The 142,512-nt window shown below is 49.8% G+C and overlaps 2 protein-coding genes and 2 long non-coding RNA genes across 10 annotated transcripts in view; 2 read left to right on the forward strand and 2 right to left on the reverse strand.

Annotated features, from left to right (window-relative positions):
- The first annotated feature begins 15,298 nt into the window (after positions 1–15,298).
- LOC310827240 lies at positions 15,299–37,532 on the forward strand. Its single transcript, XR_014556247.1, has 3 exons — positions 15,299–15,512; positions 17,708–17,796; positions 37,364–37,532. It is a non-coding gene; the product is annotated as an uncharacterized lncRNA (long non-coding RNA).
- On the reverse strand, positions 18,238–71,878 carry LOC310827245. The gene is made up of 2 exons (XR_014556252.1): positions 71,756–71,878; positions 18,238–18,309 (listed from the first exon to the last, which is right to left on the reverse strand). It is a non-coding gene; the product is annotated as an uncharacterized lncRNA (long non-coding RNA).
- PHF24 (PHD finger protein 24) lies at positions 61,105–100,444 on the forward strand. The gene is made up of 9 exons (XM_083702883.1): positions 61,105–61,192; positions 61,337–62,030; positions 82,151–82,526; positions 87,532–87,717; positions 88,037–88,115; positions 90,012–90,202; positions 90,445–90,611; positions 96,495–96,587; positions 100,078–100,444. Exons 3-9 carry the CDS (start codon positions 82,155–82,157, stop codon positions 100,175–100,177), a joined length of 1,188 nt encoding a protein of 395 aa, XP_083559009.1. The 5' UTR covers positions 61,105–61,192; positions 61,337–62,030; positions 82,151–82,154; the 3' UTR covers positions 100,178–100,444.
- Positions 100,445–130,863: 30,419 nt separating this feature from the next.
- Positions 130,864–142,512, reverse strand: part of DNAJB5 (DnaJ heat shock protein family (Hsp40) member B5) — a 23,677-nt gene continuing 12,028 nt past the window's right edge. For 5 of the 7 annotated variants that reach the window (XM_083702888.1, XM_083702887.1, XM_083702885.1 and 2 more), the window contains exons 2-4: positions 141,245–141,501; positions 137,280–137,884; positions 130,864–132,932 (exon numbers count right to left, since the gene is read on the reverse strand). In XM_083702888.1, coding sequence (XP_083559014.1) covers positions 132,699–132,932; positions 137,280–137,884; positions 141,245–141,455 — 1,050 coding nt within the window. In that variant the 5' untranslated portion in view covers positions 141,456–141,501 and the 3' untranslated portion in view covers positions 130,864–132,698. Of the gene's footprint in view, positions 132,933–137,279; positions 137,885–141,244; positions 141,502–141,634 lie in introns of all 7 variants that reach the window. The other 2 variants (XM_083702886.1, XM_083702889.1) reach the window with 2 other exon arrangements.

A 142,512-nucleotide genomic window follows, 5' to 3' on the forward strand; every position in this document is an offset into this window, starting at 1 on the left:
CTATCATGTGATGAGAGACCATCTTCCTGTGCCAGAAGGTCCTCTGGGCTCCCCTTGGTAGCCCCTGATGCCTGCGGAAAGTCACTCTCTTCACGTGCTGTTTCAGCCTCTTACTGCTGGCCACAGCCACGAAGGGGAGATCCTGAGGCCTTGTCACTGCATCCGCCTTCCTCTTTGTGGACCCCAGAAATGTGGGGTCTGGGGCAGGAGGCAAAGAGGTCTTGAGGAGGCTCAAGGGCAGCCCCAGGTCACGCTGAAGCCTCTTCACAACCAAGTGCAACTCCAAGGTCATGCGTGCCACATTGGACATGAAAGGAGTGTCCACAGAAGCAAATTTGCGCCTCTGATGCTTGTGAGACCCAGGTGAGGCCTTCAGGGGCCAAGAATGACTGTACCTTCTTCGTTGAGGAAGAACATGCCCACCCTGACCATCCTCTTCCTCGCTCTCGGAAGAGGCATTGCTCTCACTCGGAGAGGAGGCTTCATATTTTTCCTGCTTAGGAAGGGGGGCTTCATGCAGCCCCCAAAACCTGCCCCTGTCTTGGCTACGGACGGGTGAGGAGGACAGGCTGGAAGAGGAGCTGGTGGAAGACGGCTCAGGTGGTCTAGAAGAGGTCCTGGGGTGGTCTTCTTGGTCTCCCAACTCTTTGTTGTCACCAGAACTGCCAGGGCCTGTTTTGCAGCAAGGGGCAGCCGGGCTGTGGGGCTGGGAGTGTGGAGGGCCTGGCCATAGGGCTGACGAGCTGGGGCCCTGGAAATGAAGGCTGCTTGCAGGGTGGCGGGGATGCAAACAGGGCGGCTCCTTCTGCTGCTGCTCCTTGCGGCTGTGAGGGTGCTGCCCCTTCCAGGGCCAGGGGGCTGCTTCCAGGCCCGGACTGAGGACAGGAATGGCTGGCAGGCTGGAGCGCTCTATGCAAGAGGAGGTGGGCAACCCCGCCGGGTGGCTTCGTTGGGCCAGCCGCTCGGCCTCCGTAGCGGTGCAGGCGCACAGGGGACAGGCTGCGTTGTCACACAGCAACCTGCGGATGGAGATGCTGGGGCTGGTCCTGTCTAGCAGCTGCCAAGTCGCCACTTCTCTCCCCCAGACTCTGGGGCCTGCAAGGAGACAGGGAGTCACCAGTCAGCTTTCCTCCAGACCCAGAGCCCCTTTCCTGCCATATACATGCACACCTGCCATTCCTCTCAGTATTTTCATCCCTCCCATTGCAAAGATCACCAGATCGTGTTTGTTTTACTTTCTGTATCAGAGAAAGGAGGGAGCAGCAACCACTCTTCCAGACTTCCCTCCCTAGCACTGTGCTGGTTTTTCTTTGATCTGTCTAGAGACTAAGTGGCAGCATGAGAGAGAGCTGACTCTCTCGTGCACGTCCGTTAAGTTCTTTTGTTTTGTTTAATCAGTACAGTGGTACCTTGGGTTAAGAACATAATTCGTTCTGGAGGTCCATTCTTAACCTGAAACTGTTCTTAACCTGAAGCACCACTTTAGCTAATGGGGTCTCCTGCTGCCGCTGCACCGCCAGAGCACAATTTCTGTTCTCATCCTGAAGCAAAGTTCTTAACCCGAGGTAATATTTCTGGGTTAGTGGAGTCTGTAACTTGAAGCATATGTAACCTGAAGCGTATGTAACCCAAGGTACCACTGTAGTAATAAAATTAGGTATGCAACAAAACCTCCACTGTTTCGCTTCCATTACTCTGCTACTATTGAGGTGCTCACAACAGCAAATGTGATTCCACTGCACCAGGACCTGTTCTAGAGGAACGCTGTGCTCTGTCTGCTGTTTCTGCATTCCTGTGATCGGAGGGTCAGTGAAGGTGTTCCCGACACCCAGCCCATGCAGGCGCTGAATGCACCGGCTCTAAAGGGTGTACGGACAATTCCTGCATTGCAGAGGGTTGGCTTAGATGACCCCTGGGTCTGCAGTTCTGCAGATCTACAGACCTGCCACACCTGGGCTATGTTTTCAGTGCCAAGAAATGCTGCAGTGGCATACTGGGAATGCTGAGGGTGACAGGAGAGGATATATTGTTTATTAATATCCTTCTGAACATGCGCTAGCAAGTTCCTTTATATAGCAGTTACATTCCCCCTTTTTATATGCACAACAGATAGCTGGTTGCAGGCTCATGTGAGCCTCTCACTATTATACAATTCAGTCTGTCTCAGATAGAATTGTACGTTCCTGGTAAGTTCCCTTGAATCCTTCTTAAAAGAATAAAGAAACGACAATCTTATTCAAAGTCAATAAAAGAAGTTTAGTTACATCAGTTCACAGTTGGATACCCGAAGGGAGACTTAGTTACAAATATGTACATGTGGAACTGCCCCATATGGAGGAATAACCCCAGTGCTTCTGCTCACTGAGAGCTAGCAGAGCAGTCCTAGCTAGAAGCTGGTCAAACGAAGAAGGAAGTCAAAAAGAGAGAGGTGTGCTGCGTGACTCCTCCTTTTGTTACCTGGACAGGTAAGGTCATGCCCACCTTCTAGCACATGCAAAAGGAAGGATGCTCCAGCCAGGAGGAACAGGAAGTTTCGACTGGCTGGACCAAACATTCCCTTGCGTGTCTTCTCCAGCATTTCAAGGAATGTTGTGCTTGACTGCCTCTCATGGATCACATCTCACACAGACGTCACCTCATGAGATACACCAACCCCGCTTCATGCCTCCCAAATGAGGATTCTCCATGCAGCGTCTGGAAAATGCTTCCGTCAAAACACAGAGGTCAGCAACTGTTGCAGCTCCCGGGCAGCTCATGCTAAGCATAAAAACCACAGGCAGAACACCTGCAACAGGGACTCTCACAGTCCAGCATCATAGAATCATAGAGTTCGAACCCACAACCCTGAGATCAAAGGCCTCACGCTCTACCGACTGAGCTATCCCAAAGGTAATCCCAGAGCGTCCTATTTTGACAGCGGCCAGACAGCTTTAGAAGGGGGCTCAGCAAATTACTGGGCAATAAGGAGATAAATGGCTCCTAGTCACAATGGCCGCATTCTGTCTCCAGGATGGCCTTGGTCGCTCAGATGGCTAGAGCGTGGTGCTGATAATGCTAAGGTTGCAGGTTCGATCCCTGTATGGCAGCGGTTCTCAACCTGTGGGTCCCCAGATGTTGTTGGACTACAACTCCCATCATCCCTGAGCTCTGGCCTTGCTAGCTAGGGGCGATGGGAGTTGTAGGGAGTTGTAGTTCAACAACATCTGGGGACCCACAGGTTGTGAAAGGCTGCCGTATGGGATAGCTGCATATTGCTGCATTGCAGGGGGCTGGACTAGATGACACTCAGGGTCCCTTCCAACTCTACAAGCCTATGGATGAGTGACAGTAGTCCTTTTGGTACCAATTGTGGGGCAACACCCAAAGGAGAATGCAGTGGTTGTGATTATGACTGGCATGCCAAGGGACTTAGCAACAAGATGAGATGCAAACAATTAAAAGTCAAAGGGGAAAACAGCACACAGAATGGAAGTTATCTAAAGTGCTCATCCAACAGTACAATCAACTTCCTTGTGGACTTCCTGCAAGTCACAAGAAGAGCCTTGCAGCTGGATCAGCCCATAGAGGAGGCATCTCATTTTGTTGTCCTAGTGGCCACTCAAGGGAATCCCGGAAGAAGGACCTGAGGGCAGCAGTATTTGGCCCGCCTGCCATTCCCAGCAACGGGCATCATTCAGAGAGACACTGTTGCGTCTGACAGCGGAGCAGAGCTAGAAGTTCTGGCTGGTCCCTCTGGGTGTACAGATCCCTGGAATGTGGCTCTTGCCTGAATGCCTTACCTTCTCTTTTGTCAGCATTTGCCTGGGGCTGGTCTCTGCTTTCCAGAGGATCCTGCCAGGAAGAGAGGAGGCAGCAAAGTTACTCAGGAGGAAGGGGGTGTCCCTGATCTTCCTGCTTTCTGGAGTCACAGGCTCAGGACTCCCCAACCCATGCACCTGAAAGTCATTTACAAATTAAAACCACGATGAAGCTGTGGAAACGACAGAGCCGCTATGTAGAATCAGCCAAGCAATAAAGGTGTTGGGGGGCACTAAGATGGTCAAGGGTCTGGAAACCAAGCCTTATGAGGAGTGGTTGAGGGAGTTGGGTATGTTTAGCCGGGAGAAGAGGAGACTCAGGGGTGGTACGATAGCCAGCTTCAAGGATCTGAAGGGTTGTCACAGGGAGGATGGAGCAAGCTTGTTTTCTCCTGCTCTGGAGGACCTGAACCCAGTGGACTCAAACGGCATGAAATGAGATTCTGACGCAACCCGAGGAAGAACATTCTGATGGTAAGAGCTGTTCAACAGTGGAAAGGATTCCCTTGGGAAGCTGTGGATTTTCCTTCCTTGGAGGTTTTAAAGCAGAGGTTGGATGGCCATTTGCCATGGCTGCTTTAGCTGAGATTGCTGCGCCGCAGGGAGCTGGACTAGAGGACCTTTGGGAGACCCTTCCAATACTACTGTTCTGTGAAGACTCTTTCCTGTTTACAAGCTATAGAACATTTTGATCTTTTGTACTCTGCCTGTGCTAGTCCCAGTCCAGCCCTCCATCGAGCTCTGGAGCCTGTTCCCAAGATAGGGGCCTGCCATCTTGTATTATGAAATCATCCACTGGAAGGTTCTTCATCAATGGCCCGCATCTGGAGTCTGAGCTGATCCCTCTCTTTGGGCAAAACCCCTCTTCTGAGCCTCATCAGACAGGTGTCTTGGGACCAGCAGGCTGTTTGAAGCATAAGGAGGGAAAAGGGAGAGATGGGTGCCTCTTTGAGAGAGCAGGAAGACCACTGGTGGTGAGGGGAGGGTGGTAGAGCTGAAAAAGCAAAGGCCATGGGAAAGGATTTCTCAGAATATGGGGGGGGGTAGGGGACCTTTCAAGGACCAGGACTATGTGCTGGATTCAGAAGTGGACAGAAAACCAATGTAGGAACTTATGGAGGAGACTCCCAGGATCAGAGCCATGAGGAGGGAATGGTTTAGATCAACATACATGGATCAAGCTGAAACCACAGAGCATCAGAGAGGAAAACACTGGCAAGGGATGCTTGGATCGTGGACCAGAATGCTTGATGAAGGCAAGAGGGAAAGGCCCATATTTCTGTAGATTCATCCAGAGCAAAAGGATGTATCACAATATGCTTGGTGCAGTGAGATGACCCGTTAACAAACTGCTTACACCAAAATGATGTCACCACAGTGCCGTCGCGATGTCATCACCTTGGGACTTCCACATTAGTGGCCGATGACCTTTGAAGTGGAAAGGGCCGTGTGGTGTGAGTCACAAACAGGGGTCCTTGGTCCTCGCCCTCGGTGGGCCAGCCTTAGAGAGAGGAGCAACTGCAATGCGTTATACATGGGGCTGTCTCTGAAGACGCCTCAGAGACTTCAGCTGCTGCAGAATTCAGCAGCCAGGTTGCTCACAGTCAAGACGCTTTGAGCATATAATGCCAATCCTGGCCCAACTGCACTGGCTGCCAATTAGTTTCTGGGCCCAAATCAAATTTTGACCTATAAAGCCTTAAATGACTCAGGACCACAGTACCCCAAGAACTGCCATTCTCTATATGTACCTACCTGGGCAGTGAGATAGTCACCTGAGGCTCTTCTTTACGTGCCTCCTCCATGGGAGGTCCAGAGGCTGGCAAAGAGTGAAAACAGGCTTTTTATGGGGCAGATTCCCATTTGTGTAATGCTCTCCTGGGGAACCTTACCTGGTGTCTTCATTACATATATTTAGGAGACAGACGAAAGCCTTCCTCTATAACCAGGTCTTTGGCCTTTAACTGCTGTATCTGTGGTGGTTTAGAAGTGGACGGGATGTTTTTAATGCATTTTTTTCTCCTTGATTTTAATGTAACCATTGGCAGGGGTGTCTGCTTGTTTGCTTGGCTATAAGTTGCTTTGGGTTGCCCCGGACATGATAGAACAAATTCAGCAAATCATAATAATAACTTGCTCACTTCTTGTGCTACGGAGGCCGGTGTCACAGAAGCTTCCCATCCCACGGAAAAAGAGAAGATTCTCCTCCACATGCTGCCAAGTCTGATGCACCTCAGGAAGGAGACACCCTGGATCCTTTTGGTGAGGAAGATGAGGATCAAGTTGAGGATTCTCCATGTGGACATGCCCCACAGACAACGGAAGCATGGTTCTCCCAGACAATGACGCTCCTCCTGCATTGGCTACAGCTGCATTCTAAAGAACATCACAAAGGAGTGGTTCTCGGCTCATTTCTAGAACCAACAATCAAAAAACAACCTTTGGAACACTCCCTGGGTTCTCTCCATCTGGCACCCAGGAGCATCGCATCAGAAGAGCAGAAAAACTGGTCCCCAGGTCAGTGACAAATTTTGCAGAAATGCACACCTCAGGACTCCATGGGTCTGCACTGCTGTGCCAGATGTGAAGTTAGTGACCCACCAGATTGATGTGGGATGTGAAACACAAGAGCAGTCAAGTACAACATTCCTAGAGTGAACATGCTTACACATGGGGAGGAATGTTTGTCCAGCCAGCAGGTCAACTTCCTGTTTCCTTCTGGGCTGGGACAGACTTCCTCTGCATGTGACTAGGGGTGGGCATGGCCTCACCTGTGCAGGTAACGACAAAAGCACAGGGCAGGGCAGCCATCTCTCTTTTACTACATGCATCGAAGAAGCAACATCTGCTTAGCCAAAGATGCTCTCAAAGATGCTCTCAAAGATGCTTCCAGCAAAGAGAGGACAAAGGGACTGTCTTCTTATGGGATAGTTTTCCAAGTGTATGTTACTTTTCTAAGCTAAGTCTGCCTTCTGGAATCCTATTGTGAACAGAATGATGTGTGAGTAAACCTTTTTATACTTTGATAGAAGACTGTGTCGCATCTTATCTTTTATGAGGGAATAAGGGGGAAATACCAGAACAGTTATTATAGAGGCTTTACCGAGCCTGAGGAAACGCATCCGCTGCAAGTTTAAAAAGGGGAATGTTACTCTGCTAAATTGTGGAACTTGTTAATACAAGTTGGAAAGGCTAAAACCAAACAATATATCCTCTCCTGCATCTCTGAACATTCCCACAACTGATCGAGTGCACTCTTTTGTACAAGTCAAACTGCCCATGACGAGTGTGTTCCAACGGAAATAGTTGCTACTTGGAGGTAACTAGGTTGTGGACAGGTGTCACCCCATTAGCCCCCATCAGTATGGAACTTTGAGATAGGACAGTAATTCCACCACCCAGATCTTTTAGCTCTTACGGCTTGAGAGTCAGGCAATGGAAATTTCTGAGGATGTATTTGATTTGCAAAAGACATTCAATTTCTGGAATAGAAAGTGGCAGAACACCATTTGGAGTGTACAGCGCCCAGCTAAAACCCCTCCGACATCACGTGAGTGAAATATGACATAATGACGCATCCGTTTCCCATGCTTGGTGTGGGAGGGCTGTCTTTGCATACAGACAACTCCTAAAGAGGGATGTGGTATCAGGGATCAATCTGGTAAGTCACTGTAATAAACAAAAATCTGCCCTTATTCCCGTATGGGGTATCCAAGAACCCTTACAGAGTCCTTTGCAGGTTCTCCATCGGTCGGAGAAAATAACAGAGGCCAAACAGAGAATATTGAGAAGCAAAGCAGCTAGTAAGCCTGATCTTTATTGAACTGTTGCAATGGGGGGCCCCCCTCACACGCAGTAAAGGAGGAGGAACCCAGAACAAAGGTGTGCCCGTCCTTACCTAGACATTTTAAATTGCCCCCCCCTGGAGTCCAAGACCACCCCCAGAAACATCATACATACATCATAGAAGGGGTGTAGCTCAAGACCAGCCCCCAGATACATCATACCTACATCATAGAAAGGGCAGTCTACAACAGAAATCTGAGTGCGTTGTTTATCTCCTGTTACCTGTTAATGGTTGGATTGCCTGGGGAGCCTGGCCAGTCTTTTGTAATGATAAATACTTAGTTCCTGAGCCAGGTCACAGGCTCACCCTATTCATACACAGACATACGCTTAAGACAGGATTTGTGAAGGAAAAGACAATGGGGAGGCTTTTCCATTTTCCTTTGACTTTGCAGAGAAAACATTTGGTCAGTTTGGGAGTCAAGATGGTTTCAGGGCTGTTTTCCTGAGCTGCTTCAAACATGTGGTTTATATATTTATGTACGTGTTTGCTTGGTACATTTATGAACATTTATTATATATATAAGACCTTAATTTTTTTATTTCATCACTACATATCTCGTGCAGCAGTGCAGACCCATGGAGTTCAGAGGTGTGCATTTCTGCAAAATTTGTCACCAACCCTTAATTGTCGAGCACCAACTTTTCTGCTCTTAGGATTCCAGACTGTCATTATTTTCCCATGGCGTACTGGCGAATCAGGCAAGCCTGGAAAAAAGGAGACTAAGGCTGTCACATGGAAGATGGAGAAAGCTTGTTTTCAGGCCCTGAGGCGGATAGCGACTCCCTCAATATTGAGGGGGCCGAAGCCCCTTCCACCCCCTTTGGTTGACGCCCCTGCCCACAAGCAGGACTTGGGCACAAGAGCACTCTCCCTTCCTCTGGTTTCCAGCAAAGTATTGCACAAAAACCGGCATCTCCAAAATAAAGGTAAAGGTAAAGGTACCCCTGCCCGTACGGGCCAGTCTTGACAGACTCTGGGGTTGTGCGCCCATCTCACTTAAGAGGCCAGGGGCCAGCGCTGTCCGGAGACACTTCCGGGTCACGTGGCCAGCGTGACAAAGCTGCATCTGGCGAGCCAGAGCCGCACACGGAAACGCCGTTTACCTTCCCGCTGGTAAGCGGTCCCTATTTATCTACTTGCACCCGGAGGTGCTTTCGAACTGCTAGGTTGGCAGGCGCTGGGACCGAGCAGCGGGAGCGCACCCCGCCGCAGGGATTCGAACCGCCGACCTTTCGATCGGCAAGTCCTAGGCGCTGAGGCTTTAACCCACAGCGCCACCTGCGTCCCAATCTCCAAAATAACTGACCTATTTGTGAGAAGGAAGTATCTACCATCCTGGAAACAAATCAGAATGAATGCTCAACAAGCAGCTCATCTGGAAGCCTCCTTTGTGTTCGCATCTGATTTATTGCTATTTTCTTGGAGCAGAATGTGGGGTATTTCTTCAGAATAGTTTTATTTGAGGCTGTTGCAAACAGGTGTTCTGCAATCCGAAAGAACCCACAGTTAGCCAGTTTGTGCTCTCCGTGCAAACGCCTATCTGAGAATACCTGCAGTGTGTTCCGTTCCCTTGAGGGCCTCTTTCAAGCTTGTTAGGAGGAATTGGCACATGGGAAACTGAGATGTCCAGCAGTCATGACTCATGGAGGCAATGAATAGCTCGGAATCACCAGCTCAAATATTCCACTGGGATTTGCTTCCAAATAAAACCCTTTTCTGGCATTGCATCTCCTGCCATTGCTGCCTCTTCAGCCTCTAGATGGCAGCAATTGATGCCACAAGGATGCAAGAAGGAGCCTCCTAAGGCCAAAGGCCTGCTGGAGCCTCCATGGGGAGCTGGCAGCAAAACGTGCCATTCAGGAGCACAAAGAAAGCTTTGGCAGTGCTTTGCAATGCGGACGGACCTTCCAAGGACCCCTATTTTCCAGGGACAGTCCTGGATTTACGGAAGCTGTCACAGTTTCTGATTTAATCCTAGAATGTCCTGCTTTTCCATCATGGTGGGTGGCCAGTGATAGCCCTCCCCTTCTCCGTGAATTTGTCTAATCCATGGGAAGGCAACCTAAGGCCCATGGGCCGGATCCGGCCCAATCGCCTTCTAAATCCGGCCTGCGGACTGTCCGGGAATCAGCCTGTTTTTACATGAGTAGAATGTGTCCTTTTATTTAAAATGCATCTCTGGTTATTTGTGGGGCATAAGAATTTGTTCATTATTCCCCCCCCCCCCAAAAAAAAGAAAATATAGTCTGGCCTACCACAAGGTCTGAGGGACAATGGACCAGCCCCCTGCTGATAAAGCTTGCTGACCCCTGGGACTCTAAACCTCTTTTAAAGCCACCCAAGTTGGTGGAGCAATGACAAACCTAGACAGCATCTTAAAAAGCAGAGACATCACCTTGCCGACAAAGGTCCGTATAGTTAAAGCTCTGGTTTTCCCAGTAGTGATGTATGGCAGTGAGAGCTGGACCATCAAGAAGGCTGATCGCCAATTACTGATGCTTTTGAATTCTGGTGCTGGAGGAGACTCTTGAGAGTCCCATGAACTGCAAGAAGATCAAACCTCTCCATTCTGAAGGAAATCAGTCCTGAGTGCTCACTGGAAGGACAGATCCTGAAGCTGAGGCTCCAAGACTTTGGCCACCTCATGAGAAGAGAAGACTCCCTGGAAAAGACCCGTTGGGAAAGATGGAGGGCCCAAGGAGAAGGGGATGACAGAGGACGAGATGGTGGGATAGTGTTCTTGAAGCTACCAGCATGAGTTTGACCAAACTGCGGGAGGCAGTGGAAGACAGGAGTGCCTGGCGTGCTCTGGTCCAGGGGGTCATGAAGAGGCGGACACGACTAAATGACTAAACAACAACAACAACAAGTTGGTGGACCTCACTGCCTCATGTGGGAGCGAGTGCCACAGGTTAATTCCTGCAAATGAGGAGCCAGCAAAGCTGTCGGTTCTTTTGACTGCTCTTGCCACTTCATAGCAACATGGAATTGCAGAGTTGGAAGGGACCATGAGGCGATCATCTACCCCTTCCTATGTGGGAATATTTCCCCCAAAGTGGGCTCAAACCCAAGACCCTGAAGACCCTCCTTCTGCACCTACTGAACAACAAACAACCATCCAAACTTCTCCTCTACCTTTTAATCAGCCTCCGAGGTCTTATAAAGCTCTACCAGAGAAATTTCTAACTCACCTGCATGTGCCCTTGCCCAATGCTTGGCCAGGTTCTGGAGGCCGATATTATTTTGCTGAAGAGTTGGTGGTGATGGAGGGTGGGGAGACTAGTTTGTTGCCTCTTTGTTTCATTTGCTAGTTTCTTTGTCCTCCCACCATAGAGGTAGATTGGGCCTCAGAGCCTAAATAATAAATCAGAAAGGTCTTTAATTTCTAGGATTCTGAAGCTATGCAAGAATGGCTCTTTTTCTCATCAGACGTCCAATTTCCCCGTTTGCTTTTCTTCGATTATTTTGGACATCCCAGGAATAGGCATATTACAGTGCTTTGTACTTTTATGCACTTTTACTTTGTAGATCTTGGGGAAAGAAGTGATTGAAAATATTTTGCTTTTGATCAAATGTTGCAATTGTTTTACAGATTTTGAAAAATACCTTCTTTGCACTACTGCGTCCATGCCAAGCGACACTCGTTCTTGCATTAGGGTGTCTATGGATTTAACCTCTCTATGCCCACCATGCTTAAAAGCTCTTTTGCATGCGCTGCACTGGCCTTTGGGGCTCTTATATATCTGAGGACGCCCCTCAGATTTTCTCCCACTGGTGACTGCTCTGTGTCTTCCTTAAAGTGACAGATCCCATTTGCAACCCCTGTGATCATGACGACTTAGAGCCTGCAAAGTGCCACGTCTGGGCAAGGTAAGGCATCGTATTTCCTGCTACATACAAAAAAATAATACTGAGAAAATGCTGCATTTAAACAGCATGAATACAACCTTGAGAGAAAGTTTCTGATCTGCAAGAAAGCAGCACTGATCTGGCAAAAAGCCCTAAATTATGCATTAGAATTTTGGGGTTGAATTTTCCTACTTGACATGCTTTTTAAAGCTCAGATTTTAATAATTTAATACTGCTTCCATATTATGCTATGTTAATTGGGGGAGGGGGTTGTTTTAATCCTTCTTTGTATGGAAAATATAATTTACAGAGTTGCGTGGAAGTTGCCCCGGGTCGTTTGACCCTTTTTGGTAGTTCTCTTTTCTCCTTGAAAAACTACCCAAGGCAATTTTATTTAAGTTTTAAAAATAACACACGACTTTTACCTGGTGTACTTGCTTTTGTCACACCGAAGGTACAAGAAAGGCAGGCAGGTGATATTCATGGTGTTACTGAAACATATTTACATGAATTTGTATCTGAGACTGATTAATGTTTACAGATTGACTCTGGGACAACCGCATCTCCCCACAGGCTTTGAGGAAGATTTGAATCTTTTAACGTATAATTTTTTTTATTAAAAAAAAAATTAACCTAGTCATTTCAATGAGAGATTTACGTGTTTGTTCTCAACGGCTGATAACTGAACTAGCTGGAAAAAACTGACCCAGGCAAATGCCATTGTAGGATTCTATACTACAGCACTGTTGTTGTTGTTTAGTCGTTTAGTGGTGTCCGCCTCTTCGTGACCCCCTGGACCACAGCATGCCAGGCACTCCTGTCTTCCACTGCCTCCCGCACTTTGGTCAAACTCATGCTGGTAGCTTCAAGAACACTGTCCCACCATCTCGTCCTCTGTCATCCCCTTCTCCTTGTGCCCTCCATCTTTCCCAACATCAGGGTCTTTTCCAGGGAGTCTTCTCTTCTCCTGAGGTGGCCAAAGTCTTGGAGCCTCAGCTTCAGGATCTGTCCTTCCAGTGAGCACTCAGGGCTGATTTCCTTCAGAATGGAGAGGTTTGATCTTCTTGCAGTCCATGGAACTCTCAAGAGTCTCCTCCAGCACCAGAATTCAAAAGCATCAGTTCTTTGGTGGAGGAACAAGGTAGAAGATTATAAAATGATGCCTGGCACAGAAGAAACAGACAGAGAAGCTTTTCTCATCTTTATGAAACACCAGAATGTGTGGATATCCAATGAAGCCGAATGCTGAAAGATTAGGGAAAGATAAAAGCAAGTACAGGGCATAGTTAACCTGTGGAACTCCCTCCCACAGGAGGCAGCAATGGCCACCCACTTGGATGACTTTAAAAGAGGATTGGACAAATTTGTGGAGGAGGAGAGGGCTATGGATGGCCACCAGCCATGCTGCCTTTGCTCTGCCTCCACAGATGAAGGCAGCAATGGGGCATTGCTCTGATCTAGCAGGCTCCTCTAATACCCACCTGCCATTCACTCTGGCGCCCCCTGCTGCTGGCCTCCCTGCCGCCCCCACCTTGCGAGTCCCACTGGGCACCAGCAGCCACCCCTGGCGTGCCAGACTTGTGGCGCATGGCGTCACCTCCCCCTTTCCCCTTCTGATGGCGGCCTGGCGCTCTCCCCGAGGCGTTCTGGGCGTGCTGCATTTTCTCAGGGAAACGCAGGCATCTGCTGAGGGGACTGGCGAATTCCCCATCATTCTTGATTTGCAAATGAAGGCAGCTGTTCCTCTAGCAGAGAGGCTGTTGCCAATTATTTAACTGGGATAACGAGGTGATAAATATGTTTGGGAGGAGCAGGAGGGCAGGGATTTCCCTGGCTTAGCCTGAAGAATGGGATTTCCTCTTGGTACGTTTGGTCCTCTTTTGGTGTTCTTCCCCCCCCCCCCCCATGGGTTGCAAGGGAGCCTATTTTGGCGGAATCCAAAAACTGAGAACCAGCAACTGGGTCTATATATTCAGCATTGATGGTGACAAGCAGCTCCCAAACACCATCAATTTTCTCCCCTTGCCTAATAGCTGCAGAGATTAGCCAGATGTGCTGAAATGGCTCTCTGATGATGGTGAACACCAACAGTGGGAACAAAAAAAATTCCTTCCAGTAGCACCTTAAAGACCAACTAAGTCAGTTCTTGGTATGAGCTTTCGTGTGCATGCACACTTCTTCAGATACCAACAGTGGGAAGATTGAGGATGAAGAGTGGGGGAGGGGGAGGATCAACCGGCAACATTTCTCTTCCTTTGCAGCAATCCAGTAGGGACAGGCGGAAGGTTCTGCAATTAGGGCTTATCCCCATCTCCGCTTACTCCATTGTTTTCCACCAGGGAAACACGGTCTTTAGCCCCGGATCAGAATAAGTGATGAAAGTTTTCTATGGATTGCTGTTTGTTCTGATTTAGAGCTAAAATGTCCATCTCCCCTGACTCACCTTAACTTAGGAAACACCCCCTCCCACCAGGAAGAAGAAGAAGAAGAGTTTGGATTTGATATCCCTCTTTATCACTACCAGAAGGAGTTTCAAAGCGGCCAACATTCTCTTTTCCCTTCCTCCCCCACAACAAACACTCTGTGAGGTGACAGATAGGTAGCCGTGTTGGTCTGCCATAGTCAAAACAAAAAAAAATCCTTCCAGTAGCACCTTAAAGACCAACTAAGTTAGTTCTTGGTATGAGCTTTGAGGTGAGTGGGGCTGAGAGACTTCAGAGAAGTGTGACTAGTCCAAGGTCACCCAGCAGCTGCATGTGGAGGAGCGGAGACGCGAACCCGGTTCCCCAGATTACGAGACTACCGCTCTTAACCACTACACCACACTGGCTCCCAGTGAAGGCATTGCCTTCACACTTCTAAAGTTTCTCTTCTCAGTCCCATAGGACTTCTCTCTCTCTCTCTCTCTCTCTCTCTCTCTCTCTCTCATCACATGTCCAACATACAACATAAAAACAAGATTCCAAGGAATCTCCTGGACTTCCCTCCTCCCCTTTGTGGGTCCTGTTATTAATCATTTCCTCCCGCATCTTTTATGATAATTCAAATATTTTACACCTCCATTATGTCCAAAATTCACCATTAAACTACAAGTGTTATTCCACCCCTACTAACGATTTTAACGGTTTACAATGGTCTTTAACATAAGTTTTAAAATTTCCCCATTCCTAATTAAAATTTTGGTCTTCCTGATTTCTGATTCTCCCGGTCATTTTAGCCATTTCGGCACAGTCCATCAACTTGATCTGCCATTCTTCTCTGGTCGGGACTTGATCTTTTTTCTGTCTCTGGGCCAATAACATCCACACAGCTGTGGTCGCGTACACAAATAGTCTTTTCTGCTCTTTTGGGATTTCGGCACCTAGAATTCCTAAAAGGCAAGTTTCAGGTTTTTAAGAAAAGGTTATTTTAAACATTTTTTTCAACTCATTATATATCATTTCCCCAAATTCTTTTACTACCTTACATTTCCACCACCTATGATAAAAGGTGCCTTCTTTTCTCCCCTAGTACCCCCCTTAGTACTTCTCAATCCTTCCTCCTATGGCTTGGTTTCCAGACCCTTGAACATCTTGGTCACCTTCCTCTACACGCATTCCAGCTTGTCAATATCCTTCTTTAACTGTGCCCAGAATTGGACACAGGACCCCAGGCTCCAAAATGTCCTAGCTGCCCCTTTGCTTGCTGGTGGCCCCAGGAGCAGCACATTTGCTAGTCTTGGGCATTGAGAATTGCAATTCTCCCTCTCCTCCCAGCTACTGGAATTTCCTCCCAGACACACTTTGGCTTGGGGGACCCCCTCTCCCACCAGGAGGCGTTGCTTTCAAGCTTTTAAAGTTTCTCTTCTCCATCCCATCGAACCTAGAAACTTGCTGGCTTGCTTCTTTTGGTACATAGTGCATCCAAATTTAAGGGGATTAATCTGTCTTGCGTAGGTGTGTTGTCGTGTTTCAGGAAGGACTGGTCTGTGAGTTGTGTCTGGTTCCATGGAGTTGGCTGAATTTGACAACTGACAGGTAACAAAACTGACAGGTCCTTTGATTTTCAGCTGGCTGGTGGATGCTGCTGACCTCTGTTTGAAACCCTTGCCGCACGTTGCCAATTACGAGGCAGCCTTTTGGGCAGAGGCAGCCTAATGAAAGGTATCGTTGAGGCGTCAGCCTGGATTGTTTATGCTGCCAGAGGCTCAGCAGTGAAGCTTCTGCTAAGAAGGACTTCTGTGGCCACATCCAAAGCAAGACCTTCGGAAGGATGCGTCAGCCCAGATAATGAGGTGGAGATGCCCTGGCAGCTTCTCCAGCCGGCTGAAATAAATGTTTCAACGGAATGCACCATCTGAGGCACTCCAGATATATATGTATATATATTAGAAACATGGGAAATGATGGAAAGAGATGGAAGTATGGGTGCAAGGAGCTTGCGAACATGTGGAAGACGTCTGTGGTTTGGGCATGGGGTCAAGCCCCAGGCCAGGCTCATCCTCTGGGCACCTGGGGAGGTTTATTCGAGCTCATCTCAGCTCCAGGACCCATTTATTTATTTGTTTCATAAAATTTATAGACTGTTTGATTGTAAACAACAACAACTGTTGAGATATTCCGTTCCACCTTAAGGAACAGGCATGATTGTTGTGTGTCACATGTCTGTTTACACTCCAGCACAGTCTGCTGGGAACTTCCGTTTTGTGTATACATTTTTGCTTTTGCCTCTTTGCTTTGGACACGAAGGAGATCAGACATGTTTCCTTTTGTCCTAATGTACAGTGGTACCTCTGGATGTGAACGGGATCTGTTCCGGAGCCCCATTCGCATCCTGAAGTGAACGTAAGACGCGACTGAGTCTTTTTGGAGCAATGGCCATTGCACAGAAAACCCGGTTGCCTTTTACTCTGATTCAGTAGTAAAAAGCAGACTTTCCTGGGGGTGGGGCAAACAGAAGTATGGATGAGCTCCTCCCCTGCATGCAAAGCAGCTGTGTGAAGCCCAAGACAGGGGAGGAGGAAGGGGGGCGGTGGGGGCAGATGCCCCAGATGCCCTCACTGAGGGGGGTGACATTCGGTGCACCACCCGCCTGCGACTCCCAAGCCTACCCCGAGCTGTTGGGGTAAGGAGAGCGCTGCGCCGCTTTGCTGGCAGCATTCCGTCCTCCCCCCTTCGTTTTGACAGCTTGGGGGAGGCTTGGGAGTCACGGCCAGGCAGCACGCCGAATGTCCGCCATGGGCTATCCCACGCTTAGGAGGGTACCATCCGCGCCACGTCCCCCTTGGGAACACACTCACCTGGGGCAGCTCAGGCATACGAGAATACAATACAATATGATAATCTTTATTGTCATTGTCCCGTACAGAACAACGAAACTGAAAATATCTACATCAGACATTCAAAAACCCACAAGCCTGCTATCCCAGCTATCCCAGCCTGGTTAGCCCCCTAAAAACTCTGATACCCCCTAATTAAATACAATATACTCCCACTGAGACTACCTTACACTGTGTTTTCAACCAAAATCACTTTGGATAGAAACTGTTTCTCAGGCGGCTAGTCCTGGTCTTTATAACCCTGGACCTTCTTCCAGAAGGCAGAAGCTGAAAGAGATCATTTCCGTGGTGTGCACTATCCTGCACTATCTCTGCAGCTTTCTTATGGCACCTGGAAGCGTAGATTTGATCCAAGGTGGGAAGAGTGCACCCAATTATTCTCTCCACAGTCTTTACAACCTTGGACAGCATTGTTTTTTCCCTGACCCTGCAGGGAACCGTGCATTTGCTCTGCCACTGGCCCAAGGCAAACTTTGGGGCCTCAAATTTCAGTGGCACCCTGTGCAATGCTAAAACTGGGCACCCCTGCACCTCTCACACTCGGTCCTACAGTGTTGTAGCGGCACTCTCTGCAACCCAGTGCCCCGTGCACTCAGAGCGGCCATGCTACTCTAAAACGGCCTCTGCTGCCTCGGTTGGAGGGCAGGTACTCTAAGGTCACTCTGCTCAATACGCACAGAGCACTTTCCGTGGCTTCTGCAGAAATGGAGCAACCAAGCAGAGCTAAGTGCGGCTGCAGATGGAAAGTGGATGGCTGGGGGGAGAGGAGAGATTCCCTCCAGCCTGGAAGAAGTGGCACTGCCATCTTGGGCCAGAAGATGCCTCTGGGTGGTGGGGGGGGGGAGAGATCACAGAGTGTATATGTGGCTGCCAAGACAGTCCATCTCTCATCAGCTTCAGGCTAGAATTAACCCTGAGTGGAACACCAAGGGCTTGTTGCTCTGCAGCTGAATCCCAAGTGTAAAACTCAGCTTTTGAAGAAGGTGGGTTGTTTTCCTGGAAGATGAATGAAGCGGCGGGGGTATGAGGGGTGGTGGAATATTTGGGAAATGCATTATTCTCACCCAATAAAAAGTGCCCCCATCATCTCCATCAGTGGTGGAGAGAAAGGCGAATAAGGGCTCGTCCACACTCCTGCTTTGTCCAGCACCTTGGAAGCACAGCTCAGTGTTGGAGCTGACCTTTAAAGTCCTAAATGGTCTCAGTCCAGTATACCTGAAGAAGCATCTCCACCCCAGACACCAGGGTCCAGCTCCGAGGGCCTTCTGGCAGTTCCCTCCTTGCGAGAAGCCAAGTTACAGGGAACCAGGCAGAGGGCCTTCTTGGTAGTGGCACCCGCCCTGTGGAACGCCCTCCCACCAGATGTCAAAGCGATAAACAACTGCCAGACTTTTAGAAGACATCTGAAGGCAGCCCTGTTCAGGGAAGTTTTAAATGTTTAATAGACTATTGTATTTTAATATTCTGTTGGAAGCTGCCCAGAGTGGCTGGGGAAACTCCTCAAAGGCCCCGCAGAGCATCCTGCCTGGCTGCCCTGCCCCACGCACGCCGCCCCAAGCGCCCGATTGGCTTGCTCTGCCTCTGCCACCAATAGGAGCTTGCAAGATCCTGAAGAGTGGACTTAAGAGAGACCCCCATCCCACCCCATAAGCCCCTCTATCTAGCTTACCTCTTGTAGGAGTCATTCTTCCCTTTCCTGCTTCTGCCCCAGTGTTCCCAAGGAATCTAGTCAGGCCTTTCCTGCGGCTTCATCCTGCCTAACCAGAGGAGAGAGAGGGGGGTCCATCTCTCAAGGCTCCTTGCCCGCCTGCCATCCGTCACCCCTGCCAGCCATTAATATTAATTGGAGCTGAATAATTCACTGGCTGTTTAGGATCCTGTTGTTTAAGTCCGGCTCGTGCTGTTCTCCTTCGTTAGTCATTATGGAGAAAATCTCCAGAGCAGCTCCCATAAATCTTCCTCTCCTTTCGCACACTGTGGAAAGAAAGCAGGAGCCACGCTATGCAAGGCCAGCGCAGGGCTCTGGAAGCATCAGAAGGAGTAGCCGACTGGGCTGGTCCCTCCTGATCATGTTGGGCCAACAGGGGAGGGAGGGAAGGAAGGAAGGAAGGAAGGAAGGAAGGAAGGAAGGAAGGAAGGGAGGGAGGGAGGAAGGAAGGAAGGAGGGAAGGAAGGGAGGGAGGGAGGGAGGAGGGAAGGGAGGGAGGGAGGGAGGGAGGAGGGAAGGAGGGGAGGGAGGGAAGGGAGGGAGGAAGGAAGGGAGGGAGGGAGGAAGGAAGGAGGGAAGGGAGGGAGGAAGGAAGGAGGGAAGGAAGGAAGGAAGGAGGGAAGGAAGGGAGGGAGGGAGGAGGGAAGGAGGGAAGGGAGGGAGGGAGGGAGGGAGGGAGGAAGGAAGGAAGGAAGGAAGGAAGGAAGGAAGGAAGGAAGGAGGGAAGGGAGGGAGGGAGGGAGGGAGGGAGGAGGAGGGAAGGGAGGGAGGGAGGAAGGAAGGGAGGGAGGGAGGAAGGAAGGAGGGAAGGGAGGGAGGGAGGGTTCAGAGGAGAAGAACAGCATTTGGGACCTATTACTTTAGAGAAAAGGCAAGGAAGAGGTGACAGGATAGAAGTTTGTAAAATTATGCATGGCACACAGAAAATGGAGAGAGGAAATTATTTCTCCCTCTGTTATAACACTAGAACTCTTGGATATCCAATGAGGCCAAGATTCAAGAGAGATAAATCCTTCATGCAGTGCATAGCTGAACTATGGAACTCTCTCCCACCAGAGAGTTGGCTGGTTTTAAAAGAGGATTAGACAAATTCATGGAGGAGGAGAGCCAGTGTGGTGTAGTGGTTAAGAGCGGTAGTCTCGTAATCTGGTGAACCAGGTTTGCGTCTCCGCTCCTCCACCTGCAGCTGCTGGGTGACCTTGGGCCAGTCACACTTCTCTGAAGTCTCTCAGCCCCACTCACCTCACAGAGTGTTTGCTGCGGGGGAGGAAGGGAAAGGAGAAGGTCAGCCGCTTTGAGACTCCTTAAAGGGAGTGAAAGGCGGGATATCAAATCCAAACTCTTCCTCTTATTATTATTGATGGCTACTAGCCCGGATGACATCTGACATCTGAAGGCAGCCCTGTTTAGGGAAGCTTTTAATGTTCGATGTATTACTGTATTTTAATATTTTGTTGGAAGCCACCCAGAGTGGCTGGGGAAGCCCAGCTAGTTGGGCAGGGAAGAAATAAATTTATTATTATTTATTATTATTATTATTATTATTGCTCTGCTCTGCCTCCACAGTTGGAGGCAACAGTGCTTCTGAATGCCAGTTGCTGGAAACCACAAGAGAGGGGATTTGCTCTTGTGCTCAAATCCTGCTTGTGGATTTCCCAATAATACATCTAGTTGGGCGTTGTGAGAACAGCATGCTGAACTAGATGGGCCATTGCCCTGATCCAGCCAGCTCTTCTTATGTTCATGTCAGCATACTTATAAGCTAACTTTTTGTTAAGCCCACTCTGCAGTGCACTGACTCATCACTGCGTGTTTCCTTGGGCGTCACACAGAACAACCTCCCAAATCTCCTCACTTTCAGCATTTCAAAATTCACTGAATTAAGATTCCCCTTTCACCTTGCATGGAGATAGGAAGCCAATGGTTCCCTGTTCAGGCTTCTGGCAATGAATCATCAGGCAGTTTAACTCACTGAAGAACACCAGCCTTCCGCTTTCACCCAGAGTGCAACCTCTTGCTTAAGGCAAGCTTCCAAATGCAATGCACTCAAACACAGCACTGTATGTACATTAAACTTTTAAGTGTGACATGGAATAAGTGGAAAGAACCAGAAAAGCTGGATGTCATCTTCCAATCCACCACAACTTACCAGAAGATCCCATGGGCTACCTCACCTTGGGTACACCATAAGAGTTCAGGCAGGCAGGCAAGCTCAGGAAAGAACATAAGAAAATTCTGCTGGATCAGGAAAGTGGCCAATCTAGTCCAGCATTCTCTTCTCATGGTGGCCAACCAGATGCATTCATGGGAAACCCACAAGCAGGATTTGAGTGCAAGAGCCCTCTCCCCTCCCATGTCTTCCAGAAAGGCCTCTCCTCCTCCCAGAGGGGAGGGATTGTGAGTGGGAGCAACTTCCCGCAAGAGACAGGGCTCCCTTCTCTTGATTGCCCCTTTCAGCCAACCAATAGGACCGGCTGGTGGGCGAGGTTAGCTGCATTTAAGCAGCCGCTGCAGGATGTGAAACACAAGAGCAGTCAAGTACAACATTCCTAGAGTGAACGTGTTTACACATGGGGAGGAATGTTTGTCCAGCCAGCAGGTCAACTTCCTGTGTTCTTCTAGGCTGGGACAGACTTCCTCTGCATGTGACTAGAGGTGGGCGTGGCCTCACCTGTGCAAGTAACGACAAAAGCATAGGGCAGGGCAGCCATCTCTCTCTCTTTCACTACATGCATCAAAGAAGCAGCATCTGCTTAGCCAAAGATGCTCTCTTGGCCTCCAGCCAAGAGAGGACAAAGGCACTGTCTTCTTATGAGATAGTTTCTAGGTATATGTTACTTTCTAAGCTAAGTCTGCCTTCTGGGATCTGATTGTGAACAGAATGATATGTGAGTAAACCTTTTTATACTTTTGTAGAAGACTATGTTATGTCTTATCTTTTATGAGGGAATAAGGGGAAAATACCAGAACAGTTATTATAGAGACTTTAGCGAGCCTGAGCAAACGCATCCGCTGCAAGTTTAAAAAGGGGAATGTTACTCTGCTAAATTGTGGAACTTGTTAACACAAGTTGGGAAATGATCTAACCAAACAATATGCCGGTATCCTCTCCTGCATCCCTGAACATTCCCACAGCCGCAGCAGTGTTCTTTTCCCAGTCGGTTCCTGCTTACATCTTTGCATACTGACCTTGCTATGGACTTCGGTTGGTTGCCTTGGTTGCCCAAGGGAACTTGTAGGACTTTTTTTATCCATTTGGCAAATTGGCACCAGCCTCTTGTTTTTTTCACCTACCTCGTAACAACTCGTCACAACTTTCTGGTATTGGCAGTTAGGCATTGGAATATGTGTGCTGTGTTGGAGACTCCTCTTTGGGGTATTCCATTAAAGGAATCCGGCAGTCATGGATCCTGTCTGATGCCCTGTTGGTGGCTAGGGCCATGGCATGACCCCCAGTGACATCAGGGGAAGCTTCCAGTTGCATTTGCATCAACAAGCTCCTCACATTGGTTACTGACCCTGAAATGACTCCCTGCTGAGTGGGGTGGAGTCATGTATTTCTGTATCATCCAGTGCCTAAGCCAATAGTACTCACATGCTGTAACCAATCAAGTTGTGGCCTAATTTTGCCCATTAACCTAAAATAATGTGTCTTTGTGTCTTATTGTATTACAATGTGGGTAGCAGGTCCTCGACTCACAACTGGTAATCGGAAACTTTGCTGCTTCCATCTGCAGCGGCAGGGCAGAGCTGTCCTGGCTAATAGCCATCGATAGCCCAAAGATCTTGGAAGCCTATTTAAGGGATAACAAACCAGATTCTCCTTAAGGAAGATCTTCATGAGGGTTGGAAGGGGGTGGGCAGACAAGCCAAATGCACAGAAAATAATACTCGGTGCTCAGTTTGCATCTCACCTGGCCTTACGGCAGCCTCATATAAGGGACCTTTGACCTTCTCGTGCGATGCTTGGGCATGCATGCATGTGTGGAAACACTTGCAAAGTGAGGAGAGAGCTATTTTTAAGTCTATGCAGGCTGTACAAGCACATCAGTTATGGAGTGTGGAATTGCAAGAGGCAGTTTCAGTCTCAAGTGGGGAAATGCCCTGCCATTCCTGAATAATTTCTGGACCTAAATGCCCACAACAGCGTAGCAAGACAAGAGTTTCTCTCCAGATATTCCGTGCATGAGACTAAGTGCTGGTGCAGATCCTGTGAACTTCATACCAGTTTGCGGGGAAGAGGCACGGAAGGGTCGCTCTGGGTCCTGAGGGACAGAGGGGGTTCCATGCTACTGCAGAGAAGCGCCAACGGCTCTGGGGAACTACGGCTCCCAGCATGCCCTTCTCCGCACCATCATCTCGCAGCATCCATCGCTCCTGCTCCCCTGAGCCTGCTTGAGACGCAACAGCCTTGTGATTAAAACAATGGAGACTCTTTGGCTTCCACTTCAGATGGGCTTATGAAATTTTAATATGCTAAATGGCTTTTCCAGGGCAGGGTGCTGCCGGGAATGGCAAAGCAGGTATGAGAGATGAAAAGAGAACAGATGTTCCTAACCTGTGCGTTCTGTGGGCCTCTGCTGTGAGCCCGTGTTGCTCCCAGCAGGAGAAAGATGACGGGTTTTCACTGTGGCCCCAGGGGAACCTCCCCTGCTGGGGGAGCTGCCTCTTCTATGGGGAGGGGCATGTCAATCCTCACATGCAAATCATGGGCACCCATGAGGGGAAGGGGAAGGGGGCAGTTGTTGCCTCTGCCTAGGTAAGCCATCACCCTCAAGTCCCAAGTTTCCATTTTAAAATATAAGATTCTAGCATTTGTAAAAGGTAAAGGTAAAGGGACCCCTGACCATTAGGTCCAGTCATGACCGACTCTGGGGTTGCGGTGCTCAGCTCGCTTTACTGGCCAAGGGAGCCGGCGTACTGCTTCCAGGTCATGTGGCCAGCAGGACTAAGCCGCTTCTGGCAAAACAGAGCAGCACACGGAAACGGCGTTTACCTTCCTGCCGGAGTGGTACCTATTTATCTATTTGCACTTTGATGTGCTTTTGAACTGCTAGGTTGGCAGGAGCAGGGACCGAGCAACGGGACCTCACCCTGTCACAGGGATTCAAACCCCCGACTTTCCGATCAGCAAGCCCTAGACTCAGTGGTTTAGACCACAGCGCCACCTGCGTCCCACCTAGCATTTGTTGAACCTGAGGTATGGGGTGAAATGTGCAGGCACCTTTTTTCTCGTTCATTTTGTGAGAAACCAGTCTCCTGCCTCTTTTCTGTTACATAGGTTTTATGTTTGTAGTATTTACTTTGGCTCCCACCCGGAAAAGTACTATGTGCATATGTAAATTCATTTAAATATGTGCAGTTTTCAAATAAGCCATCTCTAATGAGGAGGCTTAAGTAAAATAAGGCACCTCCCAAACTTCCCTATCCTGAAAAAAACAATGCCCAGTTCAGGGAGATTTAGGATTGTCCCAATATTAAGAGTGAAGACAATGGCTATGGACTGAAAACAATTGTAGAAATAGCATACCCTTCAACATTTCTCCAGTGAAAATAGGGATGTCCCATTCCATAATGATAATTTGACTATTTATACCCCACACATCTGACTGGCTTGCCCCAGACACTCTAGGCAGATTCCAACATATATAAAAACATAATAAAACATTAAACATTAAAAAATCAGTCAAACCTTGGCTGTCAAATGTAATGCGTTTCGGAAGATTGTTCAACTTCCAAAATGTTCGACAACTGAGGATCAAAGGATGGTTGGCAAAATCAAAGGAGAAAAAAAGAAAAAAAATTCCCGGAAGCCATTCAGCTTCCAAAAATGGTTCAAAAACCAGAACAGTTACTTCCGGATTTTCGGCGTTTGGAAACCGAAATGTACAATAACAGAAGCGTTCAAGAACCAAGGTTTGACCGTACAGGATTACCTTCAGACGGCTCAGGGGCCAGATAACTCCATAACCTCCAACATTTCTCCAATGAAAATAGGGACGTCCTAAGGAAAAGTGGGACATTTTGGGATCAAATCAGAAACCGTCAGCTTCTCTAAATCAGGGACATCCCTGGAAAACAGGGACACTTGGAGAGTCTGAAATAGCTTGCGAATTGCTTTGGGGTTGTTGCTTACCATAGCTCTGAAAGGTAGACTGGGTAGGAAGATGGTCATCTTATTCATGGGTTTTCCCAGTGAGCTTCCTGGGAGAAACTGCCTCTCCCAGCAGTGGGAGTGCTTACTGACTGGTGCAAGTGGCCTTCTCGTAGCCTCAGTTCCATCATCTGTGAAATGGGTGGAAATAATGGTGGCATGTCATACAAGGGTCCCAAGAGTGAACACAACAAAGAGCAGAGGACCATGCCTTCCAAACCAGCCTTCTCCATCCAGCATCCAGATGTTTTGGACTACGGCTCCCATCAGCCCCAGCCTGTTGCTGGTGGAAGTTGTAGTCCAACAGTAGCAAACCAGCAACTAGCGCAGAGCTAGCGAGGTCCCACCTTGCATTCCTCTGCTTCCAGTTCTGTGATTCAGGCACTGCAATTAATCATACAAATGACAAGGATTTTGCCTTGGAGAAAACTGGCAGCCAGGAAGTGGGGGGGGGGGGAGAGAGAGGGACGGCTGCACACTCAGCCTTGGCCTGAGAAGCTGCTTTGGTCCCGAGTTGCCCCGGGTTCCAGGGAGATCCCAAAGAGCCGCCTCCATCCACTTTCCCTGTGCACCAGGCAGGGACGATTTGACGGCCCGCTGTGGGTGGAGGATTGGCTCCTGATCACAGACGCAATTAGAGGCAGTAATTTCAGGTTCATTAGCGGAATTCCTTAATCAACAATGCAATTACTTCGGCAGGGCTTGGAGGAGGGAAAGCCCTGATTAAGTACCAAAGGGAAGCAGAGAAGAAGGCAGAGGAGGAGAATCGCTTGGCATCCTGCAGGCTTTCCCCACATTAGAGAGATGGCCCCAAGGCTCTACTCTTTGTTCCCATGACCTGGTATTCAGAAATAGACTATTATAGCACACGGAGCTTCCACAGAGCTCTCTCTCTCTCTCTTTCTCTCTTTTTTTTTTAAAAAATAAATTTTTATTCAAATTTTCACAAATTCATACACAACACAAATAAAGAAAAAACAAAATAGTAAGACAATATAGAAAAGAAAATACAAACATAAAACACATATAAATTCTAATTTTTCTTTCTTATAGCTTACTTTCCCGACTTCCTCATACCTCCCCTTTCTGTATTCTAATTTCTGAATAAATTTTCAGCAAATTCTTCCCATACTTTTAGCTTAATTTTAATATTATTTAGTTTCTTTAAATTTACCCTTGCCGCAATTAACCCCTTATTTTATAATCCAGCGTCTTTCTAACATTCATTAATTTTACAATATTTCTTTAAATATTCTTTAAATTTTCCCCAATCCTCTTCCGCCGTATCCCTTCTCTGGTCCCGGATTCTGCTCGTCATTTCCGCCAGTCCCATGTAGTCAATCACCTTCATCTGCCATTCTTCCACGGTGGGTAGATCTTGCGTCTTCCAGTACTTTGCGATGAGTATTCTTGCAGCTATTGTAGCATACATAAAGAAAGTTCTATCCTTCTTTAACACCAGTTGGCCTACTATGCCCAGAAGAAAAGCGTCTGGTTTCTTAGGGAAGGTGTACCTAAGTACCTTTTTCAGTTCATTATAGATCATTTCCCAGAAAGCCTTAATCCTTGGGCACGTCCACCAAAGGTGAAAGAATGTTCCATCAGTTTCTTTACATTTCCAACATTTGTTGCTATCAAAGGGTTAAAGGGTAGCAGAAACGCTCTAATCACTGAGCAGCTGGAGGTCATTAGGCTTCCAGGAACATGAGTTTGTATAAATAGTCTCCTGTGTGTTTGTTCTTCCCTTTCTCCTCCTTTTTTGGGCGTGTTTGCTGAGATGTGTGGTTCTTCGCCAGGGTTGTTTTTGTTTTTGTAAATAAACCTTATCTTTGAGTTACAAACCGCATGCTCCAAGACTCCTCTTTGAAAAGATACTGCCTCTCCTGCCCTTCTTCAACTGCTGTGCGAAATACTCTGCTGTAGTGGGACTTGTGACGATGGAAGCGCACTGGGCATTTACATTAAACTAATTAAAGTTTAATGGGACATTTGTTATCGGGCAAATGGTAAATTTTTGCTAGCTTGACTGGGGTCATGTACCACCTATAGATCATTTTCACAATATTCTCTCTTAAGGCATTACATGCCGTAAATTTCATACCGGTGGTCCACAACCTTTCCCAGTCAGCAAACAAAATGTCATGACCAATGTCCTGTGCCCACTTAATCATTGCCGATTTAACCAATTCATCTTGTGTATTCCATTCCAACAGCAAATTATACATTCTTGCTAAATTCTTAGTACTGGGTTCTAGCAGTTCAGTCTCTAATTTTGATTTTTCCACCTGGAAGCCAATTTTTTTGTCCATTTTGAAAACTTCCATTATTTGATAGTAATGAAGCCAATCTCTCACTTTCCCCTTTAATTTCTCAAAACTTTGCAGTTTCAATTTGTCCCCCTCTTGTTCCAAAATTTCTCCATATCTCGGCCAATTGGCCTCCATATTAAGTTTTTTAGGAGCCTTTGCCTCCATTGGCGACAACCACCTTGGAGTTTTACTTTCCAGCAAGTCTTTATATCTGATCCAGACATTGTATAGTGCTTTCCTGACAATATGATTTTTAAAACCTTTATGAGCTTTAACCTTGTAAAGAATTCTGCTTTCCCCTCATTTGGTGCATAGATTCCCACGATCAAAAATTTCTCTCCTTGAACTTGAATTTCAATTGCCAAATATCTTCCTTGATCATCTTTAAAGACTAATTTCGGTTGCCATTTTTCCTTTACATAGATCACCACTCCTCTTTTTTTAACTTTGTCTGATGAGATAAATTCTTGACCTAATCTTTTGTTAATCAGTAATTTCCTGTGTAATCTCGTCACATGTGTCTCTAGTAAGCAAATCAAGTCCAATTGCTCTTTTTTTAATATGTGAAAAACACTTTTTCTCTTTCGGGGAATGTTCAAACCGTTACAATTCCAACTCAATAGTTTCAAAGCCATGATGGGATTTATTTATCTTCTCCTCCTACTGCTCCAAGTGGATCTTCTTCCTCCGCCGGTGGTGTCTTTTTAAATTGTAACTTGTCTTTGTCCAAAATTCCTCCTCCTGTATAATCTTGTCCAGATTCCGCCCCTTTGTAGAGATCTTCTTCGTGTTGCTCTAGGAACTTGTCTTTCTCCTCCTCGGTCTTTATTTTCCTTTTTTCCCCCTTGTACTTGAAGGATAGGCCTTGAGGGTATTCCCACCTGAAAGGTACACTGTTCTTCTTCAGTAGTACCACTAGATCCTTGTACTGACTTCTTGCATCCAAAATGTGTTTCGGGATATCTTTAAAAATTTCCACGAAGGAATCCTCAATTCGCAAAGTTCTTTGATAGCGCAAATTTAAAATTATATCTCTCTCTTCTCTTGACCTTAGTGTTACCAAACAGTCTCTTACTTTATTCTTCCTTTGTTTTGCACCCAATCTGAAAGCACTCTCTATTTTAAATTCTTCCTGTTCCAATTCCTGTTTCCAAAAATCCGAAAACTCTTTTGTTAGAAATTCCACCAGGTTATCTCCTTCACTCTCTGGTATTGCCCGGATCCTAAGATTCCTCTCCTTCCTCTGCATTTCAATCATAGACAAAGCCAAATCATGTTCTCCTAGTTTCCTAATGACCGGTGGAAATTTTTCGTCAGTAGCAATTGCAATCTCTTTCGCCTCCTTGGCTATCCTTCTAGTACTGGATGTTTCTTCTAATAGCTTCCCAATGGATTCTGTATTAGTGTTCACTTTGTTTCCTAGGTCAATTATACTTTTAGTATTTAAGTCAATTTTCCCTGAGATCTCTGCTATTGTCTTATTTGTTTCAGCAACTTGTTTATTTGTTTCTGCACCTTGTTTCTTTAGCTGGTCCAAAGATTCATTAATTTTGCCCAAGAATTTCGAAAGTGCATCCTCAGACATGGCTTTTGTAGCACCTGTTCCAGAAGGACCAGATGTAGAGGCCCTTCTTTTCGTAAAAGAGTCAGTTTTGTATTGTCTGCCAGATCTCAAAGTTTTTTCCTGTGACTCTCCTTTGTCTTGATCATTTGCCATGCCACTATCTTACAGTCAAGGTCATTCCCACATTCCAAATTCTCTTTTCCCAGCAATTCAGCAAGCTAAACTTCACTTGTTGCTGAAACTAACCAATTCTCCTCCAGGGGGCGAAAAGTCTGTTGTTGTCTAAATCGTTTTAAAATGGAGGTATTCTTATGTAAAAAGATAGTCCCACACAGTTCCCAATTTTTGCATAGGCTCACAGTATTAGTCTCCACAAAATTGAAACAAAGTCCTATAGTCCCAGGGAAAGTGTATCTTTCCAAATTCAGTAGCAAAAGTCTATCATTACTTTGTTACTTTCACTCTTGACAGTCTACAGCCAACTTCCCTTCTCCGGCAGTCCGTCCCAGAGTCAAGGTACAGCGGTATAAATATAGTCCATTTTTTTCTCTTTTTTACAGCAGGCAGTTTAAATTCAATTTCTTCCTTTCCCCCCACTCCTGCCCGTGGGGGGAGGGTCTCAGTTTCTTAAACAAAGGATCACTTATTCCAAAAAGAAGCTTCAAAGTTAAGGCTTACCAGTTCTTTGCTTTGATGTTACTGCAGAGCGGAAAGGCAGACTTCCTTTTTGGTCCTTTCCCGTCTCGTTTTCCAGATTCAAGAAATTTAAGTCCCAAATTGTTTCTTAGGTCTTTGTCCTACTCACGGGTAGTAGTATCTTTGCTCCCAAATTTGAAGGAATAAATCAGCGCTCTCCGTCAATGGCGACGCGGCTTCGCTTCACAGGCTGGGTACAAGCGACTCTCAGCACTGCGCCACTCACCCGCTGCCGTTCCGAAGCCTTTAAAAAGGCTCCTTCACGGCTTCGGGGGGGCGCAAAGGTGCCCACCGAGTCTCCGGCTTACAGGCTTCGTGCCTGTAATTTTTTGGGGTCCCCGCTTCGCCGTAGCTGCGGGACCCGAGCCTACAAAGCAGATCTCCCTCGGGAGCTCCGTGGGAAATCCATTAAACGATGGCGCTGACCGGAAGTCCTCTCTCTCTCTCTTTCTCTCTCCCTCTCTCTCTCCTCCAGGACTTTGTCTAATTCTTCCTTACGTATTCATTTTGTAAGCCAACTAAACTACTTGATGGCCACGTGGGTTTTCATTGCCTCTTATTTCCCTATGCCTTGCTTACAAAGAGACAGTGCAGTGTAATGGCTAGTGTCGGACTAGGACCCAAGAGACCAGAAGAAGAAGAGTTTGGATTTGATATCCTGCTTTATCACTACCCGAAGGAGTCTCAAAGCGGCTAACATTCTCCTTTCCCTTCCTCCCCCACAACAGACACTCTGGGAGGTGAGTGGGGCTTAGAGACTTCAAAGAAGTGTGACCAGCCCAAGGTCACCCAGCAGCTGCATGTGGAGGAGCAGAGACGCGAACCCGGTTCCCCAGATTACGAGATTACTGCTCTTAACCACTACACCACACTGGCTCTCTAGACCAGGCTTTGAATCCCCACTCAGACATGAAGTTCACTGGTTGACCCTTCGGCCAACCACGACCACTCTCGGCCTCCTTCACAGGGTTGTTGTGGGGACAAAATGGGGAAGGGGAGAACTATCTACAGCACCTTCAGCCCCTTGGAGAAAAATGAGGGGGAAAGGCAGGAAAGTTCTGCCTTACCATCAGCCTGGCAAAAACCAACATCCTGGGTCAGGACACCACAAGCACTTCATGCATCAGCCTTGGGGACCACACACTTGAGGTGGTAGATGATTTTGTCTTCCTGGGATCTACCATAACCACCTTCTTCTTCTTCTTCTTCTTCTTCTTCTTCTTCTTCTTCTTCTTCTTCTTCTTCTTTGATCCCTCATAGCTGAGTAAGATTGTCTTCCATAAACACGGTTTTAACAGTGAGTCCATAAGTGACCGTGGAGGCCAATTCTGGATCCACACGTCCTTCCACAGTGGGGACATAGGTTTCCGGGTGGGAGTTGATCACAGTGAGGGTTTGCCAAGCGTGCCTTCCTCTTGGCACATTTCTCCCTTGCGTCCTGAGTTCAAGCGTCTTCAAAGCCCATTACACCTTTGGTCAAGGTTGTTCTCCAACTGGAGCACTTGCAGGCCAGTGTTTCCCAGTTGTCGATGTTTATACTACATTTTTTATAAGATTTGCCTTGACAGAGTCCTTAGCCAGCAACCTTTCCATCGACACTGAGCTGTGCTAACGTCCAATACCAAGATGGAGGTGTATCAGGCTTGCGTGTTGAGCACGCTGATTTATGTAAGTGCATCGTGGGCAACTTACAACCAGCAGGAGTGACACCTCAATGCCTTCCACATGCGCTGTGCCAGGAAGGTTTGGGGCATCACATAACAGGACAAACAAAGCCCACAGTCTACACTGGCTTGGCCGTGTCCGCAGAATGGAAGATGGCAGGATCCCCAGGGAGGTGCTCTACAGGAGCTGGCTTCCAGCACCAGGCCAGTTGGGAGACCAACTCTGCTGTGCTACAAAGATGTCTGCAAACATGGCATGAAGGCTGGCAACATCAAACCTGTCGTGTGGGAATCCCTTGTAGACGACCACAGTGTCTGCAGACAGACAATCAGGTCTTGTATCCATAGCAGTGACCAGAAGAGGAAAGACCTGGGAGGAGCACAGGGAGAAGAAACACCTTCCTCTGTCCCAGCTGCAACAAAACATGTCTCTCCCACATCGGTCTCTACAACCACAGCAGGCGCTGTAACTCTCCAGAGGCTGGACTTCACCCCTGAAGGCACACTCCTCCATTATCTCTCGAGACAGATAGATGCCAACAGCAATGGCTTATAGCCATTGACAGCCTTATCCTCTGCAAATTATCCTCTTATCCTCTTTTAAAGTTGGTGGCCCTCCCTGCCACAGTTTTGCCGTGCACTGCGTGAAGATCTCTTTTCTTTTATCTGCCCTGAATCCTACAATCTGCTTGGGCTGGTGGAGTCCCAGTAGCCTAAATGTTTCATTGGTGGGAGGCCACAGCTGAGCTGCCATAAATTTTGTTGACAGCGCTGCCTTGTTCTCTGCTGGCCCCCGAGGGAGAGGAAGGAAGATACTACTCTCTTCGGCAGATAGAAGTCACGACGAGTATTTGTCTGTGATGCACTTGCTTGGGCTTCGAGGCTCCTCTCACCAGCATGGAAATGCCAGCTCAGTTTAAGCCTCCCGAAATCTCTTTCTGGGCACGTGGTATTCATTGGACTCTGCGCTATTTTCATTGGCTGTTTTTATTAGTTTGCTTGCGGATTGTTGGCCTGTGGCCTGTCTCCATTTAGAGACAGAGCACCCCAGGGGGATGAGCCGCCTTCCTAAACGCAGATGTTTGTCTTCTGCCTGCCAGATCTCTCCCAGGAGTTGTGACTCTCTCACGGCATCCTCCCCCGGGCATCTGGACTGCGGCCCAGACACGCCAAGCTGCCGGCAAAAGGCTCCTCCTGCCCTTGCTTTCCAGGCTAGCTTTCCTTCTCCTCCGCAGAGAGATGCACCATGACCTCCAGCTCTGCATGGAGAAGGTCCCACCTTCGTTCCCTGCCGGTGTCTTATAGAACCATAGAATTACAGTGGTACCTCGGGTTACAGACACTTCAGGTTACATAGGCTTCAGGTTACAGACTCCCCTAACCCAGAAACAGTATCTCAGGTTAAGAACTTTGCTTCAGTATGAGAACAGAAATCGTGCAGCAGTAGAGGCCCCATTAGCTAAAGTGGTGCTTCAGGTTAAGAACAGACCTCTGGAACGAATTAAGTACAAAGGTGGTTGTTGTTGTTGTTTAGTCGTTTAGTCGTGTCCGACTCTTTGTGACCCCCTGGACCAGAGCACGCCAGGCCCTCCTGTCTCCCACTGCCTCCCGCAGTTTGGTCAGACTCATGCTGGTAGCTTCGAGAACACTGTCCCACCATCTCGTCCTCTGTCGTCCCCTTCTCCTTGTGCCCTCCATCTTTCCCAACATCAGGATATTTTCCAGGGAGTCTTCTCTTCTCATGAGGTCTTCTCATGAGGCCAAAGTCTTGGAGTCTCAGCTTCAGGATCTGTCCTTCCAGTGAGCACTCAGGGCTGATTTCCTTCAGAATGGATAGGTTTCATCTTCTTGCAGTCCAAGGGACTCTCAAGAGTCTCCTCCAGCACAGAGGTACCACTGTATAAAGGGACCCCCAGGGGTCTTATAGTTCTGTGATTCTGGGACTCGGGCTTGGACTCAGAACCAGAAAAGACTCAGTCTGCACAGGTTCCCCTGCAACAAGCACCAGCTGGGCTGAGTCAGGGGCCTGATCCTGCCCTGGCTCCAGATGCGGGGATGACCTCGTTGCCTCCAGCTGGGCCATCACTTACAGCTGCTCCACTACCGGTTGGGTCAGGGGAGGCTGAGGCGGCCCCTGGGTCTAGTCACCCACCAACGTCTCCCAAGCTGCAGAGACTCAGGTCTGAGAGAAGGAGAGGCCTGAGTACTCGCAGGAGGAGTGCTCACCTTTAGGTGAAACAGGGAGGTGAGTCGCCGGGGGATCAGGACTGGCCGTTACCCCGACAAAGATAAAAGGCTGTCGGACCCCGCCCCAGGTTGCGGGAGCAACATTGCTGTATGCCAGATCCTGCCTGAGATCCTGTAGCTGTCCTTGCCTGGTTTCCTGCCTCGTGTCCTGCCTTGGCCCTGTTGGACTGACTCCTAGCAGGACCTTTGGATTCTGGTCCGGTCCTGGACCACGTTTCACGGGTTACCCCCGGGCCCAGCACAAGTTCAACCCACTGCAATGCAGGAATCGCAGCCTAGAGAATCCCTGACAGATGGCCATCTGACCTCTGTTTAAGCACCTCCAATGAAGCAGAGGCCACCACCTTCCTAGGGAAGCCATTCTAATGTTGAATGGCTCTTCCTAATGTTTTCTTGGAAATCTTCTTTCTTGTGATTTCTGAAGGGCTATCATGTGGACGATGATACAAGCTTGTTTTATCCTGCTTCAAAGAGAAGAACTCAAACCAATGGCTTCAAGTTCCAAGGAAAGAGATTGCAACTCAACATCAGGAAAAACTTTCTGACAGTCAGAGCCGTTTGACCATGGGATGGAAGGAGGTGAACTCTTCTTCTTTGGAGGTTTTCAAGCAGAGATTAGATGGCCATCTGCCATGGATGCTTTAGCTGAAAGTCCTGCATTTCAGGGGGTTGGTCTAGATGACCCTTAGGGTCCCTTCCAAGTCTGTGATTTTATGATTCAATATTTCCATCAATGCATGTGTAAACCCAGATATTAATTGATTGATAATTTAATGCTGCCTTTCAGCCCTCAGAAGGGTCCCCAAGTCAACTTAAACAGTATGGGGAGGGTAGTCAGCTAATTTTTTCTCAGAATAGGCCTATTGAAAGTAATGACCCTGTCCTTCCAGCTCTGCAATTCTGTGATTCCATGGAAGCATCCTCTAGATCATCTCTACCCACCATGAATAGTTTTGGCACGAGATCCCTCTGCTTCCTGCACACATTTTCTCTAAAGAGCAAATGCGTCTCGTGTGACGCTGGGCATTTCCTCCTCGCTTCCTCTCCCTCTCCCCATCCAGGCCTTTGATTCCAGGGAGATTTGCAGCTCTCAATGTCTCTGTCAGTCCCACCCGGCTCTGATCAAGGCCTTTGCTGAATGAGAAGAGAGAGGGCAGATAGGAGTCAGGCCTCCTCCCAGCATCATTCCAAATAAGCCGTCCTCCAATCTCCGTGCTCTCTTTCTAGTCTGCTCCAAACAGACGTTGGGAAAGGGTTGCTATGGAAACACCAGGACAAGGCCTTTTACATAAAAATCCTGAAAAGTGTGTGCGTTGGGGCGGGGAGGGAGAGTGATGGTAAAATGAAGTAAACATCTCGTGGGCTGCTTAAACAAGAGAAGGAAGTATGGAGGGGTTCCTTAGCAAATGCAAAGCCCTGTCTTCGTTCCTGCAAATGGCCCATGGGCTGCTATGGGGCTATAAAGAGCAGTTCTGTGCAAATGCTGCTCCCCCAGTCACAGACAGCTGTCCATCCCAGGAATACAGGTGAAAAGCATTGTTAAAGATAAAACAACCAAGCATGTAGAAGAACAAGCCTTGCTCAAGCCCAGCCAGCATGGCTTATGCCAAGGCAACTCCTGCTTTGCCAACCAATTAGAGCATGGGTAGGCAAACTAAGGCCCAGGGGCCGGATCCGGCCCAATCGCCTTCTAAATCCAGCCCTCGGATGGTCCGGGAATCAGTGTGTTTTTACATGAGTAGAATGTGCCTTTTTATTTAAAATGCATCTCCGGGTTATTTGTGGGGCATAGGAAGTTGTTCATTATTATTATTTTCAAAATATAGTCTGGCCCCCCACAAGGTCTGAGGGACAGTGGACCAGCCCCCTGCTGAAAAAGTTTGCAGACTCCTGCATTAGAGTTTTTTGAAAGTGCTAGCAGGCATATATATGGCATGCTTGTGCTTTCAAAAAGCTTTTGAGAAGGTGCCTCACCAAAGATTCCTGAGTAAGCCTAGCAGTCAAGGAATAAGAGGAGAGATTCTCTTGTGGATCACAGATTGGCTAAGTCCCCTAACCTGGTGCTCTCCAAATGCTATGGACTACAAGACCCCTTGGTCCTCTCCAATAGCTGAATTTTGCAAGTCTTGCATGGCTGTGTTGGCTGGGACTGATGGGAGTCCAAAACATCTGGAGGGCACCAGGTTGGGGAAGATTGCTCTGAGGCAGGAGTGGGTGGCAAGAAGCATAGAGCATTCCCTGGCTGGTAGCGCAGACATGACCTCAAAATTGGTGTTGTTCAACATGAAGTGGCATAGCGGGGTGAGGTGAAAAATTGTTAGGGGGTGAAAAATTTCAACATGCAGTGTTTCCTCAATACAGCTGTGTGCTTCTGTTTCTGGGCTCTGTTGAAAATGGCTACTCTTTGTGAACCAAGAAGTGACGCCTCCAGACAACGGAACAACTCTTCTTTTCTTATCTCTGTGGCTGTGATCTCCTGGGTGACGTGGACACCACTAGGCAGTTGAATGCACTTGCAGACTCTGCCAGTTTCCCTCCCTCTCACCCTCCCTCCATGTCGCCCCGGGCACTGGCAACCCATGCTATGGTACTATAAGCCCAGGAAGGTTCTCAGAGAGAAGATCTGTTCAGAATGGGAGACCTTCCTTACCATTAAAGGGTTAAGATGTTAAAAGGCCCTTTCATTATTATTCTTTTTTGGAAAATGCTCAATTAAAGGAGAGGTTTTTCCATAATGAAGAGTGGTGTGGACAAATCAAATGCAGAGGTTCTTCCAAAATGCCAAAACTTAGAGGGTGCTATTTAAGGGAATTGATTGGCAGAGTGCTTCAGACAAAAAGAGAAGAAAGAGCAGATTCAGCACCTGGTGTTCCCCATCACAAGATGTGGTGACAACCGCTAGCACTGATGGCTTCTAAAAGAGATCAGATAGGTGGAGAGGGGAAGAGGAAGAGAGGCACATGTTATTCATGGTCACTATGTGGAGCCTCCACACCCAGTGGCAGTCAACCCTGGAGGCCAGCCTGAAGGGGGTGGCTTTCTCCTCTGTGGCAATGAGCAGCCTGGGAAGGACTCCTTGGAACACAGGCACTCATGTCATGCTTGGGGGTGGGAATCAGTGTGGGAATGTTCAGGGTGGCAGGAGAGGATATAGTGTTTATTAATATCCTTCCTAACTTGCGCTAGCAAATTCCTTTACTTAGCAGAGTTACATCCCCCCTTTACATGCACAGCAGATAGCTGGTTGCAGGCTCGTGTGAGCCTCTCACTATTATACAATTCCATCTGTCTCAGATTGAATTGTACGTTCCTGGTAAGTTCCCTTGAATCCCTCTTAAAAGAATAAAGATGCCACAATCTTATTCAAAGTCAATAAAAGAAATTTACTTACATCAGTTCACAGTTGGATTCCTGAAGGCAAACTTGGTTGCAAATATGTTCATGTGGATCTACCCCATATGGGTGAATGATCCCAGTGCTTCTGCTAGCTGAGAGCTAGCAGAGCAGTCCTAGCTAGAAGCTGGTCAAACGAAGAAGGAAGTGAAAAAGAGAGAGGTGTGCTGCGTGACTCGTCCTTTTGTTACCTGGACAGGTAAGGTCACACCCACCTATCACATGCAAAGGAAGGATGCTCCAGCCAGGAGGAACAGGAAGTTTCAACTGGCTGGACCAAACATTCCCTAGCCTGTCTTCTCTAGCATTGCAAGGAATGTTGTATTTGACTGCCTCTTATGGATCACATCCCACAATCAGTTCATCACAGGGCCCAGTTATTGATTTGATTTTTCTGCTGCCCTTCCCAAGAACGTCAAAAGAGCCTGCTGGATCAGGCCAAAGGGGGCCCATCTGGTCTAGCACCCTGTACTCATACTGACCAGCCACACACCTCTTTTGAGAAGTCCAAATTTTCGCTGGCTAGATTCAATTCTAATCCCTCTAACCTCCCTTGGAGTAGGTTTGCGGGTATGGCAGAAGGCGATAGGATGTGCCCATGTGATGCCCACCTGGTGGAAACTCTCGCTCACATGGTCCTTAAATCTAAAATGTATGATGAGCTCCGCCCACAATTTCTAGACCATCTATGTATTCCAACATTGAAACCAGAGACAGAGGTTATACGCTTCTTATTAGAGGGGAGAGACCAGGAGCTCACCAAGACAGTAGCTAAGCTCCTCTATTTGATTTTTTGTCACCCAAGTACGCTACAGGATCCTGCCCTTGCTGGAGACCCACAGAGATGAAATAGATTGCTCACCTCTTCTTCCCTTTGGCAAATGACTGTACTGTTGAAATGGTGACGAGATCGCACTGGCCTATTTATTCTGAATGTTTGTATGAGATGCCAATAAAGGTTCGATGATGATGAGAAGACCAAAAGCAGGGCCTGAGCCCAAGAGCATCACCCTCCCCTCCTCTGGTTTGCAGCAACTGGGATTTGGAGGCAGAGAATAGAACCGTCCCGGCTAGTGGTCACTGACAGCCCTCTCCTATTAGATTCACTGCATGTTACAGTCTCAGAGAAAATGAAAAGAAGATGCTATACAGGTGGTACCTAACCCTGGCCAAATTGGCAAAAATGTAAAAGAACAGTTCAGGTGCTTGTTGGAGGTGTAAAATTGGGGTGGGTACATTTATGCACATGTGGTGGAATTGTAAGAGAATAAGAGAATTTTGGGACACCATATATAACCTGAGGCCTTCCTATGAGGAATAATGTCCATGGAAATTAAGAAAAATCATAGACCTCTGTTCATGTACGTGACCACAACTGCTAGGATTTTGATAGCAAAGAATTGGAAAAGTGATAACATCCCCACAAAAACTGACTGGCAAGCAAAAATGATACAATATTTACAACTTGCAAGGATGACAGGGAGATTAAGAGGAAAATCAATACAAAAAGTTATTAAAGAGTGGATAATGTTTAAAGAATATCTTAAAAACTATGGTGATAATGGTAAACTCCTGGCAGATCTAGAATGAATCTTGAAATATAAAGAAATGGGAAAACTTTAAAAAAATAATGAATTGTGTACAGGATAACAAAATGCAAAACAGTACAATGAGAAGAACCAGAAGTTAGTGTCCAAGAGGTGTAATAGGTGGAATGGGTATTGTTTGTATTGTATGTATTGTTTAAGTTTTATGTAAATTAATATTAAAAAGGTAAAGGTAAAGGGGCCCCTGAGCATTAGGTCCAGTCATGACCAACTCTGGGGTTGCAGTGCTCATCTTGCTTTACTGGCCGAGGGAGCCGGCGTACAGCTTCCAGGTCATGTGGCCAGCATGACTAAGCCACTTCTGGCGAACCAGAGCAGCGCACGGAAATGCCGTTTACCTTCCCGCTGGAGTGGTACCTATTTATCTACTTGTACTTTGACATGCTTTCAAACTGCTAGGTTGGCAGGAGCAGGGACTGATCAAAGGGAGCTCACCCCGTCGTGGGGATTCGAACCACCAACCTTCTGATTGGCAAGCCCTAGGCTCTGTGATTTAACCCACAGCGCCACCCACATCCCTTACATTAATATTAAGTGATGTATAATAAAAGGTTATTTTTAAAAAAGAAAAAGATAGCCCTCTCCTCCTCTATGAGTTTGCCTAATCCTCTTTCGAAACCTGGGAGAGGGGCAAAGAACAGAATCATAAAAAACACATTGAAAGCAATTAAGAACTTCTGGGGCTATTTCTGGGTTGGGATGGCTGGCTGTGCTTTCTCCTTGAAGCGCAGGAGCCAAATTGGTTATTTACAGGCTGGGTTTCCCGTTTGCAGGGACGCCCCGTGACTTAGGGGCTCTCACGTGACTGCCGGCGTTCTCTTTTTATTGCTTCCATTACCTGGAGAGGGACGTGACCACAGCCACAAAGACCCTCTTTCCAGCAGCTCTTTCTGAGAGATATATGTCAGAATGGTTAGGAACTATAAGGCAAATGGCCTTGGCACTCAAGCCAACATACCGGGCAGGAAGATTTATTGAAAAGTCAGCTTTATTGAGGAGCTTTTGGAACGGCAGCATTGGAGATAATATCTCGCCCAACCTGCTGCTTTAAAAAGGAGAGTTGAAAAACAACTGGGGAGGATGTAGAACTGTTATTGGTAATCTTTCTTATGTTATAAAAATAGTAAATAAAAAATAAGTGAAAAGTCTCCATGGTGCTGTGTGGGGTCTCACTCCAACAAGCACTTGTGACGAGTTGATGCTGGAAAAGCAGCTTATTATTATTATTATTAATAATAATAATAATAATAATAATAATAATACCCCGCGCATCTGGCTGGGTTTTCCCAGCCACTCTGGGTGGCTTCCAACAAAATATTTAAAATACAATAAAACATCAGACATTAAAAGCTTCCCGAAACAGGGCTGCCTTCAGATGTCTTCTAAAAGTCAGGTAGTAGTTTATTTCCTTGACATCTGCTGGGAGGGCGTTCCACAGGGCGGGTGCCACCACCGAGAAGGCCCTCTGCCTGGTTCCCTGTAACCTCACTTCTCACAGTAAGGGAACCTCCAGAAGGCCCTCAGAGCTGTACCTCCGCATCCAAGCTGAATGATGGAGGTGGAGACGCTCCTTCAGGTCTACTGGGCCAAGGCCATTTAGGGCTTTCAAGGTCAGCACCAACACTTTGAATTGTGCTCGGAAATGTAGCTAAGGTGGTCCTGCTAGGGTTGCACTTTGCCCCTCTGACCCACCACAGACAGGGAGACGCGGCTCAACATGACCATTGCCTGCCCCATGTTGGTTCGTGTGACTGTCAGGCTATGGTACAGTCAGCATGGGAAAGGGGAGCCATGAGCAGCAGACTGTGGGACTGGCCTGGGATGTCATCCCGACCTGACTGAACAGAAACAGTTTCATAGAATGGCAGAGCTGGAAGATGCTCAAGAGGGTCATTTAGTCCAGCCCCTTGCAATGCAGGAATCACAGCTTAAGAGTCACAGCTTAAGAGGGGAGGGGTTGGGCAATCTCAAATGTTTCTTCTCCACAGACGCTGAAGAAGGTCGCCCTCTTCTTGGCTGTGTTGGTGACATCCTTTGCCTCCAGGAGGAACTGGAAGCGGATGGCGTATCCTTCCCAGTCTCCTGAGCTGAAGGGCATGAAGCTGTTCTCTGTCACCATTCTGGGTCCTTGGGTCCTGGAGCTGTAGCCTGGATGCGCGGTTGAAATATACCGTACTCAGAGTTGAGAGTGGATTCCATACTCTTTATTCAGCTCATAGTGGTGAGGAGGAATGAATGTTCCCCCAGAATGTCTGCTTTATATGCATTATTTACACAATGGGCCCCACGTGATTGGCTGATTCTGGGATTCTCCTGTAGGCCAATCAGGTTGCTTATTCACTTCCACCTGGAGCTGGATTGGGTGGCTCCTGTGGACCAATCAGACTGCTGCATTCTGGATCCTATTGTTCTAGGACCAATCAGACTGCTGCATTCTGAATCCTATTGTTCTAGGACCAATCAGACTGCTGCATTCTGAATCCTATTGTTCTAGGACCAATCAGACTGCTGCATTCTGAATCCTATTGTTCTAGGACCAATCAGACTGCTGCATTTTGGATCCTATTCAGATCAGTACATAACACCAGTGCAATGCTGTGTTGCCTGTGGCGGCTGTGTGCGGTGCGCGGCAGACAACTCAGCAGGATCCCACCTTCGTCGCCAGTGAAATATACTCGTAGTCCTGTAGTGGTTTCATGCTCTTTATTGCAGCTTTTAAAACAGTGATTGAATTGCCCCCCAAACCTTTTATATACATTATTTACACAATGAGTCCTGTCTGACTGGCGATTCTGCTTCCCTCCTGGAGCCTGATTGGTCTTTTCCTGCAGGCCAATCAGTCGTTGCATTCTAGGATCCTACCAGCCTAATAGGCTGATTAACTTCCTCCTGGAGCCTGATTTGTCTTCTCCTGCAAGCCAATCAGTTGTTGCATTCTACGATCCTACTTGCCTATTGTTCTAGGATCCAAGCTTAGTACCTAACACCTGACCAATGTCCATCCAAGCTCTCTATTCATATTATATTTGCAAAAACAAAGAAAGTCAATAGACTTGATGGCAGGATTTAAACAAACATTCACATTATTAGCATTAGAAAATGTTTAGAAGATAGTGAAATATAATGGTGTATTTACTGTTATTTTTATGTCTTTAGGCTTGATGTTATTAATAACTTTTTCTGTTAAGAGCAAAGTGGGTGAAAATAGAAACAAACCAGAAGCGGAAGTTGGGGGAAGCCTTGGAGAGGAGGGAGGGAGGAATATATAGTAAATGTTAAGAATTTGAGATGTATGTAATGAATGAAAAAGAAAAATGAATTTTTATTTTTTAAAAAATGTCCATCCAAGGTCTGTTTCAAAACATCCCAATGGAGGAGAGTCCACCACCTTCCGTCCCACTGTTGAATGGCCCTTACCTTCAGAAACTTCTTTCTAAGGTGGAGTCAGAATCTAATTCCCACCCTCCAGAGCAGGGGGAAACAAGCTTGCTCCATCTTCCATGGGACAGCCCTTCAGATATTTGATGGTGGCTTCAAATATTCTTGAGAGTCCCATGGACTGCAAGAAGATCCAACCTCTCCATTCTGAAGGAAATCAGCCCTGAGTGCTCACTGGAAGGACAGATCCTGCAGCTGAGGCTCCAAGACTTTGGCCACCTCATGAGAAGAGAAGACTCCCTGGGAAAGACCCTGGTTGTTGGGAAAGATGGAGGGCACAAGGAGAAGGGGATGGCAGAGGACAAGATGTTTGGACAGTGTTCTGGAAGCTACCAGCATGAGTTTGACCAAACTGTGGGAGGCAGTGGAAGACAGGAGTGCCTCGTGTGCTCTGGTCCATGGGGTCACGAAGACTCGGACACCACTAAACGACTAAACAACAACAAGTCCTATCACCTCTCATTCTTGTCTTCTCCCTCAACCATTCCTCATAAGGCTTAGTTTCCAGACCCTGGAGCCACAGGCCAGTCCACTGTCCCTCAGACCTTGTGGCAGGCACTGGGGGAGGGGAGCTGGAAGAAGAGGCGAGGGGGGCAAGTAGTCTTCCTCCCCACCACCCAGCCCTGGCTTCTCATGGGTAATAATAATAATAATAATAATAATAATAATTTTATTTATACCCCGCCCTCCCCAGCAAAGACCAGGCTCAGGGCGGCTAACACCAGATATAAAAACAATTGATTAAAATACAACTTAAAAACATGATTAAAATACAACATTAAAATGCAGGGTAGGCAAAGGGAGCTCGTCTGTTCTGCTTTCTGGCCCACAGGAGCACCAGGGCAGCGGTGGCAGCAGTGGCAGAGGGAAGATGAGTGGCACGAAAGGGCTGGCTCTGGAAGGGGGCTGCTTAAAATGGCACTCAGCCAGCTCAGCCCAGCCTCCTTCCCAGGGAGAAGCCAGGTGGAGGGAGGGAAGAGGCGCCGCCGCAGTTTGTGTGAGGGAAGGGGGGAATGGAATGGCGCAGGGAAAAAATGGCGCAGCCCGAATGAACAGAATCCCTACGCCAATCCACGGACAGTCTGTGGGCCGGATCCCGAAGGCAATTGGGCCTGATCCAGCCCACCACCCTTAGTTTGCCAATCCCTGCCCTGGATCATCTTGGTTGCCCTCCTCTGCACACCTCCCAGCTTGTCAATCTCCTTCTTAAATTGTGGTGCCCAGAACTGGACACAGGACTCCAGGTGGGGACTGACCAAGGCAGAATAGAGTGGGACTATGACTTCCCTTGATCTGGACATGAGACTTCTGTAGACGGGTGCAAGATGCACATGGAGGATGTGGCAGAGCAATGGTGTTTTTCAACTGAAGTAAGAATCCCAGAGGGACACGGGTGGTGCTGTGGGTTAAACCACAGAGCCTAGGACTTGCCGATCAGAAGGTCAGCGGTTTGAATCCCCGCAACGGGGTGAGCTCCCATTGCTCGGTCCCTGCTGCTGCCCACCTAGCAGTTAGAAAGCACGTCAAAGTGCAAGTAGATAAATAGGTACAGCTCCAGAGGGAAGGTAAACGGCATTTCCGTGCGCTGCTCTGGTTCGCCAGAAGCGGCTTAGTCATGCGGGCCACATGACCCGGAAGCTGTACACAGGCTCCCAGGCCACTAAAGCGAGATGAGTGCCACAACCCCAGAGTCGGTCACGACTGGACCTAATGGTCAAGGGTCCCTTTACCTTTTTAAGAATCCCTGGGAATGTGGAGCATCTATCTGGAGCTGATTTTAACCAGAGCAGGAGAACCAGCTCCTTTTATAGCAGGGTGTGTGGCCGGAGAAGGTTTTTTGGAGCCCCTGATCTAACCATGAAAGGTCTCTAGTTTCCTCTAGGCATTGTGGTGTGTTTATGGTCTTCGCTCGGCTCCGAAGGACAGTTGCTCTCCAGGGTACTTTGGGTGGCACTTGGGCAAAGGTCTGCCCAGAACCATCCCAGATGCCTGCAGTCATGAGAGGCACTCCCCTTCTCACCAGGCAGGTCCTTGCCCAGATGCGCCCAGAAGCCTCTCTCTCTGAACTGGCCCAGACTTGCTCTGCTCCACAGTCAGGGCTGCCAGGCTTTTATTTGCCTTGAGGCAGCACAAATTTCATAGCATCCATTAGGATTATTGTTATTAGCCCTGAGTAGGGAAGAATCGAAGGCTGACGAAGGCTAATTAATTCGTGGGGGGGGGATGATGGATGATGGATCAAGGAGCTGGCAGTCGGATGGGCCGGTTGAACGGCTGTTGATTTATTGGACGCATCACGTTGGGTTCACATGTCTGGTCTGCAGCATTTATCTAAGGGGCTGCGATTCCTGCTCAGAGACCAGGAAGATGGAGGAGAACCTCACAGTCCTTGCAAGGCCACCGTCAGAGCAGAAGGCCGAGGGCTGCACAGGGGAAATGAAGGCTCAGGAGAAGATTGACAGGCAATATTATAGATACTTTCAAATATCTGAAGGGATGACACATGGAAGATTTATTTATTTACTTACTTATTTATTGGATTTATGTACAGCCCTATACTCGGAGGTCTCAGACTGGTTCACAGAAAAGACCACAATATATAAAATCAAAATAAGAACAATAACACCCCCCAAAAGAGTCACATTTTAAAAGGTCATAGGATGTCACTCAGGTCAACCAAAGGCCTGGTTAAAAAGGAGCATTTTTGCCTGGCGCCTAAAGGTGTACAATGAAGACGCCAGTCAAACTTCCCTAGGGAGAGCATTCCACAGACGGGGAGCCACTGCAGAGAAGGCCCCGTTCTTGTGTTGCCACCCTCCAGACTTCTCGAGGAGGAGGCACACGAAGAAGGGCCTCAGAAGATGATCTCAGGGTCTGAGTAGGTTCATAAGGAAAGAGGCAGTCCTTGAGGTATTGCAGTCCTTAGCCATTTAAGGCTTTATAGGTCAAAACCAGCACTTTGAATTGGGCCCGGAAACTTATTGGTAGCCAGTGCAGTAAGATGGAGCAAACATAAGAAAAAAAGAGCCCTGCTGGAACAGGTTAATGGGCCACTAATGGTTTAGTTGTTAAGAGCGGTAGACTCGTAATCTGGTGAACTGTTTTCACGTCTCCGCTCCTCCACATGCAGCTGCTGGGTGACCTTGGGCCAGTCACACTTCTCTGAAGTCTCTCAGCCCCACTCACCTCACAGAGGGTTTGTTGTGGGGGAGGAAGGGAAAGGAGAATGTTAGCCGCTTTGAGAATCCTTAAAGGTAAAGGTAAAGGGACCCCTGGCCATTAGGTCCAGTCGTGACCAACTCTGGGGTTGCGGCACTCATCTCGCTTTACTGGCTGAGGGAGCCTGCGTACAGCTTCTGGGTCATGTGGCCAGCAGGACTAAGCTGCTTCTGGCGAACCAGAACAGTGCACGGAAACACCGTTTACCTTCCCGCTGGAGTGGTACCTATTTATCTACTTGCACTTTGACGTGCTTTCTAACTGCTAGGTTGGTAGGAGCAGGGACAGAGCAATGGGAGCTCACCCCATCATGGGGATTCGAACCTCCAACCTTCTGATCAGCAAGTCCTAGGCTCTGTGGTTTAACCCACAGCGCCACCCGCACATCCCTACTTGAGACTCCTTAGGGTACTGATAAAGCGGGATATCAAATCCAAACTCTTCTTCTTTTTCACAGTGGCTGACCAGAGTGGGAACCCCATAAGCAGGATTCACGCACGAGAGACCTCTCCCCTCTTGGAATTCCCCACAACTGGGATTCAGAAGCATTGCTGTGGAAGCAGAGTGTAGCCATTGTGGTTAGTAGACATCAGGAGTCCTTTCCTCCATGAATCCCGTTTTAGAGCCATCCAAATTTGTGGCCATGACTGCCTCCTGTGGGATTAGACAAACCCCAAAAGGATTTGATGAATTCACGGAAGAGTGGGCTATCAAAGGCAACTGGTCACAATGTCAATGCTCTGCCCTTCACTGTCAATGACACCAATGCTTCTGGACTCCAGCTGCTGGAAACCACAAGGGGGGGAGGGCAGGGCTATTGCGCTCAATCCTACTTGTGGGTTTCCCTCAACATCTGGTTAGCCAATCTGACAACAGGATCCTGCACTAGTTGGGCCATTGGCTTGATCCAGCAGGCTCTTCTTTGTAGCATCATAGAATTGTAGAGCTGGAAGGGACCCTTGTGGGAATGTTCAGGGGTGCAGGAGAGGATATATGGTGAGATTATATCCTAATCCAACTTGTGCTAACAAGTTCCCAAAATATCAGCAGAGTTTATGACATCCCCCCTTTAGGTTCACAATGGTAACGTGTGTACAGGTTCGCTAGAACCTCTATAATAATTACTCTGGTAATTTCCCCTTTGTTCCCTCTTAAAATGCAAGACAAGTCTTTATAAAAGCATAAAAGAGTTTACTCACGTTCTGTATCACAATATGATCCCAGAAGGCAGACAGGCTTAAAAAGGTAACATACTTTTAGAATCTATCTTATAGGAAGATAGTCCTTTCCTCCTCTTTTGGCTGAGAGCCAAGAGAGCATCCTGCTTCTTTGAAAGATGAAGATGAGAGAGAGAGATGGCTGCCTGCCCTGTGCTTTTAGTATTACCTGCACAGGTGAGGCCACACCCACCTGTCTGTCCCAGGAAGTTTACCTGCTTGCTGGACAGACATCCCTCCCCATGTTCTAACATGTACACTCTAGGAATGTTGTCATTGACTGCTCCTGTGTTTTACATCCCACAACCCTGAGGGTCAGCAAAGTTTACCCTGCCTGGACCGGTTCACTCCAGCAGAGATCCCTCCATGGGACGGATCATGCGAGCATGTGAGCGTGTGCGCCTGCATTTTCCAGAGTCGGAGTCTGCGCAGACGTGATTTCCGGCATCTGCGTCGGCGCAGATGTGATTTCTGGCATCTGTGTCTGTGCAGACACAATTTCCGGCACCACAAAAGTGAGTCCCTGCTCCGCGTTGTGCCGGTTTAGTGCAGCGTGCAGAGACTCGCTGAGCAGGCAGCTCGGTTCAGAGGCGGTTTGGGGGCTGGTTAAATTACCTCCATGGGCTGCTTTTGGCCCATGGGCCTTAGGTTGCTGACCCCTGTCTTAGTCCAACCCCGCAATGCAAGAATCTTAGCTAAAGCATCCATGACAGATGGCCATTTGACCTCAGCTTAAAAACCTCCAATGAAAGAGAGTCCACAGCTTCCTGAGAGAGCTCTTGCTGTCAGAAAGTTTTCCCTAATGTTGAGCCAGAGTCTCCTGTCTTGTCACTTGAAGCCATTGGTTTGAGTCCTACGCTCCTGAGCAGCAGAAAACAAGATTGCTCCATCTTCCATGTGACAGCCCTTTTGATATTTGAAGATGGCCATCATATCTCATGTCAGTCCCCTCTTATCCAGGCTAAACATATCATTCAGGCCTGGAGCAGACAGTGCAGGGTTGCAGAAACAAGCTCACACATTCCCTGTTGCATGCACCAAAATCTGAAGCTCAGAGCGGAGCTTTTCCCCCTCACCCGATGTGATTCAGGGGGCATTCCAAAATGGTTATAGGACAGCCTTGCCCTACCTGGTGCCCATCCAGAGGGCACCGGGTGGGGCAAGGAAAAGACTCAATGGTGCCCACAAATAAAGGCAGCTCACAGTGCATTAAAAGTCACGAGGGCACCCTGGAAACAATAGTACTAATAAAAGCTTGGAAGGCAATTAGATGCTAAAATGCAATATTTAACTGCTCAACAGCTCTCTAAACAATTTGCCTATTGTGCTTTTAAAAAAATTGCTTGCTTTCTAAAAACAACAGCAGCAGCAACCCCACAGAGCTGTTCCAGGCTGAGTTCAGGAGAAAATGCCATATGAAGGGGGTCTGTAGGAATTAGGGACCACTACAATTACAATTAGGGACACGGGTGGCGCTGTGGGTTAAACCACGGAGCCTAGGGCTTGCCGATCAGAAGGTCGCGGTTCGAATCCCCGTGACGGGGTGAGCTCCCGTTGCTCAGTCCCTGCTCCTGCCAACCTACCAGTTCGGAAGCACGTAAAAGTGCAAGTAGATAAAAAGGTACCGCTCCAGCGGGAAGGTAAACGGCGTTTCTGTGCGCTGCTCTGGTTCGCCAGAAGCGGCTTAGTCATGCTGGTCACATGACCTGGAAGCTGTACGCCGGCTCCCTCGGCAAGTAAAGTGAGATGAGCGCCGCAACCCGAGAGTCATCCGTGACTGGACCTAATGGTCAAGGGTCCCTTTACCTTCTCCTTTACAATTACAGTACTCCAGAGGGTAGAAACCAAACCAATGGATTCAGCTTACCAGCCAGAGAGTTTTAGGCTAAACATTAGGAAGAGCTTTCTACAACAGAGCAGACTCCTTCGGAAGGTGGTGGACTTTCCTTCCTTGGGGGTTTCTAAGCAGAAGTTGGCTACCCCACTGTCAGGGATCATTTAGCTTTGGTTCTTTCAATTCTACAATTCTATGTTTATTAGGAGGGGCGCGGGTGGCGCTTTGGGTTAAACCACAAAGCCTAGTGCCGATCAGAAGGTTGGCGGTTCGAATCCCCGCAACGGGGTGAGCTCCCGTTGCTCAGTCCCTGCTCCTGCCAACCTAGCAGTTTGAAAGCACGTCAAAGTGCAAGTAGATAAATAGGTACCGCTCCAGCGGGAAGGTAAACGGTGTTTCCGTGCGCTGCTCTGGTTCGCCAGAAGCGGCTTAGTCATGCTGGCCACATGACCTGGAAGCTGTACACTGGCTCCCTCGGCCAATAAGGCGAGATGAGCGCCGCAGCCCCAGAGTCATCCGCGACTGGACCTAATGGTCAGGGGTCCCTTTGCCTTTACCTATGCTTATTAGGGGGAGGGGGCACATCCCCTAAGCCAGACAAGTCCAAGGCATGTGGGGACCGTATCAATTAACAACAGCCACTTGAAGTGTAGCAAAGAAATGGTTCTCTCAGGGGCTGCCAACGTGGGGCCCCCCCAGAGGCTGCTAACCGACAGCAACCCATCATCTCTGAGCACGGGCCATGCTGTCTGGGGTGGGTGGAAACTGCAGCCCAATGACATCTAAAGGGCACCGCATGGGCTCCTGCGATTTTGGCCTGTATTCAAAGCTATATTCATAACACATTTTGCTAGCAAGAGGGAGGGGAGGGCACGCGCTTCCCTTTGCATAACACCAGGCACAGCTCTCCACAATATGTTAAGCGGGGGGGGGGGAAGCTCTGCGATGGATCTCTCCGGCTCAGCAGTGTCATTGTCTGTACATCAGCAGCTATCACCTCCTCCCTCAGACAAACAGACCGTGCATACAATGCAATTCCTAGGAGCAACAACAGCGGCAGAAGGCTGCCTCTCTGGCCCCCTGGAGAGAGCAAGAAAGGTTCAGCGGCGCCCCGGGGGGATCATGCAAGCACCCCCGGTGCGCGTCTGCCACGTCCCACTCCAGCCAGCAGCCACGGGTTGCTTTCTGTGCCAAGGCTTGCATTAACACGCTCGGGTGCTCCGGACAGGGGTGACCCCATTTATCTCTGTAGACCTTCCCACCCTCCAGTGAAGATGGGAACATTAATGATATTCATTGCTGGGAGTTCATTTCCATTCCTTCCGCCGGAGAGGCAAAGCTGGAACGTGTCATTACAGAGTGCATGCAACATTTACAAGCAGGACCATAGACCGCTCCATCCTGGGCACGGGGAGGGGATCATGTGGAAAGGACGAAATGCACAGTCTCTCTCTCTCTCTCTCTCTCTCACACACACACACACACACGCCTGGCACCAGCAGCAACAAGCCAAGGCTGGGGGTGTTTTGTAAGAGCAAGAAAAGCTGGGACTGGGCACAGAATTCAGCATCTGAAGTTCAATTCTATTTAAAAGGGGGGAAGGCTAAGTTTCTAGTCCTTATGGTGGTGGGGATATTCTTGAAAGGGTGTGAGTAATACATGGTAAATCTATATCTATATCCATACCCATATCTATATATCTCTTTATATCTATATCTAGCTATCTAGCTATATACAGTGGTACCTCTGGTTGCAAATGGGATCCGTTCTGGAGGCCCGTTCACAACATGAAAAGAGCGCAACCTGAAACGCTGTATCTGCGCAGGTGCGCGGCGCAATTTGGTGCTTGTGCACATGCGTGAAGCGCAATTTGATGCTTGTCCACGTGCATGAGCGGCGAAACCTGGAAGTAACCCTTTCTGGTACTTCCGGGTCGCCGCGGGACGTAACCTGAAAGAATGTACAGTGGTACCTCGGGTTAAGAACTTAATTCGTTCCGGAGGTCCGTTCTTAACCTGAAGTACCACTTTAGCTAATGGGGCCTCCCGCTGCTGCCGCGCCACCGGAGCACAATTTCTGTTCTCATCCTGAAGCAAACTTCTTAACCCGAGGTACTATTTCTGGGTTAGGGGAGACTGTAACCTGAAGCGTCTGTAACCCGAGGTACCACTGTAACATGAAGCAAATATAACATGAGGTATGACTGTATATATATCTCAAAGCTAGCACTCAGAGGCATTTTCAGGGGTCAGCAGACAGACCCCCCAATGTATTCCACGAAGCAGGGGAAATCATACAAAATGAGAAAATGTAACTGTGATTATGTGTAATTTGCACAATACCTACGGTTGGCATAATTCAGCTTGCGGTAACCATGGTGTGGGGTTTATTCTTCAGGGGCAAGGAAATATGTCTTCAGTGCAGAGGTACCCCAATAATACCATGGCAAATGCCTCTCCTAGAAGCAGCTCTCCCCTCATATTTCTCAGCTGGGAAAATATTGCATCAAAGAGCCTCAAAACACCCAAGGGAGAAGAAATTCTCTGTTTCCCATTTGCTCTGCTTATCTATTTCATTCCTGAAATGCTCTTACAGTTTGGGAATGTTTTTCCTGATGTCGTAGAAATGTCCCTTCTGTGTAATATGAACCCTCTGCCATTTCTTTCCCTATTGCAGCAGGGGCCAGGGAAAGAAGGGAAACTTCAGAGCAAGCACTCCGATGGATCAGGCTGCCAAACAAGAGATATGTGTCCCTGCCCGACTTTCCCAGAGGTAACCATCATCTTGTGGGCTTTGCCCCCACGATCAAGCAAGTGTAATAATAATAATATGTTATTTGTACCCTGCCCTCCCCGATCAGGACCAGGCTCAGGGCGACTAACATCAAAGTTGTTGTTGTTTAGTCGTGTCCGCCTCTTCGTGACCCCCTGGATCAGAGCACGCCAGGCACTCCTGTCTTCCACTGCCTCCCACAGTTTGGTCAGACTCATGCTGCTAGCTTCGAGAACACTGTCCCACCATCTCGTCCTCCATCGTCCCCTTCTCCTTGTGCCCTCCATCTTTCCCAACATCAGGGTCTTTTCCAGGGAGTCTTCTCTTCTCCTGAGGTGGCCAAAGTCTTGGAGCCTCAGCTTCAGGATCTGTCCTTCCCGTGAGCACTCAGGGCTGATTTCCTTCAGAATGGAGAGGTTTGATCTTCTTGCAGTCCATGGGACTCTCAAGAGTCTCCTCCAGCACCAGAATTCTAACATTGAAGTATGATACATTAAAAGCATAAATCAAACAACTGATTAAAATACATCTTAAAATCAACAGAAACAACTCCTAGCAATGCTTGATTTATAACCTAGAACACAACTACTTTATAATATAATCATGGGACATTCAGCAAGTATAAAACAATGCAGCTACATAAGAATATAATTATAAATGAATCTTAAGTATGTATACAAACTCAATGAGAGGTGTGAAGTGTAGAAGGGGAAAGGTGCCAGCCACCTAGTGGCAGAGCACCCAGGTCCCCCTAACTGGGATTTCCATTTCAAAGGTGAGGCTCGCAACAAAATGTAGCAGCACTGTGCACTCCTACGGTTCCAACCAGCCAGACGGGACCCCTTCTTCCAGGATACTCCATTCCATTACTCTTTCCACCACTGCCGGTCATTCCATAATAAATATGGCATGCTCAGTCTTCATTGGGCTGGGGGGTTTGTGGGTGGGTGGGGGGTCCCTCTCAGTGGAGATTTTCCGCAATGAAGACTCTTCTGTTCTTCTGCAAAATCTGGGTTTCCATCGAGCGATCTGACTCTTCTTTCTTGTGCATGGATTGGAACATCTGAATCAGCAAAGAGCATCCGCAGGATCAGGCCAGTGGCCCGCCTAGTCCAGCATCCTGTTCTCACAGTGGCCAACTGGATGCGCAGATGGGAAACTAGCAAGCAGAGCAACCAAGCACCAGAGCAACTCTCCCCTCTTTTGGTTTCCAGAAACTGATATTCAGGAGTATCGCTGGAGGCAAAGCATAGTCGTCCTGGCTAGTAGCCCATCAATAACCCCTTCTCCTCCATGAATTTGTCTGATTCTCCTTTCAAGCCATCTGGGTTAGTGGTCATCCCTGTCTCCTGTGGGAGGGAGTCCCAGGGTATAAATATACACTATGCAAAGAAGCACCATCTTTTTTAAAAAATATATAATTTTATTAAAGATTTCTTAATTTACAAAAATGCATGTGTTGTCCCTTTTTTCATGTGTTGTCCCAGAAGGCAGACTTAGCTTAGAAAAGTAACATACACCTGGAAACTATCTCATAAGGAGACAGTCCCTTTGTCCTCTCCTGGCTGGAGGCCAAGAGAGCATCTTTGGCTAAGCAGATGTTGCTTCTTTGACGCTGTAGTCAAAGAGAGAGAAATGGCTGCCCTGCCCTGTGCTTTTGTCATTACCTGCATAGGTGAGGCCACGCCCACCTCTAGTCACATGCAGAGGAAGTCTGTCCCAGCCCAGAAGGAAACAGGAAGTTGACCTGCTGGCTGGACAAACATCCCTCCCCATGTGTAAACATGTTCACTCTAGGAATGTTGTACTTGACTGCTCTTGTGTTTCTCATCCCACAGACATTAGTATTGTATACAATGTTAGGTTAGGAAGAAAAGGGGGGAAGAGAAGGAGAGGGGAATGGTGAGTGGGGTGGGCTTGGGTGGCAATGCTTCAATTCTTCTCCTTAGTGTATGTGTGGGGTTTTGTGTCAGCGTCACTTTTGTGGGTTCTCTTTACTATTCTTTTGTTGTATTCCTTTGCTGGTGCCATCTTGACTGCATCAGGGGCCACATTTGGAGCAGAGAACCATTTTGCTGTTAGCATATAGGAGAGGGGACAGGCCTTGGAAATGCTTTGGTCCAAGACCCTGGAGAGCAGCTGCCAGCCAGATTTGGTTGTGATGTGCTAGGAAAAGCCAAAGGTTTGTCTCAGCATAGATTGCTCATGGGGACCAAGGAATTCAGGCTCCTTCTCCCTACCTGGCCCATTCCACAAGGCCTGCTTATTGTCCCTGGGCCAGATATCCCAGCCAGCCCTGTCCATCCCATCCTCGGTCCTTTGATCATCTTTATCGCTCTCCGCTGACTCCTGTCCAGCTGGCGCCAACCTCCTTCCTAAGTGCCCGCAGCGTGATTGAAGGGAGGGGTTTCTGCATCTCCAGCCATCGCTCTGGAGTAGCTGTGCAGCCGGACACCAGGAAGCTTGTGGCTTTGATGCATTAGGAGCACTTGCAAAAAAACAGCCCTGTCTTGCCACGAATTGATGCTTCTCTTCCTCGCCACCCACTGCCTGCAGGCGTTTCCATGGCACTGGGTGCCCGGGAAGAAGCAAGAGGCTTTGGCAGGCTGGAGCTCTTAGGGTGGGAGAATCACAGAATCTTAGAGATGGTAGGGACCCCCAAGGGTCATCTAGTCCCACCCCAAAAAAGTAGGAATAGGAGCAAAAGAATCCCTAACAGAAAACCATCCAACCTCTGCTTATAAACCTCCCATGAAGTCCACTACCTTCAGAGGGAGTCCACTCCACTGCCAAAGAACTCTTGGCATCAGAAAGTTCTTGCTAATGTTTAGTTGGAATCTCCTTTGTTGTCATTTGAATCCATTGGTTCAGGTCCTCCCCTCTGGAGAAGCAAAACAAACTTGTTCCATCTTCCATGTGGAAGAGCTTCCATCTTCAGTTATTTGAAGATGGCCACCATCTTCTCTTCTGCATGGTGCTGGGACCCACAGTATCTCCAGGGCCATTTCTCTTCCCAAAGACAGGTTCTTCCAGACCCAAAGCTACCTACCCAGCCCTCTTCTTATATGGGGTGCCTCCAAAAGGATGAGATCCCACCATGTGTCCCCACCACCACAGCTGCCCCAGCTCAGCAAGGGACCAGGCAGCATGGCTAAACTATGGAACTCCCTCCCACAGGAGTTCCAGTAGAAGAAGTGAAGCATTGCCACCCGACCCCACCCCACTCACCATTCCCCTCTCCTCCTCTTTCCCCCCTTTTCTTCCTAATCTAACACTGTATACAACACTAGACTGCTTTAAAAGAGGAATAGACAAATTCACGGAGGAGACAGCTGTCAATGGCTACTGCCCCCCTCCAAATGCAAAGTTCTCTTTCTTTAAGGAAGGGGTTGTAACCCTGCAGGCATGATTCCTCTCCCTAGGTGATTTTGGGTGGAAGACTTTGAAAAGACTGTAACAGTCATTCTGTAGAAAAAAAAATCCTAGGGTGCTAAATTTGTATTTTGAAAGGGGGGGTTGGTTGCCCCCCCCAAGTGTGCCTGGAATGTTCTATCTGCAGTAAGAGTGCAAATCCCGAGTCAAGTCTGTGAGTCACGTGAAATTACCGGTACATTGTAATCTGACAGAGAGGTCCACTTTTCCACTTCTAGTGAAACCTGAAGGAGGATCTGTCCATGGTGCTAGCAGGAAAGGAAAGGCCTGTGAGTTTGCCGCCCTTTCAGACTCGCCTGGAACACCTCCAGATTCATGCATGGGATGTACATGAATCCTCAAATTCATTAGTCAGTTTCTCTGTGAAACGGGCAAGTTGACCGGCTTCCCACTGAATTTCCAGTGACCAAATATCAAAATTGCACACACGTTGTTTCTTATTGCAAAGTTGGCCTACTATACACTTTTGTTAAATAACAGCGGAATGTTTGTATCATGCTTTAGGGTATTCACAGTGCTGCACATTCATTATCTAGTTGCAAGTCATAGAAGCAGCTGTTTTTGTTATCCCCCATTTTGCAGAGGAAAAGACTGAGGCTGAGAGAACGGCTTGTCTACGGCCACCAATTCAGCGATGGACCAGCGGTAGCTTCCTGACCCCCAGTTCCAGCCTCTCTGCCACTATCGGCTGCAACAGCTATTACAACTTTCTATATATTTTGTATGCAGAGACAGGGCTTGTGGTCGCATACATTTCCAACGGAAGATTTTGTCTGGCGACTGAATGCATTTGTGCATTTGGGGAGAAAGGTGTGCTTCCTGCACGCTTGCCCCTGCTTGTTATAATCCATGTCTCTTGTGACAAAAGAATTCAGAACACCCTGTGGTTCAAACTGCAGCCCCCACCCCCAAAACAGCCCCACCATTCTCCACCCTGTCAGTGGCTTCTTAGCATTCTGCAGCTTCCATTTCTTGGCTGACCAAAAGTAAGGCCTGATTGCAGATTCTTGGGCCCTGCTGAGCCAGCAAGCTCCAAAGCTAATTCTACATTCATTAGGCACAGTCTGCTGGTAGGAAGCTTTTTTGCCAGATAAAGATTTCAGAGGATCACACTGGCAGGGAGAAGGGGCAGGAGGGAGGGCCTCAGCTCACAGACAGGACTGCGGGCTATGAAAACCTTCTGTGCCGACAGTCACTTCAAAGCCCATGGTACAGGTGGAGGAATGGCTGTTTGCAAAGAAAGGGATGGCAGGCAGGGGAAAGAGGCCTTTCTCTAAGCAGGCGTGATGCAGCAGTTAACACTTCTAAACAGTGGCAGAGATGCTTCCCTGGTTGCCAGCCTTGCCACCAGAGGATCTGCTGTTTACCTGACTTTGAACATCAAAGGTTCGGCAGAGTTATGGGGGAAACAAGGAATGTTTCGAAGGCCCCAAAGGAGCAGATTGTCTGGGGCACAACCTTGAACACAATCTTGTCCATATACTGGAAAATATCACAGAGAGATACATGGAAATAAGGGAAGTAAAGATTAAAAACCACCCTGCGTTGAAGGGTTTGCAAAAGGAAAGCTAAAGGATGCACTTAACCCTGGCTTGCAAGTTACCAACTGGTGTTGTCCACTCTACAAGAGACTGGAGGTCCATTTCTGTCACCAGAGAGCCACAGTTCCCTGCAGCTCACCTCCCTTGTTAAAGCCAAGATTTTGAGGGTGGGGGAGTACCCTGTTAATGTTGTTGTTGTTGTTAATTCAACTCATACACTGCCCTATACCCAGAGGTCTCAGGGCGGTTCACAACAACACCACAGCATATAAAATCAAACCAAAAGCAGTAACTCAATAACGCCCCCCCCAAAAAAAACACATTCTAAAAGGGTTTGGATGTCAATAAGATCATCAAAAGGCCTGTTTAAAAAGGAATGTTTTTGCCTGGCACCTAAAGGTGTATAATGAAGGCGCCAGTCGAACTTGGGGAGAGCATTCCATAGATTAGGAGCCACTGCAGAGAAGGCCCCGTTGTTGTGTTGCCACCCTTCGGACCTCTCGAGGAGGAGGCACACAAAGGAGTGCCTCAAAAGATGATCTCAGGGTCCGGGAAGGTTCATATGGAAAGAGGCAGTCCTTGAGGTATTGCGGTCCTGAGCCATTTAAGGCTTTATAGGTCAAAACCTAGGCTTTATAGGACAAACCTAGACAGCATCTTAAAAAGTAGAGACATCACCTTGCCAACAAAAGTCCGTATACTAAAAGCTATGGTTTTCCCAGTAGTGATGTATGGAAGTGAGAGCTGGACCATCAAGAAGGCTGATCGCCAAAGAATTGAAGCTGAGGCTCCAAGACTTTGGCCACCTCTTGAGAAGAGAAGACTCCCTGGAAAAGACCCTGATGTTGGGAAAGATGGAGGGTACAAGGAGAAGGGGACGACAGAGGACGTATTTGAGGTGTGCTCTGGTCCAGGGGGTCACGAAGAGTCGGACAGGACTAAACGACTAAACAACAACAACAGGTCAAAACCAGCACTTTGACTTGGGCCCAGAAAAGTTGCACACACAGAGAATACGTTCAAATGTGCTTTCTTCTTCGGGCTGAGAATAAGTTCAGGGACTGCACCTTGTCTCAAACCCTCAAGCTGCATTTTATTAAAATTCAAAGCAGCAAGGAACACAGCAAGCCCCCTGTGGCCCTCAAGCTGTTGGCACAGACATTTTCTTGTAAACAAACAGGCAACGGATCTCGCTCGTGCCAGTCACCCGCAGCCAAAGGCCAGCTGGTTCTGCAATTCCTAAAGATAGGTTGGTCCCGCTCTGCAGGGCAGGAGGCTGCCATTGGCTCTCACTCTCTGTTTTCCTTAAGAAATTTTTGACCCTCGCTTTCAATGCAAAGGGTCCTCAGGGCAGCTGGCAGCAGATTCAACAAAGACGGTAAGGATCCTTCTTTTAAAAAACAACAGAAATAAAGCAGGAGAGCAAATACGCCAGTGAGAAATAATAAAACACCAGCTAAGATGTGGTGAGAGGAAGAGAAAAGGACATTAATGACCCTTGCAAGTTCTGATGAAGAGAAAACCCTTTCGCTCTTTCTCCTCATCAGGCACAGCACAGAGAAGGGCCTCTGAGGATGACTCTGTCATGGACACTTCAGGTGCCACCCAGACCCCTTTGTTGTTGTTTAGTCGTTTAGTCGTGTCCGACTCTTTGTGACCCCATGGACCAAAGCATGCCGGGCACTCCTGTCTTCCACACCCAGACCCCTTAGGGTTTTGTAAGTCAAGACGAGCTCCCTGCCTTGGGCCCAGAAACAAACCAGAAACCAGAAAAAGGTTGGGGGTTTTTAACAGCATCATAGAGTTAGGAGGGAACACAGGGGTCATCTAGCCCAACCCCCTGCAATCACAGCTAGAGGGTCCCCAACAGAGGACCATCCAACCTCTGTCTGAAAACCTCCAGCAAAGAAGAGTCTGCCCCCTTGCAGGGGAGTCCATTCCACTGTTGAACTGCTCTTACCACCAGAAAGAGATTCCTAATGTTTAGTCAGCCTCTTTTCTTGTCATTTGAATCCACTGGTTTGAGTCCTCCCTTCTGGAACAGCAGAAAACGAAGCTTGCTCCATCTTCCAGGTGACAGCCCTTCAGATGCTTGAAAATGACCATCGTCACCTCTCTGCCTCCTCTTGTCCAGGCTAAACATGCCCTACCTGGAGATGATGCTGGGCAATGGTCTCGGAACCTTTTGAATGCCAGACAGGTGTCCTGCCACTGAGCTGCTGTGACCCATTCCAAAAAGGGCAATATAACTTTGTTCCTTCCCCCCCTCCACACACACACACCTGCTCCCTGCCCATCACCTGAGCATTCAGCCTGGAGAGAAAGAGGCGCAGCCCAGATGGGCTGGCGGTGTGTTTTGCTGTTCCTCACATCGCCGGTTTGAGTTGGGCTCTGAGGTCCCCTTTGGCCAACTAGCAAAGAACCCTGTCGTCGGCAAGAGAGCGAGAGTCACCGCAAGTGGGAACATGGTGAGGAAGCGAGATAAAGTAAACTAATTAATAGTCCCTGTTTCATTCACAGCCGGAATGGGGGGGGGCGGATCTTACATCAGTGAGGCTGATCTTTCCCCACAGCTTGCCTTCATCTGTAGCTGCCTGTCTGACTGGATGCTGTGATGACGGGCAGTGGCAAGAAGCTGGAGCAGAGATTCTGCAAACCAGATGAGAGAGTTGCCCGGCTGAACCAAGAGGGGACGGCTGCCTCCCTCACCATAATCTTAATTAAATGGCAAAAAGGCAGGAGATGTCAGGCCATATTTTAGTTGGGGAGGGAGGGGATAAAACCAGCAAAGCTGTGACAAGAGAGATATTGCTAATAAGGGTCTCCAGAGAACTGTCAGCGGAGGAAATAGCTGCCTCATGCGGTTACGAACAGAGGGCTGAAAGAAATTATTAAAACTTCACTGTGTTGCACAGAGATACTTTGCTGGAGTCTTCGGTTGCCCATTTATAGGCATCGTGCGTGCCTTTGGCAGAGGGACCATCTCATTCTCCACTGCCACAAACCAGTCTGGAAAATAAGCCATATGAGGAATGGTTGAGGCATTTGGGTATGTTTAGCCTTGAGAAAAGAAGGCTGATAGGTGATATACGAGTCATAGGACTGTCACATGGAAGATGGAGCAAGCTTGTTTCCAACTGCTCTGGAAAATAGGATGAATTCAAACCAAGGGATTCAAGTTACAAGAAAGGAGACTGCAACTAAATCATGAAATAGACTCCCTTCGAAGTGGGTGGACTCCCCTTCATTGGAGGCTTTTAAAAAACCTGAAAAGTTGGGTGTCCATCTGTCGGGGTTCTTTCAACATGGGCGGGGTCCCTTTCAACTCTGCAGTTCTATGAGAGTTGTGTTTGCCAATGACAAACCCAGGGCAACTGGGTATAAAATCCCCAGGAACAAAACACGGCGAAGGCCGAGATACTGATCCATGAGGCATTCCATGTTGGCCCTTTCCCTCCTGCCTTTACTCCGCAGCCAGAAGCCATAGTGCTTCTGAATACCACTTGCGGGCAGTTTCAGCTGGAGAGAGTGTCGCTCTCACACTCTGGGCTTCCCAAAGGGCCGTCTGGTTGGCCATTGTGGGAACAGGATCCTGGCCTAGATGGGCCACTGGCCTAATCCAGCAGGTCTCTTATTCTAGCATACAAAACATATGACAATATTTATATACACATCCATTGTTGAACCATTGTCTTCTAGATCAAATCCTGCTGCGTATCGATTTCATTCTTTGTAAGTGACTAATATTATAATTACCCGTGCTACAGATCACTCATATTCTTTCAACATCTGTTACATCTCCTCTCAGCTGCAGCAAAGCATTAGATCGTTGTAATTCTGCTCCATATATGTGGCATTAAAGGAACCTCTAAGCTTTCAAACTCCAGCCCCACCTCGTCATCTAGCCAAAAGCGAAGCTGCCATGCACCTCGTCCAGAATTAGTTACAGAAACATTTTCATTCTGAGCTCAAAGAGGACAGGATCACACCCCAGAATGGAAGTGAAGGGTGATGTCAGCCTAAGGCTGCAGGGATCTGAGTCCATGTTCTCTCTCCATTATTGTGATGGCCTGGGACTCAGACTCGGAACCAGAGGAGACTCAGTCTGCACCGGATCCTTTGCCTCAGACATCATCTGAACCAAGTCTGGGGCCTGATCCTGAAGAGTCCCAGTCTGCACAAGTTCCCCTGCAACAAACACCAGCTGGGCTGAGTCAGGGGCCTGAGCCTGCCCTGGCTCCAGATGTGGGGATGACCTCGTTGCCTCCAGCTGGGCCATCACTTACAGCTGGGTCAGGGGAGGCTGAGGCGGCCCCTGGGTCTAGGAACCCACCAATGTCTCCGTCTCCTGAGCTGCAGAGACGAAGGTCTGAGAGAAGGAGAGACCTGAGTACTCGCAGGAGGAGTGCTCGCCTTTGGGCGAGACAGGGAGATGAGTCGACAGGGGATCAGGACCGTCTGCTACACCGACAGAGATAAAAGGCTGTCAGACCCCACCCCAGGTTGTGGGAGCAATATTGCTGTTTGCCAGAACCTGCCTGATATCCTGTACCTGTCCTTGCCTGGTTTCCTGCCTCATGTCCTGCCTTGGCCCTGTTGGACTGACTCCTCGTGGAACCCTTGGATTTGGACCAGACCTGGACCTCGTTGCTCGGGTTACCCCCGGGCCCAGCACAATTATGAGGCTCATGAGGGGACCTTGAGCCAGGCACTCCTTTGTCACCTCAGCCTACCTCACAGGGCTGCTGTGAGAGGAGGTGGAATCATTAGACCCTTGGAGAAAGGCTGGGTTATGAAAAATGAAATTTGAACATGGTCAGAGGGGAGCCAGAAGGAAGGGGCTAGATCTTAGCCAGGCTTTGGTCCCAGAATACTTTATTGATGCCAGAGCTAGCTATTAAAATACCACACAGCAGACCATGTACAACGTGTGAGTCCCTCACCACCAAATGCACACACAAGTAGAATTGGCAAGCTGCAGAGACTGACTTAAGCCCTAGTCCCTGGGGTGGGGGATCTACAGGGGCTCTCCAGGTGTTACTGTACTACAACACCCATCGTCCCCTGACCATACTGGCTGCTGGGGGAGAGTGGAAGCTGGAGTTCAGCCACATCAGGAGCCCCCCCCCCCCCCACACACACACACAGAGAGAGATGTTCCCCATCGCTGCCACTGCATTTCCCTAAAAAACCAAAAAACTTTTTGACCGGGAGGGGGGTATGAGAAAAGATGACCTTCTGCAAATCAAACGCTGTGTGCAAAGTGGCCTGGAGAGACGTCCTCGGGGCTGCTTGCATGGGCTTTGAGTGTCCCTTTCCGAAATCGCAGGGACGCCTCCCTCCCCCAGGCCAGGGCTGCAGAAATGGTCCAGTCAGGCACGCAGGAGGATGGAGCTGTGTCTTCCACAGAGGGGAGGGTGGGCTCCTCTTGCCACATGGCGCCGCGCGCTGCAGTCTGCCGCCCCCCTCCCGCCGCCCAGGCCACAGTTCTGCCAGAGCCTGACTGTCAACACGCGGGTGGGAGTTAGGATGTAGCTCCATCCCCTCCCCAGCCCCCTCCAGACTGGGGCAACAGCCTAGACCAGTGTTTCCCAACCTTGTGCCTCCAGATGTTTTTGGCCTACAACTCCCATCATCCCTGACCACTGGTCTTGCTAGCTAGGGATGATGGGAGTTGTAGGCCAAAAACATCTGGAGGCACAAGGTTGGGAAACACTGGCCTAGACAGATCTGGGGCTGGAGGAGGAGGAGGGGGCGTGGGGCGTGGCGGGGCGGGAGAGTGTTTGTCCTGCGGGAAGCGGAGCCCGCCCGAAGCTGCCTTTCCCTCTCCGGCGGCGGGCAGGGAACTGGCGCAGAATCCGCAGTTCTCAGCGAATGAGGGAGCTCAGGGAGGGGCTGGGTTGAGACTGGGAGGGGGGCGGGTGTCATTAGTGCTTCCCAGCCAAAGCAGCTTCCTTTCCTGGCGGGGAGGAGAGAGGCAGGCTGGGGACTGACTGGTGCAGGGAGCCCGGAGCAGGCGGAGTTGGTGGTCTGGCTCCCTTCCCTTCCTTGCGCATCCCTCTCGCTCGCCCGCCGCTGCATCCCTCCTGCATCCCTGGAGAGAGAGCGGTCCTTGGGTACCAGCGTCCTCGGAGCCTGCCCGCCGCGGCTCCTTTCCTGGGCTGTCCTCTCCTGCTGCTGCTCCCATCCTCGGAGAGCGCTCCCGGCTCTTCCTCCGGGGTACCGCCCTGCCCTCTCTCTCTCCGCCCTGCATCTCCTGGAGAGAGCGCGCAGCATCCCTCCTCCTGGGTACCAGCCTCGGCATCCCAGCCCGCATCTCCGAGGAGTGCAGCGGCGGCGCCTCTCTCCATGCAAGGGCGACCACGGTGATGGGCTTGGAGTGGGCAGCTTGTTAGGTGTGGAACCGAGGCAGACCACCTCAGGTGAGCGGATCGCAACAGGGCAGGGGGGAAGGGTCGTTTTGCGGAGCCCTGCCCTCTGCAGACAGGGTGGGAAAGCGCTGTTCCTGGGGTCTCTGGAAGGCAGGTGAGGGGGCAGGGCTATCTAAGGAAAGTCTTGGTCCAGAGGGGGACCCCGGGATTAAGGATGCTCCAGCTGAGGTGGGAGGTGCGATGGATGCTGTCCTGGCTCCAGGGACTGACCTGGATTCAGACCTTTAAAAAAAAGAACTGCATTTGACCATCATCATGCCCCCAGCTGACACTTCCAAAGTAATAAATCAAAACTGGAAAGCGGGTTCTTTTGCATGCTGGGTGTCGCACAGACGGCATAAGCAGAGAACCCTCCTAATAAGGGGCAGTGCAGGCTGGGTGGGTCGCAGAGAGATGTGGCTGAGTTTTGGGTGGGCTGCATCACTGAGATGCATCTCTGGCCTGAGGCTGTGAGAGAGAAGTGGCACGAACATGCCCCCTGCAATGTGTCGTGCGAAAGGGGTGGAGGATCCCTTCTTGTGACGCAAGAGCGGCTGGTCAAGGTGAGCGAGGGGCCGGCTGCCGGTTTCACAAGCGGGCTCTGTTGGTCGGGCAGGCACTGCAGTGCTCCTGCCATGGGCAGAATTGAGAAGATGGGGCTGCCTGCCTTTTGCCATCAGGAATGAAGCCCTTCTGAAAGCCCTCCCTGCAGGGCATGGTCCCTCACCTAGATAAGACCCAAATCCACTTTCCACTGCCGCTAACCACTACTCCCCACCCCCTCAAAGCCTCCCAGGTCATAGGGCTGCTTGGTTTGAAAGAAAAGAGGGCACCAGAGTGGTGCCCGTGTGGGCAACCTTCCATGCCAGGTGGCCTTGGGCATACTGGGCAGGTGCAAGAGGTTCATAGGAAGCTGCCATACACTGAGTCAGATCATTCGTCTATCTAATTCATTTTGCCTGCACTGGCTGGCAGCAGCTCTTCATGGTTTCAGACAAGGAGTATCCCCCCCCCAATACCTAGAGATGCTATTGGGGCTTGATCCTGGGCCCTTCTGCATGCAAGGCAAGTGCTCTAACCACTGGGCTATGGCCCTTCCCCAAAAGGCAAGTGCCCACACAGGAGAGGACACCGAGCAGAGCAAAAGCTACAGCCTGAGTTGGTGCCTGCCTCTCTCTCACTACCCATTGCATTTTGTCTGGTCCACAGGAAAGACATCAAAAGAAAACAAATTCTGGGTGTAAAAGCTACGTGAAGTTCAGGGGGTGGAGGCAGGAGTGGGTGCAACACCTTAATTCTGTGTGAATGGGTGCAGTGCCTTAACTCTGCTCCTTGACACCCAGAATACACAGAGCCCGATCTGTGGGCAGCATCCCAGCCAAGCAGCCTTCTGACCTGAGTCTGCAGCACTTCAGATTTATCTTTTCCTTCCCATACTTCATGTTGGTGGCCAAAAAAAATCAATGAAAACCCCATCATTCTATTCTGAAGGGGCACTTGCTTGTTTTGAGAACAGGAGCACAGAATACCACACCACCCAACACACACACACACGCTTCTGCAGCGATCTCTCTGAACTGCAGACTCACCAAAAGGCATCTCTCTCATTGTCTGGTGAAGGAAGAATTCAGGGAGATGGAAATAATAGTATTCTGCATCCAGTAGGTACAGGGGATCCAAAGATATTTGTGCCTGAAGAAAAAACCCCTAGGAATTCAAGCTGTGTTGGTGGCCGGGTGGAGTGGGGCCAGTAGAGGAGCCAAGGCAGGGTCCTGGTTACCAGTGAGGGTGTCAATGTCACCAGGAGGTCAGGGAAAGATAACTGGGTGCCACACACGTTTGGGTGAAGAGGATGCAAGGAGCTTAGCCAGATGGAGCAAACCAGGCCTGTGGTTCATTGGCATCCTATGCCCTTTTAAAATGTGTTGGGGGGGTTATTGGGTTGTTTTTGTTCTGTATTTTATCCTGTGAACTGCCCTGAGACCTGCGAGCGGTATATACATTTAATAAAGAATAATAATTTTAATAAACCAAAGAGTGGTGACAGAAGCAGAATGTTGGAGGAAAAGGCACCATATTGATCCATAGACGGTTTGTGTGGGATTCCTTTGTGAGAATAGATGATATCACCCAACAGGACAGCTGTGCAGACAGCAGAATGTGACGTGCACCAGAGACACTTGTGAAGTGTCTTGTGCGCCAGAGGAGAGCCAGGTGCCCAAGGATAACGTGAGAGATCGCCGTCTGTGCAGCAGCACTTGCAAGGAAAGTGGGAAGGGGCTGGTGCAGAACAAACGGAACAGGAGCCAGCAATGGGATCCTGCAGCTCAAAAGGCCAAAGGTGTTTAAGTTGCAGCCTCAGAAATAGATGCTCCCAAGGTACAGGATGGAACCACCTTGCTCTCTCCAGCACAGGTAAAATCCCATCCGTTCTAGGCAGCCAGCCAGAGAAAACAGACAGGGCTGCCTATTTTTAAAAAGAGGTGTTTAAAAGAGCTAACAGTTTTCCATCGATCCCCAAGTTTATTCATCTCAGGACATTTGCTGCACTAAAGAACACTGGCTCCAGAGGGCTTTTTCTTGGCTTGGTTGGAGAGCTGAACCTCAGGTAAACCTTAGCAGAGTTAGGCTGGTTTGGGGCACCAGCAATGCCCAGTGATCACCCAGCCCAACCCCCTCCAATTCAGGGATCAGAATAGGTCACACACATTCCCAAGTGACCCAGTGGCTCATTCATACATGAGATCCCTCAACACAAGTTAAAATACTACTGCAGTCTGAATCCCGGGCAGGGACCTGTGGCAGTGGAGGCATATAATTTAAATCATAATATAAAATAATTTATTATTTATACCCCGCCCATCTGGCAGCTTCATTAGGATGGCTCTACTCACTTTGGTAAGCCTTATGGAATGATGTTCCTATGCCCACCATTGGCTCTGGTGCCCCCTATAATTAGTCTCTCTCCCTTCCGACCTCCCAGTCCCCTTGGCCTGCTGATCAGGCAGTTTGTCCAACCAAGTGACCAAGTTGCTGAGTGCTGCACACACCTTGGTTTGAGGGAAACCTGGATCGCATCTGGGAGGCAGGAGCCTGCTGAGATGAGACACCTCTAAGAACCAGGGATGACCCCATTGGCTTTATTCCCAAGTCATCCAGCAGTGCCAGGAAACACGCCTCCTTCTCCATAAGGCTGCCAAGTGAAGCTCTACGCTTTGGACAGCTCCACGGCGGGCAGAAATCCAACAGGTACGGCATGCGTCAGTACACCTGTGTGGCTGGGAAACTGCCACGGGGCCAAGGGCAAGGTGCCAGCTCCATCCCTTGGGAAGGCAGAGACCTAGAATTGTTGTGGGTGAGATATTGCCGCTGGGTTTCTTGGATGTGTCAGGAGCCAAACTGCAGACGCCTCATCCCTTTGTGTGCCAGCTGGCTTCTTGCAGCAAAACGTCAGTTTGCAAAGACAATGGAAGCTCTGGAATAAAAGCAGGCCATGAATCAAGCTCCTTCGGCTGCCTCTGAAATTAACGGTCCATTCATCTCCAGCTTCCTGGTTGACAATTCATGGGAGGATCCCATTCATCCTCTCTCAGTTTTTGCCCTACCATTATTCAAATGTGTGATGCAATTGAATGTGGCTCCCAAAAGGCCAACCCCAAAGTGCTGCCTTCATTATGGGGTATTATATACACAGCACCATTAGAGTGCCGGGCACTTCACAGAGCCCAAGAGGACTGGTCCCTGCCCCCAAGGAGCTTACAATCCAGCACCCAATACTTGGTGAGGCAGTAGAGGAAGAGGAGAGACTAGCAAAGAAAACCTGGGTCCTTTTCCGTTCCATATACTTTGGCTGCACAGACATCATACTTCTAAAGCCCATTCCAACACACACACACACACACCCAAGTATTCTGGGAACTGTGGCTCTGTTGGGGGTGAACTACAGCTCCCAAGATTATTTGAGAAGGGTGTGTGGTGTTTGCACAGCCTCCATCTTCACCCCAGTATAATTTGAGTAGACCCATTGGAAAATGGACCTACATTAGTCATGCTCATTCACTTTGGTGGGTCTGTTTTGAGCAGTGCTAGCACCAGATACAACCCAGAATGTGAGCCAAAAGTGTCTCAGCAAAGGGGAGTTTTGAGGATGGATTTAAGGGAAGGGGGAAGGGGGAGGCACCTGTCACAGAAGCATGTGGGGCAGCAAGGGGAGAAGGGTGGAATTGCTTGAAGGAGGAGGAGTTCTTCGGATGGGCAAGGAGGGCAGTGGAGCAGCAGAGAGGTCAGGTGTGGAATTTACTTCACTGGAGGTTTTTAAGCAGAGGTTGGATGGTACGGTTGCCATGTGTCCTCTTTTTCCAGGACACATCCTCATTTTCAAGGGTAAAATTTATGTCCAGGTGGTTTTTTAAAATTTGCCATAATGTCTCTGGCTATACTTTCTGGATGAGACATAGACATAACTGGTGGCTGAAGACTTGCTTTCCTCTTCTCTGACCCCACCCCCTCACAGATTCTATAGGCTACATATAGTAAGGTTACCATATTTTTTTCAATGAATCTGGGGACACTTTTCAGCTTCAATGGATTTTGTATGGGGACTGATTTGTAAATCCAGGGACTGTCCCCGGGAAACAGGGACGTCTGGTAACTTTAACATCTAGTAATGGTAAAGGGACCCTGACCATTAAGTCCAGTCGTGACCGACTCTGGGGTTGCGGTGCTCATCTCGCTTTACTGGCCAAGGGAGCCAGCGTACAGCTTCCAGATCATGTGGCTGGCACTACTAAACCGCTTCTGGCGAACCAGAGCAGCGCACGGAAATGCCATATATCTTCCCGCCAGAGCAGTACCTACTTATCTACTTGCACTTGTTTTCGAACTGATAGGTTGGCAGGAGCAGGGACCGAGCTACGGGAGCTCATCCCGTCGCGGGGATTCGAACCACAGACCTTCTGATCGGCAAGTCCTAGGCTCTGTGGTTTAACCCACAGCGCCACCCGCGTTCCATTAACATCTAGTAGGGGTATTTAAAATGAGAGTTCTCATAGTGTCCTCTTTTTTGCTCTTCATAATATGGCCACCCTAAGATGGCCATCTGTCATGGATGCTGGGGTTCCTGCATTGCAGGGGGTTGGACTAGATGACCCTCGGGGTCCCTTCTGACTCCTATGATTCTATGATGTGGACTGGCTTTCAGGCTCCTGAGTCCCTTTCCCTAAAGCCTTAGGAAAGCTGCTCTCTCTCTGCTTTACAGCAATGCCTTTCTCTTGAAGATGCTGCGGTGGGTGGGGCTGTTGACATGCAACCAGAATTCCTTAAGATCCTGGAGAAGTTATTCACCCACCTATCCACCCCACTCCTATTCACAAGGAGCAGTTTCAAGGGGTGGTGGTGGGTCTTGGGGTTGCAATCTGGGAGGGAGCGTGCTGCTGATCCTTTCCTTGTGAACAGACAGCCTGTTAAAGATAAAGAGGTGTTGCAGACTCTTTGCAATTCATAGTCATTTGCATGGCTTCGCCTGTGGGTTTGTTGCTTTCACAGAACCCTAGAATCCTAGAGTTAGCAGGGGGGCCCAAATGTCATCTAGTCCAACCCCCTGTGGTGGCAGGAACCACAGCTAAGGAATCCCTGTCAGGTGGGAAATGCTGGAGTCTGGCCTGAGACTTCAGGGGGAAAGTGCATTGGCAACAGAGACAAACAGCAGCCTCTGCAACCATCATGCATCTGTTTGGAAGGCAACAGGGCAGTATTGCCTGTTTTGGCACTCATGTCTTGCTTGTGGGCTTCCTCTGGGGCAGCTGGTTGGACACTGCAGAAACAGGAGACTGGACCCAGGGGGCCCCCTTCGTCCCGCAACCCAAATCATCTCCTCTTCTTGTGCTTTTCTGTTCCAAAGCGGGGATCCTTTGTCCCCCACCCTTGCAGATGTTGCTGGACCACAGCTCAGCATCCTTAACTACTGGCTAGGCCACAACCAGCAGCCTAGGGTGCAATTGCCTTTCTGGTTGAACTGGTTCCAGAGTCTCATGCCAAGGGAAGGGCGGCAGTTGTGTCTCTAGTTACACACACACACACACATTCCTGGGACTTTCACAGAAATATATGAAGGCACCAAAGGAAGGTTTGAAAGAATATTGGAAGCTAGATATTCAGGAACAGATTTTAGATGAAGATTGGGAAAGAATCTTTCGGCAACCACCCTTTGTTGCGATCTCTAGGATAATCCAGGAACAAGGGTTGAAGTTTGTACAAAAATGGTATTACGCACCTGTAAGGTTATATCATATTACAAAATCTGGAAGTAAGAGTTGTTGGAGGAAATGTGGAGTGATCAGAATGTACAGTCATATGTGGTGGGATTGTCCATTAGTTAATGAATTCTGGAAACAGATTGGTATAGAAATATCGGGAATTGTGGGTAGGAAGGTGGAAATATCTAAATTAATGGTTCTTATTAGCCTGTGTAGCACCAAGTTAGAAACAAAAGAGGAATGTAAATGGGTAAAATTGATGGTAATTGCAGCCAGACGGGTTATAGCGAGTAATTGGAAAAACGCAGAAGAGCTAGGGGTGAACCAATGGAGGAAAAACCTGGAAAATATTATAATTTCAGAATATCTAACTGTGAAGATACACAAAATGAAAGGGTTTAAGGTCAGTGAGGAGGAAGAGGAGGAGGACTGGTTTGAGAAGATATTGAATTATTTGGGCAGGTTTGAACAATTTGGGGCAATTAAAATGTTAAAAGTTAAATAAACCTTGTGGAGGGATGAGTGATGATGTATATAGAATTGTACATATGGTTTGATTTGAATATGTTGTTATTGATTATGTATACCCAATGTATCAGCCGCCTGGGGGGTTTCACTGTTTGTGTTTTGGTTGTTGGTAAAAAAACAACAACAGGAAGGCAACTGAGTTGGGTTAACCCTGCTTGGCAAGGGCTCTCCAGAGTTTTCAGCTCTCTTGCACCCAGTCCATTCTGGTGCACTGCAGTCACTGGTCTCAGAGGAAACTCCTCGCCCTGTTTCTCACCTTACAGGCATCAGCCTCTAGAACGGTTTTGCAACTGCAGGTAGAAATGAAATGGAGGTGACCTTGATGCCCACAGCACACCTGCGTCCTGGGTTTCCCCTTGGAGTCTGTGACTAGCTGGCTGAAGCAAGGAGGGTGAGGGGGGGCTCCATCTGCTTGGGCTTCTGTGCATGCCCCCTCCTGTTTGTGTGCCAACACACAACACACCCGCACAGCCACACGCCATCCCCCAGGAACTCGCCCTGGCTGGCACGCCTTTCGCCAGCCACTGCGATTTATGAATTAAGGAGTGTAGGCACACGCCAAGCGCAGCCCAGCTGGCAGCCTCCCAGCACGGCTTTGGACTGCTGCAATTTCCTGGGGGTCGTTTTTGCTGCAATTGTTCATCATAATACTTCTAGGCAAGGGAGAAGGGGGAAAGGGGCACAGCCTGGCAGGACCTGCGAAACCAAAAGCATCTCAGCAGACGGCAAAGCCTCTCTGCCCTCCTGCCTCTCCAGCTCAGAAGGGGGGCTGCATCCTCATTTTTACTAGGAAGTTGCTTTTAGCAGTAGTCGAATCGTAGAATTGTAGAGCTGGAAGGGACCCAGGGGTCATCTAGTCCAACCCCCTACAATGCAGGTTGTAGGGGTTGCTGTATGCAGTGGTAAATAGCAGTGGAACTAGTATACAGGCAGCTACCAATGTGCCCATGGCACTTCAAACAATGGCAGCAAAAAGGAAAGTCCCCTGCCCACAAAGAGCTTACAATCTACCGTGAAAGACAATCGCCTCTCTTGGCTTCAGGCACTGAGGAACAGCTGCCTGTCAGAGGAAGCAGGGCTGCGATAGAGGGGGCCCAGGGGTCTGTTTCTCACTCAAAGGCAGCTGGTGTTGTCTGCTCTGACTGGCATGTCTTTTGCACCCTGGCTGCCAGAGATCCTTTTAACACAGAGGGAGGAGGGCTCTGCGCTTGATCCTTGGGATTCTCCTCTTTCCTCTTCACGCCCTTCTCAAACGCTTTGGCCCAGCTGGGAGGTGTACTTGACCTGTAATCCTAACTCTTTCCTGCCTTGACAGAGAGAGGGGAAGTTGTGACACTGGGATGGAGCAGGTAAAAAATCTCTCGACTTTTGGTATGGCTGAGATGCAGCCTCCTGATTAATGTTCAGGGCCACTTCTGTGGCTCCACTGCCTCTTGCCTCTCGCCTTCCCATCCCTGGCACGAGACGCACAAACACACGAAGGCAGCCCACCAGGGAACACGACTCTTGGGTTAAAAGGTCTCCCTCCCCACCCCCACCCACCAGGTTTTGCATGACCTTCTCTATGAAAAGTGTAACCACCTCAGAAGAGATTCCTGCATGGGTACAAATGGGGCATCCTCTTTGGCAAAGCGGTCAGCTAAGATCCCCAATGTGAGGATCCCTCAAGCAGCACAGGGCACCAACTCTCCCAGCGGCTTCCATTTAGTATGGCGACGCCTGCCCTTTGGAACTCCCCGCCTATTGATACCAAGCAAGTTCCTTCACTGCAGTCTTTTGGGCACCTGCTGAAAACCTTCTTGTTTAGAGAAGCCCACCCATGTGCTTAGAAAACGGGGGTCATTTTCATCTGCTTTAGTGCAGCATTTTAAGTAGTGTTTCATTTTTAAGTACTGTTGTAATTCTTTCTTGGTTTCATTGTTTTATCTTTTTGTAAACTGCTTTGAGGGTGTTTTTCTTTTCCACAGTCAAGCAGTGGATAAATTTTATGAAAGAAGTCCTATAAAAATAAATAAATTCCCCAGCAACTGGTACTGAGAGTCACATGGCCTCCAATACTGGAGATAGCAGATATTCGTCACAGCCAATAGCCTTTGATAGCCTTATTCCACATGGGTTTCGCTCTTTCCTTTTCAAGCTGTCCAGCTTGGCAGCATGTGGCAGAGAATTTCGCAGGTTAACTGCATCGCGTGAACGTCTGTCTGGATCCTGCAACATTCAGCTTTGTTGGAAATCCAGGAGTTCTGGGAGAAGGAGCAAAAGGTTTCTCTAGCCACTTTCTCCTTGCCATGCATAAGGATGCTTCATCCAGATGTTTGATGTTCACCAGCCAGAGATTCTTTCGCTGTGATTCCTGCATTGCAGGGGGTTGGAATAGATGGCCCTTGGGAATCCCCCCAGCTCTACAATTCCATGATTCTGCATGCCAAGCAGGTTTCAGCCCTTCCCCTAATTGTACCTTCCTCTGTCCTTCCAGTATATAAAACCAGCATAACGTCTGTGCAAAACCTCCTCTCTGATCCAGTTTTAAACGGACTCTCTTTGTTCTCTCCTTGCTTTGTAACAAGCCCCCCCCCCCCAGTCCCCTACAGGTGTCTGATGTAATTATCATCTCACCGGTGACTCAGCCAAGCTTGCAGGCTGACTGGGTGTCTGGCGGCCTCCATCCTTTATGAATTTACACAGGGCCACAGCTGACTTGAAACTGATTTCGCCCGCAGGCTGCCTGCGGCATTTCCTCTCTGCACGCCCAGCCCCAGGCCAGCACCTACAGACCCATCTCGCACCTGGCCTCCCTTCCTTGTTTCCTAAAACCAGTTTTCCCTTTGAGTGACTGACTAATGTCCCCAAGCTGAGCAATTTCACAACCACTTTGGCCTTGCCTGTTTCTTGCATGGTCAAAGATGTCCCAGCAGATAAACATGTCCTGTTTTGCACCATCTCAGCATGTAAAACGGGTCACCAACTGATTGTCATTGTTGTTTAGTCGTGTCCGCCTCTTCGTGACCCCCTGGACCAGAGCACACCAGGCCCTCCTGTCTTCCACTGCCTCCCACAGTTTGGTCAAACTCATGTTTGCAGCTTGGAGAACACTGTCCCACCATCTTGTGCTCTGTCGTCCCCTTCTCCTTGTGCCCTCCATCTGTCCCAACATCAGGGTATTTTCTGAGGAGTCTTCTCTTCTCATGAGGTGGCCAAAGTCTTGGAGCCTCAGCTTCAGGATCTGCCCTTCCAGTGAGCACTCAGGGCTGCTTTCCTTCAGAATGGATTGGTTTGATCTTCTTGCAGTCCATGGGACTCTCCAGAGTCTCCTCCAGCACCATAATCCAAAAGCATCCATTCTTCGGCGATCAGCCTTCTTTATGGTCCAGCTCTCACTTCCATACATCACTACTGGGAAAATCAGAGCTGTAACTATACGGACCTTTGTTGTCAAGGTGATGTCTCTGCTTTTTAAGATGCTGTCTAGGTTTGTCATTGCTTTTCTCCCAAGAAGCAGGGGTCTTTTAATTCATGGATCACTGCCTTGCCGTGGTGAAGGGGCATGAATAACTCAGAGAAGCTATGAGCCATGCCATGCGGGACCACCCAAGATGGACAGGTCATAGTGGAGAGTTTTGACCAAACGTGATCCACCTGGAGCAGGAACCAGCAAGCCACTCCAGTATCCCTGTCAAGAAAACTCCATGGACAAAGACAACAGCAGCTGATTAGGGCAGGTCAAAGGAAAACCGCCCCCTCACTCTGTACTGGTAACCTCTGGAACTCACTTCTTCAAGATGTGGGGGCAGCCAATGACTTAGGCGACCAGTCTGTGGAATAAGATTGGTTTATTGATGGCTACTAAACCCAGTGCTAGATGGAAACTCCATGTTCAGTGGCAGTGTACCTCCCAGTACTGGCTGATGGGGCCTGCCAGTAGAGTGGGCTGCTGTGGCCGTCTCCCATGCCAGCTTCTTGGATTTTTCGTCGGCGGTCTGCAGGCTCTGGGGATCTTTCGTCAAACTCAGCAGGACTCATATGATGCTCCTGTATCGTGACGTCACAAAATCCCCAAGCTTTTCTTTGAAGCTGCCACAGAGTGCGCCTGGATGACAAACTCCACTTATTGGAGCTCCATTATTAATAATTGTGGCCTTCGCTTTGTTCTGACTGCAGACCTGCTTTTGAGACCCAGATTAAGCTCGCAGCTAGAGCTCCACCGAGAGACAAGAAATGCATTAATTAGGGAAGGAAGAGAGATGAGGTTGTCCCCCCATCCCAGCGGGGGACCTGTTTATCCAGTGCACAGAATCTCTGGAAGGGAGATGGGGATTATGCACTCTTCCTGCTTCCAGCAGAACAGTGTGCTGTTGAACCGAAGTGCCTTTTGGTTTAGAAAAAGAGCTGAATAAGAGACAATATGATAGAAGTTTATAAAATTATGCACCGACTGGAGAGAGAAGAGCTTTTCTTGCTCTCAACAACAAAACATGTGGACATCCAGTGAATCATAGAATTGGAGAGCTGGAAGGGACCCTGAGGGTCATCTAGCCCAACCCCCTGAAATGCAGGAATCTCAGCTAAAGCATCCATGACAGATGGCCAACCGACCTCCAAGGAAGGAGAGGCCACCACCTTCTGAGGGAGACAGTTCCATCATCCCTAGCTGGCAGGACCAGTGGCCAGGGAGGATGAGAATTCCGGTCCAAAAACAGCTGGAAAACGAAGTTTGTCCTAGATCAATGAAGCTGAGTGTTGGAAGATTTCGGACAAAGAAAGTTCTTCTTCATGCAGTGCGTCATTAAACTGCGGAACTCCCTCCCACAAGAGGCAGTGAGGGCCACCATCTTGGATGGATTTAAAAGAGAACTAGACGACTTCCAGTTTGCTGCGGAGGCTATGGCAACGAGCTCTGTGTCGTCCACTTAAGGGGCGGCATGGTTCTGGCAAATAGAGCTTTGGGGGTGATCGCCAGGGCTCGGTGTACCCCCAAAAAAACCCCCACGGAGGAGTGGGGATCCTAGGGGTCCAGGAGAGCATGAGAAACTCCCCCCCCCCCCCGAATCCCCCGGCGGACTTTTTGTGCGCGGGGGAAAGGGAAGGGTCTTGAGTCTGTTCACGGCTCCAATGCGCACTATTGCCGGAAGCAGTGATGCTTCTGATTCCAAGTTTCTGGAAACCACAGGAGGGGAGAGTTGCTCCTGTGCTCGAATCCTGCTTGTGGGTTTTTCAGAGGCATCTGTTTGGTCACTGTGAGAACAGGATACTGGACTAGATGAGTCATTGGCCCATTCCAGCATCCTCTCCTTATGCTCTTGTGATTATAATGGTGAGAAATTAGATTTCCATGCTATATGAATCCATCACCCAACTTAACTAAGCTTCTGTTGTCATATGAACTGGTTGGAAGTGCATGGTTTTGTGAGATCGCAGAGCAACAACCCTGCAGGGACCTGGATTACTCCGGTTCAGAGTCCTGCTTCATCCAGCCCAATGTTGTCTACCCTGACTGGCAGCAGCTCCCCAGGGTCTCAGGCAGAGGAGGGTCTTAGGAGGGTCTTTCCCTGAAGTCAATCACAGAATCGTAGAATTGTAGAGTTGGAAGGGACCCCAGGGGTCATCTAGTCCAACCCCTCGCAATTCCATCTTTAGGGAGCTGAACCTGGAACCTTCCGCTTGCAAAGCTGGTGCTCTGGCCCTGAGCTGCAGCCCCCTGGGTTCCTTGGCAGGGGGGCTTCTTCTCCCAGGCATCTCTAGCTGCCTAAGCTTCTGCCTTTCCATGCCTCCACCCATTTCCCCAATATAGGAAGGGCTCAGAAGCCACCCAAGCAAGCCACAGGCGTGGTTTAGAGCAAGGGGAGGCAGCATTTTTTAAGAGAATGGGAGGAACTGGCACTGTTGTTGTTTAGTCGTTTAGTCGTGTCTGCCTCTTCGTGACCCCCTGGACCAGAACACGCCAGGCCCTCCTGTCTTCCACTGCCTCCCGCAGTTTGGTCAAACTCATGCTGGTAGCTTCAAGAACACTGTCCCACCATCTCGTCCTCTGTCGTCCCCTTCTCCTTGTGTCCTCCATCTTTCCCAACATCAGGGTCTTTTCCAGGGAGTCTTCTCTTCTCATGAGGTGGCCAAAGTCTTGGAGCCTCAGCTTCAGGATCTGTCCTTCCAGTGAGCACTCAGGGCTGATTTCCTTAAGAATGGAGAGGTTTGATCTTCTTGCAGTCCATGGGACTCTCAAGAGTCTCCTCCAGCACCAGAATTCAAAAGCATCCATTCTTCTGGAATCAGCCTTCTTTATGGTCCAGCTCTCACTTCCATACATCACTACTGGGAAAACCATAGCTTTAACTATGCGGACCTTTGTTGTCAAGGTGATGTCTGGCACTACTACAGGTGATAATAACATAATACCCATTCTGCATTTGTACGCATGCACTTTGGAACTCCCTGCCACTTGATATCAGGCAGGCGCATTCACTGGGCTCCTTCTGGCACCTGCTAAATCTTTCCTGTTTAGACAAGCCTCCCTAGACTCTTAGAAAGCTGTGGTAATTTTGATCTGTTTCAGTATCTTATTGTATTTATTCTTATTTTTTGTATGTTTTAAAGTATGGTTGTAATTTTTTCTTTTCTTTCTTGTTTTATCTTTCTGTAAACCACTTTGAGTTGGGTTTTTCTGTTCTTACTATCAAGCGGTGTGTAAGTTCTACACAATAAATGAATAAGTAAGTGTTTGCCTGCAAGGCTTTTCTGCCAGGTTCCCACTTAAGAACATAAGCAGAGGCTGCTGGGTCAGGCCTGTAGCCCATCTAGTCCAGCGTCCTGCTCTCACTGTGGTCCTCCAGGTGCCCCAAAGGGAAACCCACAAGCAGGATTCGAAAACAAAAGCGGGGCTCTCCCCTCCCGTGGTTCCCAGCCACTGGTATTCAGAAGCATTGCTTCCTCCCACCGACCACAGAAGCAGAACACAGCCACCCTTAGTGATAGACTTTACTTCCATGAATTTGTCCAATCCTCTTTGAAATCCAATTGGTGGGCATCCCTGCCTCCTGTGGCAGGGAGTTCCATAGGTTAGCTATGTGCTGAGTTAATGCAGGATGTTCTTCTATCTGCCTGAATCTTCCAACATTCCATTTCATCGGGTGTTCTCCAGTTCTAGTGTTAGGAGAGAGAGGAAAAATCTTTTATGTCCAGCTTTTCCATGCCTTGCCCAGCTCCAAGAACATCTATCATGTTCCCTCTGACTCCCCTTTCTCCTAATCCCCCAGTGCTGTGACACTTCCCCATCTTCTGTGCCAGAAGTTCTTGTTGGCGCCACTTAAGTAAAGCACCCTCCATCGAAGTAGAGAGCACTGATGAAATCTAGGAGGCAGCCATCACTTACCCAGTTTCCATTTGGGTGGATTTCATCCTCTCTTTCTATAACCAACCTGGGACAAAGGGGAGGAGCTCTTCACTTGATTGGCAGGCACAGTCACCAGTCACAGGCAGGACCCGCCCAGATTCTCCCCCCCCCCCCACGGCTCAGTTTGCCTAGCAGCCCTGCCCTTTCAGGATCACCTGTATCCTCCAACTAGTGGTTCACCTGCATTCCTGCCTGTGATGGAAACGCTCCACAGTTGCAATTCCTTTACCATGGGGTAAATCCCACTGAACACAGTGGGGCTGGCATCTGAGTAAGTAAGATTTACTCCATAAGCAACTCCATGGTGGGGGGAGCCTGTCTACATACTCATTTCATTGATTTGGCTTTGACTGTGGCTGTCAGACTAGCATGAGCAATATGAAATTTTCTTAGGGAGTTTGGAGTTCTGAAATAATCTTGTTGCATGCCACCTCAATCTTCATAGGTTCCAGGCACTTACCTGGGCTCTGTTTCCTTGGAATGAAGGTCAGCAGAGACTGTGGTGTCTTTAGGATGCATAGTTTTATTTAAGTAAAAGTAAATGGACCCCAGACCATTAGGTCCAGTCGTGACCGACTCTGGGGTTGTAGCGCTCATCTCGCTTTACTGGCCGAGGGAGCCGGCGCACAGCTTCCGGGTCATGTGGCCAGCAGGACTAAGCCGCTTCTGGCAAACCAGAGCAGCGCACGGAAACGCCGTTTACCTTCCCGCCGGAGCGGTACCTATTTATCTACTTGCACTTTGACATGCTTTTGAACTTCTAGGTTGGCAGGAGCAGGGACTGAGCAAAGGGAGCTCACCCCGTCATGGGGATTCGAAACCACCGAACTTCTGATCGGCAACTCCTAGGCTCTGTTTAACCCACAGCACCACCTGAGCATAAAATAGAATAGAATCATAGAGTTGAAAGGGACCACGTGGGTCATCTAGTCCAACCCCATGAAATGCAGGGTTTTTTTGCCCAAGTTGGGACTCAAACTCATAACCCTGAGATTAAGTCTCATGCTCTAACAGCTGAGCTATCCTCAGATGAAGGGGATCACAGCAGATCTTCTCCAGCAGAGATCAAGCATGTCTCAGTTTCTCCAGCTTCCAGCCTGTTTCCAGCTCCGCTCTCACACCCCACCCTGGCTAATGTTCTCCTACCTGGCAGTTAGGAGATGGGGATGGAGGAAAGCCCCATTCCTGCCATTGTCCTGGAGGAAACTGCCATTTAGTTGTAACTCTTGCTTAAACTTTTGTGATGGTGATGAGCACACCTAAGTCGCAGGCTAAGGCCATTGTCTTACAATGCCTCACAAAAAAATTGGTCTGAGCAGTTCAGCACCTTCCTCTGTTTGATTCTAACCCTCCCTAGGTACAGGACCCCAAGAACTGGAGGGGACTCGGGGCATCATCCAAACTGACCCCCTTCCAAAACCCACAACAATATAATAGTGTTCAAGGATCAAGGATTTTTAAACAATATCGTGCAGTTTATTGGGATCTTCATTGTAGACTTTGCAGAGAAAGAGAGAGAGAGAGAGAGAGAGAGAGAGAGAGAGAGAGAGAGAGAGAGTTTAATATACAACCTCATTTTCACTTTCCATGACATTTTGGAAGAAGGCACTGGCCATGTTGAAAGTCGGTTGTGTTCCAGACAGGGAAGGCAAAGCCAGACAGCAAATGCACAGCTGAATCAGGCCAGAGAGTTTGCCTTGCTCACCCAACGATCGATAACAGGCATCAGCTCCCAATAATAATAATAATAATAATAATAATACTAAATGGGGAGGAGGTGCAGTTTTTAGCAGAGACAAGAGCTGGCATATGGTTCACCTGTCAAATCCCGGGGGTGGGATCCGGGGTTACCCTGGCAACAGGAGACAGAATCAATAACACCCAAATGCAAGGCAGCGAGCAGAGAGGGAGGGGGGGGAGGGTCTGGGAATGCCAAATGTGGGGGGGGGGGCATGTTGTGCAAGCTGTTTGCAGGATTGCAAATGAATCGAGGGAGGAGTATTTCAGCCCGGAAACTTTCCATAAGGCTGCCGTTGGGGTGGGGGTGCTGTGGAAGTTCTGCAGGTTTGCATGAGAGCCCAGGAGGGGGAAAGGCTGGAACCAGCAAGAGGAAAAACACAAAATGCATCCTTGTTTGGCGTGTGGTGCATATTTGCATATTGGCAGGTCGATCGTGGAGCATTAACCAGGAAGAGAGCTGCTTCCTGGCATTGGACCCTAAACCATGCGGATTTTATTCCCATCATTGGAAGTGTCTCCTGCACTTGGGTGGGTGGGTGGGTGGGTGTCTGTGGGTGTGATCCCAGCTCAATGATGGGAAGGAGGGCAGGGAGCCATCAAGCAAATGAGGACCACCATTTTCAGGTCTTAGTGCCTTCCTGAGCAGGAGAGCCACCCCTATTTCATTGTTGTTGTTGTTGTTGTTGTTGTTTAGTCGTTTAGTCATGTCCGACTCTTCGTGACCCCCTGGACCAGAGAACGCCAGGCCCTCCTGTCTTCCACTGCCTCCCTCATACTAGTAGCTTCGAGAACACTGTCCCACCATCTCGTCCTTGGTTGTCCCCTTCTCCTTGTGCCCTCCATCTTTCCCAGCATCAGGGTCTTCTCCAGGGAGTCTTCTCTTCTCATGAGGTGGCCAAAGTCTTGGAGCCTCAGCTTCAGGATCTGTCCTTCCAGTGAGCATTCAGGGCTGATTTCCTTAAGAATGGAGAGGTTGGATCTTCTTGCAGTCCAGGGGACTCTCCAGAGTCTCCTCCAGCACCACAATTCACCAGAATTCACCCTATTTCATAGAACCGTAGAATTGTAGAATTGAAAGGGATTCCCAAGGGGCACCTAGTCCCACCCCGTGCCCTGCAGGAATCCTGCCCACAGCCATCCCTGGTGGGCTCAAACCCCCAACCTTCTGGCTAACTGCCGGATGTGCTGAGCCATTGCATCACCGAAAGGACAGAACTTATTTTCTGGTATCCCAAAGATCATTGTCCTTGTTTTGTCCATGCCCCACACCCCCTGGCCTTGGAATGGGGGGGGAGAGAGAGAGAAGAACAGAAGTCCATGTCATGTCCAGTTCGTGACTAAATTAGAAGTAAAAAGACCCAAAAGGGTGGGGGATGAGACTGGGCCAGGCTTGTAGCATGTGTCTGGAGGGGGAAAGGGGAGACACCTGCCCCACTGAATGACCCATAATAACTGGAGGATCCATCCTAACCAGAGAGCCAGTGTGGCATAATGGTTGCTGGACTATGGTGTGGGAGACCAGTGTTCGAATCCCCACTTGCGAAGAAGCTCACTTGGTGTAGGAATAATGGAGGACGACAGGAGGTTGGATGCAGGTGAGCTGTGCAGAAGCGCGCTGGCAAGCATCCTCCAAGACAAGCTGCCGGCCAACTCTGTAGAGGCTCCTTTTATTAGCACAATATTCAAAACCAGTCAGATACATTTTGGACTGTGAACTTTACACATCCTCAAATCCCGAGATCGTGGGGTGGTACAAAGTTATTTTGGTACCTGTTTCCACCATGTCATTTTCCCCTTGCACAATGTATGACAAAGGAAACAAAGGTCATGATGTTCAGACAGCTGTGGCTTTGTCTGAGGGCGGAAGTGTGCTCCACACCCGGCAATCATTCCTTCAACTTGGTAACTTTGGGGGCAAGTCACTGTCTCCTAGCCTAACCTACCTCACAGGGCTGTTGTGGGGATTGAAAAAGGAGTGGGAGAGCCATTCTGAGCCCAGTTTTGGCTGGGGAGGGTGGTGTATAAATTATTATTATTGTTGTTGTTATTATTATTATTATTATTATTATTATTATTATTGGCATCTTGAGCTCCATGGAGGGGAAAGTGGGGTATAAATGCAATAAATAAATTGGATTAATTTATAAATTGCTTTCATTTAGAAAACCAAGTCTCTAGGCCTTGGGGCATTCGAGGTACAGGGAAGAACATTCGGCCACAATTCTGCCCAGTCGTTTAGTGAGAAACTAGACTTGCCCCCACCTTTCGGATTTTTTCATAAAAGAATAGAGTCACGGCAATGCTCAGATCTTTTGAAAGTAAAGACAGTGATTTTGGCAAAAAGGAAAACAGGTTAGGGTGACGCTGCTATTGTCTGGAGAAGGAACTCCTTGTTTCATTTTTAAGGCGTTTGTTTGTTTGTTTGTTTGTTTGTTTGTTTGTTTGTTTGTTTGTTTCAAGAAGTAAAGAACATGAGATGATGGCAGCGCTGAGCAGAGAATATCTCAGGGCCTGCTGCATTGTCCTCCGGATTCAGGGGTGACCTCTAAGGTCACAGGGACGGGAAGTTGCAAAAGAGCAAGCCTTGCTGTAGGGAATTGCCTTGCCAGGAAGATAAGACCTTGCAGGGAGACATCAGCTGCGCTGCTTCAATAACAAGCAAGACCCTGGTGGCACCTGCAAGACTAGCAGATGACTGCGGCCTCAGATTTTGTGGATAAGAGTCGCCTTCAGCTGATTGGAAAGGAGATTTAAAACCGCTAAGTCTTTAAAATGCCAGAAGACTCCCTTGTGTTGGGATAATGGGGGCAGGCACTGGACTATGACTGAAGGCAGCTGCTGATATATCTTTATAGACTCATAGAATTGTAGAGCTGGAAAGGACCCCAAGGAACCACAAATGATAGCTTGCTCGATGCAAAGGGAACTCTGCAACCAGTATCCAAGGCCCGATTCTGCTATCTGGTGTTTTCCACTGAAAGAGAGCATGATAATGTAAAAAGAGCCTTCTGGATCAGGCCAATGGCCCACCTAGTCCAGCATCCTGGTCTCACAGTACTCAGCCAGCTCTTTGGCCCCACTGGAATATTAAGAATGGCACAGCTGGAAGGTACCCAGGGGTCATCTAGTCCAACCCGCTTCAGTGCAGAAATTACAGCTACAGAATCCCTGACAGATAGCCACCCAACCTCCATTTAAAAAAGAGAGACTACCACCTTCTGAGATAATCCATTTGTGACTCTTAATCTCAAGGTCATGGGTTCGAGTCCCACACTGGGCAAAAGATTTCTGTGTTGCAGGGGGTTGGACTAGATGACCCTGATGGTCCCTTCCAACTCTAGGATTTCTGGGACTGGGGTATGGAGGCAGTGATATCCTCCGCCTCTTCCCCCCAGAGGAGCCTGCATTACAGCTGCCCCACCTCTCTCCCACAGTAACCCACCTGTCTGCTGGGTGAAATAAATAAATGGTCTTATATATATAATAAATGTTCATAAACGTACCAAGCAAACACATACATAAATGTATAAACCACATGTCTGAAGCAGCACAGGAAAATAGTCCTGGAACCATTTTGGCTCCCAAACTGACCAAATGTTTTCTCTGAAAGGTCAAAGGAAAATGGAAAAGCTTCCCCATTGTCTTTTCATTCACAAATCCTGTCTTAAGGGTATGTCTGTCTGTGTATGAATAGGGTGTGAGCCTGTGACCTGGCTCAGGAACTAAGTATTTATCATTACAAAAGACTGGGCAGGCTCCCCAGGGTATCCAATCAAGTGAGCATTAACAGGTAACCTGCCAGACAGGAGGTAAACAACACACTCAGATTTCTGCTGTAGACCACCCCTTCTGTGATGTAGGTATGATGTTTCTGGGGGTGGTCTTGGACTCCAAGGCGGGCAATTTAAAATGTCTATATAAGGGCGGGCACACCTTTGTTCTGGGTCCCCCTCCTTTCCTGCATGTGAGGGGAGCCCCCTGTTCCAACAGATCAATAAAGATCAGGCTTACTAGCTGCTTTGCTTCTCAATGTTCTTTGTTTGGCCTGTTATTTTCTCTGACTGATGGAGAACCTGCAAAGGACTCGGAAAGGGCCCTTGTGTCCCCATAAGGGAATAAGGGCAGATTTTCATTTATTACATGGGTGGGCGAGCTCTTCCCCTGCTAGCCCCTCTCACAGAACCCTAATTGGCACCACCCCCTTCTCACGGCTGCCTCTCTTTCAGAGCCATGGGGGTGCTGATGTCCAGGCGGCAGACCGTGGAGCAGGTCCAGAAGGTCAGCCTGGCCGTGTCGGCCTTCAAGGACGGGCTGCGAGAACGCAAGTCGGAGGGCAGCACCAGCCGGAGGGGCACCATCGAGGACACGGTGCAGGAGCTCAGAGAAGAGGAGGCCTCGGAAGCAGGGTCTTCGGCGGGGCTCCAGCAGAAGGAGGAGAGCCGCTTCCGCAGGGCGGCCTGGGAGAGGCTGCGGGACGGGCGAGGGGTGGAGCCCGAAGAGTTTGACCGCACCACCTTCTTCACGCCGCCAGCCTTTGCCCGGCCCACTCTGAGGGAGCAGGATGACGAGCCCATTGAGATCAGCCTGGAGCAGAGAGAGCAGGTGGGCACAAGATAAACCCCTGGAAGAGGGAGGGAGGGAGGGAGGGAGGGAGGAAAGACAGAAGCACCCTGGGCAGCGGCAAGAAAACCAGACGGGCACGACACATCGTAGAATCGTAGAGTTGGAAGCACTGGATGGATTTAGAGGAGCAGGAGAGGATATTTTACTTATTAATTATCCTTCCTCTTTTTCTCATGGGTGTAAGAATGCAAACACCTATTTCAGCAGAGTAATGCCACCATCTGTGGGCAGCTTATCTCTAGAAGCTTTTAGGACACGTTTGTGTTACTTTCTAGAGCAGTTTTACTATCCAAGGGTGTTTCGGCAGACATGGGTCATCTTCTCCTGGTTCCTTCTTAACAAAGAAATTACTCTCAAACTGTTTAAGTAAACCAGGAAAATACAGTCATACCTCGTGTTGCATTTGCTTCAGGTTGAGCATTTTCAGGTTGCGTCCCGTGGCGATCCGGAAGTACCGGAAAGGGTTACTTTCGGGTTTTGCCGCTCATGCATGCGCAGACGCTAAAAATGACATCACGCTCATGCGCAGAAGCGGCAAATTGCGACCCGCGCATGCGCAGATGCAGGTTGCGTTCTGCTCAGGTTGTGAACGGGGCTCCGGAATGGATCCCATTCGCAACCAGAAGTACCACTGTATATACTTTACTCACTTAAAGGTCTTGCCAAGATTTAGCATATTCAGTGATGGAAATCAAGCAGGCGATAATCCTTAAAAGTTACAAACATCCATAGTCCAGTTCAAAATGGAGGGCGCTCCCTGGAAGAGAGCTCACAGAGAACCCTGCCCATTGCAGGTAAGAAGAAGAAGGAGCAGCAACAGAAAGAAGATTAAGATCCTTTTGTTCTCCCTTCTACCACAAACATTTAGAGGATATAACATCATAGGGTGGCCTGCTTGTGACTTTCTAGCAATCATGCATTTGTGATTTGGCTGCAGATCCTCCCCTAGATTTGGCTTGCGTGACGGAGACCTGGGTACGGGAAGGCGAAGTAGTCTCCCTACATGAGATAACACCCCCAGGTTTCTCTGTCCTCCATCAATCGCGGACTGTGGGTCGGGGGGGGAGGAGTAGCGTTGTTATTCCGGGAGGATTGCTCTTTCAGAGCTCTGCCATCACCGGCGATCTCCGGCATTGAATGTGTTGGTCTCGTGTGGGGCACCAAGGAGAGCTTGGCTGTCTGGCTGGTGTACCCACCACCCAGCACACCTGCAGCCACCCTGTCAGACCTGCTGGAGGTGGTGGCGGGCTGGGCCTTGGAGTTCCCAAACCTTCAACGTCCATGCCGATGCCGCTCCCTCCTCACAGGCTCTGGACCTAGTGACTTCCATGGCAACACTAGGGCTCTCCCAGGTTGTTTTGGGCCCCACTCATCAAGCAGGGCACACGCTGGATCTGATCTTTGGGGCTGGCATAGATGTGATCATGCTCCCTGCTGTGGAAGTGCCATGGTCTGATCACTACGCTCTGAAAGCCAAGATAGACTTCCCGCTCCTCCCCGGCTCGGGTGGCGAATCTATTTGGGCTCGTCCGCGAAAACTGATGGATCCTGATAGATTCCGACAAGCCTTGCGGAACCCTGCTCCTCCTGGCGACTCATTAGATGACCTTGTTGAGGACTGGAATAACCGGCTCTTGGCAGCCATTGATGAGATCGCGCCTAAGCGCCCTCTGTGACCCCGTCGAAACCGGGCCCCTTGGTTTACTGAGGAGCTCCGGAAAATGAAGCGGGATCTCAGGCGGCTAGAGCGAGTATGGCGACGGACTCGTGACGGAGCCTCAAGAACATCTTATAGGACGCTTATGAAAGCCTATGAGATGGCTATGAAAGCTGCTAAGAAATCTTACTTTGCAGCTTCCATTGCATCCGCTAGCTCTCACCCGGCACAACTTTTTAAAATAATTAGGTCAATAACGTCCTTAGGAGGACAACCAAATTTAAGCACAAATTCGACCCACAGCTGTGAGGCATTCGCGAGTTTTTTTTGCGGAGAAAATCCTGTTGCTCCGCCGTGACCTCCCTGCCAATTTAGATACAGTGACTGAACTGGAGGCCCCTTGACTGACTTCAGGTCCAGTGTTGGACCATTTCGATCGGATACTCCCTACTGATGTGGATAGATTCCTCCAAGTTGGTGTGTCCACTCTTAAAAAAAACTTCATTAGATCCCTTAGACCTATCCAATTACCGCCCAGTTTCAAATCTTCCATACCTGGGTAAGGTAATTGAGAGAGCGGTTGCTGAACAGCTTGGTAGGTTTCTGGAGGAAACATCGGCATTAGATCCATTTCAGTCCGGTTTCCGTCCTGGTTTTGGGACGGAGACGGCTCTGGTCGCCCTAACAGATGATCTCCGTAGACAACTGGATTGAGGCGGGTCAGGACTGCTGATCCTTTTAGATTTGTCAGCAGCCTTTGACATGGTCGATCATGATCTTCTGGACCACCGCCTCGCAGACGTGGGGATACAGGGCATAGCCCGTACCTGGTTGTGCTCTTTTATCTCTGGTCGGGGACAGAGGGTGGCACTAGGGAGGGAAATGTCGTCGCGCCACTCCTTGGTGTGTGGAGTGCCGCAGGGCGCAATTCTCTCCCCGATGCTTTTTAACATCTTTATGCGCCCCCTTGTCCAGATTATCCGGAGCTTTGGGCTGGGCTGTCACCAATATGCTGATAACACTCAGCTCTATCTGCTGATGGATGGCCACACTGACTCGGCCCCGAACACACTGACCCGATGCTTGGAAGCTGTGGCTGGATGGTTTCGTGGGACCCGATTGAAACTAAATCCTTCGAAGACAGAGGTCCTATGGCTAGGTCGGGATGGCATGGGGATGAGGGACCAACTCCCTTCTCTTGCGGGGGCCCAATTAGTGCCATTGCCTTCCGTTAAGAGTTTGGGTGTAATCCTTGACGCCTACCTTTCCATGGAGGCGCAAGTTACAGCAACAGCCAAGGCGACATTTTTCCACCTTCGCTGCATCAAGCAGTTGGTCCCTTACCTTTCCTGCCCCGACCTGGCCACAGTGATCCATGCGACGGTCATCTCCAGGCTTGACTACTGTAATTCGCTCTATGCAGGGCTGCCCTTGAAGCTGTCCCAGAAACTCCAGCGGGTGCAGAATGCTGCAGCGAGGCTCCTCACGGGGTCTCTGCCATGGGAGCATATTCATCCAGTGCTTTTCAAGCTGCACTGGCTCCCGGTGGAGTACAGGGTCAGATTTAAGGTGCTGCTTTTGACCTTTAAAGCCCTTCACGGCCTAGGACCCTCATACCTATGGGACCGCCTCTTCTGGTATGCCCCACGGAGAGCCTCAAGGTCCATAAATAACAACACCCTAGTGGTCCCAGGCCCTAAGGAAGTTAGATTGGCTTCAACCAGAGCCAGGGCCTTTTCAAGTCTGGCCCCGGCCAGGTGGAACGCTCTGCCTCATGAGACCAGGGCCCTGCAGGATCTGATTTCTTTCCGCAGGGCCTGTAAGACAGAGTTGTTCCGCCTGGCCTTTGGCTTGGAGCCAATTTGATTCCCTCCCTCTCTTTTTTTTTTCTTTCTTTTCCTTCTCCTCCTGCGATGAGGCTACATTTTAATATTTTAATGTTCCATTATTTTAATGTTGTATTTTATTTTTGTTTTTAAGTTGTAATCATTCATCTTGTTTTTATTATTGCTTGTAAGCCGCTCTGAGCCCGGCCTTGGCTGGGGAGGGCGGGGTATAAATAAAAAAAAATTATTATTATTATTAGAAAGGGCCCCCCAATAAAAATAAAAATAATTTATTATTTATACCCCTCCCATCTGGCTGGGTTTCCCCAGCCACTCTGGGCAGCTTCCAACAGAATATTAGAATAAAAGGTAAAGGGAACCCTGACCATTAGGTCCAGTCGTGACTGACTCTGAGGTTGCAGCGCTCATCTGGCTTTACTGGCCAAGGGAGCCAGCATACAGCTTCCGGGTCATGTGGCCAGCAGGACTAAGCTGCTTCTGGCGAACCAGAGCAGCACACGGGAACGCTGTTTACCTTCCCGCTGGAGCAGTACCTATTTATCTACTTGCACTTGATGTGCTTTTGAACTGCTAGGTTGGCAGGAGCAGGGACTGAGCAATGGGAGCTCACCCCGTCGCAGGGATTCAAACCACCGACCTTTTGATCGGCAAGTCCTAGCCTCTGTGGTTTAACCCACAGCACCACCTGCATCCCTAATATTAGAATACAAAACCTATTAAACATTAAAAGCTTCCCTAAACAAGGCTGCATCAGATATCTTCTAAAAGTCTGGTAGTTGTTTTTCTCTTTGATATCTGGTGGGAGGGTTTTCCACAGGGCAGGTGCCACTACCGAGAAGGCCCTCTGCCTGGTTCACTGTAATCTCCCTTCTCGCAGGGAGGGAACTGCCAGAAGGCCCTCAGATCTGGACCTCAGTGTCCAGGTGGAACGATGGGGGTGGAGACACTCCTTCAGATATACTGGATTGAGGCTGTTTGGGGCTTTAAAGGTCAGCACCTATACTTTGAATTGTGCTCGGAAATGTACTGTGAACCAATGTAGTTCTTTCAAGACAGGTGTTATATAGTCTCGGTGGCCGCTCCCAGTCACCAGTCTAGCTGCCTCATTCTGGATTAATTGCAGTTTCCGGGTCACCTTCAAAGGTAGCCCCACACAGAGCCCATTGCAGTAGTCCAAGTGAGAGATAACCAGAGCATGCACCACTCTGGCGAGACAGTCTGCGGGCAGGGAGGGTCTCATCCTGCGTACCAGATGGAGCTGGTAAGCAGCTGCCCTGGACCCAAGGTCATCAAGTCCAATTTCCTGCAATGCTGGAATCGCAGCTAAAGGATCCCTGGCAGATGCCCATCCCCCTCTGCTGCTGCAGGGCTAGGGAAGAAGTCTACAATGCCATGGGTTCTCCTGAATTGAGGAGGGCATCCCGAGGGTGACCTCCTTCTCGTGCTCAGGGCTTCAGCCTTTCCTCCCCTCCCCACGCAGGTGACCAACGACGAGACGTGTGAGGTGTGCGAAGTGTGGACAGCGGACAGCCTCCTGCCCTGCCGCGTCTGCACGAGGGTCTACCACGACGGCTGCCTCCGCCGGATGGGCTTCCTGCCCCAGGACAACACCAGCGAGGTCATTGAGGCGGCCCATTCGGAGACCGGCTGGAGCTGCTACTCTTGCGTAAGCAGCGGGTGGGGGCCCTGGGGTGCTGGGGAAGGGGGAGGGAGACGTCTTGTGAAGAACTGGGGGTCCCTAGACTGAGGGGCAGTCACTTACCCTCCCCTTTCCAAGAGAGGATTGCACTCACGCAGAGAGGGAAATATAACCATGATTGTGAAAGGAAGCCTCCATGTCTGAAGGCAGTCTACCCTTGAGGACCATACACTGAAGGAGTGACGGCATTGGGGAGGGGACTCTGAATCTGCAAATCCACCCAGGTGGGTCCTGGGAGCCTTCCAGCAACTGACTCGCCCTCTTTTCCTCTCCTCACCCACCCCAGGACAATCTCAACTTGCTCCTCACTGAGGAGGAGATGGGCAGCCTCTTCCAGTCCTTCCAGCAAGGCAAGGTCGCCCCAGGTAAGCCTCCTGCGGTCCGGACCCACACTCGACTCCTGGGCCATGCATCCATCCATGCAAAGGTGGACAGGTGTGACGAGAGGGACCCACATCAGCTGGTCTCTCGCCCCCTTCACCCAGACCGCACAAGCAGATTGCGCTTTGGACGGGGAATGCCTGGAGAGCAAGGAGTACGGCCAGTGGCCATGATCCCACCACCACCAGGCCTTGCCTTCGCCATGGCCTATCCTTGGGAGTCTTGCCTTTCATTGTGGGGGCAGGAGGCCACTCCAGACCTCCGTACCACCCCATGGAGGAAGGCGAAGCGATGGCGAGGGAGCCTGGTGGGCCGTGGTAGCAAGCGGAAGAGGAGGCTGCTGTGGGCAGGGATGGCTCTATAACTGAGTTGGGCAGAATGGGAAAGGGTGGCAGGTTGGGATCCGGGTCCTAGCTCACTTTCCTTGCTGGAGAGGCAATTGGTCGCCCCAAAAGTGGTCGCCAAACAACCCCACACCTGTTCTCTCGGCTGTGCTTTCTGCACCCTCCTGCCCCTAATTCAGCTGCTGGTGCATTCTCCTAAATTGCTGTTCTGCACATGCAGGGGTGGAGGAAGGGGGCGGGGAGCTGCCCCAGGTGTCACCACTGAGGGAGGGGTGAAAAAATGCCGGGTAGCATTCACCGTGGGGCCTGCAATGCACCTGAGCCACGGGTCTCTCCGGGGAGTGGCACGGTAGCTTGGGGGCCCACAGGCTCCGCACTGCCCCAAACGGTCTGGCCGCTGCTCCCCCCCCCCCCAGCTGTAAGGCAATTGAGTGGGAGGAGGCCCCACGGAGCGCCCTGCCCCAGCTCGCCCCGTCCCCGTGGGCTCCTGGCCCCACCCCAGGTACCCAGTCGGCTTGCTCTGCCGCTGCACACACGTCCTGCCCAGCCCTTCGGTAAGGGTGCACGAGAAACAAAACCTGATTGTTGATTGTAGGAATGCGACACAGCCAGGAGGGAAGTTCACTTCGGGCGGCAAAATGTATTTGGCCGGCCATGATTCTGGGGGTCTTGAGTGGGACTAGGTGTGTCGCTGGGTTCAAGGCTGAGGCCTCCCCTTAACTGGGGGCCCTCCTACTGAGAGGGTGCAGCAGCTGCAAAAAAGAGGGGCAAATTCCACGCTAGGGATCCTTAGGAAAGGAACTGAAATGAAAACTGGCTGTATCATAACGCCATTATGGAAACCTGTGGTGCAACCGCATTTGAAGTACTGGGTCCAGTTCTGGTTGCCTCATCTCAAAAAGGATATTGCAGAGTTGGAGTTCAGAGAAGGGCAACAGAAATGGCTGAGGGGCTGAAGAAAGGTTGCAGCATTTGGGACTTTTTAGTTTAGAGAAAGGGCAGGCAAAAATGGACGTGGTAGATGTTTATAAAAATTATACATGGCATGGAGCGGGTGGACAGAGAAAAGTTCTTCTCCCTTCTCCCCACTAGAACTCTAGAACTCATGGACACGAATGTTGGAAGATTCAGCACAGAGAAAAGCAAGTCCTTCTTCACACAGCGTCTAGTTAAACTGTGGAACTCCCTGCCACAGTGATGGCCACCAAACTAGATGGCTTTTAAAAAAGGATTTGGCAAATGCATGTAGAGGGCTCTCAGTGACTGCTCTGCCTCCACAGCTGGAGGAAGCAAGGCATCTGATTCCCAGCTGCCGGAAACTCCTCGGATCCTGCTTGCTGGTTTCCCGCAGGCTCCGTGAGAGCAGGATGCTGGACTAGATGGGCCACTGGCCTGATCCTGCAGGCTCTTTTTGTATTCGTATGAGGGGAGCGTGGCAGCACTAACAGCTCAAGGGGTTAAGGCTCTGCAGAGAGAGAGAGAGAGAGAGAGAGAGAGAGAGCGGCCACTGACTCTTCCCATCTGGTGGCTCTACAGACAGTGCGCTGACCTTGAAGGTCTTCTTGGGCTACAAGCGGCTGTTGAACCAGCAGCCCAGCAGCGAGGAGCAGGAAGACCAGGACGCCCTGCAGTTTTCAGCGCTGGATCCAGAGAAGAAAGGCCGCATCGAATGGGTGGATTTCCTCTCCCACGAGTCCGTCCTGCAGCTGCAGAGATCACGGACACAGGTGGGTGAAGGTGACTCCGATGAGAAACCTAGGAAGGTGCCTTCTGTTGAGTCACTCAGTCCATGGCTGCCTCCAGCCCAGCATTGTCCTCTCTCTCCGAGGCCTGGCAAGCCATTGCATCACTCCTGAGCGCTGTGGTGGCCAGTTCAGGAGTGCAAAGCCCCTTCCACACCCCTCACAGCCAAAGCCCCTTCGAAGACGTTGCTCTAATCACACGCCCCTCCTCTGCTTCCCCCCCACAGAACGCCCTGCTGCGCCTGCTGACGGGCAAGGAGAGAGAGCGGGCACGATCCACTTTCTTGTCGCTGGACCAGCACGGGGACGGGCTCATCAGCGAGGCAGAGAGTCGGCGCAGCCAACACACGTGGTTCCGTAAGCGGCACAAGGAGGTGCCCTCTTGCAACGTCAGGTAAAGGGCCTCACCCGCCCACTCTGAGCCACAGCCTCCCTGGCTTGGCTGGGAACCCTCCTGCATTTGCCACTGGGCACGTGGGCACATTTAAAGCCCTATGGGGCCTAGGACCCACATACCTAAGGGACCGCCTCTCCTGGTATGCCCCGCAGAGGACCTTAAGGTCTACAAATGACAACATTTTGGAGGTCCCAAGCCTCAAGGTGGTTAGATTGGTCTCAACTAGGGCCAGGGCCTTTTCAGTACTGGCCCCAACTTGGTGGAACGCTCTGTCCCAAGAGACCAGGGCCCTGCGGGACTTGACATCTTTCCGCAGGGCCTGCAAGGCAGAGCTGTTTTGCCTGGCCATTGGTTTGGACTCAGTTGTGTTGGAGATAAGCAGTGTCCAGTGCACAGCGGAATGATGAAAAGTACGTGCCAACATGCTCTATATTACTTTATTTACACTTCAAAGCTGGTAATTTACAGAAAAACATTTTCCCTCTGCCGGAGCAGAGAAAGGCATCCTCTCTCCTCTAAAGCACGGAGAGAATCACACTGAACTGCAAAGAACAGTGAAAAACAGGAAACCAGTGTACGTCACATCCAGTCACCTTTCCCGTGAGAAAACCCAACAGCACTTGACTGTGGAATGTAAACATTGTCTTGTGACAAGCACTTCGCTGCTCAGTGAAGGAAGCAGAAACCAACATCCTCCCCCTTTCTGTGAACATCACTGGGCAGCGTGTTCGTACAATATCAGTACAAACCCAACTTCTGCACATAGGTACAGTGTTGATCCCTTGATACAATCTTGGACAATACATCAGCAGGAATTTCATTACCTGGCATATAGGACACCGTTACGAGTCCCTTTTGAATACGTTCCCTAGCATGTTGCAACTTTAATTGCAAGTGCTTCGTGCTTTGCTTACAACCTTCAGAATTCAGCAAAGCCAAACATGCTTTGTTGTCCTGGTAAACCTGGATTGGACATTTGACAGGAATTTTTATGTCTTTGCACAATTGTAACAACCATTCACAATCCTTAAGTGAATAAGACAGTGCATTCAGTTCAGCTTCACAAGTACTTAAGCTAACTGTTGTTTGCTTCTTGCATGACCAATCAAATAGACCCTGATTGTATTTATAGCAAACTCCAGACGTACTTTTCCTGTCTGTAGTGTCACTTCCAAAACTTGCATCTGCAAATATCTCAAGACCACCAGACTTCTGATTGTTAAATCTCAGTCTGTAATGCATAGTGCCTTTCAAATACCGCGCTATGCGTTTCAGAGCTTTCCAATCCTTAACAGTAGGATTGTTGACTTGTCTGCTTAGCAGATTACAGCTAACAGCAATGTCAGGTCTTGAACATCTGGCAATGAAGTTTAGCTTGCCTAGCACACTTCTGTACAGTGTAGTATCAGAAAATGCTTCTTCAGTGTCATCTACCTGATAACCTGTTATCATCGGTGTGTCTACAGGGTTAGCATCCATCAGGTTTAGTTTGCTTAACACATCAGCAATTTTACGTGACTGGTGTACTAGAATGTTACCATCTTGATCTCTCTCTATTTCCAGAGATAGGTAGTTGTTTACCTCACCAAGATCTTTCATGTCAAAGTGCTCTTTCAATTGAGCTAGGGCATTATTGTACATTGTGACATCCTTCCAAAAGAATAAAAGATCATCAACATAAAACAAACAATACAGTTTCTTTTGCCCCTCCTCTTTGACAAATACACATGGATCAGCTTTCCCTTGTTTAAAACCTAGAGAAAACAATACTTCAGTGAGTTTTGTGTGCCAACACCGTGCACTTTGTTTGAGACCATAAAGGGACTTCTTCAGAGCACAAACAAATCCCTGTTTTACCTGTACGCCATCAGGTGGAAGCATATAAAGTGATTCATCTAGAGATCCGTACAGAAAAGCTGTATTCACATCATGGTGACTAATGTGTAGATTCTCTTCTGCAGCTAGCTTGAGCATAAGCCTAATGCTCTCATACCTCACGGTGGGTGAGTAGGTCTCGTGATAGTCTTCACCTGGTACCTGTGCAAAACCTCTGGCTACCAATCTGGCTTTGTGTCTGACTATCTTGCCATTTTGATCTGTCTTCGCTTTGAAGACCCATTTGCTTCCAAGCAGTTTCATTCCTGGAACTACTGGAACAAGGTCCCATGTTTTGTTCCTTTCCAAGGAATCAAGCTCAGCCTTCATGGCATTTAACCATGGCTCAGCTTCCTTTGAATCCAAATCCTGGATTTCTTGGAAACTTGAAGGTTCAAACACCTTCTTGGAGCTTTTAACAGCTGTTACTGCTATCTTAGCAAACTCATCAGCAAATCTCTTTGGAGGTCTGCCTTTTGTTGCTCTCTGTGACCTACGAATTAGCCTTAAGTCTTCAATACTCTCCTCTTCCTTCTTAGGAGAAAAGTGACCTATTGTGAACAATGGTTCCTCCAATTCTTGATCAGAGCTTTCAGAGGGTCGCATAGAGGCTTTCGCACTCTTGAAATCCTCTGAATCACCCGATTCAGTTTCAGACTCAGAATCAGAACCTTCATCAGTGGGTGTGGGTTGTTGCGGTTGCTTTTGACTATCCTCAGTTTCATCACTGTCATCAGGATAACATTGGAAAATTCCCACATTCTCCCCCCACTTGGCATTGTACTCAACACTTCTTGTGAGCTTAATTGCCTTAGAGTCAGTCATCATTATTCTGTAAGACCCTTTCTGATAACCTAGAAAGATACCATGCAATCCACGCTTGTCTAACTTGGAGCTTTGTGGTGAGTGAACCCACATGTCAGAACCAAAAATTTTCATGTGTTTGATGTATGGCTTCTTGCCAAACATCTTCTCATAGGGGGTACAACCAATCGCTGAAGATAACCTGCGATTATAACTGTAAGTGAAACATGAGAGAGCTTCGGCCCAATAACTCTCTGGAAGATTGGCATCATGCAGCAAGGTTTTTAACCCTTGAAGCAATGTCTGATTTGCTCGTTCCGCAAGTCCATTCTGCCATGGCGAGCGAGGACTAGACAAATCGTGTTGAATTCCTTTCTCAGTCAGAAAAGCTTCAAACTGCTGAGAAGTGAATTCTCCCCCGCGATCACTGAAAAGAGTCTTTACCTTCTTACCATGCACATTTTCCAACCAAGCACAGAATTCCTTGAACCTTGGAAAAGCCTCTGATTTCTGCTTGAGATTGTACACATAAATATACCTGGAAAATGCATCAATGAGAACCATGAAGTACCTGTTTCCACCCAAAGAGGGCGCTAGTGGTCCAACCAAATCAGCATGAACAACCTGGTATGGTTCTGTAGCTTGCCTACTAGACACCTTACCTTTCGCAGCCATTTTCACTTTGTTTGCTGCGCATGCCTTGCACTTCATGTGGTACCTGCAGGGTTTAATAGTCATACCTTCAACCAAGGCAGGCATTTTAGATACTGCCTCAAAATGCAAATGACCAAATTTTCGATGAAAATCGTGAATACATTCTGCATGCAAACTTTTGTTAGAACCTGCAATGCAACAAGTGTCATCCTGCACAACATCATCAAAATACAAAACATACAAACGATCAACATATTCAGCATGCAATACATAATCATTTTTCTTTGTGATGATGCACCTTTTGTTCTTAAAGGAAACGTCAATTTTCCGCTCATTCAGCTGTCCAACGCTAAGCAGATTATGCTTGGCATCTGGCACATAAAGCACATCCTGTATCGATAAGTCCAAACTGTGAAGAACAACAGTTCCGTAGCCTTTACTGGGAATTGTGTGGTCATCCGCCTGGTGAATCGCACCTTCCTGCGGTGTAAAAGACACGAACAGTCGCTTATCGTTGCACATGTGGTGGGTCGCCGCTGAATCAACAACGAAGAAAGATCTAGACGTCTTCTGGACCTCTGCAACCTTTGGAGTGAAGCGTGAGACCATTGCCTTGTGCTGCGTTGTCCTGGACACCGGACCTTTGCCTTTGCCTCGGCCTTTTCCACGCGATGAGCTTTCGCTGCGCTGCTCTGTCTTGGCCCTGGGATATCTGCATTCCCTCTTCATATGGCCTAGACGTCCACACGAGTAGCATTTCACTGCCTTCAAAGCTTTGGCGCCATCTGGTGGTTCCACTGCACTATGGGATGACGTCTGTGAAGACTCCCCCTTGCCCATGCAGCTAGCACCCCGGCGGTCTGCTCCATTCTGAATCATGGCAGTATCACTGGCTACTGTGAGTTGAGCATTTGGCTGATTGGCATCAAATTCCCCACTTGCCTCATCCAGCCTTCTGCAGCTAGCCATCATGACTTTGGCATTAGCCTTCTGCGTCATCTCTGCTGCTTTAAATCAGGCTGCTTCATACAAGCTGTGTCTGTGTACAGCTGCTTCAATCCAAAAGCAAATTCAAAAACAGCCTCTGCTTTGTGAACCTGTGCCTTTCTGCTTAACTGCTTTGCTTATCTGCAGCTGCTTCAAACCGCATTCCAAAGGCAAGTTCAAAAGTGAAAGTTCTCTCTGCTGTCTTAAATTCATGCTGCGACACTGCTGCAGCTGCTTTACTTTCGATTTCCCCCAGCATAGGAAAAATTTATCCTTCTAGCCTTTTGCCTGTGCCACGGCAAAACCGGCTATAAAAGTTCAAAGTCCAGCCATAAAGCCATTAATTAGAAGCTGGCAGGCTGCCCGGAGCTGTAGCACATACCTCATCAAATCATCTTGACGCGCAGAGATATCGTCCGATCCGGCCCTCTGCATTCCGATCCTTTGCCGGCACTCCAATTCTTTGCTCCTTTGTTCCTTTGCCAGGAGCCCGACTTCTGGAGTCCATTCTCAAAACACTGCGTTTTTCTGGGCCCGGAACCAAATGTTGGAGATAAGCAGTGTCCAGTGCACAGCGGAATGATGAAAAGTACGTGCCAACATGCTCTATATTACTTTATTTACACTTCAAAGCTGGTAATTTACAGAAAAACATTTTCCCTCTGCCGGAGCAGAGAAAGGCATCCTCTCTCCTCTAAAGCACGGAGAGAATCACACTGAACTGCAAAGAACAGTGAAAAACAGGAAACCAGTGTACGTCACATCCAGTCACCTTTCCCGTGAGAAAACCCAACAGCACTTGACTGTGGAATGTAAACATTGTCTTGTGACAAGCACTTCGCTGCTCAGTGAAGGAAGCAGAAACCAACAAGTTGACCCTTATGTTTCCCTCCCCTTATGGTCTTGATCTATGGGCTACTTTTAAAATGAGGCTGCATTTTGAATTGCATTTTAACCTGTATTTTAAATTGGTTCCCCCCCCCCATTATGTTTTTACAGTCATACCTCATGTTACGTTTGCTTCAAGTTGAGCATTTTCAGTTTGCGTTCTGCGACAACCCGGAAGTACCGGAAAGAGTTACTTCCGGGTTTTCTCAGCTCGCACATGCGCAGAAGCAGTGAATCGCGACCCGCAGGCGTGGGTTGCGTTCCTTTCAGGTTGCGAACGGGCCTCTGGAACGGATCCCATTCACAACCAGAGGTACCACTGTACTATAATTTTACTGGTGTTAGCCGCCCTGAGCCTGGCTCTGGCCAGGGAGAGCGGGATAAAATAAAATTATTATTATTATTATTATTATTAAGCAGAAGCTCTTCCCCTTGGCCTGAGAATTCTGGGCATCTGCCTAGTTTTTCTCCAACCTGTTGGGAGCTTGGGGCACCTTTGCAAAGTCTTCTCAGCCTGGGGGAAGGGGCCAGGCCTCCCCCACCCTTGCAATGATCTTCGCAATGCCACAGGTGATCTTGGGGTGCAGTTTGTGGGGCACCTGTGGCCAGAGTCCTTCATCAGGCTGCTCATTAGGGTGATGTAACCCTGGGGGTGCCCTTTGCTCCTTACAGCATCAGCCACGTGGGCCCCATCTCAGAGAGCAGCCCAGCCAGCAATGCAAGCCAGGACCAGGTGCTGTTGAATCCAGAGCCAGAGGAACCAAGGTAAGCAGGTCACCGGGCAGAGAAAGGTAGTCTGTCCTTAAAGGGTGCCAGGGAGAGGCCTCCAGCAGAGTCTGCAAGTTCAGAAGAACCATGTGGCAGGGTCCAGCTAAGACTAGACTCTTTCAGATGAAGAAACCACTGCAGGTGCCTCACTGGCTGGGAAATCTATAGAACTGTAGAGTGGGAAGGGATCCCCAGTGGCCATCTAGTCCAACCCCCTGCAATGCAGGAATTGCAGCTAAAGAATCCCTGACAGGTGCCCCTTCAGCCTCTACATCCTCCCAAGGGAGCCCATTCCACTGTCAACTGGCTCTTGCGCCAGAAATTTCTTCCTAATATTTAGTCAGAATCTCCTTTCTTCTCATTTGAATCCACTGGTTCAGGGGATCCACTCAGGAGCAAGGGAAAACCACCTCGCTCCATCTTCCGTATGAGAGCCCTTCAGATATTTGAAGATGGCTATCATATCTCCTGGGATGCGGGTGGCGCTGTGGTCTAAACCACTGAGCCTAGGACCTGCCAATCAGAAGGTTGGTGGTTCGAATCCCTGCGACAGGGTGAGCTCCCGTTGCTCGGTCCCTGCCCCTGCCAACCTAGCAGTTCAAAAGCATGTCAAAGTGCAAGTAGATAAACAGTTACCGCTCTGGTGGGAAGGTAAACGGCGTTTCCCTGCACTGCTCTGGTTTGCCAGAAGCGGCTTAGTCATGCTGGCCACATGACCCGGAAGCTGTACGCCTGCTCCCTCAGCCAACAAAGCGAGATGAGCGCCGCAACCCCAGAGTCGTCCACGACTGGACCTAATGCTCAGGGGTCCCTTTACCTATGATATCTCCTCTCAGTCTTCTATTCTACAGGCTAAACATTCCCAACTCCTTCAGCCATTCCTCATCAGGCTTGGTTCCAGACTCTGGGGTGGCACCCAGGACTTATCCTCTGTCTGTGGGTCACATACTGGTTCTGGAGCTCAGGAAGCCTGGATTATGTTCTCCAGTCTTTGAGCAATTCTCTGCAGGCAACCCAGGTTCTTCCCCTGATCCCTCCTCACATAGTAACCTAAAAGCCTGCAGGATCAGGCCACTGGCTACCTAATCCAGCCTCTTCTTCTCACAATGGCCAGCCAGATGTCTGTGCAAAACCCACAAGCAGGAACCAGGCACAAGAACAACTCTTTCCTCCTGCTGTTTCAAGCAACTGGTATTCGGAAGCATCACTACCGCCAACTCCTGCCTCAGTTTCCACCACCGTAATGTCACTCCTGACTTTCCTAAATGTTGGAGAGATGTGCCAACTCTTGCAATATCGCTCTGCCTCATTAGGAGTCGCGCTCAGGCTCCCGGGTTTCCATGGCGACTGTTGGCAGCAAGGCAAACCCTAAGCATCCTTCCAGTTTGGGGGGAGATGACTCCCGGTTCGGGTGGGGAGTGGTGGGCGAGAGGGAGAAGCGCAGCTGGGAGGGGGGCTGCTTGTGAGCTGAGGCCTTGGTGGGATCCAAAATGAGATGGGAGCCATCCTGCAACAACACGTTTCCCCAGCCATCTGCCTGGTTCTGCCGTTGCCATCTCTCTCGCCAGGCCTGCCTGCCAACGTACTGTCACTCAGGCCTGGAGCAGATTGGCATAAGAGCAAAGGCGGGCATCTCTGGCTGCTCCCCAGGCCCTTGACAGATGGATGGGCGAGCAAACTTGACTCTCAAGAACCACTCCTCCCTGGAGTAGGGCGAGGTAATCAGTTACAATAAGGCTGTGTGGTCTAATGGTTAGAGTAGCTCAGGTGCCTTCCCCAGCCTGGAGCTGATGACATCAACATTGCGGGTTCAATCCCCATACGGGACAGCTGCACATTCCTGCATTGCAAGGGGTTGGACTAGATGATCCTCAGGGTCCCTTCCAACCTAATCCTATGATTGATTCTATGAGTACAGAACCTGGGAGAGACTAGGGTTCGAATCACCACTCAGCCACATGACGCTGGCTCACTTGGGCCAGGCACCACCTCTCACCCTGCCTACCTCTCAGGTTGTCGTGAGGGTCAGATGGGAAAGCAGAAAACCGCGTGTGCCACCTTGAACCCTCTGAAGGGAAAGTGGGTGGAAGTGGAAGAATAATTTAATAGCAACTCTCTGCTTGCTGAGACCAGAGTCAAGGGAGAGGGGGAAGGTGGGACTGGGATGATTGGGGGGGGGAAATGGGAAGAGGAAAAAGAGGAGGGGAGACAAGGGCTGGCTGAGAAGCCAGTGGCCACACATCTCCCTCCCCAGGGAGGTTAAGGTGCCCCACGTTGCTGGGGGCTTTCATTATTATTCTTTTTTTATTGTCTTTCTGCCCCACCTTTTGCTCCAAGGAGCTCAAGGTGGGGCAGACATGGTTCTCCCCATTCTCACTTTCTTCTTCTTCTTCTTCTTCTTCTTCTTCTTCTTCTTCTTCTGCTGCTGCAATCGCTCGTAGCCGAGTAAGATTGTCTTCCATAAACACGGATTTAACAATGAGTCCGTAAGTGACCGTGGAGACCAATTCTAGCGCAGATAACAATGGCTCTCAAAGTGACCCATTCACAGGTTTTAAACAGGGTTCTGTCATTGCCCCAACTCTATTCATTATTTTCATTGCCATGATCCTGTACTTTGTCGAAGGGAAACTCCCCACCACCCTCACAGAATCCCCCCACAACAACCCTCGGAGGTAGGTAAGGCTGAGAGGCAGTGAGTGGCCCAGGGCCACCCAGTGAGCTTCACAGCCGAAGGGGCAGGACCCCTTGCCCCACACCAGTTACGTCACGCTTTGGCTTTCTCTAGGAGGTCAGCACTGGACTCTCCGCCCTGGGGGGCAAGCTGGCTTGCTGGGCTGCCTCATGCCCAGCTCCTTTTCATTCTGTGCCAGCCAAGCCGCTGGCTCAGCCTTCCCCATGCCTGGCAAGTATTTTGGACTACAACTCCCATCATGCATGGCATCACATAGCCATGCTGGCTGGGGCTTCTGGGAGCTGTCTTTTTTAAAAAATAATAATAATATTGGCTTCCATATTTATCACATAGAAAAAGAGAAAACATTACAAAACACACAACAAGAAAAGAAAAACACACAAAACAAAATTCTTACTTCAAATCTCTAATTCTCGTGATAGCTGACTTCCTCAAATCACCTCTATCTGAATTTCATTATAACCCCTGTATAGCAGTTCTCCAAATTCATATTTCTAATAATATTCACTCCTTTCATTTACTATCCTCCTTTCTTTTATTAATATTCTAATCCTTAATATTTACTGCCACATATTCTTATTCTACCCCTAAGCCTATTTGTTACTTCCAAGATTTTTATAAGTATCTTGTATCACAATACTTAGCTAAATATTCTTTAAATTTCTTCTGTGAGCTGTCTTTGAGAACAGCCAGAGGTTCCAGGCCAGGGGAAGGCTAAGCCTTGCTCTTGGGCTGGCATCTGTTGGGGGCTCCATCCTGCTAAGCTTTTCCCTCCCTCTGTTTCCTTCACAGCCGGACCATCAACTGGCCTGCTTTCCTGCGAGAGAGCACCATCTACATCCTCGCTGCCCGGCCAAACAGCCCTGCCATCCACCTGAAGCCGTTGGCATAGGGGCACGCTTGGCAAGGGGGGAGGCGGTCAGAGACAAACAGATTTGCCTTCCTGGGAAGAGCAGGAAAGTCTCCACGATCCTGCCAAGCCATCTGGATTGACACGGGCAAAACTTCTTGATTGCTGGAGCAGCCAAACGACAGAAGCCAGAAAACAGCCAGGAGATTGGTGATGATGGAGGACAAAGCATTTGGCCCCTTTGCCCATCACTTCCCTCCCCTCAACCCCTTCTCTGAATCACTCCCCACACACCCACAGAGATCATTGGGCAGGGACACCCCCTTTTTATCAATCGGTTTAAAACGCAGACATTGCACTTCCAGGTTGGCCAGTTCATAAAACAGTTCGGATCTTCCAGCTGCACCTCACAGCTCCTGCTTAGAGCCAAAAGAAAACTCAAGTGTTCCTCAGCCTTCTCATTATCCAGCAGGCACGGCTTGTGCATCGCAGCCAAGTTCCAGGGTTCCTGGGCATCTGCTCATCTCAGCACCTTCCTGAATGGCCAGTGACAAAATGAAAGCCTCAGCATTGGGCTCCTGGTCAAGAAATCACAGAATCATAGAATTGCAGGCTTGGGACCCCCAAGGGTCATCCAAACCAACCCCCCACAAAGTCCCCTGTTGCATTCTAGTTTGTTATTAGCTATTGCAAGGGGAGGGGAGGAACCAGCTACAGGCAGAGGAAACACTCGTTTTTCAATAGGGAGGGAGGAAATCTGTTCAGTTCCTGTTCAGTTGAACTTGCCTGGCTTTCCTAGACAATATGAGGAATCAAAAGACAGCTGTTCCTCCAAATTCACACTTCTCTGAATTTTTGCCATGCAGTTCCCCAGCCACGTAATATGCGCAGGCATGCTGATGCTGATGAAATTTCATGAGGATGTCTGAAAGTCAACAATTCTCAAACTGCTCTTGAAATGTGTCGCACCAAACTGAAGATTGGAAAAACAAGAAAGTGAGAGAAACTGGAACTGACAACTTGGCCCTTGCGTAGCTGAGAGAGTGCCGAGCTCATGGGCTGCCTGCAGGATCTTGCCCTTTCACCTCTCAGTAGTGGCCTTTGCAAACTGCAAATGGAAGTGCTAGCTAGACAGAGCACTGGCTCATCGCCACAAAATAGAGTCATTTGCCAGACCCAAATCTCCACTCTTTGTCCACCACCACCCTGCCAAATTGTCATAATTACAGACACTGCTGTGGATCCTGGCCCCTAAGGACCTGGAACCCTGCAAGGGGAATTCCACAAAGACCTATTTCTGCATCTCTAGGAGATGACCCCAGGAAGAGGATGCACACTTCAGCAGAACAGGGAGAAGCTACCTTCTGGCCAAGGCTGAACATGCTTCCCATGTCCTTTTTTGAGTGGTTTCTACTCCCATGAAGGCTCCCAATAGCTCAGCCTGGAGAACAGAGTGAAGAATACATGAACCACCTGGGATATGGGTGCATCAGGCTGAGGGTCCATCTAGCGGCGATGCCCATTGGTACCCATTGGGACTGGTAGGGCAGGAAGCAGGAAGACCAACAGCAGGTGGCGCCAGAGGTGGCTGATTCCAGTTCTACAGGGGCAACTCTGAGATGAAGAGGGAGGAAGCTGACAGGTTGCGCCTGCTCCCCAGAGGGGTTGTAAGTAAGAACAGAAGGCAGGTGGAGCCTCCATGTATTTTCCGCTCTTGTACTCCGTTAACTTAGAGCAGCTAGTGGCCTCTGGGGAAACCTTACAAGAGGCCATCCTGCCCTGTCCTCTGCTTTTACCTCCAATGAAGGAGCTTCCATCACCTCCTGAGGAAGCCCACTCCACTGTCAAGGAGTTCTTCCTGATGTTGAGTCGGAATCTCCTTTCCTGTCTCTTGATTCCATCCATTCTGGTCCTCCCCTCCAGACCAGGAGAAAACAAGCTTGCTCCATCCTCCATGTGACAGCCCTTGAGACATTTGAAGATGACTATCCTGTTTCCTCTCAGTCTCCTCTTTTCCAGGCTAAACATATCCAGCTCCTTCAACTGTTCCTCATCAGGCCTGGTTTCCAGACCCTTAATCACCCTGGTTGCCCTGCTCTACACACCTTCCAGCTTGTCAATATCCTTCTGAAATTGTGGTGCCCAGAGTTGGACACAGGACTCCAGGGGTGGCCTGATCTGACCGAGGCAGAATAGGACAGTGACTTCCCTTGACCTGAACACTAGACTTCTGTAGATGCAGCCTGGAACAGCATTCGCTTTTTCTGCTGCTGCATCACGTTGTTGACTCGCTGTTGGCTGTTCCTATTTAACTTGGCCTCAATCCTGGGCCATGCAAGACCGAAAAAAGGGTCCTGCTGGATCCCTGCCAAGTGAGAGCCAGTGTGCCCTGAGCTCCAGTGGCTGGTCAGGTGACCTGGCCCTTCCCCACCCCTTCACACAGCAGCCAAGTCAGGCTTACTAGCATGGGCAGAGAGGTGCAGCAAGAACACAACATGGCTTGTAGATTACAGCGGAAGAGCAATGACTGAATAGCGCCAGGAAGGAGCCTGGGGGAGACCTCCCCCCTCTAGGGAGCGGTCTTGCAAGGGCTTTAAGCCAACCCAGTCTCCCCACCCACTTGGAGAAATGTGCTGTACCTTGGGGAAAGCAAGACAGCTGGTCAGCCTTGGCCCCCATGCCATCCTCTTTCACCCTCTGCCAAAGCAACTGCACCCACTTATCCAACACGCACAGTGGCCAGGATTTCCCATCCTTTTGCAATGAGCATCTGCCCTGTATTTTGGTGATGCCCCTCTCACATTCCTGTTATCCCAAGCCAACTCACCTGAATCCCCCCAGCACCCAGACATGGCCAGGGGCATGAAACCCCTCAAGGTGTCTGCCTCTCTCCCTTCCATCTTCAGAAGAGCGGCTGGCTGCAGCTGGATCAAGCCAAAGGGGCCCCATCTAGTCCCACATCGTCCTCCCATAGCGACCAACCAGATGCCCATTACAGGAAGCCCAGCAGAAGGAACAGAGGCTGATGGCTTCTAATCCTGGAGGTGATCTATATACAGGATGGGGAACTATCAGGACTGGTGGCCATCAATTGCCTTATCCTCCATTCATTTGCTCAGCCTGCTTTCAAGGCCACCCAAGTGGGTGGCCATTGCTGCATCTTGTGGTAGCCAAATCCATGGTTTAACTTTTGTGTTGTGTGAAGAAGTCTTTTTTGTCTGAATCCAACGCCCTCCAGTTTTGTTGAATGGAGAGCCCCCATTGGGTTCCAATATTGGGAGAGAGGGCCTCCCACAGGGAGTGGCTGCAGAGGAGGCCCCTCTGCACTTGACGGAACAGAAGGTGGCAACTCGGACTTTGCCACGGTTGCCCAGCAGAGCCTCCCCGAGCCAGAGCAGGCCAGGCCAACTGGAGGGGATGGCCTCACCTTAGGCTTAGGATAGGAATCGGCCATGTTGCACATAATGCATCCCAGAGAGGTAGCCATATTGGTCAAAGCCAAAGGACCAGCCAAACATGTGCAGTGCAGATGTACAGCTCTCAAGTTGCACAGAACTTGTTTCTAAAACTCGTTCAATAATCTTTAGGGGGCCTTTTTCAGAGGACTCTGCAAAGATGAGAAAACCCATGAGCAGGACTGCAGGAAGTCTAGACTCCTCTCTCTTCCTTTGCCCTCCCACTGCTCCTGCTCAGTTCTGTACCAAGGAAATCCAAATTCTGTGATCTGAATAAATGATGTACATTGAGCACGTTTGGTTTTTGCATAGTTTTTCCTGATTTTTGCAATGTTGCTCTGGGGGTTGAACCATTAAGCCTGGGGTTTTTTGCACAATTTATTCTGGTGGGGTTGGGTGGGGTAGGAGCCACCCAAAACTTTGACCCACCACCAAAAATCCTCTCCCTCCCTCCCTCCCTCCCTCCCTCCTCCAGCTTCTGGGATTTCACTCATCATGGCCCAATATCTTTTCAGTCTCATCTCCTTGCCATGAGGCCTAGAAACTTGGCATTGGAGGGTAAACTTGAAAGCTAACATTTTGGACACTGATATTTGGCGGAGATAGAGAACCATTGTTCTGAAGTGTGTGCGGTTTGCATGCAGCTCCCTGATTCTCACATGCAATCCTTACACCTGGTGCTAGGCAGCTCTGACGTTGAGACATGGACAGACACACAGTGCAGTTGTGACCTCTGCCCATGGGAGCAGAATATGCACCCCACTCCAGTCCAGACTGATGTGATTTCCCCCTCAAGGGTCTTCCACAAAGAGTCCCATCTTCAGACTCACTCCAAAGCTTTTTGCCAGCTCCTGACCAGCATCCTCCCGACGGCAGCTCTGCACCACCGCATCAATGTGTGTCCCACGCCATTGCTCATCGCTTGATGACTCACAACCGAATGTGTGAACTGGCCCCCACGGGGCAGCCTCCTTGCATCTGAGGTGATGATGGGTGCCAGGGAAGCTCTGTCTGAAGCGGTGGCATTGTCATGATTCATTCACACATTCATGTTGTCGCTGTCATCCTCTGGTGAGGAACATGCATGTGCAATGAGCCTGTGGCCAGAAAGAACCTGACACTCCCCTCTCTGCCAGCAGACAGAGCTGGGAATGGTTCTGGAAGTGGCCAAGCTGAATATTACTTCAAGGCAGATGATGGGATATGGGTGGCTGGCTGGGGGTGCAGGACAGGCTGTGAGCACGCACGCACACATACACACACACACACACACCATCTCTCAGCATCCGCCACCTGAGGCAGCTGCCTAACAGCAGGACTGGCCCTGAGAACTGGCCCACAACCCCTCCTGCTGCAAGGGTGGAGAGCACCCAAAGCAGGCATGGGAAAGCTGAGAACTTTGAATGAGGCCCTCTGAGCCTGGATAGCTCAGTTGGTTAGACCATGGTGCTGATAACACCAAGGTTGCAGGTTCAATGCCTGTATGGACCAGCTTCATATTCCTGCATTGCAGGGGGTTGGACTAGATGATCCCCAGGGTCCCTTCCAACTCTACAGTTCTGTGATTCTGTTCTGTAACCATCTTCATGTGGCCCTTGGGAGCCACCCTCATCTGGTGTTTTTGTTTGGCTATATCAAATTCAGGCACAGCCGGAGCTAGAAACAGCTCAGTCGGCTCCCCTTCTTCCACCGGGAAACCAGATTTCTTCCCTGACATCCCATGTCACGTGCTCAGGACCAGGGCTTTTGTTCTTAAAAAAGGAAAATGTTTAGGGGTACTCTCATTTTCCTACTCGTATTGAAATACCACTCCTCAATGAGGCCAAACTTAGATTCACAAAATGTTTCATGGTTTGCGTATCCCGGGGGGGGGGGGGAGCACCACTCAGGATTGAAAGGGAGCTTCTGGTTTGACCGCCAGCACCAAAGCCTTCGATCAAGAAGCCCGACCATTGAGGGCACCAGGAAGGCAGCCTCGTCCATCACGGCCCGCCAGGGACTCTCAAGCGCTGCAGAAGACGTGTCAATATTTCAACAGCGGCCTTCATGAGAAGGCACTTCAGAGAGGCAGGATAATATAGGGCAGCTCCCCCAGCTAGAAAGAGACTTTGCAGCAGATGTCTGGAGAAGGAACGTAAAAATTAACATCCGGCAGAAGCAGTACTGAGCAAATTCTAGCCTGAATGCATGGCTTTGCAATTCAGAAAGTGGTTTTTCCAGAGGAATGCAGAACACCAGGGATTAGGTTTTGGAGAACAACTGAGCTGCCAAGGGGGTTATTGGTCGAGATGTGGGCCTCTTTCTCCTTTCGGATAGCGGCAGAGGTCTCCCCTCTGCCTTTGGTGACTGGGATGAAAGCTCACTCAAGTGGCAAAGGTTCCCCATGTCAACATTTGCTTGATTTCAGAGCAATATCGTGCCTATAACATTACGTACAGTGTGAGGAGGAGGAAACGTCTTGTAGCAGCTTCAGGACTAACTCACTTATAGCAGCACATGCTTTTGTGGCCTGTGGGGGTGTGAGGAAACAGCCTCTGGCTCAGTGGTCCCCAAACTTTTCCAGGGGCCCCTCCCCATGGGCCTATAGATTCATCCCCCCCGTGCTTTGCACCGTACCCTATTAAAAAGCTTTATTCAGAAGAGCAGTTTGCATGACCCACTGAGCAAGATAATAAGGCAATAATACCCAAAGCAGTAACAATTAATTGCATATTGATTCAAAATCCAATTAAAACCATTCAGTCTAATTCATTTAACAAAACTGATGAACTCAACTCAGTGGTGCCGGCTTTTCAGTCCAATAGTCATGGACACCTCTGGTGACCCCTGCCACCCTCACCTCTTAGCGCGTCCCCCCCACACACACCTGTAATCCCACTTCACCCCCCAGTGGGTGGTACCTCCCACTTTGGGAACCAGCTTATGCCATGATGCATTTGCTGGTTTTAAAGGCGCAATGAGCCTCTTTTTGTCATTTTTGCTGCGAGAGCAACATGCCTCTCTCCTCTCCGCACCCATCCTGTGTGCCATGTTTCTGAAACATCTCCTTTGTTACCTAGTCCTACACAATCACTCTCTCTTGTTGACTATGGTAATATCCTGCTTAATCGTATTCCTCTTGCTCAGCTCCAACCAATTATCGCTTCTCATCTTCTCACTTAATTCTCCGTGCATTAATCTGGTTACACCTCCGTACTTCCGCTCACCTTTCCCACTATTGTTTCATGCTAATGAATTTAAACACTTCTAAGCTTTATTCTTGCTTTGTCTCTGTTCTCCACCGCAGGCCTCCCATTCATCTAACAAGCGCCTCTGCCCTCTCAGAGCGGGGAGCACCTGCTCTGCATGCAGAATCGTAGAATTGTAGGGTTGGGAGTGAAATAAAAAATTAAGGTCTTATATATATTGTAAATGTTCATATATGTACCAACCAGGCACGCACATAGATATGTGGACCACACATCTGGAGCAGCACAGGAAGACTGCCCTGAAACCATTTTGACTCCCAAACTGACCAAATGTTTTCTCTGCAAGGAGGGAGGGGGTGAGGGAACCTTCCCATTGTCTCAGAAATTGGGTAATCACCATCTCAAAGGAATGGCCAGACTACCAGGAAAGAGAATCAGATAAGGCATTATCAGATAACCTGGCTGACAGGAAAAACAACAACATTCAAATTTCTGTTGTAGACCGCCTTTTCTGTGATGTAGGTATGATGTTTGTGGGGGGTGGTCTTGGGTTACGCCCCCTCCTGTGATGTATGGAGGGGTGGTCTGGAGCTCCAGGGCAGGGAATTTAAAATGTCTATATAAGGGCTGGCACGCCTTGGTTCTGGGTCCTCCTTCTTTCCTGCGTGTGAGGGGAGCACCCTGTTCCAACAGATCAATAAAGATCAGGCTTACGAGCTGCTTTGCTTCTCAATATTCTCTGCTTGGCCTCTGTTATTTTCTCCTACCAATGGAGAACCTACAAAGGACTCTATAGGGGCTCTTGTGTCCCCCATAAGGGAATAAGGGCAGATTTTGTTTATTACAGGAGGGACCCTGAGGGACATCCAGTCCAACCCCCTCCGCTAAAGCATCCATGACTGATGTCCCAGGTTCAGTCCTCAGCCTCGCCAGACAGAGGCGGGAAGAGACACCTTCCCTGCAATGCTGGAGAGCCATGGCTGCCAGCCAGTGTCGACAGTCCTGGGCTAGAAGGCAGCATCCTCTGGGGACTCAGCCTCCCCTCCCTTGGCTCTCCACTCCCGTCTGCATGGCCTCTTCTGCCCCACTGCAAAAAAACCCCACTTAGAACGGACTTCTCCCAGCTGGGTCTCCTCCAGATGTTTTGACCTACCAATCTTATTCCAGCTGACCTGGCTGGACCTGATAGGTGCTGGAGACCGAAACATCTGGTGGGGGGAGAAGCCAGCCTGCGGTGGGATTTTTCTTAGGTCTGTTGTAAAGTGAGGCCAATGTCACCTGCTCCAGAATGCAACCTCTGGATCTCCAGACTTGTAAGAACCAGCTCAAGATCCGGAGGAGCCTGACGGCTGAAAAGGCAACTCCGGATAAGATGCAAGGAGGGTTCTGAGACACGCAGCAAAAGGGGGCTGAGTCAGTTGCGTTTCATGGACTGTGGCTGGATGAGAGATGGTGCAGCATTGGGGTGGCAGGAGATGGTTGGGTAAAGGAGGAGCAGCTGGAGAATGGATACTTTGCCTATACAGTCTGTGTCCTAATGGAAATGCTCTATCCAATTCCTTGGACTTCCTCCCATAATGCATTGCTGAATAAAGTCTGACCAATTGGCAATTTGGGGGGAGCCTCCATTCCTGAACCCCCCAGGGGAATTTCCTTCCCGGAACTCTCTTGCAAGTGCCTCTCCTGATGTTCTATCTGACTTCACTTTCCTGCACGCAGCCGATTTTGTTTTAAACGCCTTGCCTCTCAGCTAATATGTGGTCTCTTCTCCACCCCAATCTCCCCTCCTCTCCCTCTCTTTCTCTCTTAATAAACAGAGCCTTCAGCTAAAGTCCTGCTTATTTTCCTTCCTGCACAGCACCTAGGGGCACTTTTTGTTCATTTCCTCTAAGCAACATGATTATTTTGTTCCCTTAGGCTGGTGCCATAATTTGCAGCACTTTACGCAAAAGGCCACCATCTAGTGGTGGTAAAGTACCATCTAGTGGCCACATGCAGAAGGTATTGTCACGCACAAAAATGCAGGAATTTGGATTTCCACTCACTACATGAACCTGGGCTAGTCAGTCACTCTCTAACCCACCTTGCAGGCTTATTGGGGGAAGTAAAATGGATGAATCATGTAACTTATTGGAGGCAGGGAGGGAACAAAAATGTAGTTTTTGTTAGGATATAGTTCTGTTCCATCTTAAAAGGGTACAGGCATGACTGTTGTGTGTCACATGCCTGTTTACTTCCAGCACAGTCTGTTGGGAACTTCCATTTGTATATAGCTTTTGCTTTGCTGCTTTTTTTGCTGGAGACGAAGGGAAGCAGACATGTTTTTTCCTTTGTTCCTGCTGCTGAATAAAATGCTGCTTACACATGTCTCTGTCCGCCTCTTCTGCTGTGAGAAGATTTCCACACTCTGCTGACTGAGCATGCACGGGTCTCTAAACGTATCTGAGGCTCATGTCGCTGGCGATGCTGTTGCAAGGGAGACCAGTGATCATCCGGCTGCCGGCCGGTGGCTTGAGCCAGCTGGGAGCCTGCCTGATGCCCCCGTCTCCCCAGCAGTATCCCAACAGTTTTAACAAATGTTAAGCACCGCAACCAGCATAATCCAAAAGATTGCTCTGTGACACAGAATGGATGGGCAGCTCTTCCCCTCCGCTCTGCGGCTGCTAGATAGGAGAACAAAAGCGGGAGGGGGCTGAGCTGGAAGCTGGAGACCCGCAGACCTGCTTGCTCTGTGCTGGATCCAAAACTGACTAATATCTGTCGGGGTGTGGATCCTGTGAACTCCTCCCTCTTATGCTCAGGTTGTATATGTGTGTAAATAAAAGTGCAATATTTAAAATGCAGTCAAACCAACCATTCATGTTTTGCTAGACAGGCACATGATAGGAGCTGAAGTTCAGAGTTTTCCTGCAAATTTGCAAGAGGGAACTCAGAGACTCCCACTGTGCCCTGACAGGCAGAGGGCAAAGCTGTAGATATTCTCCTACCTTCCTGGGCACACACACTCTTTCCATGCTGCCAGCAACATGAGAACATCTGCCAAGTCTGAGCTCCACGCTCTGCCTACATTTTAAGCTAGACTTAGGTGTGCCTTTGTAACCGAATTACCATTTGAAGCCTGCCTGAGCAAAGATGCTGAATTTGTTGCTCTTCAGCAAGTATTCCAAGTGAGCAAATGTTCTTTTTACCTTTTACAAGACTGTTTGTGTGAATATTGTTGAAAGGGGGGGGAATATCTGGAGAATCCTGGATTACTTAAACTAAAAGGCCAAAAGTAGCCTATCTAAGCTTCCCTTTTAAACTGCAAAGGGATGCAACTCTGCTGAACTCACAAAGGTGAAGAAGGATGGATGATATCTAATAAATATATTCTCTCCTCGCATCTATTCACATCCCATATATCTTCCCATACCCCGTCTCCATTGACCTTTATTGCAAGGAAACCCAACCTGGGCAGGTGCCTGGAACCTCTGAGGTCTCTCGCCTCTCGGAAATCGGCATTTAACATGACTTTCTCATGGCTCAGGATGTTTCCCCAGAGCTACCTGGAGGGAGGAAAGGATGCCAAGAAGCATGATTAGAATAAAAGGTTGTTTATTGTTGCAAATGGTTAAAAAGCAAGAACATCGCCTGGAAGAGGCTTGGTTCATGCTGTAAGGTTAAAACATCCCATCACCTCCCATGGACCCATCCAGGTCATGGGATGAGAGGGAACCACCAAGGGGTCCGACTCCTGCCCCATAAGCCCCAGGCTGACCCAGCAGTGGGGAAAGGCCAAAGGGCTCCCACCAAGAGGCAGCTAAAGGACAAGGAGGCCGGGAGACCTTTGCTCAAGAGGCCCAGGCAGTGAGCGGGAGATGGGAGTGAAGGGGAGATGGGAGCCTGCTCAGGGCTTGGCTCCTTAGAGGGACAGGAAAGGAAGGAAAGGCTCTGCTGCCTCCCTGGCCTGGGCTGCCACCCAAAAGAAATCTGTGCTTAGAGAGGAGAGGAAGGGGAGGTGGGGAAAGGGCTCCGTGGCTTCGGTGGGGACAGTGGAGAGTGACCTGGTGGGGACATGGGCACCAGACTCTGATGCAGAGACGCAGTGGCCGGCCTGGGGGCACCTTGGGGTGGGGGTGGCAGCTAGAGGTGGAGGCCTGTTGCCCAGGGAGTCTGGAGCACCAGGAACAGATGGCAGTGGGAAGGGTGACACAGGAGGTAAGATTGGGGCCAGGGGAGGGAGCGCTTTCAAAAGTCTAGGGGGATGCTGGGAGGTGGGGGACCCAGGGCTGCCAGGTTGGGATGGAGGTCCTGGGAGCTGGGGTGGGGAGCCGGAGGGCAAGGAAGGAGGGGGAGAAAGCCTGATAACCTGATCCCCAGCCCCACTGGGGGCCACGCAGGATTTTAAAGGAGGCAGAGGGCCAGTGCTAAGGGGTGGAGGCTGACGAGGAGTCTATGGCTGGGCCTGGGGGGGGGGCGAGGACGAGGGGCTCCCAGGTTGGGACGTGGGCTTCGGAGCCAGAGAAGCAGCAGAGGACGGTGCCTCAACGCCGTCAGGATCAGGCCCTGCCAGGGAGGGTGGACGAGGACGCAAAGGGGGTGCTTTGACAGGCGGGGGCAGGAAGCTCTCTGCCTCGGATGGCTGTGGCAGAGGCTTCCATTGCGGAAGGAAACCTCGGTGGCCCAGAAGCCGGCTGGAGGACGATTCTGATGCCCAGGGGAGATGCAGGAGTGCCATGCCATGGGAGGGAGTGGAGTGACAATGGCCCTGACCTGGCAGGGGCCCCGGGAAAGTCCTGGGCATGGTATGGGGTCTGGGGCCACGGGTTCGGAAAGGCCTGGGGGGCTGGCGCATAAGGTGGGGGTGGGAAGTGCCCTTGGGGCCCCGGCGGAGCATGGAAGGAATCCGGAGGCACAAAAGGCTGTGAGATGAATGGCATGGCTTGGGCAGGGGGCTGCTGGAAGGGAGAGGAGGAAGGGGGAGACTGGGCCTGCTGCATGAGGGGTTCCCAGGAGGCAGGAGGGGGCTGCGAATGGGAAGACATGGCGTTGGAGACAGGGGCCCAGGAAGGCTCACCAAGCAGCGGCAGCTGGTACACAGGATCTGGCCCGGGGAAGCGCAGCCCCTGCTGCAACGGGGCTGGAGGAAGGGGGTATGGGAAGGGGTATGGGGAAGGAAGCAGCACTGGGAGCCCATGGGTGGGGCACAGCAAGAACGGGGGGCCAATTAGGTTCCCCCAGGAACCCCTTGGAACACCAGGGCTGCGAGTGTCTTCCTCCGCCAACACAAGCTCCTTTTCCTCTAGTGAAACTCTTGTGTCGCTCCTAGACGCTGGGGAACTGAGAGGGATTGCAGAATTTGGCCTCCTCTCCGGCCCAGCACCCGGTAGATTGTGTCTGGAGCTTCTTGAGGGTATGGGGTGCAGCTCAAGTCTGGAGCTGCTGGTCGAGGGTCCAGGGTGGGGGTCAGGTGTGGAGTTCCTCAAGGTCCCAGGGCACGGATCTTGTCCAGAACTGCTGGTCGAGGGTCCAGGGTGGGAGTCAGGTCTCGAGTTCCCAGAGGTCCCAGGGCACGGATCTTGTCCAGAACTGCTGGTCAAGGGTCCAGGGTGGGAGTCAGGTCTCGAGTTCCCAGAGGTCTCAGGGCACGGATCTTGTCCAGAATTGCTGGTCAAGGGTCCAGGGTGGGGGTCAGGTCTCGAGTTCCCGGAGGTCCCAGGGCACGGATCCTGTCCAGAATTGCTGGTCAAGGGTCCAGGGTGGGGGTCAGGTCTCGAGTTCCCGGAGGTCCCAGGGCACGGATCTTGTCCAGAATTGCTGGTCAAGGGTCCAGGGTGGGGGTCAGGTCTCGAGTTCCCAGAGGTCCCAGGGCACGGATCTTGTCCAGAACTGCTGGTCGAGGGTCCAGGGTGGGAGTCAGGTCTCGAGTTCCCAGAGGTCCCAGGGCACGGATCTTGTCCAGAACTGCTGGTCGAAGGTCCAGGGTGGGAGTCAGGTCTCGAGTTCCCAGAGGTCCCAGGGCATGGATCTTGTCCAGAACTGCTAGTCGAGGGTCCAGGGTGGGAGTCAGGTATTGAGTTCCCAGAGGTCCCAGGGCACGGATCTTGTCCAGAACTGCTGGTCGAGGGTCCAGGGTGGGAGTCAGGTCTCGAGTTCCCGGAGGTCCCAGGGCACGGATCTTGTCCAGAACTGCTGGTCGAGGGTCCAGGGTGGGGGTTAGGTTTGAATCTCCTTAAAAATCGAGGAGGCAGCTCATATATGGTGGTTCTTGAAGGCCAGGACACAATTTGTATCCAGAGCTCTTCCCCAAGTGCCCAGAGTGGAGGTTACTTCTGGGGCTTTTGGGGGGCCTAGGGCACAGAGGTGGTTCTGCAGAGTCAGGGGTATCAAGGGCTCTTCGCTCAGGGGTGCTTTTGGTCTCTGAGTAAGAGTCCTGTCCTGAGAAAGAGAGAGAGGGAGGGGGTTAGCAGCTTCCGACAAGGCAAGTGACTCCGTAAGTCAGCTGTGCACCCACAGGTTTCAACCAACCAACCCCCCTGCACCATCACAACTGGTCCTACATGCTTGATGCTCCCTTGTGCCTCCAGCCCTAAGGTCACCCTGTCCCAACCTCCAAGTTTTGAACATCTAGACCAGGGGTGGAGAACATCTGCAGCCCTCCAGATATTGTGGGAATCCCAACTCTTTCAGTTCCAGCCAGCGTGGTCAGTGGTCATGGGTGACAAGGGAAATTGCCTGAAGTCCCTCAGGCTCCCAAGGCCTGGTCTCCAAGGAGGCAGGGGTCCCTCTGACTAGCTCCTCCTTTAGAAGAGCCCACTCACTCCCCATTCCAAAAATTTCAGCTGCCAGGTGGTCCTGGGATGACAAGCTCCCCTACTTCCTCTCCTAGGATGATGGGCTCACCTTGTCCAGAAGACCCAGGGAGGGCTCCTCCCTCTTCCGGGAGGGTGGCAGGCTTTCCTTGAGAGAACAGGCGGACCAAATTGGCAACCTGTTCTTGAGAAAGGATACCCACATCAACAAGCTGTTGTGCCACCTCTGGGACAAGAGACCCTCCTTGACCAGAAGGCCCTGGATGGACAAGTTCTGCTTCCTCTCTCTCTTCTGGGACAACAGGCTCTCCTTGACCAGAAGGCCCTGGGTGGACAAGTTCTGCTTCCTCTCCCTCCTCTGGGACAACAGGCTCTCCTTGATCAAAGTGCCCAGGATGGAGAAGTTGTGCTTCCTCTGGAGCGACAGGTTCTTCTTGACCAGAAGGCCCTGGATGGACAAGTTCTTCTTCTTCTTCTCCATCCTCTGGGACAACAGGCTCTCCTTGACCAGAAGGCCCTGGATGGACAAGTTCTTCTTCTTCTCCATCCTCTGGGACAACAGGCTCTCCTTGACCAGAAGGCCCTGGATGGACAAGTTCTGCTTCCTCTCCCTCCTCTGGGACAACAGGCTCTCCTTGACCAGAAGGCCCTGGATGGACAAGTTCTTCTTCTTCTCCATCCTCTGGGACAACAGGCTCTCCTTGACCAGAAGGCCCTGGGTGGACAAGTTCTTCTTCTTCTCCATCCTCTGGGACAACAGGCTCTCCTTGACCAGAAGGCCCTGGATGGACAAGTTCTTCTTCTTCTCCATCCTCTGGGACAACAGGCTCTCCTTGACCAGAAGGCCCTGGATGGACAAGTTCTTCTTCTTCTCCATCCTCTGGGACAACAGGCTCTCCTTGACCAGAAGGCCCTGGGTGGACAAGTTCTGCTTCCTCTCCCTCCTCTGGGACAACAGGCTCTCCTTGATCAAAGTGCCCAGGATGGAGAAGTTGTGCTTCCTCTGGAGCGACAGGTTCTTCTTGACCAGAAGGCCCTGGATGGACAAGTTCTTCTTCTTCTCCATCCTCTGGGACAACAGGCTCTCCTTGACCAGAAGGCCCTGGATGGACAAGTTTTGCTTCCTCTCCCACCTCTGGGACAACAGGCTCTCCTTGACCAGAATGCCCTGGATGGACATGTCCTGCTTCCTCTCCCTCCTCTGGGACAACAGGCCCTCCTTGACCAGAAGGCCCTGGGTGGACAAGTTCTGCTTCTTCTCCCTCCTCTGGGACAACAGGCTCTCCTTGACCAGAAGGCCCTGGATGGACAAGTTCTGCTTCTTCTCCCTCCTCTGGGACAACAAGCTCTCCTTGACCAGAAGGCCCTGGATGGACAAGTTCTGCTTCCTCTCCCTCCTCTGGGACAACAGGCTCTCCTTGACCAGATGGCCCTGGATGGACAAGTTCTGCTTCCTCTCCCTCCTCTGGGACAACAGGCTCTCCTTGATCAAAGTGCCCAGGACAGACAAGTTGTGCTTCCTCTGAAGCGACAGGTTCTTCTTGACCAGAAGGCCCAGGGATGACAAGCTCTTCTTCTTTCTCCCCCTCCTTTGGGATGGCAAGTGCTCCTTGACCAGAAGGCCCCAGAAGGACAAACACATCTTCAGCCCAACCCAGGTCAGGTGCAGTGGGGGCATTTGCTGTTGGCACCAGTTCCTGCTTAAATCGCCGCAATTGAAAGGCCGCTGTGGAGACATCATATCCCAGGATGTCATGCAGTTCCCAGTAGAAAGGGGAGCAGTCGATTCCTCCCTGGAGCACGTCGGCCATGTAGCGCCTCAGGAGGGCATCCACCTTGCTGCGACACTGCTCTGCAGAGCGCCAGACTCCTGCCTGCCTGAGAGCCGTGGACATCATAGAAGGGCTGGGGACGTGGTCTGGTGCCTGGGAGGAGAGACTCCTCCATGTCCTCAGGAGAATCTTCTCTTCCTTCTCGGTCCATTCTACAAAACAGTCACAGAACCATAGAATTGTAGAGTTGGGAGGTACCCAGAGTGGGATAATCTGCAGTCAAAATGAACATTATATTTGCTAAATAAGCATATGGAGGGGCTAAGACACTTTGAGTTCCCCCATTCCTAAGCAAGGCAAGTCTATGTGGTGATATATCGTCTTGTGGTAGGATGTAGGCAAAGGATCTCAATCTTTTCTCCTTCCTTCTTGCCCCAGTCTCTCTCTTCCTTTCAAGTAAGCAATGTGAGCAGATGTAATCATAGAATTGTAGAGTTGGAAGGGACCCCAAGGGACATCTAGTCCAACCCTCTGCAAGGCAGGAATCTCAGCTAAAGTATCCATGACAGATGGCCACCCAAGCTCTGCTTGAAAACCTCCAATGGAGGAGAATCCACAACCTCCCAAGGGAGACCGTTCCACTGTCAAATAGCTCATACTGTCAGAAAGTTCTTCCTGATGTTTAGTTCGGAATCTCCTTTCTTGCAACTTGGAGCTATTGGTTCGAATCCTACCCTCCAGAACAGGAGAAAACAAACTTGCTCCAACTTCCATGTGACAGCCCTTGAGATATTTGAAGATGGCTCTTATACCTCCTCTCAATATCCTCTTTTGCAGGCTAAACCTCCCCAGCTCCTTCAACCGTTCCTCATAAGACTTGGTTTCCAGACCCTTGGCCATCTTGGTCTCCCTCCTCTACGCACCTTCCAGCTTGTCCACATCCTTCTTAAATTGTGGTGCCCAGAATTGGACACAGGACGCCAGGTGTGGTCTGACCAAGGCAGAATATTATTACTTCCCTTGATCAGGAAACTAGACTTCTGTTGATGCAGCCTAGAATAGCATTAGCTTTTTTTGCTGCTGCACCACACTGTGAACTCATGTTAAGCTTGTAGTCCACTAAGACACCTAGATCCTTTTCACATCTATTAGTAATAAATCAGGTTTTCCCCATTGTATATTTGTGCATCTGGTTCTTCCTGCTAAGGGAAGGACCTTACATCCATCCCTGTTAAAATTCATTATTAGCTTGCACCCAGTCTGGTGCAATCTGTTAAGGTCATGCTCAAAGACCAGGCTCCATTTTGGAAACTAGTTTTGTATTTTGTAACTAAAAACTATTTTACTTGCATACTACTTGGATATATTTGCTGTCTGCATTAAAATGTAAGTAAACATTTATGTTTTTACTAAAACGTAAGGTTCATTCTTAGCAACAGGAACAGAGAGAGAAAATATCAGCAGAACACAAATAAACAGGGATAAAAGGTGCAATTGCCTAATTCCGAGCTTCCAGTAAGCTGCAAAAGCACGCAAGTGTGTTTACTCTGCTAAAAAGCCCTTCATATTTTTCCCACACAGATGGGATAGAATGCTTGAATTTTGATTTACAGACTTAATCCTCAATCCATCTCCATCAAGTCCAAACCCCGGAAATGCAGGAATCCCAGCTGTCCTTTTTCTCCTACTGCATCCTTCCTTCTGCACCCGTGTCAAGGAGAACCATCTGATCCCAGTGGCTCCTTGGTCCCTCCAGCCTTCCCAAAAGGACTTTTTGCATGAAAGAGAAAATGAACTTGTAATATCTGGATTTGAAGATTGAAAAAAAAATACTGCTTTAGAGAAGACAGAATGGTTGGAGCTTAAAGAATGAATATCATCTGTAGCAGCAGAGAGCCGGGAGTCCTTTTATTCTACTCTATTTTTCTTCCGTTTTTTTCTTTCTTTCCTTTTCTCTTGCTTGCTCCTTCTTTAGATTTCTCCATTTCTTGCATTTTCTTCCTCCAGACTTTGCTCTTTTCTAGATTAAGTATCTGTTTTATCTCAGCATGTTATAAAAAGAGACTTTGTAATGGGTATGCATTTCTGTATATCTTTGAATTTATCTATCAATAAATGTTAAGACAAAAAACCCCTCAAGTTCAAGAGTTCTACCCACCTAAAGGAGTATACAGGAGGTCCGGTTTGAGATAGCACGTGGGGACGGCGTCCAAGAACTGCTGCAAATTGGTGCCTTTGACCAGTCCTCCTCTCTCCCTGAGGAACTCCCACCTGCAGAACCAGGTCATCTGCAAAGGAGAGACCCAGACAGACCCCCCGGCTCTCAGATTCTTGCCCAGTTCAACTTCCGGAGCAACCTTGCATCCGCTGAACCAAAACTGCCCCTCCTCCAGTTCTCCAAACTAAGGCACCCGCCTCACCTTGGCCCATTATAGTGCCGGCCCGGTTAATGAAGAAGTCGAGTCCATGGATTACTGATTAAGTCCATCCGTCAGGGAGATTGAGAAATCCCTTAGCAATTTCTACCTGAGATACCCACCTCCCCACTTCCTCTATCTGACCAGCATGGCCCGGCTTCTGATTGGCAGGACTGGGTCAGCTGGTTGTCTGAACCACTATGGGAAATAACCCTTAAAAATGGCTCTACGGATCTTGATCCCTCTTGGTCCTGCAACTGATGCCTGAACCAGAATCTGAAGCCCTGATTTAGGTAGCTGGGTGTTCCTCCCAGCTGCATTATGGCATCTGCTACCCTCAGTTTCCCCGAGAGATGGGTTGCCTACCTTGAGGCTGGGCTCCTGCAGGTTGTCCCCATAGAGGGCTGAGATGGGGAGAAAGAGCACCCTACCGGGGTCCCTGTGCCACGCCCAGAGCCAGTCCCACACTTTCCCAACGATGTCTTTGTAGCGGTCGCAGCTGTAAGGCTCCGGCGTGGAAGAGTCCATCTTGTTGACACACACCACGAGCTGCTTCACTTGCTTGCTGGCTACCAGGATCTGCTTCTTGGTCATGTGCCAATGCTTTTCAAAGTCCCTCTTCTCTGCAGAGATCACAAACAGCAGGCAGTCCACCTGAGGGAGGGAGAGGAGGAAAGAAAAGGCCGTCAAAACTCTCAGTCGCCTGGCCCTGACTTTCTGCCAGGGAAGGGTATTCCATAAGAACATCAGAAGATGGCTCTCTAGCCCAGCAGCCTCTACTCACAACGGCCAAGCAGAGGCCTCAATGGGAAACTTGCAAGCAGGATTCAGGCAACAGAGCCCCCTCCCTTCATGGGGCTTTATTGTAGGGGATGAAGCCCCCACGGCCCCTTGGATGCAAGCGCATACAGTGGTCCCTTGCTTCTCAAATGCCTTGGTACTTAAACAACTTGGAACCCAAACACTGCAAACTCGGAAGTAAGTGTTCCGGTTTGTGAACTTTTTTCAGAAGCTGAACGTGCTCCGTTTTGAGTGCCATGTTTCCATTTTGAGTGTTATTCTGAGGTCTGTCTGTTTTTGCTATTTTGCATTTTTGCGACTCTTTTTTGTTTTGTTTTTGTGACTGTGTGGAACCCAGTTCAGCTACTGATTGATTGTGTGACTGCAGTACATTGTTTATTGCTTTCATTTTACGGATCAATGGTCTCATTAGATAGTAAAATTCATGTTAAATTGCTGTCACTGCCTCCTGTGGGAATGACCCTACTGCATCAGAGGGTGTTGCGGGGGCGGAGATTCATTTAGAACAGGGGTCCGCAAGGTTTACCTCGCCTGGGCCGGTTCACTCCAGCAGAGATCCCTCTGTGGGCTGGATCACACGTGCGCCTGCCATTTCCAGCACCTGCGCAGATGCAATTTCCGGCACCGCAGAAGAAAGTCCCCACACCACGCTGCACCAGTTTAGCGCAGCGAGCAGGTGTAGCAGGAAACACCCCCCCCCAATCATTCAGTTTGTACAAACTTCAGACACACTCACACTCACACACTACATACTTCTGTTATGAATTCATAGAAAATCAATCATACATCGGATTTGCACTGTTCCACAGGGAAAGGTTTGATACAGGCCAGCCCAGCACATCCACAGGAGCCCTGCCCAGTTGCTATGCCAACCCTGATGGTCCTAGACAGAAGACAATCAAGATCACAAAGAACTTGCATATGGGAGTGGATTCAGCATGGACAGGAACAAAGGACAATGATCAGATCTTCCCTCAGGGGGCAGGAAACTGTGACTACCTTTTGTCTTCAGGAAATGACTCATGGGGAGGAGGAGAAGGGAACCAGCCAGGTGACAGGACACTCAGGTTACCACCACAACTCCTCCCTCAACCTCTCCTTTCTGTAATGTATGCATGATGTTTCTGGGGGTGGGCTTGACCTAGAGCCCCACAAATACCCCCGAGATGCATTTAAAAAAAAACACACATTCTACTCATGTAAAAACATGCTGATTCCTGGACCATCCATGGGCCGGATTTAGAAGGCGATTGGGCCGGATCTGGCCCCCGGGCCTTAGGTTTCCAGCCCCTGATTGAGAAGGTCCAGGCCAAGGAAGAGCCCAAAGATTTGACAAGACGGTGGTGGCTGGTACCCACTGGAACTGGCAGGACAGAAGACAAGGAGGTGGACAGAAGGTGGGGCCAGAGCAAGCAGCTGGCAGAGCCAAGGAATTCTTCTTTTATGCCCCCCTCTTCTTCCTGCTGAGCTTTAAAAGGGCAAAACTGAGAGTGAGGAGGAGGGAGAATTTGACACCCAGCCCCTTCCCACCAACACATTTACTGCATGCACGGGACACAACCTCACCTGCCCCCTTAGCTGCTGAGGAGCAGAGACTCTCACCTTTTCCTGGCCTTGCAAGGAGCAGCTGCGGAACATCCCTACACGACTTGGGGGGTCTGCAATGGCGACCTCATACTTGGGGCTCTTGTAGTTCCGTCTCCCGGGAGTTTCACCGCTTTTCTGAACTTGCTGGAGCGTCTCCAGCAACTGCCTGTACGACTTGCCTTGCTCCACCTTCTGCAAAGGAGACAGAGGTGGCAGAAAATCCCAGGCAGGGGGGGCATACAGCGGACACCACCCCCACCCCAGTTTAACAGCAGTTAGGTATGCCAAGCAGTATCCAGGTTAACACTTTATTCATTGACATGTTTTATTGGCACTGCCTATATGATGTCATTTACACTGATTTTATGTCATTTTAATGGAAAATACAGTGGTACCTCGGGTTACAGACGCTTCAGGTTACAGACTCTGCTAAGCCAGAAATAGTACCTCAGGTTAAGAACTTTGCTTCAGGATGAGAACAGAAATCGTGCTCCGACGGTGCGGCAGCAGAGGGAGGCCCCATTAGCTAAAGTGGTGCTTCAGGTTAAGAACAGTTTCAGGTTAAGAACGGACCTCCAGAATGAATTAAGTTCTTAACCTGAGGTACCACTGTATTGTTGGGTGTTTTGGGGAGGGGTTTCAGTCTGGATGATGCCCCGAGTCCATTCCAGTTCTTGGGGGTCCCGTACCCAGGGAGAATCTAAGCTTTTATCTCAGAACTAGTCAGACAAGATCCTTTGCAAGACCATGACCTTAGCTGGCTACTGAAATGTCCTCATCAGCATCCCAAAAGAATGAGGCAGGTTACAGGAACAGCAACCAGTGATGGGACCTTCCAGGCTGATTGGGGGAGGGGGCATTTCTCCACCCTGCTCACCTGGCTGCCAGGTGAGCTGGAAGCTGGGCAAGGGCTTGAAGAAGGAGACCCAGTGACCTGCTTGCTCTACACTGGACCCAAAGCTGTGATTAATGGAGAAGCAAGATCTACCGGGGCTGTTGGGGCCATGAACCCTTCCATCTTATGCTCAGGTTGTACAGATATCCAGAGATTCTGAAGCACCTGCAGCTCCTGGGGTCTCTCGCCACTCGGAGACAGGGGTGGCATGTGAAAATACTTTGTAAAGTATTGCACTTGGGCAAAAAAAATGAGAGGCACAAATACAAGATGGGTGACACCTGACTTGAGAGCAGTACATGTGAAAAGGATCTAGGAGTCTTGGTTGACCACAAACTTGACATGAGCCAGCAGTGTGACGCGGCAGCTAAAAAAGCCAATGCAATTCTGGGCTGCATCAATAGGAGTATAGCATCTAGATCAAGGGAAGTAATAGTGCCACTGTATTCTGCTCTGGTCAGACCTCACCTGGAGTACTGTGTCCAGTTCTGGGCACCACAGTTCAAGAAGGACACTGACAAACTGGAACGTGTCCAGAGGAGGGCAACCAAAATGGTCAAAGGCCTGGAAACGATGCCTCATGAGGAACGGCTAAGGGAGCTGGGCATGTTTAGCCTGGAGAAGAGGAGGTTAAGGGGTGATATGATAGCCATGTTCAAATATATAAAAGGATGTCACATAGAGGAGGGAGAAAGGTTGTTTTCTGCTGCTCCAGAGAAGCGGACACGGAGCAATGGATCCAAACTACAAGAAAGAAGATTCCACCTAAACATTAGGAAGAACTTCCTGACAGTAAGAGCTGTTTGACAGTGGAATTTGCTGCCAAGGAGTGTGGTGGAGTCTCCTTCTTTGGAGGTCTTTAAGCAGAGGCTTGACAACCATATGTCAGGAGTGCTCTGATGGTGTTTCCTGCTTGGCAGGGGGTTGGACTCGATGGCCCTTGGGGTCTCTTCCAACTCTAGGATTCTATGATTCTATGATTCCTTGCTTTGAGCCACCTTGAGCATCATTTGGCAGAAAGGCAAGCCACGAACTTAATAATTAGGAAGGAGATACCTGTTTCCAGAGGGTCTCCATAGTTTCTGCTTTAAGATGCCCACATTTGTAGAGAAGGTGGCCGATGAGGGTGGACTTCCCAGACTGCTCTGAACCCGAGACCAGGATCCGGAGCGGGGGGTTCCACATCTTCTCTGTGCCCGCAGCTGCCAACTCCTATATAGGGGAGGGAAGGGAGCAAAGACAGGGTGAGAGATGGGCATGGGCCTTTGGGTGAGGCACTGAATGAGAACCTGCATTTTACAAAATGCTAGTATACTGCTGCATCATTGAAAAAAATGCAGTTTACAGCAATAAAACCATATAAAAAGGGGTTTTAAAAAAAATACTAATGGATCAGGTGTGTCAGGTGAGGGGAGCAACTGAATGAAGGAGCATCAAATCAGCCACTACCCTAGAGATGCAAGAACAACTGTTTCTGAAAACCTAGGATGACAGTCCAATAATTGAAGAACTTTTATTAAAGATGCCCCCCATTCAAGAGGTATGGTTCAACCTGCAAATTCCAAGAGCTATTCTCACCCGCATTAACAGAAAACACACACACACACACACACACTGCCTCACAAAAAATATATTGTGTACAGCAAAGCTTGGGAGTCAGGCCACATTGCCCAACTAGCCCAGTATCAACCTCCCTCATGCCCTCCCCCCCCCAAATACACACACACACACACACACACACACACACATATGAAGGAAACCTCTTTCATCACACTGTTAAGGAAATGGTTTGAGGGTGACTCTGGCATCAGCTCCATGCAAAGTTGGGCCTCTACCACAGAAGTAAATTGCTTCCCACTAGCAAAGCTGCCAAGGAGATCTTCGCTGTGATTCCTGCATTGCAGGGGGTTGGTCTAGATGCCCCTTTAGGTCCCTTCCAGCTCTAGGATTCCGTGAGCCTTCTGTTTCCAGAATCCTCCCGCTATCAAGGACACCGAACCCCAGCTGTACCAGACTGCCGCCCCTCAACACAGGCACACTCTTCTGTTATCTCTCCTGGTTCCCACTGCACCCTTTACAGCGGCTGCATTAACAGCCAGGAATTCAACAGGTGCAGCTTTCCACAGCATTTAGGAGATGCGGAGACGGAGAAACTTTGCCTGCTGAGTTCCTGCTTCCTGTGCAGCCGCTAAAGGCCCAGGTGCACTGTCAGGAAACTCAAGAAGCAAGAGACAGCTGGAAGACCAAGATTGCACCTGGCGGCATCCTTTGGCACCACCAGCCATAAAAGCCACCTCCCTGGTTGTCCTGCATGGAGGCACAGCAAACAGTACCAGCAGAAGACACACGGGGGGGGGGGGGAGGGTCTCGTTCAAATAAGCACCCGCCCACTAAGCAATACTTCAATACTTCCTTGCAGCAGTGGCAGAATGAAGGTCAACTTCTGAGGCTGCAATGGGCCAATGGGCCTTTCTGTCCAACCTACAAGGCTGCACAGCATGCTGAATTTTTAAACTTTCAAATTCCGAAAATGAGGGGCTCTGAAAAGTTTTAAGATGACTTGGGAATTCAAAAGGTGGTTTGGTTAAATTAACGTAATTGAGGTTTGCTTGGTGAGTAAGATGGGTGTGAAATTGCAAAGAAATCGGTAAAAATGATTGCCAAGTTCCTGTGGTTATGTTCTATATAAAAATTATTATTATTACTCATTATTATTATTATTAAGCATTACTTGGCGTTTTCAGAAAATTAAAATGCTTTGCTTTTCTGAAAGCATTTTGTGTGTTTCTTTATCATAGACTTATCAAGCTAAGTCTTGTCCGGTCGCAAAAATAACTGGAGATTTGAATTCCTCACACCCCAAAACATATTTTTAAGATTCCCCACCAGAAAAGAATTCTGATTCTTGCATTGCAAGATGAGCCCTTGAGGTCCCTCCCAGCTCTGTATTTCTGAGCTGGAAGACTTGGAGAGAGCAAGAAGCTTCTTTCCAAGCAGCTACAACATCCCAGAGTCAAGGTCAGTGAGTCCGACTCAGACCCTGGAGAGACCCGAACTCAACTCCCCATTGGGCTATGAAACTCACTGGGTGACCTTGGGGGCCAGTGGCCGTCCCTCAGCCTAAGCCCCCTCACAGGACTGTTTTGAGGATAAATGGGGAGGGGGGAGGATAAAGAGGCTGCCCAGCTTGAGCTCCTGGGAGGAAAAGTGGGGTATAAATGCAAAGTGAATAAACGAGCCCAGAAGCCCATTCTGGAGCAGGCAGATATTCCCTCAAGAGCCCAGACTTGGGGGTGGGAGTCAGGTGACGAGAGACCAGCCATGAACAGATTATGCTAGTAGGACTGCAAGAAGTTCTGTAAGGAGGACTATTCAAAATATTGCAAGAAAGACGATGAAGAGAATTAGGTAATGATAATTAAGAGTAACAGAGAACTTAAGAAATGCAGAATAAGTGATAAAGAACGGAAAATCATCAAAGGGTGGTGTCGGAGATTATAAAATATTGTATAAGATAAGAAGTTACAGTATGTTAAATGATTGTTGAAAATGATGTGTAAAAAAACCAATAAAAATGTATTTAAGAAAGGAAAAAAAGAGACCAGCCAAGACTCCCTCCCTCCTTTAAATCCTCTCCCCCAACTCTCTTTCTCACACAACAAAGGCATCCTCAAGTCCAAAAATTTAAATGGATTTAGCCCTTGGGGGGAAAGTTGCACTAATAAAAGGGGGTAACAGTTATAATCACGGAGGGATTTGCTTCCAGTTTGCACCAGTGCAAATAGTAAGCACAATGCTCATTTCGATTGTCTGCTAATTGGAGACAAACTAATTGGGGGAGGAAGAGGACCAGTCAAGCCATCACCCTCTGCAAGCAAGCCAGGTGGCTGAGCCCCCCCCCCCCAACACCCAACGCTTCCTCCTCCCTAAGCCTCCCATAGCAGAGAGCATATACCTTCCAGGCCCCGGTCCTTTCCCCAGCTCTGCCCCCAGGTTTCCCCCTTGCAATGCCCCCACCCCTCCCAGAGGGAGCTTTAAACCCTGGCCCCGCCCACCTGCAACCAGGGGAACTCCCTGAGCAGAGATTAACCCCACCTGGCGCCCAGCTGAGTCATCCAAGCATATTCAATAAACACACAAGACGTAACCGGCTGTACGTTTGAAAAATATATATATACTATTCATTGTATTGAATTGTAGATTTCAACAGAAGTAACTCAAAGTTCAACAAAAAAAGTAGAAGACCCAGTGGATCAGTTCATTCTCTAATCAGTTTATGCATAAGGTCCATACATATATAAGTGTCTATTCCACCCGTCTGTTCCTCAGAGTCCAACAATCCACATGAAAGGTTGTTGCAGTTGCACAGAATCCTTTCACAGAATCTAAGACAAGGATTTCCGGAATATTAGCCTTGTTTTGCCATCCTGGGCTTCATCAGTAGTACAAACTCATATCACAGGACAGTGGATCATCCTTGTTTTAGACTCTGTGAAAGGATTCTGTGGAACTGATATTTTAAGGTTGTTTAAATGAATATTCTAAATTGTAAAACACAAAATCTAATAAAAAATTATATTAAAAGAGTTTGTGCAAGCAGAAGGTGGGGGTGGAGGAGAGGTCCTTGTCCTCTGCACCTGCCCCACGGTCCTTGTTAGACCTCCAAGGTGAGCTGAGCATCTACTTACCTGCAGGAACAACCCCCACCTGGGCAGAAGAGGTGGAGGCCGGCTTGACTGGAGGCCCCCGGGGCTGAAACAGCTTAAAATATTCTCTTTCCAATTATGCTGTTTTCAATGTGTATCCTATAGACCTCCATTGGTAATGTTTTATTTATGAAATCTTTAAGATAATATTTTAGTTTCCTGCTAGTCATGTTGCTTTGAATGTATATTTCATAGGTGACCTTCGGCTGCAATGTTTCGCTTTGGAATGTTTATTTGATGCAATTATAAACCCCTTTGAGGATTTTTTTTCCCCCACCTTAAAAATATAAAGTGGGATAAAAATGAAAATAATAATAATAAATATTAAAAGGCCAAGGGAAGCAACAGAGTGTGCTGCCAGCAGGCTGACACCAAAGGGACATTAGCTTTTAGTGGGAGGTGATATGACGATTTTTAATAATTAAAAAAAAACCCAGCTTTTATGCCAATGATCATGGACAAACAGATCAGCTTCCAAAAGCAACATTAGACCATTTATTACAGACTCTGCAGATGCAATATCATCATTTTGCTATGTCTCCCACCAGTTGCCAGATGGAGCTGTAAATGTACCATAAGTTTTCCACATAATGCTGTTGTTGAAACTTCACATTTTTCTTCCTGCGGACACCTGGCTGTGTGAAGAGTCATTGTGTTGTCATCACTGTTTATTAGTGCTCAAGTGTATTTTATACTTCCCCAATAAAATGGGGGTGGGGGGCAAGACTCTGTTCATTTTGCATTGGAGTGCTCACGTCATTCCACTCTGCAGCCACCAGAGGGCGGGCTGCCCCCAAAAGAAAGCAACTCTCCCCCCCCCCCTCCCCACAGAGCCCATCTGGGGCCTTTGCTGCGACGCAGAACTTGGGGGCAGAGAATCTGCATCAGTCGCAATCCTCAGGGGCACAGACCCTCCATGGCATACGAGGAAACACTGACCGCATCCTTCAGGTCTTCCCCATGCAGCGCCCCCATTGAAGGAGCGCCCCCTCCAGGAAACCTCCGCCCAGCTGGCCTTGCAAGGCCGCTGCCCTGTGTCTCCGCAGAGAATCGCAGAACTGGAAGGCGCCTTCCCAAAATCGCCGTGGTCTGGACTTCTTTCATTCAACTATGGAACAAGTCCTCAAAGGCTGCTTGCAGGTGTCATAAGAATTCTAAGGTCTCAAATATATAAATCAAATGTTCATAAATGCACAAGGCAAACACATACATAAGTGCAGTGGACTCTCGGGTTGCGAACGTGATCCGTGAGGGATGCACGTTCACAACCTGCGTCTGCGCACATGCGGGTTGCGATTTTGCGCTTCTGCGCATGCGCAAAGCACAATTTAGCATTTCTGCGCATGCGCGACCACCGAAACCCAAAAGTAACCTGTTCCAGTACTTCCGGGTTTCGGTGGTCCGCAAGCTGAAGCAGCTGTAACCCGAGGGATGAGTGTATATAAGCCACGTGTCTGAAATAGTACAGGAGAGCAATCCTGAAGCCATTTTGACTCTCCCAAACCAGTTTGACTCTCCCAGTGACCTCAAATGTTTCTCTGCAAGGAGGGAGGAAATGGGATAGCCTCTACATTGTCTTTTCCTTACCTGTCTTAAGGGTGTATTTGTATTGGAATAGGGCGAGCCTGTGACCTGGATTCAGGAATTAAAGTATTTACCATCACAAAAGAACAGCCAGGCTGCTAAGATGAAGCAACCAGTGACCATTATCAGGTATCCTGGCAAACAGGATTTCTCCTGGAGGCCGCCTCTTTCTGTGATGTATGATGTTTTTGGGGTGGTCTTGAGCTACAGGGTGGGCAATTTCAAAAGTCTATATAAGGGCTTGTGTGCCATTGTTCAGGGTCCTCCTCCTCCTCCTGCGTGTGGTGAGTGAGGACCCTGTTGCAACAGTTAATAAAGATCAGGCTTACTAGCCGCTTTGCTTCTCAATATTCTCTGGCTGGCCTCTGTTGTTTTCTCCTTCTGATAAGATATTTAAGGACTCGATACAGGCTCTTGGATACCCCGTAAGGGAAAAGGAGCAGTGTTTTTCTTATAACACAGGTTTCCCAGAGAACAGGGTGCCTCCAGTAAGAACTGGATAGGCCTGTTACGGAAATTACCGGGGGGGGGGGCGCACATCTTTAAAGTTGTTAAATGTTACGAATATCGTGCATAAAGGTATCCTTTCGACGTGACAGCTCAGGGAAGTTACCTACCTTTAAAAATCATGTAAAATCAACTCCTTTGCCAGTTTCCTTCATTCCACCGCCATTTTGCTTCATTGGCCAAGGACTTGGAACCACTTGGTCCCCTCCATAATCCCTCAAGTGGGAGGTCACGTACTCACAGGAAGGTACTCATAGGTGTCAATTGCTGGGCAAAGGCACCCCTCCGGACTTGCCCAGGTGGCAGACTATGCAAACCAAAGTTCTATTGTCCCTTTGTAGCAGGTGTTTAGAATGTACTTCCCAACACATATCCTGTATCCGCCTGTTGCCCCAACACATTCCTCCTATGTTCATCGTGTATAACCCTCCCCTAGCAATGATGTAGTGATGATGCTTATTGAACTGTATGCTGGGATAAGATAGAGACTTTTAAAAGTCCTTGTCACCCCATCCTCGGGGTTCAAAATTCCTCTTTGAGCCTGTTGCGCAATAAACTTTGGTCTACAGTAATAAACTTTGGTCTACAGTAATAAACTTTGGTCTACAGTTGGTGGCTGGACTCCTTCCTTTATTCTGCAGGGACCTCCGGGCTCTGCCCGACCAGCTGGGGGACTGAGCAGCCTCACACCTAGATTTTTCCGTAACAGGCCACTTAGGTTCTTAGATTAAATAAAGGTACTGTAAAGGTAAAGGGACCCCTGACCATTAGGTCCAGTCGTAGCCGACTCTGGGGTTGCGGCGTTCATCTCGCTTTATTGGCCAAGGGAGCCTGCGTACAACTTCCTGGTCATGTGGCCAGCATGACCAAGCCGCTTCTGGTGAGGCAGAGCAGTGCATGGAAACGATGTTTACCTTCCCGCCACAGCAGTACCTATTGATCTACTTGCACTTTGACGTGCTTTCGAACTGCTAGGTTGGCAGGAGCAGGGACCGAGCAACGGGAGCTCACCCCATCGCGGGGATTCAAACTGCCAACCTTCTGATCGGCAAGTCCTAGGCTCTGTGGTTTAACCCACAGCGCCACCCGCGTTAAGATTAAGTAAGCAGGGCTAATTGTGCACATCAGAATGGAGGGTCAGGCTCTTCCAAGATGTGAACTCATCATCTGCACCTCTGATAAGTACACACATTTAAAAAAACAAATCACTGCCAAGTTAACTGGTGTCACCTTTTTAGTAAGAAGGGAAATAATCAGGTTAGCTAATCCACAGAACAACAGCACTGTGGGTGGGTGGCAGGGAGAGCAGGGAGATTAAATTGGAAAGCACACATTAAAGGCCACTCAGCAGCCGTAGCAGAAGGGAAGAGACAAATCTATTCAAAAATACTTCCAAGGATGCGAAGGATCTGTGTGGAAAAGCCAGCACGTGTAGCCTGATTTTGAACTCCGAATTACCATCCTTTAAAGCTTTGCATATATAGGTCACTGTAGTCTAGGCTACAAATCGTTCTTGGGTGGCAGAGGGACCTCAGAGGCAGAGTGAACAAGGAAAGGCTTTGGTCGCTTTCTCCTTTGCAGAAATCCAAGACAGAAAGCTCTCTCTCTCTCTCTCTCTCTCTCTCTCTCTCTCTCTCTCGCCAGGTTGTGGCATGAAGAGCACGGGTCTCAGCGAAGGAATGTCTTGATTCCCAAACGCAGATTGGGCACATTAAAACATTCTGGCGCTTTGAAAACCTTTCGGGGTGGAGGCAGTCTTCCTGGACTACAATTCCCATCATCTCTCTCTGGTCTCTGTGGTCAGAGCTGATGGGAAATTTATAGCCCAACATCACCTGAAAGGTGACAAGAATGGCAACTTAAACTGATGGAGTATGCGCAGCTTGCAGATCTAACTTACAGAATAAGAGAACCAGAAGAACATTTCTTTAAAGAAGATTGGAAAATGTTTATTGAATATATGGGGGGAAATTGTGTACACTTGAAAACATCGGCAGCATTAAGATAAATTCAACAGTGTAAATAAGTTTCGATGGAAGTAATAATGGAATACTGAATGGTTTAGTTCATGGGTAGGCAAACTAAGGCCTGGGGGCCAGATCCGGCCCAATCGTCTTCTAAATCCGGTTTGCGGAAGGTCAAGGAATCAGCATGTTTTTACATGAGTAGAATGTGTCCTTTTATTTAAAATGCATCTCTGGGTTATTTGTGGGGCCTGCCTGGTGTTTTTACATGAGTAGAATGTGTCCTTTTATTTAAAATGCATCTCTGGGTTATTTGTGGGGCTTAGGAATTTGTTCTTTTTTTCCCCTTCCAAAATATAGTCTGGCCCACCACATGGTCTGAGGGACAGAGGACCGGCCCCCTGCTGAAAAAGTTTGCTGACCCCTGGTTTAGTTCATATAAAATATGCAGGGCTTTATGTTATGCAAAACGAACCATGGAAAGAGAAGAAGGGAAGTCACTGATATTTTAAGGTTGTCTAAATGAATATTCTAAATTGTAAAATTTTAAAATCTAATAAAAATTGTGTGTGTGTGTGTGTGTGAGAGAGAGAGAGAGAGAGAGAGAGAGGTTAGTTTCCCCTGCGCTCAACGGAAACAGCAGGGCCTTTTTCAATCAAGTATCTTTGCATTCACTACTCCGGTCTCAGACAAGCTGTATGTAACTTCAACACTTGCTCTGTGACATGTTTGCAATTAATGCAGCAAAAAATACATTGCAACCTTCCCTCAACTTGCTGAAAAAGTCTGCAAATATTAATTGTTGGGTGTTAGCTCCATACCCGGGCAGATACATCTGGTTTTAAGGACCAGCCTGAAGAGTCCTGGACCTGCGTGACCCGGAAGACTCCATCTTAGAGTGTGATCAGACTAGCCAGACCAACTCAGTGACTCTCTGGTTCTTTAAGGAGAAGCGGAGCCAGGCACAGAGAGGTCTCCCGGTGCAGAAACGCTGCGAGGACAAGGCAGCTTTCACCATCCCTCGGCGGCAGGCGCAGTAACGCAAAGGCACACAAAGAAGCTATTTTTAAAATACTTTATTTTCTTTAAATATTAATACGGGACATTACAAAAGAATAAAGAAATACAAAAAAACCGCTATAAAACCACTCGGGGTCTCCCTGAAACGGAGAAAAACCCCAGAGGCGCTCCTCCCAGCCCCGCTCTCACCCACCAGCCCTGCCAACCTCCACCAGCAGCCTGAGTTTTTTTGTATTTGTTTTAAAAAACACACACACACGTTGGGGGGGGGGCAAAGAAAGGCATCGTCTTAACCATTCAAACTGGTTGGTAAGTTCAACACTGCGTTAACAGTTTTAATCTCCTCGGAGAGAAAAATTGCACATTAAAAGGACCCAAAGTGTGAGGTTCTGTACAGCTATACAGGAAGCAGCCGCAGCCGCTGTGCTGCGTCCAGAGTCTCCGCCCGACCACAGGGCAAGTCGAGGGTCAGCTCAGGAAAAAAGCCAGGCTGAAGCGGGCGGTCATTCTGCTCGCTGCCAACCTTACCCCCCAGGGCACTGTTGTGGGCAGTCCAGGCAGGCGCCCCCGTTTCAAGTCAGATAAAGCGGCTTCCGGACAGGCAAAACGGAAGTCAGGGATCCCAAGGTTTTGGCACCACGTTTTGACGGGGGGGGGGGTCAAAGGGGGGGGCAAGAGAAAGGGTGCTTTTGCAAAACAGCGTCAAAACCCTTTGGAAGCCAAGCCCACTTCCCTTCCCTGCGGGTGGAGCAAAGTCTCAGCTGGAGAGGATAAGAAACACTTCTCTGAAAATGTCCCTCTGAAAAGTTTTTTAAAATGCAGCCTCTAAAATAAAGCACCACACAAGCAGGTCTCCCGGCGACTCTCCTCCTCTTCCCCCCGCTGGCCTGGCCCTTCCGGATCTCCCTGAAAAATGGCACCCCCGTGCCCCTAGACACACACACGTACACCCCCCCCTCGAACCCTAGCTCTGAACCTTGAGGTCTACGTAGCTTGCGCCCTTCTCAGGCCGGCTTCTCCCATCCCCGCCCCCGCAAAAAAAAGGGAGCGCTCAGATGAACCACACTGGACAGTAGAAAGCAACCCTTGCAAAGTTTCTATTAAGCGTAAAAAAACCCAAAAAACCCAGGAGCCGCCAAGCAGGTCTCGAGCTCTGTGGCAAACGAGGCAGGTTGGTGTGCCGGCGGGAAGAGCCACATAGGCAGGTGAGCTTGGCCTGACTCCGCAGAGCCCAGACGTCGCATGGGCTCCAAAGCGAAGGTGGCGCGGGAGCAGAGGGCAGGAGCAGGCCTTCTCCGTTCCACGCGGAGGCACACAGCGACGGAGGAATGGCACCGTGGGGGCCCAGTCCAGGTGTGGACGGGCCCTGCTTCTGCAAGGCAGGATCGGACAGCTCCTTGGCACATTGTCCAGCGGCAGCCAGAGCACAGAGTCGCTTAGAGAGGTCCTCAGACCGTCCGCAGGAAGCAGGAGAGAAGTCCGGGTCCTATTTACACCGGAGTGGATTGGGGGTAGCCACGTCCCGGGTGCTTCCGACAGCCGGCTGCTTGTCAAACTGCCCAGTAGAAACCCTCCAGGAGCGGCAAGAGGGGTCTTGAGGCTTGTGCCAGGCTCAAGAGGGAGGGAGAGGGGGAGAGAGCAGGTGGGTGGGTGCCAGCCGGGTCGTGGGGCAAAAGAGGGAGCGCGCACACAAGCCAGGCCAGAGCGTCTCTTGGAAAAGGAGGACGTGGGGGGGCAGCCAGGGGCGCTTCCCCCTCCCCGTGCATCGCGAAGGTCGAGTGGACCGCAGCACCCGTGCGTGAAGTATTGCTGCTCGGAAGGCAAGGTGGCCGGCCTGGCAGAGAGGCCGGGGGGCCGTCCAGCCCGGAGGGGGGCCCTAAGAGCAGGGGAGGTGCTGCTTGAGGATCTGCCGGGTCTGGGGGGCTATTCTGTCCGGGAAGCGGACTTTGAACTCTACGATCAAGTCCCCACGCTGGGTGGGCACCTTGGGGAAGGGCAGCCCCTCGCCACGCAGTCTCTTCACGGTGCCCGGCTTGATGATGTCGTTGCAGGGCAGCGGGATGACGCGCCCGTCCACGGTGGGAATGTTGACGGTGCAGCCGCACAAGGCCTGCAAGAGAAGGAGAAGGCAGGGTTAGGCCAGGCGCAGGAGAAGCGTTGCTCATGCACAATTCGAAGCAGTACCGGTGACGTGCAAACACCAAGAAACAGAGAGAAGATTAAATGCTTAGAAAATTAAAACAATGCAAAATAGATATCAAGACTCAGATAATAAAAAGCAGCACAACTTTATTTTAGGCAGGCTCAGGGAACAGCCGCCAGGTGCACACAATACCTGCTTTTTCAAAAAATGCACTTTCTTTCAGAACATTTCTGTTATGTCGCCCCTGAACTCCACCCCAAAGGATCAGAAAAGGAAACATCTTGGGGGGCAGAATTATGAAATTCCAGCCTGCAACCTGCACAGAGCCCGAGCGAATGAGCCAGCACAGGCTAAATTTAGACAGGCTTTACGGCTTAATCGCCAGCAAGGGAACCAGAACTGGAGGGGGGGGCGGCTGTGACTTCCAGCGCCTGCTCAGCTGTTGCACACACAGCGGCCTTTGCCCGGTTGGCAGCCAGCGGCCTCCAAAGCTCATGAAAGCAAGAGTCACGGGAGGGGGCGGCTTCGGCTTTCAGTCCTGGGGGGGGGGGGGCATGCTACTTCCAGGAAGTTAAAACTTTCGAGGATCCTCTCCTGCCAACTTCAAGGATAATGGTCTGGAAGGGCGGAGGCAGCAGAGACAGGCCGCCTCAACCAGGGCTATTTTTACCCGCCAACGCAGAAAGAGAGCGGCCAAAGGATCTGCCCTGACCCTGACCTGTGTGGGGAAAGAGGAAGATGGCAGGGCGCTCCCTTCGGCACCCTCCTGTCTCTCCCTATCCCCCATACCGTATTTTCGCTCCGTAAGACGTACCTAGTTTTCAGAGGGGGAATGCAAGAAAAAAAAATTCTTTAAAGGGAGCACTGAGCAGAGCCTGTATGCATCCCAGGCTCTGCTCAGCGCTCCCTTTCACGGGGAAAAGCCCCCAAGCACCACACACACGCTCTGCACGGCTCTTTAAAGGGAGCACGGCTCTTGGGGGCTTTTCCAGGAGGTGGGGGAAGGAACAGAGGGGCTAAGCCAGAAGCTAGAACAGCAAGAGGGAGTGCTGCGCAGTGATCCCTCTCGCTGTTCTGGGTCTGGCTTAGCCGCACAGCTTGCATTCACCCCATAAGACGCACACACATTTCCCCTTACTTTTTAGGAGGGAAAAAGTGCTTCTTATAGAGTGAAAAATACGATAATTGTACAGCAGGGAACATAAAACTGGCTGAGTCTCTCCACTATGGAGCCAGCCTAGGCTGCCCTTTGCCTCTCTCCCGAGGAGACCCTGAGCAGCAAGGCTTGAGGTTTCGGGCTGCTCTGTCTCCCCAGAGACTCTGCAGGTCTGCTAGGCTTCCCCAGGTACATCAGAGGCAGCTCCTACCTAGGGACATGAAGTCGTGGCCTTAAGGCAGCCGTCAGAACATAACTGCCTCCAGTGGAAGTGAGTTCCATAGTTTAACAACAAGCAATGCGCTTGTTTATGCAGTCTCCTTGTTTATGCAGCCTCCTTCCTGGGAGACAGATGTTGCGCTCAAAGGATGAAATAACAGCGAGATGCTGCATTGAGAAGGAGTCCCGTCCCACCTTCCTCCACGTAAGCCTGGCTGCTGCGACAAGAGCCCAGGTCAGCCTGCTCAGATCACCTGGTCCTGGTGGCACCTTGTAACTGGCTGGCAGTGCCCCAGGCTGCATATGGCAATGTTTAATAGGTTATTGTATTTTAATATTTTGTTGGAAGCTGCCCAGGGTGGCTGGGAAACCCAGCCAGATGGGTGGGGTATAAATAAAATATTATTATTATTATTATTAGGCGGAGAAAGAGATGCAGCTGCCTTACTTGTTTCCAGCCCCATCCTGTCCTGTTCAGACCCCTATAAAGCTCTCCCTCAGGTCTGTGAGTCCAGAGAGACGTATCCCAGGGCCCCACACACCAGAATTATCAGTGTTTCGGCTTGGAAGTCGCTGTGTCTCCAGCCCCCGCCCCCTTCCCAAGGAGCCACCCGCAGACTTTTAGGAATGGATAAATTTGTTCCAGCCCACAGTATCTCCGGGAAAATCCACACGCCTTGGGGCTTCACCCGCCAAGGAGCACGAAGGCGAGAGATTTCACAGCAGATACCCAAATGGCCCTGACTGGCTCCCACCCAAAGAGGAAAAGCTGGAGGAGGAAGGCCAGCTGAAGGACTAGGAATGGGAGAGATTGTGGGGGGAGAAGACCAGACACGGGCACGCCAGTCCAACTCTGCCGCTGAGCAAGAGGGGAGGGGGGCAGCTTCCTCGGAAAGCCCCTTTCATGCCATAGGGAGGCTGAAGACCACTGGTCTCTTGACACCGTGCAGAGTGCTAGATGACTTCCAGGCCAGGGAGATGCTGCAGGTGGAGCCAGAGGCTTTGCTATGCAGTTCAGCTCCCCCACAGACTTGCAGAAAGTCTTCCTTCTCTCTCCCAGCCTCTCCAAGCGAGGGCACTCACCTTCCTGACAACCCTGCAAGGCAGCTTAAGCCGGGAGGGAGGAGGGTGCCCAAGGCCACTCCAGGAGCCAACGGCTGTGACCCAATCCCACCATCACAGCCTGATCCCTACGCCAGCTTCTTCAATGTATTTCCTGTGTGCTGCACAGTGCTTCCCAAACTCGGGTCTCCACCTGGTGTGGGACTACAACTCCCATCATCCCTAGCTAGCAGAACCAGTGGTCAGGGATGACGGGAGTTGTAGTTGCACAACAGCTGGAGACCCGAGTTTGGGAAGCACTGATGCAGCGTAAAAGGCAGGAGCTTGTGTGCCAATGCAATTGTTTGGGAAGGGTGAGAGTGTGGAAGAATTTGGTGTTGGTGGGAGAGAGGGGGGAAAGGTGAAGACTCAGAGGATCCATTGGGATCCTCTTGTGCCCCCTCCCCACCCCCTCTCGAGCGCCAGAGGCATCCTGCCTTCCCCTAACTTGCCCTCCAGCTCTCTCCTTAAGAGGCGCATCCAGCACAAGGCTCAGCCAGATTCAAAGGTTGTGCAAAGACTGAACTGCACACAAGCCGAGAGGAGGGTAGACTTGTAACAAAAGGCTTATTTTATTTGTTTCCTTCAGACAAAGGCCCGTTCTGTGGGGAGGCGGTAAACAAGTCAATCTTATCGTTTCCTTCAACGGCTGAGACTTGCAGCATCTTTCAAACAAAGGGGAGAATCGAGGAACTTTCTACATGTCTCAATTTCATTTCATCTCCTGATTTTGGAGGAAGCATCTGGAAGGCTTGCCCTCGCTCTGCCTCTCTTTGCCCAGGCCTACTGGAGTCTGCCTCTGCCGGAATCATGGAATCATAGAACTGCAGAGTTGGAAGAGACCCCCAAAGCTCATCTAGTCCAACCCTCAGCAATGCAGGGGTTCCTCAACCCCTTCTAGGGTAGGCTATCCTCTTTCTTTGGGAAGCTTCACAGATGCCAGCCTGCCTGCCTGCCTGCCTGCCTGCCTGCACCCCTCAGGGCATCAAGCTTCCTCCCGAGAAGTCATGTTGCTTCACCACATATCACTGAATTGTCAGGCTGGAAGGGACCTCGGGGGTCATCCAGCCCAACCCCAGCAATGTTGGAATCACAGCCGGCAAATCCCTGGCGGAAGGCCTTCTGCCCTCTGCTTGAAAATAATAATAATAATAATAATAAATTATTTATATCCTGCCCGAAGCCGGGCTCTGAGCGGCTAACAGCAGTAAAATAATACAACATTCTAAAATCAGTTCATTATAAAATCAGTTCAAATCAAATTAATGGCAACCATTGGGCCAGAGTTTTGTGAGGATTAGCAAAGGAGGGGGTCAGACTGCGCCTTGGCCAAAGGCCTGGTGGAACAGCTCTGTCTTGCAGGCCCTGCGGAAAGATGTCAAGTCCCACAGGGCCCTAGTCTCTTGTGACAGAGCGTTCCACCAGACTGGAGTCACGGCCGAAAAAGCCCTGGCTCTGGTTGAGGCCAGCCTAACCTCCCTGTGGCCCGGGACCTCCAAGATGTTTTTGTTTGAAGACCGTAAGGTCCTCCGTGGGACATACCAGGAGAAGTGGTCCCGTGAATGAAAGCCCACCACTTTCCCAGCTGCGCTGTCAAACAGCCCTTGCTGCCAAGGCACCCTTTATCCCGAAGGAACCGCACCCTCCAAAATCCTGGATAATGCAGGAAAGGGGCTCCCCCCGCAAAAGGCAGCCTTTGCCAGGACAGAGTGGGGCAGCAAACAGCAGGGTTGCCCCCAGCCCCTGCCTTCCTGCGCCGACCTCTTGTCTGCAGCCCCAGCAGCCCCACGGGGGACGCACAGAGCCCCTACCCCACCCTCCTCGGCCCGCGGACGCACCTCTTTCAGACTGATCATGGCCGTGTAGATGATGTTTGTCCCGTCCCTCCGGAAGAGCGAGTGCGGCTTGTCCTTCAGGATGAAGACGATGTCGGCGGGGATGTTGTCGGGAGTGGCGTCTCCTTCCTTGGGAAAGGTGATCTTGGTGCCCTCCTTCCAGCCACGCTTGATGACGATGTTCAGGATCTTGTCCTCCGTCCGCATGGTCCGGCCATCCGGGTTCAGCCGCCGGCGGGTGATCTTCATGCGCTTGGTGGCCCCGTGGTAGATCTCCTCCAGGGACACCTTGAGCTCGTGGACCACGGGCGGATCCTGCACCTTCCGGCGCATGTGGATGGGCTCCGGGTGCCGGCGGTGGACGCCGTTGAGCCCGTTGAAGCCGAACCGGCCAAAGGCACTGAAGGGGTCACCGCCGTCGTCATCGTCGATGTCCATGTCGTCATGGTCGAAGCCGTTGAAGACCCGGGAGCGGCCGCTGGTGAAGAAGATGTCGAAGGGGTTGGAGCCCCCAAAGAAGGAGGCGAAGGTGGCGTGAGGGTCTCCGTGGAAGGTGTAGTGGAAGGTGTTCCCGGAGGTGCCCGATGAGCCACCACCGGTTTTGAGCCCTGAAACAGAACCAGAGAGAGAGCGGGGGGACAGTCAGGAGGGTGCTCCCGAAAGGAGTGCTACAAACAGACCAAATTCACTAAGAGAAGCAGGATGGGGCAGCCTGAATTGGCCGGCCAAGAACCTGGGAGCACATTTGATGTCTCCTAGCCAGGACAGCTCTGCTCAGGAGAGGAGAGTGGCTCCTGTGACCCTGTGAGAACAGGATGCTGGAATAGGTGGGCCATTCAAGCGTCTTAATAGCACAAGGATGGAAGAATGAGGAAATCCTGACCAAAGAACTGTGGCAAGGGAAATTGACGGACTCTGCGGAATTGGCAAAAGTGACACACAACCTACGTGACAAAGACAACTGTGACTTTAAAGAAGAATGGGAACCTTTTACAAAGTATTTAAAGAAACAACAAAATGAACTGGGCTCCTTGGCAGGTTTTGAATAAACATTCACAAACTTTTTATTGGTAATATACAGATAGATACGGTAAATTAAGGATCTTTACAGTTTTATAATATGCAGAGAATAGCATGTGCTGAGAAACCAGAGAGAGGAGCTGAGGGAAGTCTGGGGGGGAAGGGGAGGAGGGTGGGTTTTTCTTCTTTTGGGGGAGGGGGAGGGGGAAAACGGGGTGGGAAAGGAGGATGGCGTATTTTTGATAAACTATTATGTCAAAATTCCTAATAAAAATATTATTTTTAAAAAAGATAGACTAGGTGGGCCATTGGCCTTATCTAGCAGGCTCTTCTTAGTTTCTTATTTCACCGCCACGAATCCTGGGAACTGCAGTTTATCCCTTACAGAACTACAGCTCCCAGCCTCTTTAAGAAATCCGTTTCCAGGATTCCTGAGGCTGCAGGAGAGGAGAGGGCTCTTACGCGCGGGTCCTGCTTGTGGGTTTCTCATCTGGGCATCTGGTTGGTCCCAGCGACAACAGGAGGCTGGGCGAGATGGGCCACTGGCCTCATCCAGCAGCATCTTCACGGGTTCCCCATTGACAGGGCCAGGAACCCAACAGGGCAGGACCCTGAAGCCGTACCAGACCCCAGGGCGCTGGTCTTTTGCCTTTCAGCAGAGCGCTCCTGTACCCCGTTAAAGGGCCTTCAAGACACCCCCGTTCCCCATGGCCTAACCAGACCACACATCTTGGCAAGGGTTTGCACTGCAAGGAGCCCAGCTGAGAATCAGGGAAACTGAGATTCCAGCTGGCATAATTTGGTACTTCAGCACAAAGCCAGTTACAAGGAAGGAGATTCTGACTAAACATCAGGAGCAGCAACTGTCTGGCGGTAAGAGCTGCTAGACAGTGGGACAGACTCCTGTGGGAGGTGGTGAACTCTCCTTTGTTGGAGGTGTTTAAGCAGAGGTTGGGTGGCCGCCTGTCGGGGATGCTGAGATTCCTGAATAGCTTTTAAAGTTTAATAGATTAGTGTATTTTAATATTCTGTTGGAAGCCGCCCAGAGTGGCTGGGGGAACCCAGCCAGATGGGCGGGGTATAAGTAAAATTAATAATAATAATAATAATAATAATAATAATAATAATAACAACAACAACAACAACATCAACAATAATATAGCAGGGGTTGGGCTAGATGACCCTCGGGGTCCCTTCCAACTCTGCAATTCCATGATTCATGAAGTGTGCAGGCAGGGGAGCTTCCTCCCCTCTAAGCCACAAGATGAGGAAGGGTTACTGCAAGAACAGAGTTTGAGCAGGATGCTTCCAAGCCCAACAGGAGATCAGGCGGCAAGAGAAACGGCCCTGGGGAGACAGGAGTGCCAGGAGCCCAGAACTTGGGGAGAGAACAGGGAGCTTGAGAGGCTGCAAAGAGGAGCAGAGCCAGGCCAGCACTTTCTGGGTCCCCATTTAGCAGCCAGCCTGCAGCTGCAAAGCTTTTAATAGCAAGACCTTCTAGCGCAGCATCTCCACAGCTCTGGCCCCACCAGGGAAGAGGACGGAGCGTGGCCAAGAGAGCTCTCTGGCCTCCCAGAGGACCTGCCCCTCCCTCCCTCCCTCCCTCCCTCCCTCCCTCCCTCCCTCCTTAGCAGCCAGAGCTTTCACTTTAATCCCATAACCACTGGATCCCAGAGAGAAAGCATCTAAATGGGGCCAGGTTCTTCTAAGGACTTCACTTATTCCCTCAGGAAAGAGAATGGCAGCTTTTAGCTGAAATTACAGCAATTTCACGTTGTCAATCACAACTGTGACCTCGTGAGACACACACCCAAGTCCCAGGAGGCGGCAGAGAGCACCTGCCAGATCCCGGCTTTTATTTCCAGACCAAAGCTGGAAGCCAGATGCTCCTTCTGGCATCTCAAAGCTTCCCCGGGAGAGCATCCCATCTTCCTCCGGCCCCTCGCCGCACTTTGGTCACACGTTAAAAAAAGAAGACTAGCCCTTAAGTTGGCAGAGAAACTGTGGAACTGCAAGGAGGTGGAGGAGAGAGGGAAGGAGCCACCAGAATGCCCCAAGAAGTCAGGGCATCAGCTACTGGCCCACCCCCAGGAGCCCCCCAATCCGTTTCCATGTCCCCTGCCAAACGTCCCCTGCTGCCCCTCCAAATTAGTTTGCAAACTATACTCCAGAAGCTAGATTCACATAGAGCAAATGCATGCAATTTCACCCAATCCGTGTAACTTGTTCCCATCAAAGAACATGCATTTCCAGGCCGGAATTTGGATAAACTCTGCTGGAGGTTGTTTATCTGAGACCTTCTGCTCAGCAAGTCCTGGGCAGGACCGGCTGATTAACACCACTGCTATTCCCAGCAGTTCCCTTCCTCCTGCAGAACCTGACATGTTCCCTGCCAACAGCCTGGGTTTGCTTATGAAACAAGGAGCTATTACTAAAATTGGGAAAGGCTCTCTCTCTCTCTCACTCACTCACACACGGCAGCATGTACTGAAAAGGAAGCGGAGGAGAAGGAGAAGGCATGAGCCAAGCCTCAATTATGCCACAGGGAAGATGTTTGCACCCACAGATCACGGTGCCAGTGCATTTCCACACACGCCGGGAGGAACCAAGTCCTTGCAAGCAGTGCCATTAAAAGCGCCAGTTTCCCCAGGGAGCGGCCGCCAGCTTTTCCCACAGCCTAGGCCCACAAGGGGGCTTTCCTCCCCACTTAGCCACCTTTGCCGCTCAGGTGAGTGAGGTGCCTCCACAGGTGCCCTTCAAAGGTTATCACAGGGAAGCAAGGAAGACACTCTCTCCGGCACATCAGGCCAGAGGCTGGATTTGGGTGTCTTGAGCCCTGCAAGCCTGCAGCTAGGCAGGGAGGGGCCGTGGCCAGGAGGCAGGCCTAAACCCACCCACCCACCCAAATAAACCGCAAGGTCACTGGCCAGCCAAGAGACCCGGCTTACCTTCTTCCCCGTACTGGTCATAGACAGCCCGCTTCTTGGGGTCGCTCAGCACATCGTAGGCCTCGGCAATCTCCTTGAACTTCTCCTCCGCGTTGGGGTCCTTGTTCTTGTCCGGGTGGTACTTTAAGGCCATCTTCCGATAGGCCTTCTTGATCTCGTCTTCGTTGGCTCCGGACTGGATCCCCAGCGCTTTGTAGTAGTCCTTCCCCATGTTGGTGGTGGAGACCGTCCCGGCCGCCGCCGCAGACTCTTTATTCCTGGGGTGGGAGAGGAGAGAGAGGGAGAGGGGGCGTCAGAAAGGACTCCAGGCTGACCACTGAACGGTTCCAACACACCCCCTCCAGCCCCGGTCAGTCAGTCCACACAACTGCCTGCTAGCTCAGCACCAACCTGCGCTACCGGGGTGGGGGGGATTGGAGGTTCTAGTGCCCCAACGTCCAGGCCGAGTCCTGGGGGAGGCCTCTCAGAGCTCTGCCAGCCGCTGCCCCTGTGGATCTGTCAGCGGTTTGGGTTGGGGGAGGGATTTTTACGGAGGTTGACTCACCCTCCTGCTGCACAATTCCCAGGGGCAGAATGCAGAGGGAGCGAGAGGGGTGGTCAGTGTTGTTATTTGGAGGCAGCACCACGTGACGCTGTAACTGGAGAGGGCGGCCGGTTCTGCCAGGCCACAAATAGGTGTGCAGGGAAGGAGCCTTGGGAAGGACAGAACTGGCGGCCCTTGGACCAGACAGCGGAAAAGCAGCTGCCGTGCGTATGTCGAGGGCAGCGTGCGGCCAGGGAGGCGGCAGGCGGCCCTTCTGAGTGCCTGGCCGGTCTCAGCGTTCCCAAAAAGGGGAGGAAGGAGGCAGGGCTGCCGGAGCAAGGGGCAGCATGGAAGGGGGCAGAGGAATGTGTTCAAAGCAGGCTTCATAACGAAGCAGAACGAGAGGTTAATTAGCCAAGGAAGGATTTCTCCCCCAGCTTTTCTCTCTCCCTTCTGTGCTTTTGCAGATTGCCTTAAAAGAACTTTTTAGAACAATACAGCACTGGGAGTTCACGCCGGGACACGTTCCCACCATGTACCAGCGGAAAGACGGCAGAGGATGAAGCTGTTAGACAGAGACATCTTGCAATGGGGGGCGGGGGGGGAGTTATTTTTATAAGTAAGTGCCAAAGCGAGAGGAGAGCCTGCGACTTGCAGAGGGAAGCCAGAGGAAGTGACCAGGAACGCAGAGAGGACACACCCAGGCAAGCAGGGGGGCATGTCAGATCTAAGGGACGGTGGTCTC

This window comes from Podarcis gaigeae, assembly GCF_964106915.1.
Source record: "Podarcis gaigeae genome assembly, chromosome: 11".
NCBI lineage: Eukaryota > Metazoa > Chordata > Lepidosauria > Squamata > Lacertidae > Podarcis > Podarcis gaigeae.

Bases quoted from the DNA above. Each gene is read 5' to 3' on its own strand.
- PHF24 (XM_083702883.1), top strand. From the start codon at position 82,155: ATGGGGGTGCTGATGTCCAGGCGGCAGACCGTGGAGCAGGTCCAGAAG. The intron at 90,203-90,444 runs GTGGGTGAAGGT...TCCCCCCCACAG, and splicing joins TGCAGAGATCACGGACACAG to AACGCCCTGCTGCGCCTGCT. The intron at 90,612-96,494 runs GTAAAGGGCCTC...TGCTCCTTACAG, and splicing joins GTGCCCTCTTGCAACGTCAG to CATCAGCCACGTGGGCCCCA.